The following is a 135,578-nucleotide window of genomic DNA, read 5'->3' as shown; positions in this document are numbered from 1 at the left end:
TGTGTCTCTCCTGCAATTTGCAGAAGAGCACCCAAGAGCTAACCCTAATCCACACCTTCCTAAGTTCCATTTCTGAGGAGCGAGAGTCTGACAGGTCCTGGTGTGTCTGGTTGGCGCCGGACACCACCTCCCTGCAGCTTGATTAATTGGATTCTAAATGGCTGGCTGTCTCTGAGGTCACCTTCAATCTTTTGGAATATATCATCTGTGGAATCAATGAGGCATCAAGCTTCTAACCAAACAAGTGGCCTGCGAAATTAGACCTGTATCTATTTCATGTTATGGGAGTGAGGCAGCCACTGCTGCTCTATTTGTCTTCTTGACAAGTTCTAGCTGTACAGCTTCAGTTCCACCTGTCAAATGTCAGTTAGTCGAGGTGTATGTCACCAACTAAGGGACTCCAAGGAACAGATGGTGCCTTGAAAGTCATGCTCACAGTGATTTATGGAGAAAGATGATCATGCCAACATTATTTATAATGGCAAAAAATGACACAGCTTAAATATCCAGTGATAAATTATGGCCCCTCCATATGGAAATAGTACAAGACCATTGACCAACATCTCTTTAAAAAGATATTTAAAGGACATAGTAAAAGGTAAAAAAGGCTATCATACTGTATATGCTTAAACTATGTAAATTGTGTGTGTGATGCTTTTAAAAACAATGACTGGGAGAACAAATCTCTGGGATTTGGGGTCATTTTAATTTCTCTTCATTTTCTAGAATTAAACAGGTACAGATAACATGTTTTGGAAATTAAAAACTGGAAAATTAATAAAATCAAGCCTAAATTCTCAAAGATTGATAACAATTGGAGATACTCAGTAGCTGTTTGAACTCAGAAAAACTCTGAGACTCAGTTTCCTCATGTGAAAATGGAGACAATACCAGCCAACTCACTCTATGTGTTCTGAGCATTGGTTGGAGTGTATGTATATTAAAACTACTGAGTCTAAAGTGAATTGTGCATTCAACTGTCTTGGATTATTATTATTATTATTATTATTATTATTATTATTTAGCATCAGTGGAGAAAATGCTTGGGCTTCATCCTTTATTTCCTATCACACAAGACACTTTTACTGCCAACCTTGCCTTTGAAGCCTGATTAATTAAGGAGCCCACAGGCTTACTTAGAATGTTACTTGGAGAAATGGCTGGAGAATTCAGACTTTATATCTACCTAAGCTGATGAAAGGTGTTTGTTCACTGTGCTCATACAGGCATGACGATGATGATTAATTTCAGCAAGGAAGGTTGAAAGTTCTCTTTGGAATGAATCATCCTTCATGTCAAATCAGTAGAAAGATCAAAATAATCCAATTTTCATTTGCAAAAGCAGAATCAAGGACACTATTAAAGCAGCTATAACTCAAATCCAGGTGAGAGATAATAGTAGCTTGGACTGAGGGTGTTATAGAGCATATGGGGAGAGGTAGCTAGGTTCAAGCTATGTTTTAGAGGTGGAATCAATAGGACTTGCTGATGGTTTGAATATAATTGATCATAGAAAGGTACCAGCGATAACTCTTAGGTTCCTGACTTGAGCAAAATTGGGTAGAATGACAGTGGGATAGGTTAGGGAGCTGAGGGAAGTCCCAGAGGAGTTGAGAAGCTTTGCTGAGATCACCAACTAGATAGGAGCAAAACAAGGACTAGCATCCAAGTCTCCTGATTCTGATTGAATTGCTCTCTTCCATATTAAATTAAATTTCCTTGGGGATTTTTTCAGGAGCATTATGCCATTTATATCTCAGAAAAATTTTGTGTGTAGAAGTCCAGTTTCCAGGAGTAGTCAGATATTAATTTTGAGGCTTTAGACATGGCTGTCAAATGCACATGTCTTCAGAACCAGGAAACATAGACAGGTGAATATCAGGTTGATGGCTACAGAGAATGGGAAAAGGGGTGTTCTTCTTGATGAACCTGCAGCATATATACCACATAATGGCGTTCAAATCAAATTTAAATTAAAAAGAATTTCTAATCGCTCTCCTGCCAATTAAACAGATTTATATGCAGTGTACCAACTCCTGCTAATTAAATGCAAATATGTTTGGTAACACCTTATTTTGCCTTTGAACACAAGCAAAAAAGAAATAAGTTCTGTTCAAGGACACAACTCTTGTTGGTCCACTTATTGGAAATAACAATGTGTTTCTAACTCTGTGAATATTTGTATGTGAAATATAAATATAAATTTTATTCCATTTACAAAGAACTAAAAGAAAGACATGCCCAAACCAATGAGGATAATGAATTGAGATCCAGTGATTATGGCTAATCCAACCTTTCACAACTAAAATTCAAATAAATTAATTGGGTTATTTTACCTGATGCATTTATTGTTCCCTTGAAATATGATGAGAAGAACCCTCAACCTCATCATTTAGAAATACACAACAGAAAGAGGAAGAAAAGAGCAATTCAAAGTAGAAGCTATCATACAAAGTGATGTATGATCATGTGGGTATTCAATAAGAAATCAATGGGAAAAAATGTGGCATAGAGAGAACTGTTTTCCACCTGCCTCACGAAATTGCTTAATGTTTAGAAAAATGTTTAATTTGTTTATTTTTAAATATGAAGCCATTTAGCCTACATGTTTCTTGCCAGTTTTGTAATTTCCAAATGCATTAATATAGAACCAAATTTGGCAGCATATCAGTGTAGTGTATCTTTGACAAGATGCCTGAATGTCTTTTGTAGGCTTAATTTTTAAAAATATATTTAATGAAAGGTCAAAAATGTAATCTATTATGTAGCTCACAAAACAAAATAATTAAATAGCAATGAAATATCTTGAAAGAATATGACCCAAGGATTGTTGCTATCAGCTAACATTTTAGAATTTTTATTATCACTTTGTATCTGTTTTTTCATGATATTTATTTATTTAGTTATTTTTGGCTCTCAAAATATCTGTTCTGACTTTATTTTCTTTCCTACTCCTTAAAAAAGGTGGACAATTGATTTATTGCTTCTGCTAGTAGGTTAGAAACACTGAGGATAATGAATTGTGATCCAGTGATTACAATTAAGCCAACCGTTCACAACTAAAATCAACCTTTCACAAATAATGTTCACAACTGTGACTATATGGACATGACTGTTTCCTTTCATCTGCTTACAAACATATGTGCATGGAAAGCCCAGGTGCCTAGCACAGAGCAATTGTAGGGTGGGACCTCACCCCCAGGCCGCCTTTTCCTCCCCTAGCGTATCGCTGGTCTTGCAGTTTGGACCCCCTGGCCTTTCCTCTCTAGAGATAACATTAGGCCTCAGTTGTATTTCAGCTCCAGGCCCAGATAAGCAACAAAACCAGCCACAGCTGACATCAGGACCAGCTACATTAAAAAATGACCCCCTGCTCTGATGCCAGCCAATCAATCAGTGGAGACCACAACCCTGAAAGGACACCCTGGAAAATTGCTGAATATTCCATTGAGATCTTCCCCTGGAACATCCCTATCATCTCCACCCTTAAAACCTTTAGGAGGGCAGGACCCAGTACGATCCTCCTGCCTTTGCCTCGCCCCTCCCTGTCCCAGGCACTTTACCATTAGCTTCCTCACTCCCAAGCTCCAAGGGCCCTTTACCTCTGTAACTTGTTTCCTAAGCCCATTTATTCTAGAAATTACTTCTACCTCTGTGATTTACTAAATAAATGTTCTCTTACAGTTTGGCTCTTGGCTTTAAATTCTTTCCTAGCCAGAACCCAAGTACTGAGATTGCAGAACCCAGGTTTGGTTTGATCCCACCCACCAGTCAGACACCTGGTGCCACTCCCTCCACCCTCAACAAGTGCATGTGAATTTATAAGAAAATCTGTGTCTATGTATGTTTCTTTAATAAAAACTATCTTTTCCCCCTTATTTTTATTATGTAAACATTGAAGAAAGATAAATAAATAAATTTAAAACAGGATCATACCTGGGAAGGGGGTAAATAGGGTCAATGGGGAGAAAATGTGGACATCTGTAATACTTTCAACAATAAAAATAAAATTAAAAAAAAAAAACAGGACCATAATTTTTGGTCAGAGGATTAAATCTAGCCTTTTCCTTGATTAGCACAGGATTGACATGGAGTAAACTTCATTCTGAAATGAAAGGGGTGGATTTCACAAAGGATATTCTGGCTGGTGACCTGTATTTGTTCATTGGTGGTTTAGATGATGTATTTATTGAAAGACAACATGCCGATGCACTTTGCTGGGCATGGGGGATACACATGGATGGCAAAGCACACTTGGTCTTTTGTCTTCATGGAGAGAAGACAGGCGTCAATCACATCGTCACACAAATAGAAGCATGATTACCGATTGCAAGTGCAATTAAAGGCCATGCAGAGCGCAGGGCAGTATGTAGGCAACGGGACATGAAGACAAACAAGCCCTTACAGAACACAGAATGCTTCTCCTCTCACACTCAGGCACCAGCTCTAGTTCTCTGTGTGTCTTTGGTTTTGAGGGGAAACCTAAGGGATTCCTGAGGAATATGCCACCCAGAAATTAGGAGTGCTCTATTGATGTAGCAATTAATTTTTACTCTAGTCTAGTTTTCTATTCCTCCCCCCCAAAAACTTTGTAGTCTGTATAAATAATAAATAATAGCTCAGGGACATGATTGTCCTGAGCCATATTCTCTTCTTCTGTCACAGAAGTCTTGTGGAGCTGCTGAAATGATAATCGACCTCATTAAAATCATCCCGACAGTCAGTGCTCCGCAGAAATTGAGGAGGATGCTGGGAAATCACCATTGCTCTGCCAAGGCGCTGAGTCTCAATGAAAAGGAGCAGGTTTTCCCTGACTGGAGAGTAAGGCCCAAAATAAAGTAGTGCTTTCGGGATTACATGTTATCCGGGATATTTTAGAGATCCATGGTTTTTATTGTTAGGGATTTTTGTTGTGCATTCTAATCTTTTTTATTTTATTATTACAGTCTTATGACTATTACTCGTACAAAATCCCACCAATAGCCCTGCCTCCTGAGCTAGTTGCCCCCTCTCTGCACTGCTGCCTCCTCACGACATTCACTCAACTCTCATCTCTGCCTGAAAGCCCAGAAGTGCCCTGATCCTGTTTAGCCAAATAACAACATTTTAAAATACTCAATGATTCCATTTTCCAGCACACACCGAGCATCTGCTGCTTCAACAGGAAAACAGGAAAGGGACTCATTCATGATGTCAGGAGACGTCAGCAAGTTGCCAGGTCAGGGGAAGCCTTGGTCGGCTCAACAATATAATGCAGTTACGAATCGCTGCCCTCCTTTACCTGTGGGGCTTTGATGAGATGAAATATATGCAAGGTTATATAATCCAAGCTTGACAAAGCCTGAGGTTCGTGTGTGCACATTCTCTCTCCGCCCCAGGCACCATCAGGCCTTGGTGACTTACTGATAGGGAAACGAGGCACAGAAGTCTGCCTCTCTGGGTCCTGGTCCTCCTGGATCTGACAGGTGAGGGTGCAGGTCGGAGGCCCCAGAGCTTGAACTTCTGCAGCCAGTCGGAGCTGAGCCACCTGGTCGTGGGTGAGACATCGGGCACCTGGGGGCAGTCCTTGTTTTCGCTCCAATAAATCTTGCCAGTGTTGCTCACATCCTCCTATGCATGAGTCCCCGAAATGCTTTTCTCACGACTCCGTGGAAGAAGACCACCCACAGCAGAATGGCCCCTGTGAGAATTGCTAATTCAGTCACTTAAATAAAACTGTCTAAATTTAGATATGCATATGGTACTCAGTGAATAAATCTTAAAGGTGACACTTCTTGACAGGCAAGGGAAATATTTGAGTGCCAACTTCAGAACCACAAACCTTTCTAAATACTATAACTTGTGAGATACTTTGCCAATTTGTAATGCAAATATATATGCACACACACACACACACACACACACACACTTTTCAAAGTATTCCTTCATATATTATATATGTTTGTCTTTATAGGGCAGGTGTCTATAGCTGAAATTGGATGGTATTGCTGTCTTTAAGTTTATTTTCTCTTTGTTTTCTTAATATTATTCTTTTCTACTACACCAGTGTTTTGTAAATAGGGAAAACAATTATTCTGATTCTAGAGGCCCAGTGCATGGGTAGGGTCCCTAAGCCTGGCCAGCGATCAGAGCTGATTGGGGCCTTCCAGCTGCCGGCTGGGGCCTTCCTTCCCCACCTTCAGGCTGCTGGCTGGGGCATTCCTTTGTTCTGTGCTGCCCCTGTTGGTCAGTGAACATCATAGCGAGCAATCGAACTCCCGGTCTCCCGGTCAAACTCCCACAGGGACAATTTTCACATTAGCCTTTTATATAGAGAGAGCCACAGTAAGCAATGGTACATTTTGTTCGTGTTAACCTTAAAGACATGACATGTGCAATATTGTGAGATATTTATGTATAAAGTTGGTCTTCATCCAGGATTATTGGCTCACAGCTTCCAAAACACTCAAAATGTCCTTCAGTGTTGAGAGTGATAAATATGTCTTCTGCTAAGTTAATAAGGTGACTTTTGGAAAACTCTAAAGAATGGAGGCCGTTTGCCAGTGGACCTGACTATGTGACTAAGGAATTGGAACTTTCAGTCCTAGCCTCTGACCTTCATCTGAGAGAAGGGGAGAGGGCTGGAGATTGAGCTCAGTCACCAATGGTCAAGGATTTAGTCGTCCATGCCTGTGTCATGCATCCTCCATAAAAACCCAAAATAGCAGGTTCATAGAGCTCCCAGATGGTGCACGTGGAGACTGGGGAGGGTGGTGGGTGTGTCTAGGTCTTGGCAGCTGCTTGCCCTTTCCCCATCCCTTGCCTGATGCATCTCTTCCACCTGTTGTTCCTGGGTTACACCTTTTTATAATAAACTGCTAAGCCAGTGGGTCAGATGTTTCTCTGAGTTCTGTGAGCTGCTCTAGCAAGTTAATTGGACCTGAGGAGGATTTCACAGGAACCTCCAATCTATAGCTGATCTCTTGCCAGTAAGTGATTTCGTATTTGTTTCATTCCACCAAAAATACATATATTCCAAACAGTACAAGTAAACTATGCAGATTTTGTTGACTGTTTAGATTGGAAACAGGGAGAATTTACATCATTCTTTACATAGATATCAAATATTTTAAATCACAATTAAAATCTATAGCTTGAGAGAGACATAATGACTAATTGTAATTGATGGATCACAATTGGGTTGTATTCAAACAAATGTATTCTTTTTTAAAAAAAATATATTTTATTGATTTTTTACAGAGAGGAAGGGACCGGGATAGAGAGTTAGAAACATCGATGAGAAAGAAACATCGATCAGCTGCCTCCTGCACACTCCCCACTGGGGATGTGCCCGCAACCAAGGCACATGCCCCTGACCGGAACTGAACCCGGGACCCCTCAGTCCGCAGGCCGACGCTCCATCCACTGAGCCAAACCGGCCAGGGTGCAAACAAATGCATTCTTTAAAAATATAATGATACTATGAGGAAATTGAACTGACTAAATATTTGATGATATTAAGAAATTACTGTTAAATTTTTAAAGTATAATAATGGTATTATGCTTATGTTTTCTCCAGCACTTTTTTTCTGTTATTGTTAATCCTCACCCAAGGATTTTTTTCATTGATTTTTAGAAAGAATGGAAGGGTTAGGGGGGGAGAGATAGAGAGAAATATCACTGTGAGAGACACATTGATTGGGTGCCTCCCACACACACCCCAACCAAGGCTGTGGATCAACCAGAATCAAACCCTTTAGTCTGAGGGTCAATGCTCAATCCATTGAGCCAAACTGGTGAGGGTTTCAAGGACTCTTTCGAATCCTTAACTTTTAGAGAAATATTCTAATATATTTGTGAATGAAATTATATAATGTGTTGGATTTACTTAAAACAATCCATAAATCGCCGAAACCGGTTTGGCTCAGTGGATAGAGCGTCGGCCTGTGGACTGAAAGGTCCCAGGTTCGATTCCGGTCAAGGGCGTGTACCTTGGTTGCGAGCACATCCCCAGTGGGGAGTGTGCAGGAGGCAGCTGGTAGATGTTTCTAACTCTCTATCTCTCTCCTTTCCTCTCTGTAAAAACTCAATAAAATATATTTAAAAAAAAAAAACAAAAAACAATCCATAAATGGGGGAAACAATAGAAGACATACATGAAAGAAGATGGACTATGACTTCATAATTATTGATATATGAGCATTTATTATACAACCATCTCTCTCTCTCTCTCTCTCTCTCTCTCTCTCTCTCTATATATATATATATATATATATATATATGTATATATATATTATTGATTTTTTACAGAGAAGAAGGGAGAGGAATAGAGAGTTAGAAACATCAATGAGAGAGAAACATTGATCAGCTGCCTCCCCTACTGGGGATGTGCCCACAACCAAGGTACATGCCCTTGATTGGAATCGAACCTGGGACCCTTCAGTCCACAGGCCAATGTTCTATCCACTGAGCCAAACCAGTTAGGGCACCATCTCTACTCTTGCAAATGTTTGATATTTGCCATATTTTACAAAATAAAATAAAATTTCATTTAGACATTCTCTTCTCTTCCAAAGTCTTTCTTCAACCATCACTCATCAAAATTTCCCATTTCACTACATTTTTTCACAAACTCCTGTTTTCTCAAGCAAGTCAACTCTCTCCTTACACTTACAATCTTATATAATAAAAACCCTAATATGCAAATCGACCGAGCAGCAGAATGACTGGTCGTTATGATGTGCACTGACCACCAGGGGGCAGACAGTCAATTGTGGAGCTGCCCCCTGATGATCAGTGTGCTCCCACATGGGGAGAGCTGCTCAGCCAGAAGCCGGGCTCACAGCTGGTGAGCAAAACAGCAGTGGCAGGAGCCTCTCCCACCTCCATGGCAGCGCTAAGGAGCAGCGAGCAGGCGGGAGGTAAGGAGCGAGTGGTCCTGGAATGCAAGAGGGATTCCGGACTGTGAGAGGATGCAAGCCGGGCTGAGGGATCCCTCTGCCCCCCACCCCCCCCCCCCACTCAGTGAACGAATTTCGTGCACCAGGCCTCTAGTTCTCAAATAGAAAAACAAAAGCCTTGAAGCTAACCATGCCCAACCTTTAAAAGACACAGAAAAGATGATTAATATGCTAAAAGCCTATCCCTTGAGATCTTGCTTCTCATGCCAAAGCATCTGTTTAATCATTTAACCAAATCACAACACTCCCTGTGAATTATTACACTGGAATTTTTAAAACAAAGAAAATGTATTCTCCTGAATTTTATCAACTCAGCAGCATCAAAATTCATATGTGTGCCTGTGTGTGCACATATACACTTGGATAGCTTGGTTTATGTATGTGATCAAGAGGCATAAAAGCCTAAGTGAGAGATGAAAAATTAATTTTGAGAGCTTGAGTTAAATAAAATAATAAACAAGTCAGAACGGAGTAAACCTAACAACCTGGGACAGGTCTATGAGGTATAGTCTCCATTTGAATTGATCTTTTATACTCTAATCTAATTTTATAGTCTTGCCTTTACTCTTATTCTCTATTGGTGATTCACACAAGGCCAACTGAGAAACACAGAAGGAAAATGTGATCAAGCATAGGAACTAAGTGACCGTATCAGGTCCCCACAGATCTCTGGTCATATTTAGGCTTATGACAATCCATATGTTTGGAACATAACAGCATTATTGTTCTGGAAGACACTAGACTATCCACTCAAAAGATCCTCATAACACCTTTCTTCCATACTCCCTCTACTGAGAGGCATAGAAGCTAAAATACGTGTTTTCCCAGAATCCACTGCAGTGAAGAGCAGCCATGTGATCACATTCTTATGTTGCTCTTGTTCCCATCCCATGAAATGTGCATGAAATTCACTGTGCCTGTCTTCTCCTCCAAAATTAAGAATGCCAATACCACACATGGTGAAAGCTTTGTACTTTTCTACCTTCTTTCTTCCTGGAATGCAAGCGTGAGGTCTACATGATGGTACGGCAATCTTCTTTCAACTAGGAGGTCAAAACCACACTCCGAAGATAGCAAAGCCGAAAAAGAGAACAGCAATTCCCCAACAGCTGCTTTAGCTCCAGTTGCCTGTCTCCAGATGGGATTTTCTATAAGAATAATAAAACACCATGTTTAAGCCATCTTAAAAGTGTTGTCTGGGTTTGGGGTTTGGGATTTGTTGTTTTTGTTGTTGTTTTGCTTCTATTTTGCAAGCAAACATATTTCTGACTTATACACTAGTGTTCCTGGCAGCAAACTAGGTGGCAGAAGTTCACAAGACAGAAACAACATCAATATATACATAACAATGTTGCAGGCTCCTGCTCCTGGCAAATATGAAACAACAGGGATTGGATTCATCCTTCCACACAAAATAACTAAAACAACAGACACGATATAAAAAAAATGACAGTGCTCAGACACTGAACACCAGTTAATTCAGGATATTGATCCCTAAGAGTGGAGAAAATATGAGGTTGGCCCCAATGACTGCCCCAACCTTACTCCTGGGGAAGAGTATAGGAAATCTCCTATCCACAAAAGGTCCAGTACAAAAAAAAATGATTTAAAGTGTGCTGCTTAGGCATTAAAAACAACATTACAAATGATTTAGCATTGCCAAGAAAATGAAAACAAAGTTGCTTTAGGCAGGAAATAACAATTCTTAGGTCAACTAATCTGAACTTCAGACTTTCACAACTGAGAAGCAAACTCAGTCCAGGGAGGTCGATTTTTCCGGAGTAATACAACTAGTTTGAAGCAGAACTTCAATGCAATTCAAGTTTCTGAACTCCAGGTTCCATGTTGTTGTTTTTCTTTTTCCTTTTATTTCATACATAAATTCTGCTCTGGGGGCAAGGGGTATTTTAAATATATATTTTATCATAACAATATAGCTGAGCACCATATAATTGTCCAACTCTTGGAAAATAAATAGAAAAAAAATCAGTCATCTCCTAACGTTTCCAATTGCTGTGAAATCAAGGAATTCTTTAGTATAGACAGTCACAAACATTATTTGCCACCATTACAAAAAGAGTAAGAAATTGATTATAGCAGTACCTAAATGACCACCTTTCTTCCTATTGATTCTATTGCATATTGTTCTTTAAGTGCAAGTAATTTCCAACGTGTTTTATTTCCCTACTAGAGGCCCGATGCACGAAATTCATGCAAGAGTAGGCCTTCGCAGCCCCGGCTGCCTCGGCCCTTGCAGCACTGGCTTCATCCGGAAGGTCGTCTGGATGGTCATTCTGCTGTTCTGCCATTTGGTCAATTTACATATTATGCTTTAATTATTATTATCATCACTCAATACCTTTCTGACCCACCCGATTCTTGGCCCTTCTCCAATGGGTAGGTGAGTCATGGTGCTCAGGATGAGCAGCTGTGTTCTTGCCCAATCCAATGAACACTTCAAGTAACTGGTGATTGGTCAAGGATCTTGGCCAGTGCTTCTCGGGCTTCAGCAATCCTAAGAATCACCAGGGGCACTCATTGAAAGTACAGATTTCTGCCTCTCATTCTAATGAACTAGGTCTGCGGCAGGCCTGGGAAGGGACATCCTATATAATAAAAGCTTAATATGCTAAGTGTCCAGTCATCCGGTTGTCCACTCAACCAATCAAAGTGTAATATGCTAATGATATGCTAAGGCCACTTGACTGCTCACTATGACGTGCACTGCCCACCAGGGGGCAGACAGTCAACCAGTTGACCAGTCACTATGATGTGCACTGACTACCAGGGGGCAGACGCTCCAACCGGTAGGTTAGGTTAGCTTGCTGCTGGGGTCCAGCTTATCAGGACTGAGCAAGATGGGCCAGACACACCCTGGAGCCCTCCCAGGGTCCCTCCCCAGCTGGCCAACCTCCCGCATCCCTCCCAGGCCCTGATCATGCACCAATGGGGTCCCTCAGCCTCGCCTGCACCCTCTCACAATCCAGGACCCCTTGGGGGATGTTGGAGAGCCGGTTTCAGCCAGATCCTGCTCAATGCAGGAGCTGCCCCCTGGTGGTCAGTGCGCTCCCACAGGGGGAATGCCACTCAGCCAGAAGCTGGGCTCACAGCTGGTGAGTGCAGCGGTGGTGGTGGGAGCCTCTCCTACCTCCATGGCAGCACTAAGGATGTCCGACTGCTGGCTTAGGCCCACTACCCCCAGGGAACGGGCCTAAGCTGTCAGTCGGACATACCCTGAGGGCTCCCAGACTGCAAGAAGGCGCAGGCCAGGCTGAGAGACACCCCTCCCCCCCAGTGCATGAATTTCATGCACCGGGCCTCTGGTCTATAATAATAAAAGCATAATATGCTAATTAGACCAGACAGCAGAAGGACCTTCTGGACGTCATTCCAGATGAAGTGGTGCTGGCAGGCCTGAGGCAGAGGCAGTTATGGGCAATCAGGTAGGCAGGTAGAGTGGTTAGGAACCAGCAGTCCCGGATTGCGAGAGGATGCCAGCTGGGCTGAGGGACTCTAGTTTTAAATAAGGATACCACGTGAGTCCTGCTACTTGTGGACAGATCAGAAAATGGTGATGCTGAATTGGGAAACTGAACTTGTTCCTCACCCAGCTTGCTGAGGCCTTCTACAATAAATGCAGTGCGGAATACCTGTCTATGAAAAGAAAGGTGCATTCAAAGATTTAGTTGGAAGCATTTTACCTTTCAATCTGAGCTAAATGTCACTAATGAATAGAAGTCAGCCAGAGAAGCAGCAGAAGCTGGGAACTGTGCTGAGCCCCTCCCCTCAGCCCCTTCTCCATCCAGACCTGTAGACTGCTGAGACCCCCTTCCCACTCTCTCTAACATCTACCACATTAACATACCATATGGACACACCTTTGAAATTGTGGTCATATAGAGTTAGGGTTAGGGGAGCATGGGAGCCAGATTTAGGTCCATACTAGTAAAATTGAAATCATTATAGCCAAGAGATCTGTATTTAAAAAATGATTTGAAAATCAGAAAAGACGCCCTGGCTGGTTGTTCAGTGGTTAGAGCATCAGCCCATGAACTGAAGGGTCATGGGCTTGATTCCTGGTCAAAGGCATGTACTTGGGTTGTAGGTTCCATCCCTGTCCCAGTCGGGAGCGAGTGCAGCAGGAAACCAATCAATGTGGCTCTCTCACATTGACATTTCTCTCTCCCTCTCTTCTCTCTCTCTCCCCCAACTCTCTCTCTCTCTCTCTCTCTCTCTCTCTCTCTCTCTCTCTCTCTCTCTCTTTCTCTCTCTCTCTCTCTTTTCCCCCTATCTCCCCCTTCCATTCTCTCTAAAAATCAATGGGAAAAATATCCTGGGATGAGGATTAACAAAAAAGAAGACCAGAAGGAAGAATGGAGTCAAGAGAAAAAGCCTGAGTCTGGAATGAGGTCAAGTCCATGAAGGGGGTGGGGCGGGGAGAGGAAGAAGGAGGCAGAGAAGGCTCTTTGCTCGATGCTGTCAGTTGGACATTCCACTCAACTGCCCCTGGCAGGGATTCCAGTCCACTGAGCATGCCCAGTAGGAGTGAGTGACTCACCAAGTAGAACCATCACCAAGACCACCACACAGGCCTTACCAACACCAAGCCTGTAAAGTGACCCCTGAAAACCGTTCCCGGATTTGTGATCCATGGACCCAACTTTAGGGAGAGGAGCTCCTTTGGTCTACAAAAATGGTTTGAGTTCCAGCTTCTAATTTCTTCCTTCGTGGACGCTGGTCTCCACCAAAGGGACACCATTCGGGGAGATGCTGCCATCTTGTTGGTCAGCAGGAGGTCAGAAGCAAGAAAATGTCGTGGTGGTAGAACGCAGCATCCTCCTCAACAGCAGCCCATCGCTGGGAGCTTCCAGATCAGTTTGCCAGTCAAGTCAAGGAGGGACTTGCATGTAGGGAACCCGATGTCAACCTTGTATGAGAAACCTGCCGCTCTGCTTCTTGGACCTTTTAGCCTCACTGTTTCTGATACGTAGGTGCTAGCTCTTAGCCTGAAATAGCGGCAGTATGTCCCAGGGCCCGGTGGAAACTGTAGGTAAGCATCGGGGTCTTCTGAGGAGTTAGGGGTGATGTGTCTGTGTGACCATGTGCATACGTGGGGCTGAGGGTGGAATGTGTCATGCTGGGAGGTTATGTACCTTAAAGGTTTCTGAAAAGCTATGCTGAAGTAAGATTGCTTCTCTCTACTCTCCCTCAATTCCAAAACAATAAAACCGCCTTCGTTGTAAACCACCGATGATAGGCCTGGAGCCTGAGAGATGACTGTGGCTTATCTTCTTTGAAAATGCGTAGTCTACCTGAAGAGAAAGTGGCTACAATACAAAGAAAGACAACTGCTTTTTGTCGCTGTAAAAAAACACCCAAACATGTTCATAAATTTTATAAAAGTTCCTTTGAGCCAAACTGATGCCATATGCAGGAGCAAGCTCTCAAATGCTCGGCGGAATAAGTCTCACGGCGGCTTTTCTGCTTTTGAGATTAAGGAGGGCACATAGGAAGATTACTTGGAGGTGGGAGGAAGCCAGGCGGGGTTGGATTACAGGGTAAAGATTAGGTGCTCTCTTGAGGGTGGTGATGTTTTTTTAAAAAAAATCTTCATTGTTGAAAGTATTACAAATGTCCCTCTCCTTCCCCCATTGAACCCTTCTAGCCCACCCCCAGCCCTCCACCCTAGGGCCTACCTTCACCACCCTATTGCCTGTGTCCATGGGGTATGCATATATGCAGACAGGTTCTGCGGTTGATCATCTTCCACCCACCACCCCCACCTTCCCTCTGAGCTTCCACAGTCTGTTCCATGCTGAGGGTGGTTATGTCATATTTCAAAAGTGTGTTAACCTGGAAGTACAGAAACAATGAACAGGGCTTGCTTAAAGCAAAGAGAAACCTTTTACTAAAGGAAAAAACAAAACACCTTTTACTAAAAAGTTATAGGCTTGAGGTGTGACCTGCCCATTTTAAATTGTATGATCAGATGACCCCGGGAGGTTACTCTCCCTTTTATTCTGGTCCACACTGTTTGGTTTTAAATACTGGAAGAATCCTGTGGAAATATTTTCCCCAATTTTCAAGTGTGGCTGCCTTTCTGCGTTGCCCAAAGAGACTGTGCTAAGGGGCTCTGTCGGAGTTGGAGGCTTGTGGAAACTCAGCATCTCATCTACCAACTTGCCCTGTGGCCTAAAATGGCGTGTTTTCTTTGACTCGGTTGTCATTATTGTTATTTTATTATCTTTATTTTTTAGTTTTCCAGAGAGCTTTCTTCAAATACAAATATTGCTGGAGAGTGCAAGTCAAAAACTTTTAGATTATTGTCAGAAAAGAGCGAGGTTCCATGAGCATGGGACCATAAGGGGACCTAATAGGGCCCAGAGGGGAGAGGGGTGGGAAGGGAGCAAGAAGATGGGCTGAGGGAAGAGAACTGCATCACGCCATTGCCGTCTCGTGCTCACATCAGCTGTAAGGGATTCAGCTCATGCACTCTGGGAGCTGAGCCTGCGAGAGGGGCTACAGGTGATGCCTATGGGACTGGAGGGATACAAAGGAACTTAGCATCTTTTATCTTTCCCTCCACACTTAATTTAGGTTTTGGGGGGGAAATACTCAGCATCGGCTCGTTTCAAGTGTGTCAAGCACAAGAAATATGAATAATAAGACATAGTTTCTGCCAACCGAGAGCTGACAGTTAAGGAGAAGAGAGGGAGAGCGAGAGAGGGGGTGGGGAGAGAAAAAGAGAGGAGGGAGAAAGTGAGAAAGTGAAATCTTTGGGGGACTATTGATTGTGATTAACAGGAGGGCATTTTAGCACACACTTAATTCTTTCTCCATGCATTGCAGAGACTTTTGGATATATCAATCTCACCATCGACATGCTGGGCAAGGACGATAATATCAGCAAGGTAAGGAGGAGAGAGAAAAATCTCTTTCCCATTGACCTCTTCTAGCCTGGTTATTACAACATTTCAGATATGCCCTTCTTTGCCTAGACCTCCTCTTGTCTCTCGGGCTTCTTATGTGGTAATCAATTTTTCAGGAAATACACTTACAATGACAATCATTACAATGTCTAACCAGTTCTATTTGGCATTTAAGGAATCAGAGTATCCAGTTCTAGAAGTTTGCCAAAGACTGCCCCTTTCTGTAACCTTTTGCAGGAAGATGTGGAAAGTGGGGGATGTTGGACTCACAACCGTGTAGATTACAGCTGTAGAATTTGAGGCGCCCCTGAAAATCTCAAAACGCCTGCCCTAATCACCTGTAATGCCAATTCACAATTAGAGGTTTTTTCCTCTCAAGGCTGTTCTGGCTTCATTAACCTTTTATAAAATAACTGTATTGCTTTCCAAACAATAGTGCATCATATTATATTCCCTCCTCATAACTTTATAAGGTCTTTATTGAGATTTTCATTTGACAACTGAGTAAAGGGAAGCATAGAGAAGTGACATGAGTTGCCTGAGAGCAGCAGGACGACATCCAAACACAAGCCTGTCTGACTCCAAAGTAATTAATGGCCCTAGTAATTATTCAATGCAGCCTCCCTGGGAAGGGCAATGCCCTTTTCTTCACCTCTTAATCCAGTGGTTCTCAGCCCTGACAATATGTAAGAGTCTGTATGCAAAGAGGGTTCTTTCACTTTTAAATGTGGGGGCAGTACCTCGAGGTAACATGCTTGAGGCTGTGGAAGATTTCAGAACACCAGTCTCCCATCTTCCAGAGGCCATGGGGCCACCCAGGTGATGTGGAAGAGCCTTCATGCACTGCATCTGGTCAAGCCATACAATTCCCAGAGTCTGTAGCTCTATTTAAAAAAAAAAAAAAAATCACAACTTTCTTCCCACAAAGACATGAATGAAGCAAGAGCCTAGAAATCTCCCTTAGGAACAAGTTTTATAGCCTAGTGGCCTCTTTGGGAGTCACATTTGTTCCTTAACACTAGTCACTCCCTGGTGATAAGAGCAACAATGAGGTTGATGGGCATTTCCATTGTCCTGGGTGCCCTACAGGAAAGATTTCCAAGAGACTTTGGTCATCAGGTAGCCGACCCCTGCCTTCAGTTAGATTTTGCCATAGAAATGTAGTCATGTTAATTAAAACAGTTTTTAGAATGAACTTGGGTCTACCTAAAAGCCTTCGATTCCTGAAGACGGGGATCATGTTCAGGAAGCCCCAGTGAAGATACATAACATCCCTAGTGATGCATTGTGTAGTTTAACGGTGTCATTAGTTTGCATTTCATGAGATTCCTTTAGTTCTGCAACTCAAATTTCTGTGTATCCCTTGTACGTTCACAGGAAGACATTTACAGTCATCTCACTTCCGTCATTCAGAATACTGACATCTTGGATAATGCCATTGTCCAAAAGTTGATTTATTATGCTTCTAAGGACATGAGAGACAACAACGTAAGTTTGATTGTTGACGATGAGTTCCTGTCGCCGCCAGCAACAGATCTCTAAGTGGCCTCGCTGCACCATGCAGACGTCTATAAGCTTTGTGTACATCGCTGCCAGGACTGCACATCCCTTTCATTTGTTCTTTGTGGTAACCTGTCTACAGTATCAGTGTCTGTTATTTACCCTTTCACAGATGAGGAAACTCAGGCAAAACTAAGAAAGACTTTAGAGGGAATATTACCCAGCACACTTTTATATGAGGTAGTTGATGTTTAGAGAGGTGTTTTTTCCAAAGTGACAAACTATGTATTAACAGAACAAACGACTAGAATCCAGTGTCCTTGGGCTCCCGTATACATTTTCATTTCTTTGTGTGCCTACTTATCTATGCACATAAGCACTGAATCTGAAAATTATTTGAAGAAATTATGTTGAGCCATAGGATAATGGTATTTTCTTCCAGAAAGGATTTTTATTTGTTTACCTGCCAAGGGAACTAACAATCTATGATTACTTTTAGAGCTTGAGATTTTTTTAGGCAACTTCTCAGGAGTAGGTTTGATAAAATTTACCTACTTCATATAGAGGGGATACAGGGCGATGAAAGGAGACTTGACTTGGGTGGTAAACACACAATACAGTGTACAGATGATGGGCTGTACTGAGAACTGTGCACCTCAACCGGTATAATTTTGTTAACCAGTGTCACCCCAATAAATTCAATAAAAAGGAAAAAAAATTGCCTAGTTCACCATTCCCAAAAGCAGAAGACTCTCCAAATATCTCCAATATCAAAGATATTGTTAGATCAGGACAGTGCTAAGACACAAAGCTCTGGCCTCTTAGTCCATTTCCTCTCTTCATGGCCTTTCCACCCCAGTAATGCAACACAATAATTCATATCACTCAGACATAAAACGTAAATCCTACGTTTCTGGTGCCTGATCCACCAGCAAGAAAATATGTATGGACCCCAAGTTTACAAGATTCCTGTGAAAACCTAGCTTGAAAGTGAACTCAAATCACCTCCTCTTTCCCTGCTACTGGCACCTACCCTGTGGCTTTCGCCCTGGGTTGATAAACAACCTCTTCTCCCTCTCTCCCAAAGCCAGGGAAATGTTATGTATTCTATTTCCCCTCTGCAGATTCACTCTGCTCTTTCTCTACTCATTGTTGCTGCTTTCCTTTTCTTCCTCAGGTCCTCAGAGAAATCAGAATGCTGGCTGGCGAGGTTTTGGTGTCTCTTGCTGCACATGATTTCAACTCTGTCATGTATGAATTACAAAGTAACTTCAGGATCCTGGAGCTGCCCAATGAATTCGTTGTGCTTGCCCTGGCCGAGCTGGCAACCAGCTATGGTATGAAGGGAATAGTCTCCACGTTTTCCTGGGAAACAGCCCCCCTGACTAACTGTTGAAAACCCGAGTGGGAGCAAACAGCAGAAGGGAGAGCATCTCCAGGGATTTGGGCGCTGTGTACGTTACAGGCAGAGATGAGCCTGCCGACTGCCATTGGTCGGTCCGTGCTGCTCTGAATGTGGCTGGATTATCACCCACCCTCACCTTCCCTTTCATCCAGCGTTGTGTTTGCAGAAGCACATTTTCCACACGGCTTATTCTGCCAACCAATGGACACTTATAGGCAAGATGGGTTTCTTAAGATTGTTGTCTACACCACTTTATTTAACAGATACTTATTGAGCACCTATTATCTGTGCTAGGCCCTGGGGATATAGGTCAGCTCTGATGGAAGGGATGAGCATTCATGAAATCATTATCCAAATAAGAAATTGCTACTAAACATAAGTGGCCAGATAGCTAGTGCCATTCCTTAATCCTCTAACTCCGACCTGGATGGTGGTGGGGCGGGATGGAGAGCACCCTCCTCCAGCCTCCTGCACCTGCCTGTGGCAGCCTGGGACGCTTGTGTGGACAGTGTTGATACGAGGAGGGAGGCGTAGCGGGCCTCCCCCGTGTGAGAAGATAATGCCTTTCTCCTCTTGCCCCACGGCAGCGTCCCAGAGCATTCCCTTCATGATGATGACCCTGCTCACCATGCAAACCATGCTCAGGCTGGCCGAGGAGGAAAGCATGAAGGGAGCGTTCTGCATCGGTGGGTACCCTGTGCTTTCCCCTTTAAGACCAGTCTTGTCTTCTCCAACACCTGCCATTTATCGAGTGCCCACCATAGGGAGGGCCCCGGCAGAGAGTTCTCTCTCTCCATCCTCATGACAGTTCTGCAAAGTGCTCATTAGACCATTTAACAGACAAGAATGTGAGAGCCATGGAAGTTAGGCAATCATCCAAGGTGGCGACCCAGTCGATGAGATGCAGAGGCGGTATTCAAGCCCAGGTCTGTGTAACCACCCAATCTATACTCTTTCCGCTGCGCTGTATGGCCTCCACTTCTACTAGCCTCCTCTTTAATTAGATCACTATTTCGCTACAAGGATAATGAGGGCTTACCTGCTCTTACCAGTTGGTGAATTTTAGCATCTCTTTGTAATGCAATATCGTAATAGTGATAAGTAAACAATCTAATCAAATATAAGCAATCACAAAATCAAGTAAAATAGGTAAACAAATTATGGTCATAACCCCCCCCCCCACACACACACACACACACACACACACACTTTCAAGCTAAAATTCATCTACAGTAATCAAGGGTCTACAAAGAGCAACATGCCCCAGAATTCCCACGGGAAAGCACTTACAGCACAGTGAGAGGCTTTCGGGATGGAGGCCTAAACTCTTAACTCCGACCTGCCACAGAGCCATCAGGTGCCTCCGCCCTTCACTCAATCTCAGTTTCACCCCAAAAAACATCAAATAAAGATTCCTCCACCCTTCACATCTCCAATATTATTATGTTGTATTATTTAAAAGCCCATACTGTCAGGAATGTCTTCTTTACCTATCAGCCAAGACTATTTTACTCTATTTTGCCCTTTTCCTCTTGTTCTGTCCTCAATGAAGGTAATTTTTGTCATTGTTGTTTTTATTTATTTTAATATTTATTTATTAAATTAATTGGGGTGACACTGGTCAACATGAACATATAGGTCTCGGGTATGGGAGAAGGTAATATTTATATCTGACATATACTGAAAATTGACTATGTGCCTGGGCACTGCCTTGGGTATTTCATTTAACCTTCACAGTAATTCCATTAAGTAGATAACATTTTCCTCCATTTTGAAGGTGAGAAAATTAAGGTTTTGGGAGGGTAGGCAGCTTGCCTGAGGTCATACAGCTAGTATGTGGCAGAGCCATTATTTGAATTATAACAACCTGACTCAAGGACTTCTCAATACTTCTTGCTATGCCTGCCTACTATGACAGCTAATACTGTGTTCTGCAAATAAACTTTGGCACCTCTACTTGCAAAATTAGCAACCAAGTAAGTAAGAGAAACTAAAATCAGAAATCATAATGGCAATGAATAAGGGAATTCTCTGTCTTTGTGTTATCAAGTCAGTTAGTGCTCTTTGGTCCTAGAGCAACTTCTGCCTGACTGCCACCAAAGAAAAGGTATAAAGTTCAACAGCCATCCATCCACCCATCTATTCACTCAGTCAATCAGCAAATAAGTAGACCCTGTATCCATTGTGTCGAATACCATCAACAGACAAAACATCAGGCCTTCTCTCATGTTACTTATAGGCCAGTGTGAGACACATACACACACAAGCACAAACACACGCATGCACAAAAGATTATGATAAAGTGCAGTGGGAGGTTACCATAAAGAGTTCAGAGGGAATGTGAATGAGCCAATAGGTGGCCAGCTGTAAAGCTAAGATACTTGACATCTTTACTATAGTTTTCTTTGCATCAGGAATACCCTTGAGAGAGTAAACTATGATTTTTCTTTATCATCAATGAAAGGGGTAGAATGAGGGCTAAAGGAAAAAATAATATTATTTCATGCACTTGATACAAATTCATATGGGTTAGTGGCCCAAATGGACATTTTTGTAGGCCCAAGGTCTTTTTAAATTTTATTCAGGTAAAACAGACACGCAGGAAGGCATACAAATCAGAAGTTGATGAGCTGTAACAAAATGACCATATCCATTTGACCATCACTCACGTCAAGAAGTAGGACATTATTAACACCCCAGATGTCCTTTTTGTCTTTTTCCCCAATCATCTTCCTCTCCATTCTCTCACAATCTTGACTTCTAATATCATAAATTAGTTTTGCCCATTTGTGAGATTCATACATGTCATTTTGTGTAGCTGTAGTCTATTTTTATTTCTATATACAATTACATGTCTACACTACAATTTAATTTTCCATTCTATCTGTTGGCAGACATTTGGACTGTTTTCTGTTTGAGGCTCTGACCCTCCCCCCCCAAAAAAAAAACAAAAACACACCACCCTCGTATAAACATTCTTGTACAGTTTCTAGTGCCTATATTTATGCATATCTAATTACTAGAGGCCTGATGCAATAAGATTCATGCAAGAATAGGCCTTCCTTCCCTTGGCTGCCGGCACTGCCTTTGCTCTGGCCTGGAGCCGCCTTCCACCTCTGTGCTCTGTCCAGAGGCCTGGAGCGGCCGGAGCGGGGCAGAACGCCTGCATCGTCGCCATGGCGTCTCAAGCGTCCCAGCCTGGCTGCCGCCATCTTTGTCACATCAATTTGCACATTCCCTCCTTATTGGCTGTGGGTGCCGCCATCTTTGTTGCAAAGTGACAGTCAATTTGCATATTCCGTCGTTATTAGATTGGAGGATTACGTACCTAGAAGCGGAATTTCTGGGTCACCAAGATCACATAGTCAACCACGGTAGAGAGTGTCAAATAGTTTTTCAAAGTATCTGTACCAGTTCATACTACCACCAGCAGTATGTGAAAATACCAGCGGTACTTTAGTCTTGTCAACACTGGATATTGTCTTAGATTTTAGCCATTATGTGTGATATATAATAGTATCTCATTATGGTTTTAACTCACATTTTACCAGTGTGGCTGGACACTTTTTATATGTTTATTTGGTATAGTCATAAGATTTTATAGAAACTACTAGAGGCCCAGTGCATGAACTCATGCATGGGTGGGGTCCCTTGGGGTGGCCTGTGGGGATTGGGCCCCAGCTCATGCCCCCAGTCCCACCTGACACCCCACTGTGGCCTGGCACCACCCCTTCACCTGCTGCACCATCCCACCGTGGTCCCGCTCTCATTGGGGCCCATCGGGGTTGGCAGAGCCTCCACTGCTGCCCACTGCCAGTGCCATGTCACCGATGCCTGCTGTGTCCCGTGCTGCCCCCTGGTGTTCAGCACACGTCATAGTGAACAGCCATACTCCAGAGGGGACAATTTTCATATTAGGCTTTTATATAGTGAGATTACACTATATTTGCTAATCATCAGTACTCTTCAATTATTTTGTGGTTCTTCCCACCATTATATTTTTCTCAGTCTGTGGTTGTTTTTAAAATGCAGCCCTTGAGAAGTTCAGCAAGGCCATTTACAAGTACGTCAACCACTGGAGAGATTTCCCCTACCCCAGACTGGACGCCAACCGACTATCTGACAAGATCTTCATGCTGTTCCGGTTTATCATGGAGAAGTGGGCGCCCATGACCTCACCCATACAAGTGAGTGGAGCCCCAGACTGGCTCTCCTCCATGCTGGCTGAACTTCCTCTTTTCACAGGATTGGTCATCTCTTTTTTTTTTTTCCTATTTCAAATCCATATTTATTCTTTCTGACTTTCAACTAATATATATTGAGTCAGCAGGACACGCCAGACACTGTTCTGTGTGCTGGGGATACAGAGATATTAAACAGACCAGAATCCCCATAGACAAGATAAAATGAAAAGAATATATAGAATGTTAGCTATTTCATGTCTTAGATACCATAACCCATATTTGGGCTGCGGTCCCTGGTTAGGAAAACCAACAGTCCCCAGAAATTTCCTGTGTATGTGGATATCACATTGAAATAACATCTAAAGAATTTGCTTGGCTGCTTCAAAATACTGTAATTCTTTGTAGAGAATAGATCACACAGTGCATATATATAATCCCATTCTTATCTTGCTTAATTGCTATAAGTTTTTTAAAAGTAGGCTAAATTATATGCTAGTTAATATCCTATTGCTCTATTATAAAAGATTTAACATGTAGCTACTTTCTGGAGTTTAGTTCCTTTTCTGTACTTTGAGCTATTAAGGCATTTATTTTTTAACATGCTGGGTTACTTAAATCATTAGCAAACATGGCATTTTTAAAAATATCCTGCAGAAGTTTTTTCTTTGAGACACCTGAAAAACAGAATTCAATACAAATTTGATGACTACTTTCCTAACTTCCCACGAGAGTCAGGCAAGCAACAAGAAGGTTCATAAAGTGATAAGGGAGCAGAGAGAGAGAAGCACCTAACTCCAGCGATGAGCACTAGAAAGGCTGTGGCATTGAGATTGAACTTTTAACCTCTGAAGTCATTTAGCCCAGAGAAGGTCCATGCCCTAAAGAGGGAATAAAACCTACTGAAGCAAAGGTTGGGGATGGGATTCCATGCATACTTGAGTGAATCTGTTGGGAGAAGGCAAAGGGGACAGGGGAAAGGGGATAGAGAAGCAGGAAGAAATGAAACTGGAAAGGTCTTAGCCCAGTGGTTCTCAACCTGTGGGTCGTGATGATCCTTTCACAGGGGTCGCCTAAGACCATCCTGCATATCAGATATTTACATTATGATTCATAACAGTAGCAACATTACAGTTATGAAGTAGCAACGAAAATAATTTTATGATTGGGTCACAACATGAGGAACTGTATTTAAAGGGCCAGAAGGTTGAGAACCACTGCTAGCCACACAATGAAGAGCCTTGAATACTATTCAGGAACTTGGACTTTTTTTTTTTTTTTTTTTAGAAATGAGACACCTTTAAAGATTTTAAACAAGAATTTGAGTGCCAGAGAAATCTTCCTACTATCAGTGCTAAAGATGGATGGGGTATAGGGATGGGATAGGACAAGACTATTGGGAGGCTATAGAAACATTCCAGGTCATGAATGCTAATGGATCGGTAGATGTAGTGTCGGTATACAGATCTAAGGAGTCACATGCTGAAAAATAGGGTCTACAGGACTTGGCATCAATTAGGTGTTTATAAAGAGGGAAAAGAAGGCATCCGGATGGTTCTTACCTTTCCAACTTGAATGATCTTGGGCCATTAATCAAGATGAGAAAAACAAGAAAAATAACAAGCACATTTGGGGCAGTAAGAAAAATGTGTTTAATTTTAGACATTTTGACTTGAATGCCTATGGGACATCCAAGTGGAGATAGTAGTAGGTTTGGGGATATTCAGGGTCAGTGTTAAGACAAAAAGCAAAAACTAGATACACAGATTTAGATATCAGCTTTATATACGTGACAATTGAATAAATGGTTGTGGATAGAAGGGTACATATTGAATTATCAGAGGGAACACTTTAGAACCTAGAATGAATGTCTATCCACTGTGCTGTACACCCAAAATTAATACAAAATAGTGTTGAATTCAAATGATAATTGAAAAATAAAATTTTAAAAAAGAGTATCTAGAGTGGAAAAGTGCCAAAAATAGAGTTTGAGGTGGGAGAGATATATTTTTAAGGGAAAGCAAAGGAAGAAGGACTCACAATGAAGAATTGAGAATGTGCTGCTGAAGAAGTGGGAGAACCAGGTGGAATGAGATCTTACAATCTAAGAAAGAAGGTATTGAAGCAAAGAGAAATCTAGACTCCATTGGCATAGTGCCCAAGCAAGAAAACTCTTGAAAGGGATTCATTTCACAGAAATCTACTGAAAGAACCAGATTTAAGTGAAATATACACAGTCTTGAGTGAAAATAATGGCGGTTGTTATTAGCCATTAAATTTTGAAGTGGTTTTCATTCAGAAAAATTTAGCTAATAGAAAACCGTTCATAATATAATAGTGTGGTAGAAAAGGCAGAATGTAAAACTATATGTTTAAAAAATGTTAATTTTTTAAAATTTTAAATCCATAGAAAAAAGTTTTAAAGGTCAAATAAAGACCATATTAAAAATACACCAAGCTGTGATTATCTATGAGTATTATGGGTGCAATGTTTTCTTCATCATAACTTCAGGAATTTCTGAACTTTTATAATCAATACATATTACATTTATATTTCATATGTGTTCATTTTCATGTCAATGGAAACCAGATTTAGTGGATTGAGAGATAAATGGAAGGAAGGAAGAGGAAATCGAAAAAATAAACTTCTTCAAAAAGCTTTGCTCTAAGTGTAAGAAAAGAGAAAGAACTGGGTGAGAATGATAGTTGGTCAAAGTAATGTGAAATCAAAGAACTTTTTTAATATGAGGGAAATTTTAAACTTATTAACACAGTGAAAGAAAGTGACTATTAGAGAGAGGTTAAATAAATAAGAGGGCCAGGTATTGAAATGAGAATCAATGTAGATACAGGTATAGATATAAATACAAATAAAAATATAACTGCCTCATACAATGCTCTTAACCTAAACATTTTTTTTAAAGTTTTTAAGAAATATGTCTTGACTGAAAGCAGTGAGGAAGTTTTGGGGCAGGAGATCTAAATCTCCTGGTGTTCTGAGAAATGTACAAAAAGCGTAATGAGGAACTACCAGTGCTATTTCTTTGCTGCCTCTGCAGACTTTGTCCATCGTTAAGGCCCATGGCCCCTCGGTGAGCCTGCTGCTCCATCGGGAAGACCTCTGTGAATATGCCCTGGGCCAGGTACCCTGGCTCCTGAACCAGTATACTGACAAAGAGATTGATTTCCATGTCACCCAGGTAAGAATCACACCCTAAAGAGCTGATTCAGAGAGTCCACTGGCAACCATCCTAGAGCATACAAGGCTCAGGAGGCCCCAGGGAACCTGAATACCTGTTCTGGCAGCTGAGAAATATGATAGCAAGAAGTTGGCATAGCTGGATGTGGAAACTTCAGAAAGGGATTACAGATTTTTCTTTTCAAGCTGATGAAGCAGTGAACAAGGTAAAAGAGCCAAAATCACCAAAAAACAAACAAACAAACAAAAACATGCACACAAAAAACCTGGTAACTGCAGGAAAGTTATGGGTTTGTTCTCCTCATAAAACATGATTTGCCTTCCACATCCTGTGTTTGTTGCTTCATGGGCAGCCTCCAACCAACCTTTGATTCTAGAGCCTGAAGCAAATACTGACTGCGGCCGCCCTGTATGAGGTCGCCCTTCCCAAGGACTTGAAGAGAAGCATCTTCGCCAATCTCCTCCACCAGGTAAGCAGAGCATGCTGTCCAGGCGGATGGTTTGGTTTGCACCGGTTTTCTGTTCTTAACATCTACCACCTGCTGCTTCCCCCTTGTCCAGGTGTGCAGAGTTCCAGAGCCTCCAGAGAAGGAAAATGAAATGGAAGCTTCAAGCTGTTTCCTCATTCTAGGTAGGGCCAAGCAGCCAGAGGGTTTTTAATCAAAATGTTTCCAAGTGATGATGATGATGGTGATGATGAAGGGTGTGCAGCCTGTCGCATTAGTTACTTTCACACAGACACGCACAACATGTTTCTTCAACTCACAGTATTCTGGGTCTTTCCCTATCTTACCTGTTCCCCCAAGGAGCGTAATATATAGGGTGACAAATGCTCCCAAGAGATAAAACTTTCAGTTCTAAAACCAGACAAGTCCCAGGTATATTTTGGACCTTAATCCCTTATTGAATATATCATTGGCCATTGTGGGGGTTTTTCCCCCCATTTCATACATGGCCTTTTCATTTTGTTGATGGTTTCCTATGCTGAGCTGAAGCTTTTTAGCTTAATGTAGTCGCATTTGTTCGTTTTTTGTTCTGTTGCCTCTGTCTTTGGTGTCAAATCTACAAACTCATTGCTAAACTCTGGCCAGGTGGTTCAGTTGGTTGGAGCATCATCCCATGCACTGAAGGGTCATGGGTTTGATTCCTGTCAGGGTACACACCCAGGTTTCAGGTTCGATCCCCAGTCAGGGCATGTATGGGAGCAACTGATTGATGTTTCTCTCTCTCTCTCCCTCTTTAAATAAATGATGATGATGATAATAATAATAGAGTTTACTGCTTAAAAATTAATACAATAAATAAAAACTTATTGCCAAGACTCATGTCAAGGAGCTTGGTCCCTATGTTTTCTTCAAGGAGTTTCATGGTTTCAGATATTACCTTCAAATCTTCATCCCATTTCTATTGTATTTTTGTATGGTGTAAAGTAGAGGTCCAGCTCCTTTTTTTTTTTTTTTTTGCATGTGGTTGTCCAGTTTTACCAGCACTATTTACTGACAAGACTATCCTTTTCCTACTGAATAATCTTGGCTACTTTGTCAAAAATTAATTGACCATATATGCATGGGTTTATTTAGAAGTGAACCTAGGTGAGTTGGTAACCTCTTGATATTTGAGATTATTTCAAACTGTGTCAAACCGAAAGCCATGCTTTTTTTCCGCTGGTCATCTCTTCATATCTATTCCTGTCTCTCTCCCTCCTTCACTCTTCGCCTTTTCTTCTTGCTCTCACATCACGATCTCAGCCGTCTCCTGGTTAGAGGAGGCACCAAGGTCTCAGGGTCAGGATACAAAACTGTGTTCCTTCCAACATAGTCCCTGAAGACAAAAGACAAGAATAACCTATGCCTCCCATACCTCCACCCTCCCCAAAACATGGCATTTCTACTACTTTTGATACCTTTGTATTATGTTCGAGTTTTCTTCTGATTTTCTGTTTCTATACTCCTCTCTGCTCTATGCCCCAACCTAATTAACTTGCACTTTACCTCTGACAGTTTCGAACCCAAGCTGCTTTACCCTAACCAGGCCTTGCTTCACTGCTCCCTGCTTCCTGCCCTCCCCATGTTTCTCTTTATCGCCAAAGCTGGTGAGCATCACTCCTACCTCTGCCTCTGTGTTTTCAAGGTGTTCTGGTGTCTCCGTGTCTCTCCTTTTCTTATGAAGCCATCAGCCACATTCAACCAGGGCCCACCCTAATAACTTCTGCCAATGAAGTTTAACTTGATTTCATCTGCAAAGAACCTATTTTTCAAAATAAAGTCACATTCACAGATCGGAGCAGGAGTGGGCCCAGGTCAAGACAGCTCTCTTAGTCATCAAGCTGCTTCATTATTTCTGTGATACCACAGAAGCAAGAACATCATAAAATCTAACTACCAACCTAACAGTGACTTTGACAATCCTCACGGAATTCCCCTCTTCCCAATCACAAACATTTCGCTTGTGCCTGGATGGCGTGGCTCAGTGGTTGAGCATTTACCTATGAACCAGGAAGTCGTGGTTCGATTCCCTGTCAGGGCATATATCTGAGTTGTGCACTCAACCCTCAGTGTGGGGCGTGCAGGAGGCAGCCAGTCAATGATTCTCTCTCATCACTGATGTTTCTGTCTCTCTCTTCCTCTCTGAAATCAATAAAAATATATTTTTTAAAAAAAAGGAAAGAAAGAAAATGAGTTCTTGTGATGCCAGTATTTCTTAAACCTGCAGCCCATTCCAATCCTGCAGACCTGATGGAATTTTTTGATGAACAAATAAGAAGTAATAATGAAGTCACTCGAAGGGGGATCTTGATTTTGTTACGATTGGTTGTCAAAGCTGAAGGTAAGTAATAGGGATGAAGCCAGAGTAGTTTATTTTGTACCAGGAAGAAAATTGAACCCGATGCATGTTCTAATCCTATCCTACATCTTTGGGATATTTATAGAACATTATATTCAAGTGAAGCTCTGTCCTCCTCGATGTCTACAATCTATTATTTTTAAACAGACATTTTCAGTTACCTCTCTTCTTTTATTATATTTAATGAGTTGAGAAGGATGAGTAGAATACTTGGGAATTTAATTTAGAAGATTTAGTAAACTGTTAAGTCGCCCAATAAACAAGCGTGGGTAAGAAGAATGCATAATATTCTAGAGATTAGTCCATTTAGAAAAAAGCAGAATTTAATTATCATATTTTTTAATTCCAAGAAGCACATATTTTCATGATATTGTAACATATCTTATAATTGACAGCATTTTAAATGATAATCAGCCACTATCATTTTTTTAATGCAATATAAAATAATGGTGCCTCATAAAGGTAATGGTATCTTGGATTTATAAAATATGATAATTACCTCTGCACTACATAATAGTAGTTTTTAAAATTCAGTTATCATTGGGATTTATTGAAAAGCCAAACAAGAAATATGAAATAGTTTCACAAAATTTAAAGCTGATCCATTGGGCCTGATGGATTGAATTCACTTTGGACTCTAACTTAATTTTAAACAAGATGAAACCAAATATAATAGGGAGCAAAGAAAGCAATCAACATCTTTAAAGAGTGAGAAGAAGAGATAGGAGGGAACTGAATAACATAACATGCTAAGGACAAGAGACTTTACAAATACGTACCACAGTGGGTTTTCATCAATCCTAGAACATACTATACTCCTACTAAATCATGCCCTCAATGCCACCTCTGTCTTTCAGAGCCCAACTTGAGGAGTCACATCACTTCAATCGAAAGAATAGTCAAAGTTGTCATGGGTGACCTCAGTATAAAAGTAAGAGAATTAATGGGGACTTTTATTCGGTTGGTGGTAGTTTTAGGAGTAAACAAAACAGTTTTGACTGTTTAAGGTTTTACTTATGAGATTTCTTTATAAAGAACTTTGATCAATTCTATTTTTTAAAGAACTCTATTTTTCCACCAAAAGATAAACCAAATTAAGATATAGTTCTAAAAATAGTTATAATGTATCTTCCTCCAAAAAATAATAACCCCTGAGCATTGTTCTGTGCACAGACATCCTGTTTTCAAAGCAGGGAGTACCTAGAGCAAGTCTTGCACTAAATAGGTTGCTCAATATTTCCAGATTATTTCATCCAAGCGGTTCATGTTAGGAAAGATGTAGAACCTATGCTGACACAAATGTTTAAAAATTATCAATTGTAATTTTTGTATGAAAATCATATTTGATTTGGATTAGAGCCCTACATAGAAACCAATGAAGAAAATGCCCCTAAGAATCTTTGATTGACTGTGACTGTGTTCAAAATAAAAGTTATGCAAAAATGGAGTGGTTCTATGGAAAAACCTGACCTAGTAATTGGCCAGGCCAATTAAAGAATTACTAGATTTTGGGGTAGAATAAAAGAACACAGAAACTTTAAGGAAGGCTAGCTCCTCAGGCAAAAACAGAAAGAAGATGAACCTCCTTTTTCTTCACTTGGGGAGACCAGTGGGTGACCTTTTTGCTAATTGCCACCACGTAGCTCTGCCTCCCTGTTCCAAATCGTTCTTTTCCTCCCAACCTCCATTAAAAGACCCGTTCACTAAGGAATTAGATCTGGGCTCTCCATCCTCCAGGAAAGCGATCCAATAAACTAAGGGAACCAAATTACTGAAAACTTGTAACATGGGTTCATAATCCCCCATTCCCGTCTCTGATGCCAGACATATTTCAGGATTCAGAATTTTCAGATTTTAGAAAAACATTACCATGACAATAGCCCATATAGTCAAACCCATTAATATTTCTGCAGGAAAATGTGTAGACAGCCACAGTACGTAAAGTAAAGACTACAAATAGCTTTAAAACCCCCTTCCTCTCTGTAAAAAATCAATAAAATGTATTTAAAAAAAAAAAAAAAAGCCAAAACCGGTTTGGCTCAGTGGATAGAGCATCGGCCTGCGGACTGAAAGGTCCCAGGTTCGATTCCGGTCAAGGGCATGTACCTGGGTTGCAGGCACATCCCCAGTAGGAGATGTGCAGGAGGCAGCTGATCGATGTTTCTCTCTCATTGATGTTTCTAACTCTCTATCTCTCTCCCTTCCTCTCTGTAAAAAATCAATAAAATATATTAAAAAAAATAAAATAAAATAAAACAGTTCAGTTTAGGTTTTGCTGCTAATGAGCTGGCATCAAATTAAAAAAATAACATCTCACTTTTCTGAGTTTTTTGAATTTTCAATTGGATGAGGGATTGTGGAACTTGACTTTAATGTGCTATCTTTTATTGAGGATTTTAAAAGCGAGGCAGTGTTTTAGCCCAAAGTTACCAATATTCTATAATATATCAAAATAAAGGATATGTCTTGGGAGCTAGGAAGAACAGATTTTGGTTAAATTATAGTAACATTGCTCACTTTATACCCCCTTTTTAAAAAAAATAAAAAAGGTTTCCACTAAATGATCCATGAAGGTTAAAGAATAAGAGAAGCTAACTTTCCATTCTGCCCAACATAGTAAAGTGTTGCAAATGCGTTTTTCTGACTCTAGGTAAGAAATTCCACCCTCCTCCTCATCCAAAGCATGTGTGAGAAATGCTACATCGAAGCGCAGGAAGGCTGGCCACTCATCGAATATGTCTTCTCCCAGTTTGTAATCTCCACCAGGAATCTGGTAGGGAGAGGCTGCGGTTTTGAGCGCCGCCTTGTAACAAGTTCGGTTGACTCAACTGGGTTTTGGAAGAAATGCCTGGGGTTTGACTCAGTACCTGATTTAGAAGCTATGTTTCACTCTCGTCGCTTCTAGTAATACGTTTCTCAGCCTCTAGGGTTATCAGTTCCCTTTCACTGACATCACTTCTGACTTATCTGAAACAAGTAATTAAATCACAGTGTTCCCTAAGGAGGGGGCAACCTGGCCTCCAGGGCCCGGGGTGGTGTGGAGAGAGGCAGAGCAAAGGAGTTGTTTAGAGAACATCAGACACAACTATACTTGCTGCCCTGGAGCTGCCTTCCTCTGCATGAACAGCGGGGAAAGCACATGTGTAAGATCTCAGAGATCTTTTTTTTTAATTTTTTTATTGTTTAAAGTATTACAAATAGTAGTACCTATGTCTCCTTTTTTTCCCCCCATTGACCTTCCCCCAGCCTCCCTCCCCTGGGCACAATGGAGTACTTGCTGCTGTAAAAAAGATCTCAGAAATCTTAGCAAGTTCGTCACAACTAAAACTGAAGTCCACTAGAAAGCGTTGTATTTGAAAATTTTTGTCCCAGAGAAAATTGCAAAGGAGAGAGAGAGGGGGGGGGGGGCGGGGAGGAGGAGGAGGAGGAGGAGGAGGAGGAGGAGGAGGAATATCTGCAGCTCATGGGTCCTCACAATTTTTGCTTTTCTGCTTCAGTCAGGGGTGTTTTTCCCAACCCATTCCTCCAGGAAGCATTTTAAAACAGGGATTAGATGCTGAAGACCGAGCCGGCCAGGCTCCATGAGCCCCTTGGGTTGAGTGGCTGCGTCCTCCACCCGAGTCTGAGCACTCAACCCTTGCAGTCAGAGGGGCCCACGGCAGGGATTCTGAACACATCGCTCGTTTCATGTTTCTTGAAGGAGAAACCAGCGAAAGCTACCTCCCATGAGGATGAAGCAGGAGAGAAATCTGTCCGAGCAACAAGCCTCGAGGTCTTAAAAAGGCTGGACCCACTGGTCATTGGGATGCCTCAGGTAAGGGGTCTTTGTCGCCACCAACAGTTACTTCGATCGCCTTTCTAAAGCTCTGCCCATTTCAAAGTGAAGATGCGGATGTGCCCCCATGTGTCATCAGCTTCCTGAAGCTCTGGCAGTGATGGCGAACCTATGACACATGTGTCAGAGATGACACGCGAACTCATTTTTTTGGTTGATTTTTCTTTGTAAAATGGCATTTAAATATATAAAATAAATATCAAAAATATAAATCTTTGTTTTACTATGGTTGCAAAGATCAAAAAATTTCTATATGTGACACGGCACCAGAGTTAAGTTAGGGTTTTTCAAAATGCTGACACGCTGAGCTCAAAAGGTTCACCATCACTGGACTAGAGCAATGGTTCTCAACCTTCTGGCCCTTTAAATACAGTTCCTCATGTTGTGACCCAACCATAAAATTATTTTTGTTGCTACTTCATAACTGTATGTTGCTACTGTTATGAATTTTAATGTAAATATCTGATATGCAGGATGGTCTTAGGCGACCCCTGTGAAAGGGTTGTTAACTGCCAAAGGGGTCGCGACCCACAGGTTGAGAACCGCTGGACTAGAGCAAGGTGATTGTGAGCCCAGTGCACAGCACACAGTAGTTCCGCAAAGACAGGTATCGAATTCATTCATAAAATAATGTCTTCTATCTGGATAGCAAATGGCCGTTTATCAGCACCTTAATATATCATTTCTCTTCTTCCCCTAACATGCCTAGATAAGCTGTTATGTAGTGAATGGTGGTCCAATGTAGTGGCCGCTAAACATTCATCTGGGGAGCTAGTCAAAGCACACATTCTCAGGCCTGATAGAATCTGAACTTCAGGGCAGGCGCCTTGGAATCTGTATTTTCCATGAGCTAAATGATCACAAAAAGTCAGGATTTCATGGCCAGAAAATACCTGGTGCACCCAGGAGTCCATCAAAGACCAGTTTAAGCGGGTCAGAGGCTATTCCCAGAGGGAGCACTTGAGTGGGGAGCCCAGGGATGCGGCGCCCACAACACTTCCTCACATTGAAGAATCCACCGACCGGCCCCAATTCCAGCGACAACCCCACGGAGAGACGCCGACCAACACTCACGGCAACCAGCAGCTGAAGGTGAATGTGCTGTGCAGAGGTCTTGTTCAATGATTTCATCTTGACTTGTCCTGTACAGCAAAATAATAAGAGGGGGGAAATTTTTCTAAACCAAGGAGAAATTTATGGAAAAGAATAAGCCACCCTGCATCTTGGCCTGTTTCCCACAGGTGCTATGGCCACGCATCCTGACTTTTGTGATACCTGCTGAATACACAGGGACCCTGGACTCCCTGTTCAACATCATCCGAAGCCTGATTATGGCAGAGGAGAGAAAGAAGAAGAATGCCTCGGAGTCAACAGCCCTTGTCATTTCTACAGGAGTTGGTTTGTACATTCAAAAACAAAGCGAGCCCCGGCCGGTGTGGCTCAGTTGGTTGGTTGAGCATCGTCCCAGGCACCAAAAGGTTGCCGGTTCCATTCCCAGTCAGGGCACATGCCTGGGGTTGCAGGCTGGATCCCCAGTGGTGGGCGTGCAGGAAGCAGCCAAGCAATGTTTCTCTCTCACATTAATATTTCTCTTTCTCTCTCTCTCTCCCTCTCTCAAAATCTTCCTCTCTGTCTCTCTCAAAATTTTCCTCTCTCTCTAAAAATCAATAAAAACATATTTTTTAAAAGGTAAAACATTTCTCTTATCTGAGACTCATTTCCAGAAAGACTATAGGGCTTTGATGATGTACCCAGCCCCAATCTGGAATTTGCTAGCCCCTGCAGCAATAATGAACCTTGCTTTCTCTTTCTAGTGAGACTTCCTTCATCACAACAGCTCCTGGCCAGACTTCTGGTGAGTGAGTTTGGAAAAACCAACGTGGCATAAGTGGAAGCCAATATCGGCGACTCAGGTCCAAGCAAATGCTAATAAACATTATATAGACTCCCAACCAAAAGAAACACTAAAGGCATAATAAATGTTCTGCTGTACTAAAGGCACTCGTGAAACTATAATTGGCTACATTATCTTCTCACTCTGAAATGCTTGTTAAACTTTTTGATTTTAAAATAATCATAGAGTGAATCCGATCCATAAGTGCCATTGGAACAACTTCCACATCTATTACTTAGATTGCATATGTGTCATTTACTCAAGCACTCATTCCACATGCCCTTATTACACTAACAAGTATGTCTACAGTATCGGTACCTTTCACTGACTTCTGCTCTAGAATCGGTGAGAACAGACTGGTATGATTTATCAAAAGATTGGCTAATGCAGGAATCAAGGGAATCCAGGACAATCGTAAAAAGGAAAAGGTCAATGGCCTTTCAAATACCCCTGAGTTGACCAGCATTTTCTCTTCTATCTCACAGGTGATATCTATGCTCGCCAGTCTAGGGAAATTAAGTGGGGTTGGTGCAATAGGACTTCTGAAGCTACTGCCCGAGATAATTCACCCCAAATTGATAAACCTGTGGAAAGCACGCCTCCCTGAGCTCCTGCAGCCTCTGGAAGGTACAGGGCGGGGGACCCGGTCTTGATCTGAGGAGGCAAAAAACACAGAGAAATGAGGCACCACTTCTCTGTCTAAAGCCATGGTTGTTCATTTTAGGCAGTAAAAGCAATGAACTTGATATACAAGGAGACACCAGTATTTTTTCCTTGATTGCTCATGTTCTATTTCTCTACAAAACACTTGTGCTAGGAGCACTTGTTGCTGACCAAGTGGGCAACATCCTTCCCAGGAACTTTTACGTCTGCCCCGGTCTTCCTCTGGTCTTAGAGAAACTCTGTTTTGGTATTGTTCTAAAAAGTTATTATTCCTCCATGTTGAAATATTGAAATCTGGTCATTTCAGTAGTTACTGTTGAAATTGGCAAAAAGCCTAGATTTCGTCATGGATTGAAGACCCTCTGCCCACCTGACTAGCACTTGAAAGTTGGCAGTATGTTAAATTTCATCTGAAATAATCCCCCTGTGTAAAGACAAAGCTTGACATGGAACTGCAGCATCCACTGGGGACCTTGCAAGGGAGAAACTGAGTCTCCATTTCTGGGGCAGTTATTGCATCCTTTCTCTTTTTAGGAAAGAATGCTAGCATCGCGCTATGGGAAGCCATGCTGCTTCAGGTAAGTGTGGCGGCTAGATTAATTGTGGACGATGGGGTGAAAAAATCAGCTGAAGTTACCCATCTTGACCAAAAAGAACTGGATTCCACAGGGCAGTAATCATTTCCTTTTCTTAGGAAAAGGACTAGGATGTTAGAAGTAATCACTTAAGAATTACTGTCTTTAAATCACCATAATCTGAGCAACAATCTTTAGTCTTCAATTTGATTAAGAGTTTAAGACAGTTTTGAATATTGTACTTAAAATATTTTTCTCTGGGTCTTTCTTAAATCTTCTCCAGTTTTCAGGGTTGTTTCTCCCTCTCTCTCTCTCTCCCTCTTGCAATTGCATTCTTTTACCATCATATAAAGAAACCGATCCCAGCAGGCGTGGTTCAGTGGTTGAGCATTGATCCATGTGATCATGGTTCGTTTCCCAGTTAGGTCACATGTCCAGGCTGCAGGCTTGGTCCCCAGTAGGGGGTGTGCAGGAGGCAGCCAATCAATGTTCCTCATCATGGATGTTTCTGTCTCTCTCTCCTTCTCCCTTCCTCTCCCTGAAATCAATAAAAATATATTTTTTTAAAAAAATAAGAAAGAAACTGAGACTAGCATAATTTCCACTTCTACATACAATTCCACTTTCCTCTCTATCTGCTTCTCACTGTCTTTTTCCTGATTTCTAACACCCAACGGGCCACATGGTGCCCCTTTTTCAGAAAAAAACCCTCTTCTTTCGTGCTCCAACTGATGCCAAATTCCGCAAATTGTCAATTTCAGCCAAGAGTTGTGCATTGGCTTTCCAGGGAGGGTTTTGGTGTCAGGAGCCTGCAGAAGGTCAAGGCGACCATGAGCAGGGAGCTTTGAATCGAGCAGGATTTCAGTTTACAAAGTGCCTACAGAGCAATTACATACAGTTTCCTTTATTTTTTATTTTTTTGCAATATTTTTTCAATTACAGTTTACTTTCAGTATTGTTTTTGTGTGTGTTCTTCCAGGTGAACAGCACCATGGTTAGACAATCATACACTTTACAGAGTGCCTCTCCGGATATTTCCAGTACCCACCTGACATCATCCATAGTTATTACAATATTATTGACCAAATGCCCTATGCTGGACTTTACATGCCGTGACTACTTGGTAACTGACATACGGCTCCTTTTAAAATGTCAATGTTCAGCCCTAGCTGGCTTGGCTCAGTGAATAGAGTGTTGGCCTGCGGACTGAAAGGTCCCAGGTTCGATTCCCGGTCAAGGGCACATGCCTGGGTTGCAGGCTTGATCCCTAGTGTGGGGCATGCAGGAGGCAGCCAATCAATGATCCTCTCTCATCATTGATGTTTCTATCTCTCTCTCCCTCTCCCTTCCTCTCTGAAATCAATAAAAATATATTTTCTAAAATGTCAATTTTCAGTGACTTCTCCCAAGCACCTCCACCTCCCATCACCACCCCTTCCAAAAGGTACTTGAGAATTGATGCCTTTTAAAGACTCCCACAGTGATTCTTACCCAATATGAGATGTGAGAGCCACTGTCCACTCTCCTGGTCCTTAATTCTAGCATCCACCTCTTCTCCTTACTCCTGTTTCTTTTATCTCCCCCACCCCATCAAAATTCCTACCTTATGTTCTCCTGCTACCATTTTACAGTAACTGTTCTTACCAGGAAGGAAGGTTTTCTCTCTAGAGAGACGCCTGGGGACAGTTTCTTTCCCTCTTGCAGTCTTGAGTATGCGTCTAGCCTTCTTCCAAAACTGTTTGCACGGGCCTTCTCCCCTCAAATTTCCAAGGCTGTTTCATTTTCCCTTTCAAAGGACACACTCAGTGAATGAGTTCCTATTAAGAAAATGCATACAGAGTTTTTCACTGGCTTTGACATTGTGTCCTTCTCTAAGCTTAAAGTAGAGAATAATGGTTTTCAGAAAATGCAATGGATGCTGTCCTCCAAAAAGACAAAGACACCTTTGTGTGCATTGTTCAATGAAGAAAAACATGGGTTCAGATGGCTGGTCATGGCCTTGGCTCAGAACAATTGGTGAAGCTAGGAATGTTTAGTTACTAGAGTTGAAGTTAGAAAAAAGTGCCTGTATATGTAATTAGTTCGTAAAGACATTCATTTCTTTGCTCCAAAAATGTCCTTTTTTTTTTTTTTTTTTTTTTTTTTTTAGTATATAATAAAGCAAACTAACATTGTGGAGTTTTTATAAATCTATTCACACCTTGAAAAATGTTAACTTCAATTAAGTTTCAGAATAGATTGCTTTCTTTTAAGTCTTTAAGCGATTTTTACTTACGGAGAAAAAGAAAGGAAAAAACACTTACCGACAGTGACTACCACGTTCTGTGTGATTTGTTCCTAATGGAAACTCAGAACATAAGAGAATATGGCTTTTAAAATAAAGCAAGATACAAAGTCCCAAAGTAACTCATTTTTATATGGGAAATGGAATAACCCCGTTTAATATATATTTATACTTTTGGAAAATAAGGTACTAAGTATCAAGAAAGCACACTAAACAGTCACATCTATCTCTGACTTCCACTTCCTACCACAGTTGCTCAAAGAGTCTTTATGGGAGATCAGCGACATAGCCTGGACCATTCAGCTGAGTCTGGATTTCAGTCAGCAAATGAGCAGTTACAACAACAGCTCCATTGAGAAGGTTGGTGTCCAGTTAAGGGGCCTTAGCTCTACCTTATAAGGTGAAATGGCTGCCCAGGCTCCAATTCATCTGTACTGCACCCACAGAGCGGGAGGAGCCCAGCCTGTGTGGTTCAGTGGTTGAGCATCGACCTATGAACCAGGGGGTCATGGTTTGATTCCCAGTCAGGGCACATGCCCGGGTTGCAGGCTTAATCCTCAGTAGAGGGCATGCAGGAGGCAGCCAACCAATGATTCTCTCTCACCATTGATGTTTCTATCTTTCCCTCTCCCTTCCTCTCTGTAATCAACATTTTTTTTTAAAAAAAAAAAGAGGGATGTGGAATATAATGAACAACATAAATTAATGAACTAAAATAGATCCAGAGACATAGAAGCATTGAACAGCCTATCCAACCCCAGAGGGAAGGTGGTGGGCAGGGGCGGGGGGGGAGCAGGGCGGGGGATGTATGTGAGAGATCTACCAAAGGACTTGTATACATGCTATACATGTATATAAGCATAACCCATGAATACAGTCAGTGTGTGCTGGGGGGTGGGAACGAGCAGGGAGAGGTCAATGGGGGGCGGGGGAAGGATTCATATGTAATACTTTAAACAATAAAGAATTTTTAAAAATAAAATAAATAGAGAAGTACAGAGGGGGAAAGAATAAAATAAAAAGAGGGAGGACTTGTTAGAGAAATGCTACCTTCTCTTCACCTCGATTTGACCACATGTTACAGGGCCACAGCTGTCTGAGAACAATGTGGAGCATACTGTCTTCAAGATAGACATGCTCCTGACTGAAATCCAGAGGTTCTGTTCTAGAGAAGGGAGACAATGACTACTGGAAGGCCGATTGCAGCCCCGCCCTAGCACTTAGCACCTTAGCACGTAGCTTGCCTCTTAGTTTCCACTGGGCCAGTTGTGTGAGGCTGGCTGTCAGAAAAGAATCTACTACAGTCTTAAAAACTTGGAGCTAAAAGAATGCTCAAAGGCATGTTCTTTCATTCCTCTGTCTCCAACTGGCCTTTACCTAACCCTCCTCGTTGTATGAACCCACTTTCTGCTACTTGCTACTTATGCAGCTGTAGGCAAATTACTTACCCTGCCTGGAGTCTCAATACACTGGCCGATGAAACAGAGTTGACAGCCACCTCTGAGGGCTGTGGTGTTATGAGGGTCCCCTGGGATAAAGTATATTAAGTCATCCGAGTCTTGCTTAACATTCTTTTGCTTGTCCTTTCTTTTGCAGAAATTCCTTTGGAAGGCCTTGGGAACCACCTTAGCATCCTGCCAAGATACAAACTTTGTAAGCTCACAGATTAAGGAATTTCTGATTGCTCCCAACCAACTTGGGGATCAACGACAGGTGGGAGCCCTTTCTCTCAATTTCCTCTTATGACAATGACAGTTAATTCCATCTGGCAGTCTTATGATAATGTCTTACTTATCCAGAATTATCCAGGAATACAGTCAAAGTAGCCCAAAAGAATTTTTCAGGAAAATGGCACTACCCTGTTTAAATATCAGTGTTTCATTATTTAACCAGGTTTGTAAAAATCTTAAAAAATGAATTTTAATCATTTTTACTTAACAAGAGTAGCTTCGCTATATTTTGACATTGGCTTTATAACTTGAGTATGATCATAAACATCAAAACCATTGAGTTTACAAGCTGAAATTAATGTTATATACCAATGGTTTTCAACCTAGAAAGAATATCAGGAGAGCTTTTGCAAAGCACTTTGACCTATTCCCTACCCTAGCCTAGGCTGGAGAGCATATATGAATGTGGAAGAACAAGAGGATGTATGTGTATTTTTTTAAAAAAAATCCCCAGGTTAATAAGACCACCTAGTATAAAATAATTATTTGGTTGTGTTATATACTCTCCTCTCAGAAATTCCATGGTGTTTAGGTTTCTTTCTCCCATATTAAATGTCCACATACCACCAGGTCAGGGCACATGCTAAGGGTCTGGGATAAGTCCCCAGTTGGGGTGAATATGAGAGGCAACTGATTGATGTTTCTCTCTCTCTCTCTCTCTCTCTCTCTCTCTCTCTCTCTCTCTCTCTTCTCTCTCTCTCTCTCTCTCTCTCTCTCTCTCTCTCTCTCTCTCTCTCTCGCTTTTCCTCTCTAAAGTCAATGAACATATCCCCTTTTCTGTTTCTCTTTTCTCTGTAGCACGTATTGCCATCAAAATACTATATAGTTACATTAACTGAATTTGTGTTTATCTAGTTCACTTCACTTGGTTGTGAAATCCACAAGGACAAGAAGTTTTGTCTGTATCCTTTTACATGTCCAGGACCTAGAAAAGTGCCAGATATATAATTGATGCTCAATAAATATTTATTGAATAAGTGAATGGCTAAACTCCAAAGATATCTTTTCTGATTTTAGGGAATAACATCTATTTTAGGATACTGTGCCGAGAACCACTTGGATATTGTCTTAAAAGTTCTGAAAACATTCCAAGATCGGGAAAAGCGTTTCATGAATCGATGTAAGGTAAAAAGAACACACACAGTCTTCTCCACAGCGTTTGGTCATATTATACTTGCTCCTATCCCCAAGTCTTTAGCCCAGGTCAGGACTGTGGGACAGCAGGCCCTGTAGAATGACCAGATAGATAACAACACTACTCTATTTTCTGTCACTAATGCTGACCCAGAAGGCCCCAAGGAGCTCTGTGTGTGCCTAGGTTTGTCCCTACCAGCTATTCAGGCCTCATAGACAGTTTCCATTGTGAATGCCCTGCTTCCCCTGACAGAGATAAATTTAATAAGTAAACATTAACGCAAGCCTCTCACAGGTAACTCTAGTAAAGCCTGATATATCCACAGCACAATCCAGGGTGTTTAAATTTGGACAAACAAGAGTACCCATTTTAGTCAGATTTTAATCATCCCAGGCTCGTTTCTTAGCCTCTCTAGTCCTCTGTAGGATTAGGAAAAGACATGAGAGAAAGGAAACTCCTTCAGTCAGATTTTTCATATTTCTCCTTGTCTTCAGGGTCTTTTTTGTGGAAAAAGGAGCCTGAGCAAGACTGATGTCATGGTGGTCTATGGGGCCGTGGCCCTTCATGCTCCCAAGGGTCAGCTCCTCACCAGGCTTGATCAAGACATCGTATCCCAAGTCCTGTTTCTCTATGGCCAATGCTGTCAGGTAACGACCCTGACAGGCTGACTTAATTTCCAGGCTGGGGTTCCCAAACTTTGGGGGGGCTCAGTCCCTGGGAATCTTCGTGCTCAAAGGAACAGGCCAAACCAAGGTAGGGTCTGATATGTTTGGAAGATGAGAATGTGTGGGAACAGAAAAGTTTATTGTGAAACAGGGCCAGGTAAATTACCTCTTTCCTATGATCTTGGGACATTCATGTCATACCACTCCCGTGATGCCTCCCAGATCAGTTAAACCCATAGTGGTCTCACCTATTTTTGAACTTCAAATAATTACTCCCATTCTACTTCAGGGCAGCTGGCTTATTAGTTCCATTTAATAGCCTCTGAAGTATTACTAATAATAGTTGTTTAAACTTTTATATGGTAATATTTGTAGACCACACAAAACGGTGCTCACAAATAAATGCCATAGGTGTACCTTTAAGTGAATAAAATATGTCACCCATCAACTACCCATCCACCTCATGTTGTACTCTTCTCCCCTCCACATTCATCCCAGCCACCCAACCGTCCCTGGTGCTCTTCAAACATGCCAAGAGTGTTCTACTTCTAATGCAGAGCCACCGAACTGAGTTAGAATTCATCCTATTATTTCTGCCTCCAAAGCATTTTTTTGTATCTTTCATAAAGTGCTTTCTGCATATTGTCAATTCAGTCCTTTTGCTGACTAGTCCCAAGTTGCCACCTAATAGTCACCTAGGGATCAAGTTTAAAGTAGCTTCCCATACCCATTTTCCAGGCAGGTGGGTTTCAGTCAGTCTGGGTAGAGTTTGGCATCTGTATTTTTAAAGTTTTATGAATGATTCTTATTCACAGCCAGATTTGGGGGGCTTCCATTGACTATGTATCCATCTGCTTTTCCCATTAGATTGTTAGTACCTTGATGTTAGGGATTGTACCTTATCCTCCTTTATCTCCTCTTCTGTGCCCTCCACAAACCACCTGGCTGACATTTATGCATGCGTGAGCGTGGTAAGCATGGAACCATGGGGAGCTCATGATATGTAGATGTAAGCAAATGCCAGTGGAAGGGCATATAGGGTCAAGATTCTCACACTTCATTGTTCTCACAACTCAGGGGTATTTGAAAGGCCACCGACCTTTCTCTCTTGCATGAGAACAGAGAACCTGTTGTAAGTAGAGATCCCTAGTGGACCACGGTCTTCTGGGATAGATCGTTGAACCTGTATGTATAACATGATCCCCAAAAGATGGTTCTGACGGACCCAAAATTTGATACACAATGACAAGAACAGAAAACATAACAAAAAAAAACCTTTTTATGTTACATTAGTTTTTAGTCCATCAATGAGGAAAATTTTGTTAAAAATGAAAGGAAAGGAATTAAAGATGTTTTAGATAATGATGACTGTACATTTTCAAGGTACAATCAATTTTGCCATAACACACCATACACACTGACTAGTCTAAGAAAAACCTCAGAGATGATGAGGAAAGTGGGCTGACGGGCACAACATTCAAAAAATCCATCAATGGCACATTTTTTAAAAAAACAACTATCTATTTTTTAAAATATTTTTAAATAAATTTTTTCCTTGGAAAAACACCTGAAGTCAATTATGACAGTTATGAAATATCCTGGCATGGTGGCAAAGAAAGGTTATCTGAAATCTGATGGACCGTTACAATGCCAGATTTGGATGGGGGGTGCCCAAAGCCCAATAAACCGAGGAAGCAAACACAAAGCCCAACACCTACAACTACTCCCTCACGTACCCATCGCATGGGAACCAGTTTGCATTTTCAACGCAAGCATTAGAGCAGAGCTGACTGTATCCGGCTCCCAGGTGAGCTGCCCTATCGCCTGTACCTGTCCTTTCAGGAGTTTTCACTGCTCTTCCTGCCATGTGCCTTCCCCTATTTTCCTGCCCAAGTCTAGGACAGCCTCTTCCAAATGAGAAGCCTGAGACCTCTGTAGCATAGTCCCAGCTCACCCGAGGGACAGTTCCTGCCAGTGTACCAGGCCTCGCTTTGAAAAATGGGGGTGGAAGTGGGCGCTTTGGCAAGACCAGGTTGAGGGGGCGGGGCTTCTTGTTGGGGCGCTGGAACTCTCTCGCTGCTGCTCTAGTATCTGCTTTTGCCTTTGACTTTTCAGGTTCTGGGCATGTCTGTGATGAACAAGGTATGTGATATATTTGAACTTACATATTTGAACACAAATCATGCTCCCTGGAAGTGCAGTAAGCAGTGTCCTCTGGATTTGATTCCAGAGGAAAGGATCCCAATACATAACTAACCAACCCAGTTCTGAAGCCAGGATCCCAGAGCCTAATCTAGGACAGAGCAAGTTGCCATATTTGGTCACAAATGGTTTGGAAGTTGGGCTGCCAACTACAGCAGGGTCATTAGAACTGTGGGTTGTGACCCACCAGTAGATCATGAAATTCATTTAATAAATCACAACCAGCAACATTTTTGTACTTAAATAAATGAGAAATATATTGCATATAGTAATAACTATCCTAAAACTTTTATTTCAGATAGATGATGATGATAGATGATAGATAGATAGATAGATAGATAGATAGATAGATAGATAGATAGATGATAGGTGTGGATATTGTGTGTGTAAATATTGGGTGGAGTTGTAAACTGTTTCCTACTGTGATTTATGGTCAATGAAGTTTGAAAGCCATTACTTTAGAGGAACTTCCATGTATGGGTCAGGTGGGGGTCAGGGGCGGAAGTGGAAGTTGACCTGTTTTTCCATTTCCCTGCATGTCCTGAGGTAGACACGGCAAAAGGAGTGGAGAGTCTCTCTCCTTCTGGGTGCACGTTTCAACCCCAGGTCACACATTTATAGAACCAAGAGAGCTGCCTAAGACCCCTGCTTATACCTTGAATCGTTTTGCTTTAGGACATGGATCTGCAGATGAGTTTCACAAGAAGTATCACGGAGATTGGCATTGCGGTCCAAGATGCTGAGGACCAGGGGTTCAAGTTTTCCTACAAAGAGTTGCTGCTCGGTTACATGCTGGTGAGTGAGCAGAAAGGACTCAGGCAAGGCCCTGAGAAGTCCATGACCAAGGTTGCGGGGCTGTCTTCCTAAAAGTGGGTAAAACTGCCCAGTCCCAAGGAGCAGACCTCGGCTGTATTTCTGCCCGAGGGCACCCACGGGTCCAGTGAGGTTGCAGCTGAGTCCGTGCTGAAGGGAAACTCCCTTGATCTTTTCTGAAACATTTCACCTCCTTGTTTGTGGCAGGACTTCATCAGGGACGAGCCCCTGGATTCCTTAGCTACCCCTGTTCGGTGGAAAGCCTTAATCGCCATCAGATACCTCAGGTAGAGAAATTTGTGCTGTTCTCATTGAGAAAATGGTTCCTCCCCCATGTCCTCCTTCTGACTTATAGATCAGTGCACCCTCCCCAAAACGAACACAGTTCCTCAGTGAGTTATTTCAAACAGGGCCCTTTTCTCTCTCCAGAGTTGCAAAACTGACAGATTGGTCAGTAATGGAGATGCCTAATGGAGAGAAGGGCTGCTTAGAGGAGTCAGATGTATTGATATATGAAGACTGAAATTTTGTGCAAAATGACATTTTTCTTCCTAGATCTTGACCTGTAGAAAAACTTTAATTTTCCCATTAAAAAATTGTGAAAAGCCTTAATCAATTCTAGCTGGTTAGTAACAATAAGCCTGAAGAAAATAATGTTAAGCAAATTTTTAAAATAGCATTCCCCCCCTGCAGTATAAGAAATTCCAGTTCACTGTTAAAACTAGGAAACCATAGAAAGTTTTAAAGAACAATAAAATTACCCCTATTTTTATTTTATTTTATTATTTTATTATTATTTATTTATTCATTTGCCTAATGGCCCTGGCTAAGACTTCTAGTACTATGTTAAATAGGAGCAGCATCCTATTCGCTCCTGATCTTAGAGGGAAAGTTTTCAGTTTTTCACCCTTGAGTATGATGTTACCTGCAGGCTTTTTATATATGGCTTTTATTATGTTGAGGTAACAAAAATCGTTTTTTTTTTCTTCTATGTCGGTTGGTTGATCTTGAGGCTGCAGGGAGCAAGCTGGCTCCAGATTTCTCCAAGTCCACATTTCTTTGCCTCCAGTTCTTCTGTGTCCAAAGACAGGGAACCACAGACACGCCTTTGTAGGAGGGTACAGAAGTCATTTTTAATGGCCTCCTAATACCTTATTATTTAGATGTGCCTTATATTACTTCACCAACCTCCTCTTGCTATTTTTGATTGTGGCCTGTTTTTAAGAACTATAAATAATATTTTGGTGAACACCTTTATGCAAAAAGTGTTCTCTGAACTTCCAATGATAAAAGTTGCCAATTTGATTTAATAAACATGATTAAGTGTCATCCTTGTATCAGGCACTGAGCTGGGTTCAAAAAGGACAGCAATAAACAAAATGTGGCCTTGCCCTGGAAGGGTTTTAGCCTCCCGGGAAAGCTGATACAAAGCACACCTATGGGATGTCTCAAACGTGTGGGAAGAGGCAAGATAAGGGAAGGCACAGGTTGCCATGTTTACAGAAAGGAGGGAAATCTGAAGACAGCTCACACGCATAAACCTTGAACATGAATAAGAACTGAGTAGGTTCTAGAACAGTGTTGTGAAGTCGAAATATAATGCCAGTCACATGTATCATTTAAAATTTTCTAGTAGCCACTTTTAAGAGTACAAAGAAACAAGTTCAATTGATTTTCATCATGTTCTTATGTAATCCAATATGTTCAATTATATGATCATTTTAACATGTATTCACATGGCTCTCACTCCAGTAAACTGAAACCTCGGCTCTCACTGAATGACAATCTGAACATTCTGGAAGAGAACATCCGGAGGCTGCTGCCCCTTCCGCCTCTGGAAAGTCTCAGAAATGAGGGCGAGGCAGACAAGGACAAGGAGCACATCGTTGTATGTGGGGTGAGGCCCGGGTGGAAGGAAGAGCCCAGTGGGGCCTCCTTGCCCTCTCACCTCAGCCTCACCTCCCACTCCCCTTGGATTTCAGTTTCTCTACGAACGGTCCATGGATGCTCTAGGAAAGCTGCTGCGGACCATGATGTGGGACAATGTGCGAGCCGAAGACTGCCAGGAAATGTTTAATGTGAGTAGGGCCACTGCTCAGACTGATCCCCAGGCCCCCTAATCTGTGTGCCGGTGCACCTCTCAACCTGGACCTCCTCCTCCTTGCAGGGAGACGTCCAGCCCGACCCACTCAACCCCAAGTGGAGGGCCCATTCTGTGGTTCTGTTATCCTGTCCGCTCAGCAATAGTGCGCAGGGTGGTCAGCACCTGTCGCAGCAGCGGCTGGCGCGGGGGGGGGGGGGGGGGGGAGGAGGGGGGGGGAGAGAGAGAACGGGAATGCATGGATCAGCAGGACACTATGGAAAGGATGCTTATCCTTTGACCAACAGCTTCTCCGAATGTGGCTTGTTTCACAAAAGGAGTGGGAAAGAGAAAGAGCCTTCCAGATCACCACCAAAGTGCTGACTAACGACGTGGAGGTGAGTCCCCCTGGAATGAGTAGGTTTCATTGCTTGCTAACAGCAGGGATCTCCGAGGCCCCTGAAGCCCAAACCTCCCCCAAATGGTCTCCAGTCCCCAATGGAGTGCTTTCCGGGGTGGCAAGCCCACAGGACCAGCCACGTGGTTGTCTGTGTCCTGCTTGCTTACTTTCCACTGCCCTGAGATGGTAAGTCCAAGATCCCCTTTCATTCTAAGGACCAGCAGGGAGGAATCTAAGGGACTTACTCTCTCTCTCCAGTGTTGGGAATGTCCGGAAGCATTATCCAGACACCCCATCACCTTGGGGGCCCCTTTGTCCTGCAGGCACCAGAGAACTTTAAAATCAGCTCGCTGCTTGGCCTCCTGGCCCCGCACTCCTGTGACACCCTGCCCTCCATCCGCCAGGCCGCAGCCAGCTCGGTCATTGCTCTGTTCTATATACAAGGTGAGCGAAAGACAAATGGAGAGAAAAAACTTGCTTTCTTCCCAGTTTTCCTCCTTGTACATCTGTTTCTCTGCTCCTCCTTCTCTTTCTCCCTCTCTCTTTCCCTCACTCCCTCAGTTCAGCCATTTCTGAGTTCTAATACCCTAGTTATGTCACAGAATTTGCCTCTTGGGTCTTTCTTCCTCCGTGGTTCTATTATTCTTTTTTAGAAATAAAGATAATGACACCAAAGCATCTTAAGGAGCCATAAAAGTGGGTGGAATGTTTGAGAGTAGCCATCACATGGTCTCCCAGGAGGAAGTGATACCTTCATTCTTTTTCTCTAGGAGAGAATTTGGGGAAGGTTTCCCAGTTGGCATCTCAGACCCTTGGTCCGCTCTCTGAGTGCATGTGAATAACTGGCAGTGTCAGTCAACGTAAGGAATTTAAAACCCCAGTGTCGGGCAGAGCCCAGCAATCAGGACCCCTGTCCAAGCTACATCGGCGGGTGTTTCGTGGAGCACAGCCCCGCAGTGGGTGTGCTCAGCTGTGTGTAGACCAGGGAGGCCAGGCGCACTGGTCTCAGTTCAGTGCCATCCACCTTTAGTTCACTCTTCACTCTCGCAGGCACTCAGGAACTATTTCCCCAACGCTTTCCCAGGTGCTGAGCACTGTTCTGATGCTGGAGACGCAGAGATATTACAAGTCAAAAGCTGGGATTTGGTGGGAAGGGGTGGGTGAGGGCATAGTCAGTCAAAAAGAAAAAAAACCAGCAGAAACAGAATAGATATGAAAGTCCCTTGGAACGTGGGAGGATAATTCATTAAGTATATATGCTCTTACCAAGCCAGAAAAAAAATGAACTAAGGAAGTGAGGAACCATTTCAGTAATCAAAGAAGTGTGCAAGGGAAGAAAGGAATTTGAATTCTATAATCGTTCTACCTATTCTTCCTCCAGCCCCCTTTATTTCCCTGAAACTTGCAAAGTTCAGGTCTTCAAACACTCTTGGTTAAGAAGAAATCCCATAATCTGTTATTCACTTTAACTCTCTTTCTTGATTGATCAAATGAGCATGGTAGAGAGAAAGAACATGAGTATTAATTAAACACCTACTAGACACCAGTAACGAGTGTGATACTAAATTAAATACCCACTTGATACTCATGGATGCTGCTCAGTCAGTTTTAATATGAGGGATCCGGGGTTAAAAATGTACCAGCAGTTTGGACCGCAGATCTGCGTGACTCCAAAGTCTGTGTGAGTTTTGCTGGGCTGGGTGGCCTTCCACAGAATCATTCACGTGTGTGTTTCCACAACTACCATTCATTCAAACAGCAAACAGGAAATTATTACTATTTCGGTCTACTTCTATAAACTGAGATCAACAAGCACCTACTCAGTGCTGACGTTCCCATTGCACTGGCTTCCCATTCCCCCTACAGCAGCTCACCACGGAATGGAAGTCCAACGGAGTCAGCAGCATGGTAGGGTAGTAAGAGCCTGGGCTTCAGTGTCAGAGTGTCAGACAGACCGGGGCACAAGTTCTGACTTCCCTATTTTTACTCACCGTCATGTAGCCAAGTGGCTTCATATCTCTGCCTCAGCTTTCTCATCTGCAAGATGGGGACAATAGCAGGAGAGTCTACCTCAGATGACCTTTCTGAGTAACAAATGAGATCACTGTATGCGAGTATTTAACATGGTGCCTGGCAGGTAGAAACTACTCAATATGTGTCTGTTCTTATGCTCACTGTCTCATCAGGGAGTGTATTTGTTGAAAGTGTCCAGCAGCTGAATTCGTGACTCAACACAATCTAACCAGCCTCTGCCACATCTATCAAGTCTTTGACCTCCTACCTGTGTCTCCTGTGGTTGGTTTTAGGTGCTCACCTGGAAGTGGAAAGACTTCAGGGATTGCAGGAAGGCCTGCAATCTGATGACGTGCAGGTCCAGCTCAAGATTTCTTCTAAAATAGCAAAGGTAATAGACATGGAGGACTGGCCAAGGGATGTAAAGACGATTCCAGATTGGCTTTCAAATGAGTAAGCTGTGTACAGCTCACTACCAAAGAGGGCAGCAGCATAGCCCTCCAAGTAGAATGAAAGACCTTTGTCCTGTCATTTATGAACTCTGGGTTGACATGTGTATAGCTGAGGCCTACTACTGCTCATTTCATGCTCTGGGAAAACTTGTTAATCAAGCGGCCCTCTCCAGGCTGAGGGAGGCAGTGGATGGAGTAGAAGGAATGAGGGCTATAGAGTTGATCAGGTATGCTCTGTGTGCACTGCTCAAAGCTCAGAATCCTCAACTTCAAAATAATGACCTAACCTACCTCTCAGAGATGTTGTGAGGACTCGTTGATCAATTCATTCATTTATGCAATCATTCATTTACTCACCTAATATGCCCTGGGCACATACCATATGCCAGACTTGGTCCAAGCTCTAAGGACAGAAAAAGACAAAATGCCTGCCGTCATTGAGCTTGCGTCCCAGTAGATGGAGTCCGGCAAATAAATATCAGGTCAGGGAGTGATCACTGAGAAAAATAAAGTTCAGTAAAGAAAGGGTAATCCCTTAGAGAAGGTCACCCTGAAAGAGGGAAGCATGCAGACATCTGGAAAGAACATTCCAGGCAGAGGGAAAACAGCAAGTGCAAACACCCTTCCCTGGAGAAAGACATAGATAGATCTGAGAGATAGTCCGGGGCTGATTCAGGAACCTTGCAGGCCTTGTTAAGGACCTTGGCTTTTTTTTTTTTTTTTTTATTGAGTTTTTACAGAGAGGAAAGGAGAGAGATAGAGAGTTAGAAACATCAATGAGAGAGAAACATCGATTAGCTGCCTCCTGCACACTCCTCCCCACTGGGGATGTGCCCGCGACCAAGGTACATGCCCTTGACCGGAATCAAACCTGGGACCTTTCAGTCCGCAGGCTGACGCTCTATCCACTGAGCCAAACCTGTTTCGGCAAGGACCTTGGCTTTTACTGCGATTGAAATGTAAAGCCAGCAGAGGGTTTTGAGCAGAAGAGTCGGGCCCACTACCTACCATTGTGCCAGTTGTGAAAAACGCACAAGTGCGCACACACCCCCTCCCCCGTGTGAGGTGGCATCACTCCTAAAGTAGACATTGTAGAGTTGTATGTATTATGGCAATTAGCCCCAGGTGTCAGTGAAGGGTGCAACAAAGTGCATCAGAATAGAGGACAGAACACCTTTACCTCATTTGCAAAAACCTTTTATGGACTAGTGATGGTTCTGTGAGGGGGAACATGACCGAATGTATGTTTCTGAAGGGTCATCTGGCTGCTATGTTTAGATTAGAACATAGGCTGGCAAGAGTGAAATTGTGCCCGTTGGGAAAAACTTTGGAGGAAACTACAAGAATCTAGGTGTGAGATCAGGAGACTTGGACTAAGGAGGCAGAAGTGGTGACAACAAGAAAGTGATCAGAATATGGGAGAAAAGCAAAATGGGGATTTGGGGGGGACATATGTCACATGGCTAAGAATGCCTGAAGCATGATAGGCACTCAAAAACATGAGTTTCCTTCCTTCCTTTCTTTGTAAACCAACACCCATCACAATGTGATTTAACAAACAAAAAAAAAAAAGGGAGAAGAAGAAGAAGAAAGGAAAAAGATGGCCATTGAGCTTGGACCCCAAGCAAGCATTTGGTGCTACATAGAACAGGCTAGTCTAGCCCTCTGATGTGGGAACTGTGATAACTCACAAACTGGGAGACACACTGTTCATGAAAAGGAACCTTTTCCTCTCAAGGATGGTCCTACCAAACATCACCAGGCCATGTGATAGAGGGGAAGCCGGCTGTGAAGAGGAATGTGCTCATACCTACAGATTCATGATTATGACCACGTGGTTAGTTAAAGCCCTAGCTAATGCTCCTGGAATTCATTCAGGCTGCTCACTTTTCACACATGCACTCACCCTCATGCACTGCTATCAACCAACTGCCTGTATAATTCTTGTAGAGATCAAAACTGCAAAGTTTTAATTTTCTTGACCTTTTGTTGACTATTCTTAATATTGAGACTGGGAAGACCAAAATGCAGGGCTCATAAGAGTTCAGACTCTGCATGTGTATGGAGGCACCTGGTGTTCAGCATGGCACTGAGTAAACAGTGATAGGTTTTCCTGAACTCCCAAGTCTTAGCTATTCTTTGGCAGATGTGAGACTTACTTCTATGCTATATGATATGTGTGTGAAGTACTGCGAATCATATAAATTACTATGTAGGCATTACACGTCATTTTTCCCTTATGAAATACACTATATCATGTTAGTTTGGAGAGAAAATTGCATCAGCAGACCTGGGATGGTGTAAACTGACAAAAAAAGGCAACTCCAGGGAAAGTTTGCTTAGAGGCAAAAGGTCATGTCTATGTCCTATTTTTGTATTTTCCCTGGTGTCTAAGGCCCCAGTCTTATGCTCACTGTTTGCCATGCCCATCGGTCTCCAATATCCCAGAACAAGGAGTAACTGCATGTGGTGGGTGCCCTGGCGTGAAGCGAGGTGGTGGCTAGCATGCTTTTCTCCTGCGTATCCTCAGGTTGTGAGTAAACTCATCCCGAGTGGAGAGATTCTTGTGTTCCTGGAGGAGACCCTGGATGGTCTGGAGACCCTCAGCGGCCCCTGTGTCACGGCCTGCGGCCTGTGGATGGTCGCTGCCCTGAAGGAGCAGGGAGCTGCCTTGGAAGATCAGGTACACTGACTGCCCAGCTGACAGCCCAGCACAATTCTCACCCTTCTGAGCAAGATGTTTTCCCACCAGCTCCGCTTTGCCTTTTGAAATTGCTGTATATCCTGTGGGACCCAGACCAGATGTCCCTCCAAAGCGACGCCAGTTACTCCTGGATCCCCCCTCAGTCCTGCATACCTCTCTCATACCATCAGCCGTACACTGGCTCATGCACAAGCCTTTGAGTGCATGCCCAACAGCCTTTAGCAGACACCCCTTTCTTTTGAGAGAGTTCGACATCGTATTCACCTTGGGTAGATTTCTCCTGGTGCTTAGCTTAGCACAGCACCTGGCCAAAAGCAGCCTTTTGCTAAATGGATTTAAGGAAAAAGACCCAGCACATCAACAATTCTCCTGAATAAGAGAAAGGCCATGTGTAGAATCGATGATCATTTTTAACATCCTATCTAATAATAGAGAAACATGGTAATTAGCCATAACTTCGCTACCCTTCCCATTGGCTAATCAGCAAGATATGCAAGTGAACTGCCAGCCAAGATGGTGGCCAGCAGCCAGGCAGCTGAAACGAACATGAGGCTTGCTTGCTCCAGTGACAGAGGAAGCCAACGTTTCCCGCCTGCCGCTGCTGGGCTCTGAGCTCCAGATGCAACTATGTTGCAATTATAGAACCTAAACAAATCCCAGAAACCTGCTTTCAGCCAGCGCGGTCTCAGAGCTTAGAGCGGCCAGTGATGGCAACAGAGTTTCAATTATAGAATCTAAACAAACACAGGTACCTGCTTTCAGCCGGCAATGGCCTCAGAGCTAAAGCCGGCTCTCAGCTCCAGTGACAGCCATAGAAGGTAAATACATCCCAGAATTAAAAAAAAAAAAGAAAGAAAAGAAAAGAGGAGAGGCTGGGAGCTTCAGTCACCCACCAGCCTGAAAACAGCTCTCAGCCCCTCACCCAGACTGGCCAGGCACGCCAGTGGGGACCCCCACCCTGAAGTGTGTGTGACCAGCTGTAAACAGCCATCATCCCCTCATCCAGGCTGGCCAGGCACCCAAGTGGGACCCCCACCCTGATCCGGGACACCCTTCAGGGCAAGCCAGCCGGCCCCCACCCATGCACCAGGCCTCTATCCTATATAGTAGACAGGTAATATGCAAACTGACCCTAACAGCAGAAGGACTGGGAATGACTGGTCACTATGACACACACTGACCACCAGGGGGCAGACGCTCAATGCAGAAGCTGCCCTCTGGTGGTCAGGGTGCTCTCACATGGGAGGAGCTCTGCTCAGCCACAAGCCAGGCTGATGGCTGCCAGTACAGCAGTGGTGGTGGGAGCCTCTCCTGCCTCGTCAGCAGCACTAAGGATGTCTGACTGCAGTTTAGGCCTGCTCCCCATTGGCAAGTGGACATCCCCTGAGGGCTGCCGGGCTGCCAGAGGAATGTCTGATTAGCAATCCCCCGGGGAGCAGGCCTAAGCCAGCATGTGGTCATCCCCTGAGGGGTCCCAGACTGTGAGAGGGCACAGGCCTGGCTGAGGGACACCCCCCCGCACCCCCTTGAGTGCACAAATTTTTGTGCACTGGGCCTCTAGTCTTTTATAATTCACCAACCACCAATAGGCTGACCATATCCGCTCTGAGCCTTTCACGTCCTAGAGGGAAAATGACGACGTAATGCTGGCTTTGGCTTTTTCTTTGTAGCTGTTGGAGATCTTGGGCATAATTTACTATCACCTGCCAATCCTCAGGCAGAAGGAGGAAAGTTTTCAGTTCATTCTGGAAGCCATCTCCCAGATAGCCAGCTTTCACACGGAGGCAGTTGTCGCCAACCTTTTACAGAAGCCTCTGCCCTTTGACAGGTAGATTCTGACTGACCTGGTCCCTCCTCCCAGGAAAGGCCACCCTGCAGGGCATCGGGGAAGGGCTTACTGTTTGAAAGGTAGCGAACAAAGGTTGAAAATATCTCATTAATTTAAAAATGAATGCTTCCCCTGCTGTGTGTGTATATTTATACATATACATATATATACACTCATTGAGCAATGATGAGATTTTTTCTTAAATACACCATAGGAATACATGAATATTAGAAAGTGAATATTTCTCCTCTTTTTGGTTGCCCAGAATTCACCTTTTTGAGAGGCTTCTGTCTTGGTGGACATTAGCAAACCTCAGTAACCCAAGGCCAGAATGCGGGGTTGATAAGTAACAGCCTTATTGCCCCCAGGCATGCTAACATGTCCCTCTGCCTCGCAATGCTGGCTAGACATAATGTGGTTTTAGAGTGAACCCGATGGACACGCTCCTACTCCACGGAGTCGTGCCTTCTCCGCTTGCTGCCCTGCTGCCCTAGGGACACGAAGACGCTGTGGAGGGCTCTGGCTGAGAACCCCGCCTCCAGCAGCAAGCTCTTGCGAGCCTTGACCGTCAAACTGGACAGTGGGTTAGAGGACGACCTGGCGGGCATGGACGCCATCTCAGTGAGTGCGACCTCCCTGCCCACCACAGGCCTGTTCCCACCCGGAACTTGATGATATATCGTTTGTCACACTTCACCTCTCCTGCCCTGATTTTAAATCAACTCCAGTTTATAACAGACAAATGAGCAATCATTGTGTCTGTGGCTACCATTTTCAGAAGCAAATTCCTCAGTAGCCCAAAGAAAATCTGTGTTTCCGCATTTCCAAATTTGTCTTCAGGGTAGCTGAAGAGCCCCTCTTTTTTTGAAAGACTCCACTGCTGGAGCACATGTCATTTCACCTGCCATGTGGAGCTGCCCAACATGGCAGCCCAGAGAGAGAAACATAGTCTGAGCTGAGAAGTTTTCAGACCAAGCCTTCCTTTTTTTAAATTTTTTATACATTTTGTATTGATTTCAGAGAGGAAGGGAAAGGGAAAGAGAGGTAGAAACATCAATGACGAGAGAGAATCACTGATTAGCTGCCTCCTACACGCCCCCTACTGGGGATCAAGCCGCAACCTGGGCATGTGCCCTTGACAGGAATCGAACCCAGGACTCTTCAGTCCACAGGCTGACGCTCTATCCACTGAGTTCAACCAGGGTGGGCCCAAGCCTTCCTTTTCTATGTGTTTTTACCATGAGCGTGGCCAGCCTGGGAGGCAGTCATTTGGGGAGAAACAAACTTGCTGATCAGCGCAGTGAGCGAGTGTCCTAGGAAGAAAGGAGCCTGTCTGACCAGGGGTCCTTTCTCCCCTCAGGTGGCCTGTGCTATCCAGGAAGTGGTATCCATAGGCACCCCTGTGACCACCTTGTACCCACAGCTGTTCACTCTCCTCCTGAAGCTGGTCAGCTGCACCCTGGGCCAGAAGATGCCCACTGCTGCCTGGAGCTACAGGCGGCGGGTGATGCAGCAAGGGGAGCGGCAGCAGATCGCGGACCCCTGCAGGCAAGTAGCCAGGCAGGGAGGGCCTTCTAGAGCTGTCCTGATCGCAGGGTGCAGAGCCAGGACTGCAGAAGTCAAGGCCAGTGCCTTCTGGCACAGCCTCAACTACCCATGAAGATATAGGGCTCTACCATCCCTAAGCCGTGGAGCAAATTTCCCCAAGCCCATACCCAGTGGAATTGCCCAGAGCAGTCACAGAATGAATGAGCAGCTGTCTTCTTCCCAGATGTCCCACTCTGTTTCCTTTAGTTGAGACATATATATTATATATGCATATATTATATATATAATTTTATTTTTTTAATTTGATTTCAGAGAGGGAGAGGGAGAGAGAATCATTGATTGGCTGCCTCCTGCATGCCCCCTACTGGGGATCGAGTCCACAACTGGGCATGTGCCCTGACCTAGAATTGAACCATGACCTCCTGGTTCATAGGTCAACAACCACTGGGCACCAATGGTCACACACTAGCCATTGCGAGATGCATCCTGACTTCTGAACTGCTGTTTCAGAATTAGTGAAATATGGTCTTTTTCAGTTTCCATCCTTTAGTGCTTCATTTTCTCATGAGAGGTTGGTGAGATTGTGTGGCATTATTTACCAGCTCAAATCATCTCGATGTTCCCTTTGATCCCAAAACTAAAGTATGAGGTCAAGCTGCCTGTGTTTCCCTGGCCCAATATCCATTAATGCAGGAGTGAGGGAGCATTGTGGGAAAGAGGAAGAGTGAACCCGGGATATCTCAGTGACTGTACGGGGTTGACTTACTCTTGTGATGCCAACTGGCCTCCCACCCCTCAGGCTCTCAACCACAACTCTGAAGTGCGTGCAAACCCAAGCCATGAAAGAAGGCCTGGCCAAGGAGTCTGACGAAGGGGACAACTTATGGACACTGCTCCACGGTCCCAGCACCCACCACATGGGAGTGTGTGCACTGGCCAGGTAACCTGCCAATGTCCAAGAACTGCATACAAAGGAGAAAACTCAGAACAGGCAACTTCACTGAGAGCAGTTGACCCACCAAGGGCTTATATACAGTCAAGGAGAAGAAACAAGGAAGAAGGATCAAAGGGGGTTGGGAAGAGATGGTAGGATCATCCCAGAACTCACCACCCCCTCAAAAAACAGGGATACATTGAACAGTTCTAGGCACGTTGCATTTACCAGTACATTGGGCTCTTGGTATGCAATCTCTTTCCTTGAACATTTCTTCTTAGAGGACTTATTTTCCTGATAGAGAAATAGACTAAAATTTCCTCCATTGTTTAGCAATAAACAAGCCTTTGCTACAGCTGGAAGCTTGCGTTTTCTAGGAGCATGGCAGTGTGGCACCATGGAGTCACGGTGGACATCATGGGGAAGCTCCTCCCATCGCTCACCTCCTCCTCGGAGAACTACCGCATAACCGGCACAGCGTTCTTCTCTGAGGCAAGGCCAGCTGCCTTCACAGCAGGCTTGTGGGGCCCCTGCGGTATTTCTCTCAGGGACCTGCAAGGGGACCTTTGGTAGTGGAGGAATCCAGCCACTTCCAGAGACGTGGCACCTGAGCAAGGAGTGAGAAAAACATAGAGCCCACCCTCAACCTCCTCCTTCCCTCTGGTCTTCAAAAGCCAATCTCCCAGGACAGAGGAAGGTGGAGAACAAATACGAGAGGGATAAAACCAAAAGGCATATTACTGTCCCCCAGACTCTGGGATAAAGGCCGTCCCGGCTGGTCCAGAGAAGGGGCATTGTCAGTAACTCCTGGTTTCCCATTTAGTGTAATTAGAAGCATCTTCTTCACTGGGCATTCTGTTGTCATCACCAGATAACCTTGACCTGTGGGCTGCTCACATCTAGAGCTTAGCTTCTGCAAGATTTGCTTATTCACCAAGGGCCCTTCCCCCTCTGCTCCATGAGCAGCTGGGCCACCTCTTCAACTGTAGTTCTGGTGCCTTTGCCACTCTCCTGAAGGGAAGCCACTCCCTTAACTAAAGGGGAGGAGTGTGTTGATTTCAGCTCATGAAGGAGCCGATCCTTTGGAGGCACTGGAATCTCCGTGATGTGCTGATCTTGATGGATCAGAGCGCCTGGGACTCCAATGCCACTTTGAGGCAAATGGCCATCCGAGGGCTCGGTAATACAGCTTCTGGAGCCCCTCAAAAGGTAACAGGAGGGTTGTGGGGGGTGATACTTTATTTAAGTAGAGTTTGAAATACTTGTTTACAAACCCACTTCTGGTTGCAAGAAATTAAGGGCAAATCCCAATAAATTGCTGAAGTTGTAGCTCTTGATTTGCAGTACCTGTGACCCTAACAAACGTTCAGTCTCCTTGTCTGGGGTCGTCTACCCTATTCCAGATACACATACAACAGTTTTTCAGATTGAGCGACTCTATTTCAAAATAGGTGCGGAAGCATAAGCAGCTAATGTTAGAATCTGTCATCAGAGGGCTGTACCACCTGGCCCGCACCGAAGTCGTCTGTGAGAGCTTGAAGGCTCTAAGGAAGATCCTGCAACTGCTCACAGACCGAGACGTGAGCTTCTACTTCAAAGAAATAGTGCTGCAAACAAGAACCTTCTTTGAAGACGTAAGTGAGCCTGTTCAGGAATCTTCCCTACCCAGAAGAAGTGAGTGAACACAAAGAGGTTCAGGTAGTGCTTGTAGCAGACAATGTTGGTGTCCCATCCATATTCCTTGGCCTGCCCAGAGGTCACCTGCACAAAGGTCACCTGAACAATTCCTCTGCAGGCTGTTAGCTTCCTGTGTCTCTCTGTGTAAGGGGACACTCTGGCCCGGGGATCCTAATTGGTCTGAGCAGGGTGGACTGGACATTAGGAAAGGACCCTCAAAATGATAAGAAACAGGAGTTTGTAGAAAAACTCCCCAGCTTCCTCGCCCCTCGGGATTGAGCTCCACCTTCTCACAAGAGTAACACACTCATTAATATTCCCTGTTGTAGCTTTTGTCTCTTCCCTATCACATTCCCATTTCCCATCATGCTTCCTGGGCTCACCTCCTAAAGACCTAAATCAATTACTTACATCTAAATCCTCATCTCAAAGTGTGCTTTGGGGGGGGATGCAAGTTACAACAATACTCAGTACCAGACTAGGGCCCCCATATGACCTTGTCGCCTCCAACACTGTCTTTTCCACATCCAGGAGTCAGAGACTCAAAACGCTTACGTGGTTCATTTCATCCAGAAGTCAGTAGGAACCAGCTCTTGGGCCAAATCTGGCCCAGAGCATCTTTTTGTGAATTGGGTTTCACTGGAACACAGCCACACTGGCTGTGTGGAGCACGCTCACTGGTTGCATAATGTCTGTGGCAGCTTTCCCACTTCGTTTGCAGAGTTGATTAGTTGTTACAGAAACCAGATGCCCCACAACGTTCAAATGATTTACCGTCTGGTCGTTTAGGGCAAAGTTTCTCAAACCCCTGATCTTATAACCCGAATCTCAGAAAAACACCAGGCAGCCATCCTGGGCAGGGGGAAGGCCATTTTCCTTTATAACTTCTGGGAAGTTTGATTTTATGATTTGTTTTTGGTGTATTCACTGTCATCAGTGTAAAAATCTATTTCACATCTAACTTAAATTGATATTTTTGTGATCTAAACCTGTTTTTTCCATGTTGTGTTGTCAGAGGAGATGGAAGACTGCTCGTTGCCTCCTTCTGAAACATTAAGGCTTTATTCAATTACCTATTTACCTCCAGTCTCCAGACTGGAAAGTCTTTGTTTCCTTCATTATTCATCTTAACCTAATTTTTCAGCTCCTGCAGTATTTTACAAGCCAGTGACTATGTTGTACTTCTCAATGAGGCCAGAGAAATATCAAATGTTATCTAAAGAAAAAGTACCTCAGATCTCCTCTTTTCCTAGTCATTCACTCCTTTTTAAAAAATCTTACCCTTTCTTCATGACTCTTTGGCAATATATTAACCGTACAGACCTCCAGGTTTTAGCTTGCAATATATGCCCGAGTCAGTAATTCTCCAGTTTCGTATTTGTCAGTGTCCCTTGTTTACTTACCTGCTAGCCTCAGCCTGACCTTTGCAAAGATCTTTCTGTTCATTTCCAACTACTTTCTCCACTGTGTCAGGATTACTCTTAATTCCCATCTGGTTCTCAAAAATGTTTACTTGGCTCCCATTCAGGTCAGTATCTTCTGTAAAATAACAAAATGTGCTCTTTTTTTCCATTACACAGACAGTTGACCATCTTTAACAACAAAGGTCTGAACTCCCTCCTGCAGAGCCCCATCTGTTTGTTAGGTTTCCTGGGGTGTTTGTTGACCCAGCAATCATAATTCTCTTAGATCTGAGCCTCCAAAAGTCACACATTCACCTGCGACATTAGTGGTCGAGATCATCTTTTTCCATCTTATTGCAGAAGAAAAACAATCGAAAATCTTGCTGGTTAAGTTAGACCTTTCTCATTTCTACTATGGATCAATTCCATTGCATTTGCATAAAAGTTTGATAAAACTTGGGTCATAGCAATGACATGCAAATTATTCTCCCGTAATGCTCTCTTTCTGCAAACATATTTAGCTGTACTTTATGATACTTTGCCCCTGTAGTTTCTACAGATTAAACATACAATTTTGTGATCTCCAAATCCCCCCCCCCTCACCTTTTCTTCAATATTTAAGTATTTTCCAGGACTTTGAAGAACATGGAGACACTTTGATGAAATGGTAGAACAGAAAATAAGGCTGTGGTCCCAGCTCCAGGCCCAGCTTGCTGCTATTTCCCACACTGTCACCCTGAGCAATCACCTCACTCTCTGTGACTCGTCTTCTCCGTTCAGAACAAGGACATTAAACTTCAATGTCTCTCCCAGCACCCAAAACCCTTGTGCTACTTCTCTTTTTTGCTTTTTCATCATCCCAATTAGCTGATCCTTCCTCAAACTATCATGAGGTCATCAATTTTGGAAAATTCAAAAGATTTCTTTAAGTAAATATCTCTCTACTTTTGAGGCACTCTGTTATTAATTAGTCTTCTTTCTTTTTTAAAAGAATTCCTTTTGAAAATATATCCTGACCACATTCCTAGGACATTTAAGGAATATTTCTATTACACAAAGTTACATCTTATATATTCACTTAACTTTGCCTGCCCTTTCACACAGACCAGCATTATGTTTTCTGGACGATCTTTTTTAACTTCCCTTTTCATGGCATTTTGTTTGTGTGTCCACTTATGCATTCAATTTGCCTTCAGAATTAACTCCTCTACCTTCTCTTTCTTTCTCGTATTCATGGGAATGCTTTTTGTTGGCCCTTGTTTATTTCTAATCTAAATATTATTCTGCTACTCGGGACGACTTTTTCTTTCATTCCTCTGCCCCTACATGAGTATTTTAATCTAATTTTCTAGACCTGGGGTTTGGAGAAAAGCACTCTGGAAAATTCCTCCAGGTTTGTTAGAACTCTAAACCATATCGGCAAAGTATCTGAGGTAATAGCAGGCATCTTTCTCCACTACTATACCCTATGATAGTTAAAAAATCATTGCCTACCATTCAGGACAACAAGCAAAGAAGTTCCAGAATCTCACATATGCAAGAATAGAGCTAAGCACTTCTTTCTTTGTCCTCTCTCTTTGAGACCCAAAGCTCAAATTTCTAAGCTGCCTGTAATTTCATTAGAAACTATTTGCACCCAGTCGGCATGGCTCAGTGATTGAGCGTCGACCTATGAGCCGGGAGGTCACCGGTTCGATTTCTGGTCAGGGCACATGCCCAGGTGGTGGGCTCAATCCCCAGTGTGGGGTGTGCAGGAGGCAGCCAATCAATGACTGTCTCTCATCATTGATGTTTCTACCTCTCACTCCCTCTCCCTTCCTCTCTGAAGTCAATAAAAATATTTTCTTGAACACGTATTTGGGAACTTGGAGAAGGTCCTGGGCCTTGGACAGTTTAGATTAGAAACGCCATAACCCTAGGCTCCTGATGCAGTCAGGCTGATCTGTGTAAATACAAAATAAACAGGAACTCTCCCTGGCTTTCTGCTCCCTGCTTCTCATTCCTGTGGTCACATTTCCCCATCAGCCACTCAGAGGCAGCAACCAAGTCTCCGGTTCTCTGGTGTCCCTTAAACCCTTGGCCCAGAGTCATTTAAACTTTGGTCATGTGGGTTAGCGAGCTGCTGGGAAGGGAGCATCTGGGGGCTGTGACCGGTCGGTGGCCATGCATGGGTTCCAGCCTTCCTTTGTGAAATAGGGCCGGGCAGGGTGGGGGTGAGGAGGGGTTCTGGCTGGAAATGGCCAGAAAGGGGGCTCACCGATGACTTGCATCTGTCGCCACAGGAGCAGGACGATGTGAGACTGACTGCCATTGCCTTATTTGAGAATCTGGCATCCCTAACAGGAAGAAGGTGGAAGATTTTTTTTGCAGAAGAAATTAAAAAGAGCATGATTTCATTCCTTCTCCACCTCTGGGACCCCAATCCCAAGGTTGGAGCTGTAAGTGGCTCCTGCACAGACCCCTGCGCCTTCTCCTCTCCTGCGGCCGAAAGTGCCCGCACACCCAGTGGCTGGGCTGGAGTCAGAACTGAAGTCCCCACTTGCAATTGACCCTGAAAACCACTTCTCCAACCCTGGCTTCTCTCGTGCCACCTCTTCCCAAGCTTGCTCTTCCATCCTTGAATCCGGGAAGGTGCCAACCCCGACTAGGAAGCCCTTCACGTCACTGACTTCTACTGCTCCTTACCCAACACTAGTTGACATGTCTTCCTCCTGGGAGGGGGTGCAGCACTGTGGACTGTGATGCAGAAAACTCTTGTCTTTCAGGCTTGCCGTGATGTCCTGGTGGTCTCCATTCCTTTCCTGGGCCTCCAGGATCTCTATGGGGTATTAGACCGTCTCCTTGACAGTCAGGATCCACCAAGGGCCAGGGATTTCTATAGGCAATTCTGTGTGAAACTGGTAAGTGTGCAGTCAATGTTGCCTGGAAAAATCACAGGCAAGAGTCCCAGCAAATCCCAGAAAGACAAACAACAGGGCAAGGGATCTCTGGCCAGACGCAGAACTGTCTTGGAAAGACGGCAGTGATTCTTGGTATTCTGCCCTATTTCCCAAGTCCTGGCTAGAATCTGTTCTAGATTCCTGCAACACGCCTGTCGATTAGACCCATAAGCCCAGTACCTTTCTGATTAAATTTAGGTTGGAATAGCCATAAGACATCTTCCAATAGAATAAGCAATGGCTGTGTGAGTTTCGCTGGCCTTTATTTTTTTCCTTCTTATGACCTCTCGGTTGCTGATTTTGAGAAAAAGATCTCTTTCTGGTTGCCCACTTTACAATACGTATCTCTTCTAGGCCAAGAAAAATCAGGAAATCCTGTGGATCCTCCACACACATTCATTCACCTTCTTCAGCAGTAACTGGGAGATGATCAGGAGTACAGCCGTCAAACTCACAGGTGAGGGCACCTCCACATTCCCCCCTCAGATGTGTCTGCTCTTTGCACCTAGTTGTGCTTAGACTGCAAGTTTACTCCAACTTGAAAACTGGTATAATGAGTATGACAAGAAAGAAGGAGAGGAGAAAGAAAGAAAACAAAAGAAAGAAAGGGAGGGAGAGGTGGAGTGAGGGAGGGAGGGAAGAAGGAAGGAAGGAGGATGGAAGGAGGATGGAAGGAAGGAAGGAAGGAAGGAAGGAAGGAAGGAAGGAAGGAAGGAAGGGAGGAAGAAAAAATGCTATATCTTGCAACATCTCCCTTCAAAGGAGCCTGTTCTCTTTGGGGAATGAAAACTTACATCTCCTGACTTTCCAACACTCAGTCTGCATTCTGGGCCCTTTGTGCTTCTTTTGGTTCCAAGTCATTGCTCCTTCTTTTCCCCAAGATTTTGCTTCAAACCTGCTGCCCCTGCCTAAATGTTTTCCTTTGCATCACTTCTTAACATAAACCATAGCACACCTAAGCTCAGTCAAGCTGAGAGCTTCAACAGCCGCTGGATGCGAGTGCAAAGTGTGTTGGTGTGGGGCCAGCAGACCTTGGCTCTGCTGTGTGACTCTGGACAATACACTTAACTTCTCTGTGTCGCCTCTTTGTCTGGTCTATAAAATAAAAGAGGATGTAGGTGAATCTCTGAGAACGCTTCTATTATGTAATTCTAAGTCTGTTCCAACTGATCAAGCCCACAGTGAACAGACCCACTAGCGTGGCCACTTTGAAGAGTAAGGATTCTTTATTCGATCATGTATATGATCCCACATCTACACTGTAAACTTTTTGAGGACAGGGACCATGTCTTACACACATTTGAAACCCTGGCAACCACTGGCCCAGCCCCGGGGAGGACACAGTACGAGCTTTCTCAAATGCACATCGAGTGTGTGATGGCACTCCAGACGCAAGAGTCATGATCCTCGCACCATCCCGGGGTGCGTAGAGTGCTGTATAGTTTGTTCATTCGCTAGCCAGACCGTTTAACCTCTGACCAGGTGCAGAGTCTGGCCTGACCCCTCACATGGCCTCTTCCTCTCTAATGAAGTCAGCATCTTTTTCTCCCGTTGATTTTAGATGCCATTGTTCTCAATCTGACCAACCAATATGTGGAGTTATTAGACAAAGAACAACTGGTCACACGTGAGTACCAGCCTCGGTTTCCGCCCAGGATTTTTTATTCTCAGAGAGAGAGAAATTAATGCTGCTCCAAGTTGCATGCCAGCCCAGAAACTGAAAATCCTCGTGCCCCATTGTTGTCTCCATTGCTCCCCGGATGCTGTAATCTCTCTGGGGTATAAGCCAAGCCCAGCCCCACCCTTTCCAGGCATCCTAGCCAATAGTTTTCCAGTTGGCTATTGATCATAAGGTCAGGATCTTCTCTTACCTCATTTCAGTGTTAAAACTCATTCTCAGCTTGTGGTTCCAAATCCTACCTTTTAGGGTAAACTGAGAGCTGGGAGCTGGAGCCCACCTAGGCCTGACCCTCAGTGGGGGGCCCGCAGTGCCGCACATCCTGGGCCTGGACTTTCCTTCCCCACTGGACTCTGCTATTCTCTCCATCTCAGGGCTCCAAGCACTTCGGCAAGACCCCTGTATCAGTGTCCAGAGAGCAGCCGAGGCTACCTTGCAGACCCTCCTGAGAAGGTGTAAAGAGATGAACATCCTTCCATAAACCATCAAGAAATAAACTGCTGTTCCCATAACTGACTGCTGTCTTCCTCCTGGTAACTCACAGGCCTGCAGCATCCTAAGGAAAGACCCGGTGCCTGGGTGGGGTCTCCTGCCGGGGTCACCAGGGAAAAGCCACCAGGGAAAAGTCACTCTCGCAAATTCACAGCCACACAGCTTTGCCACAGGTTAGCCCTCTCTCAGGAAACTCAAATCCCAGCAGATACCAAAACACGACAGAACTGGAAACCATTCCGCCGCCATTAAGAAGAGGGCCCCTGCTATTTCCGCACACAACCCTTTTTCCTTCTGTCTTAGCCATCTGTGAATTGCTACCCACACTCTTCTCTTTCTAATAACCAACTTGACAGTAAACTCTAATCTCTCTGTTCTTTCTGGGTAATAATTGATGTGTCAGGACTCTGATGGTACCTCTCTGACATTATGTTAAATCTCATGGTCTCCTCTCCATTTTCATCCCAGAGCATTCCTCCCCTTAAATTGTGTGTGTGTGCGCGCATGTGCGTGCATGTGTGTGTATGCACGTGTATGTGTGTGCATGTGTACTCATTTAGCACCACCACCATCCTGATTATTTATCAATAACATTATCCAATTGAAGTATCCCTTTACACACTCCTGTTACTTCCATTCTGATCTCTTCATCCGCAGACTCTTTGAGGAAGCATCTTTTGTTCTTGTAAAACTTTCTAAAGACCGAAGAAATCTTCTAGGTCAGAGATTTTAGGCCAGAGTTCAGTTATTCAATCGGTTAGCCAATATTTATTGAGTGCCTACAATGTTTAAGGCGTTTTTGTAGCCATGGGGGCTACAACTATGAAGAAAACGTATTTAAAAATTCTACCCTCGTGGAGCATATTCTATGAAATCTGTGTATCAATTATAGAGGCAGGAGCCAGCCTCCAGGGCAGTGTGATTCTTGCCTCCTGGGGTCTCAGTGGTCTCCTCCCGCGAGGAGTAGAAAAATAAAAATGGTCTGTGCAATCAATACAATAGTTCAGAAATGACGAAGTGTGACTTCCTAGGCAAGGCCATCAATGGCGTTGCACTCTCCGGAGTCACTCGCTTTGGGAGAAGCCAGCTGCCATGTCATGAGGACCCCCAAGCAGCCCAGAAAGAGTTCCAGAGCAAAGACGGACGCCTCCTGCCAACACCCAGGGCTAGCTTCCTAGACATTTTAACGCTCCATCTTGGGAATAAATCCGAGCCCCAGTGAAAGTCTTCAGATGATTGAAGCCTCAGCTGACACATGGCTAGGTGATGAAATAAAATACAGAATGCCCAGTTAAATCTGAATTTCAGGTAAACAATATTTTTTTTTTTTTTTTTTTTTTTAGTGAAAGTATGTCCCGATTATTGCATGGGACCTACTTAAAGAATTATTTATGGTTTATCTAAAATTCAAATTTAATTGAGCATCTTGTATTTTATTTGCTAAATCTGACAACCCTACTGCAACCTAATGACAGCCCCAAGCCAAAATCACTAAGCTAACCTCCTCCTGAATTCCTGAACCACAAAACTGTACGAGATAATACATCTCTGTTGCTTGAGCCACTGGGTTTTGAGGTGATTTGCTATGCACCAGTGGGCAACTGTCATACGGAGGGCTCATGATCCCACCAAAGTTATATGCAAATGTCTGAGTATAATTGCATAGGTGCATTTTCTGGGTAATGGCTTTCATTAAGTTTTTAATGGAGCCGGAAGTTGTTCCCAACCCTAACATGTGAAACGGAGCAAGGAAAGAAGGCAAGGAACATGGGTTGAGTTGACCTCTTTGGGCAGTTCAAGTCAAGTGGCTTTGTGGAGCACCTCTGCCCCGAGCTTTCTGCAGGGACAGATCTCTGTGCTGCACTGACCAGTGTGGTGGCCACGAGCCACATGTGGCAACTGAGCACTTGAGATGCGGTTTGTCCAGCTGAGGAACTGAATTTTCTTTTTTCTTTTTGAATTTTCATTTTTAAGTTTAATTAAATGTAAGTGGTCATATGTAGCTAGTAGGTACAATATTGCACAGGACAGTTTCAGAACATGGGACCAAGAGTTGTGATAGAATTTAGGCCGAGCCACCTAAGCACCACCTGAACAGATGTATAAATTCACTGACATGGGACCCTGACCAATCCTCTTTATAAATCCCCATGATTCCTCTCCACCCCTCTTAGCACCCAGCAGAGTCTTCCTCATCATCGATTTCTGGGAATTCAGGAGAATGGCCGCATGAAGTACACATCGCCACTGAGCCTTTATCTGTCTAAACCTGAATCTTAGAAAAATTCACCTTGACAAAAATTTCCAAGACTTTTTTTTTTAATCACATCCTAGCTCCACCTCTTAGAGCCATGTTACTCGGGGAAATCATGTGACTTCTCTGTACTCCCGTTGCAACATCTGTAAAATTAGGGTAATAATTATCTTCATCAAGGAGCTATTGTGAGGATTAAATGCATTAATGTACAGGTAGAGCAGTTAGAAACATGGCCCAGAGTCATTGTTAAGCAAATGTTAACTATGCAATATAAATATTAATAATATTAGCGAACGTATCATTAGAATCACAGACATCAACATAAGCTCAGTGACTGGTATAGAAAGCCAGCTGATTATGCAACCCCCAGGGGGCCATGTTCCTGACCTTGCGAGGCTGACGATGAAGCAGCCTCTCCCTGCATTCAGTCCAGCCCAGCAGCAGGCACTCCTTTCTCTGGCTGCCTCTTAGTCTCCGAAATAACCCCATCAAAGCCTTATAACTCGCTCTCACAGCCGACAGAGGGAGCCACAGTCAGGCTGTGTGACAGGAGAAATTTAGATCTATTTGCTTTCCCCAACAATTATGTCTATTAATTCAACGACTACTCTTCACTGCCACAAACCCTCTCCCCACCGCCTGCCTTCCCTGTGGGGCCTCCCTCGGCCTCTGCACTTCCTCTCCAGGGACCAAACAGGCCTATTCCCCAAGTGAGAGAGACTTCTGGAGGGTCTCGGGGAAATGGAATTACAGAGCAAGCACGTGCTCAAGTGCTGTAGAAGAAATTACCGAATCTGTTCGGCCTCGCTCCTGCGGCCAGCCTCGCTATTGTTAGCGTGTGTCATCATTTCTCAGCTCGTGTTTACTAGAGGCTGAGAGACCGCGATGTTCACAGGCCGCTTAACGGGCCAGCGCTGCTTTGCAGGGCGCTGAATCACGTTGTTTTGCAACTCAGTGCTCTGCCCTTTAACCCAACAGTGAGAGCCAGTGTTTTGCTGGGAAATCGGGGCCGTTGAGCTTGGCTGACCCTGCTAAGAAGGCAGTTTCACCAGAAAAGAGGAGAGCAAAGATCACAGATGGGAAGAAAGACCAGGCTCCCAGAGACGGAAGCCAGGGGAATTGCTTAATTGGAACTGTCCCTGCATGACCATAGTTTTAAAGGATAAAATACTAGACCAGCCACTTCTTCTGAAGCCCTCAAGATACTCTGAGATTATAGCAACGATTTTCTAATAGCGTTTTATTATGACTTGGTTTAGTCCTCAATCCCGCCATTATCCTTCATATTACCTAAGTATAGAGTGGACAGCACATAGTCGGTCAGGTATGGGAGCTAAGCAGGAGCTTGGATCTAGGTCCCTGACAGAGAGCACCTTTCTGGCAAGCAGTTTTATGTAGCTGCAGCTGGGAGTGAGCATTTCCTGCCATTTCTCTGTTTTACTCATTTATTGCAGGTATCCTTAAACTGGGATGGTACAAAACAAGGAGGGTAGTTAAGAGCAACATGAGGAAAAGATAGTGGGTTTTATTACCAAAATGTGTGTGTGTGTGTGTGTGTGTGTGTGTAAAAAATCACTAAGTCATGGCCTGAGAAATGGTATCTGCTTCTTACCTCTACTTTGTCAAACTATTTATTCAACAAAACATCCTTACTATTTGCGCTCCTTTTGAACAAACTTTCCTGGATTTTATTTATTGAATTATGTGGTTATCCTGAAAGCAAGATCAATTTGAAAACACAATTTTATGAACATCCATGACTCATAGCTCCTTTTTCCATTTGAGAGTCACCAAAAAAAAAACGAAAAAAAAAAAACAAACAAAAAAAAAACACAAGATAAGAAATCCATCCTCTGCATTACCTACCACTTCCTCCCAATATTCTCAGCGGTAAATCTGGAGGATTAAGCTGGCCAGTGCTCTAACACCTTCTTACCTGCACAGTGGTCAGAAAGTGGCTCTGTCTTGGAGGTGGAGAGCCTGGGGAATTGCTCATCAGCCTGCAGAACAGGTCAACCAGGACTTTACTTTCAGAGAGAGGAGTGGGGAGCTGGAGTTTACCTTTACCTTGACCCCAGTGGAACATCAGAAAATCATTAATTCCCCACATCCAACCCTCAAAGCTCTGCTCAGAGTTGGGATCATGTGACTGTGCCAGGCCTGTGGGCAGAGATGGACAGGCCTGTGGGCAGGACTTGTGGGATGACCATTTTCCCGTCTGTAACATTCTATAGAAGATAGAATAAAACCCCGTATGACTATCACAGAAAGGTTTTTTTAAGAGATAAAGATGGCTAGCTGAAACCGGTTTGACTCAGTGGATAGAGCGTCGGCCTGCAGACTGAAAGGTCCTAGGTTCGATTCCGGTCAAGGGCATGTACCTGGGTTGCGGTCACATCCCCAGTGGGAGATGTGCAGGAGGCAGCTGATCGATGTTTCTCATCGATGTTTCTAACTTTCTATCTCTCTCCCTTCCTCTCTGTGAAAAATCAATAAAATATATTTAAAAAAAGAAAAAGATGGCTAACTAGCAGGGCACAAATATGGAATGACACATCGAGTTATGCTGTATCTAGAAGACAGTGGGAAGCCAAAAGAAGTTCTTGTCCAAGGTAGTGGAATGATCAAATCAATGCGTTATCATGTGACTAACAGAGTAGGTAAACTGGTACATCAGAGAGTAGGTGATGGGCTTTTGGACTAAGAAAATATTATAAGAAGAAATGGCAGGACCAATTACTAGTAAGGAGATTGAAACGGTAATCATAAACCTCCCAATAAACAAAAGTCCAGGACCAGATGGCTTCACTGGTGAATGCTACCAAACATTTAAAGACTGTCTCATTAGCAGCACATTGACTCTGCCCTGTCCAGGAAGACAGCTCAAACGTGACATCCACAGGGAAGGAGCGAGGCCGGCGCTATCGTGAAGAGGGCAGCACTTCCCTGGCAGGCACCAGAGCCATCTTCAGGTTAGGTCTTCTGCTACCCAGCTGAGTGACTATGGACATGGGCATTTTATTGGGTATATACAGGCAGCATACTGAGCAAGAGACCCTCACCAGTCTAGAGGAGGTTTGCGTCCAGATCGCCACAAAGGTGCCTTCCTCTCACATTTAATGAATCTGTGCACCATGTCCATAGTAGGTTTACATCCAGATCGCCACAAAGGTGCCTTCCTCTCACATTTAATGAATCTGTGCACCATGTCCATAGTAAACAGCCAATCACTGCACTAAGATTTTTTTTTTACTGTTTTTTTTAGAGAGAGAGGAGGGTGAGAGAGACATCAGTGTGTGAGTGAAATATCCATCAGCTGCCTCTTGCACGCCCCCTACTGGGGATCGAGCCCACAACCCCGGGCATGTGCCCTGACCTGGAATCGAACAGGCAACATTTCAGTTCACAGGATGATGATGCCCAACCAACTGAGCCACAACGGCCAGGGCCAATCATAGCCCTTTTAAGAGACTCAAGATCCTTTGCAAGCCTCATCATTACAGCAAAGTATTTAATCCTATAGGGCTGCAATCATCCAGTGAATGGGCCTGTCCACAGTTTTCCATCACACTGACTTCAGGAGTTCCTCTCGGTGCTCAGTACGGCTCTTGATTAAATACTGTCCTCTTGCACATTTGGGTTGCACATGGTCTAACACTGCACCAATATGGAGTCTTTCATATTAGTCACTTTCTTTGGAGGATGTCTGATAAAATTTTCCTTTGATGAGAAAATTCCACCTCACTATTATTTTTTTAAATATATTATTATTGATTTCAGAGAGGAAGGAAGAGGGGGAGAGAGCTAGAAACATAAATGATGAGATAATCATTGACTGGCTGCTTCTTGCATGCCCCCCACTGGGGATTAAGCCCGGAGCCCTGACTGGGAATCAAACCGTGACCTCCTGGTTCATAGATCAACGATCAACCACGCCTCCCAGGCTCCACTTCACTATTACAGAAAATTCCTCTGACCTTTCTGCTCCCAGCCCACCTGGCCAGCTGATTGCTACATAATGGACACTCATTCAGTATCACCCAAGCTTTACTCTTCCAGCCATTCCCCTCTGTCTCGAACCTCATTGGTCTGTTATGCCCCTAAGCCCCCTCCCATAGATTCAGAACAAGCCTCCTCTCCCAGGGATGCATGGGAATAAGAGTGACAACAGTGCAGTCCTTTCTATTTGTCCATGCCCAGGAAATTGACCACAGCCTGTCCATCACAGGGAACATTTTATTGTTTTTCTCCTCCTGCCCACCCTCTCACCTTCAGCCCATTCCTTGTGAAACCATAGTCTCTCCATCTGGTCTGCTTGACCCTTGGCTGAAAAAGCCAATCTTCCTACATGATTGACGGTTTGACTGTAGATCTAGAGCTTTGCTGACAAGAACAAATAAAAGACAAATTGTAGGTGCTTCGGTTGTCGCGGCAGGGACTCCTATCATGCCATCATCTCTCTTGTCCCCAAATGTGCAGAATGCCTGAAAGACCGAGGTAATTGAAAGTGGTGCATGTACCTCTGGTTGCTCAGATGTTAACGGAAATTGCCTCCTACTGTGGTTGCTTTCTGGCTCGGTGTTCTGAAAGAGAAACAGGTCATTCTATTCCTGGCACAGTATTGAATACACTGTAACTAGTCCGTCAAGGAGAAAATTCTCAGTAGACTGGTAGATAGTGAACTATGGCTGCTCAGTTCTGCTAATACTATTCTAAGAATGGCCCAATCTCCCCCCACCCTCTCCTCCTCTTCTCATTTCTTCATTGTCTTCTCTTCTCTTGCCTCTCCTCCCTTCCCTCTCCTACTTCAGAGAGAGAGGTAGATACACCTGAACACACAGTTCATCTGGTACCCAAAGTATGTAACCTCTTAGTTTATGTTCTTTCTAGAGGCCCAGTGCAAGAATTCATGCATGGGTGCAATCCAGCTGGCCCACTCTGATTGGGCCGATCCAGCCAGGCTGGCTGGGGGGGAGGGGATGGGAGAGGTTGGCCAGCCAGCCCCGCCCCCAATGGGGGGGCAATAGGGGCAGAGGGCGGCCAGGGGAGGGGCCTCAGGTAATTAGCCAGCTGGCCCCATCCCCTGGTTGAACTCCTGGTCAAGGGGACAATTTGCATATAAGCCTTTTATTATATAGAACTAGAGGCCCAGTGCACAAAAATTTGTGCACTCGGGGGAGGGAGACGGTGTCCCTCAGCCCAGCCTGTGCCCTCTCGCAGTCTGGGACCCCTCAGGAGATAACAACCTGCTGGCTTAGGCCTGCTCCCGGGTGGCAGAGGGCAGGCCCAATCCCTAGGTGCAGCCCCTGGTCGGGCTCAGAGCAGGGGCAATTGGGGAGTTGGGGCACCGCCCCCTGTCATGCACAGAGCAGGGCGGATTGGGAGGTTGCAATGCCACCCTCAGTCACGCTCAGGGTAGGGCCAATTGGGGGGTTGGGGCACCGCCCCCTGTCACACTCAAGGCAGGGTTGATGGGGAGGTTGCAGCGCCACCCTCTGTCAAGCACAGAGCAGGGCCAATCAGGGGGTTGGAGCGCTGCCCCCTGTCATGCACAGAGCAGGGCCCATCAGGGGGGTTGGGGCTCCATACCCTGTCATGCACAGAGCAGGGCCCATCAGGGCGTTGGGGAGCTCCCCGCTGTCACTCACAGAGTAGGGCCAATAGGGGAGTTGGGGCACCACCCCCTGTCACACACAGAGCAGGGCAGATCAGGGGGTTGGGGCGCCGCCACTGTCACACTCAGGGCAGGGCCAATGGGGAGGTTATGGTTCTACCCCATCACACACAGAGCAGGGCCCGTGGGGTGGGGGTTGGGGTGCCACCTGGATCAGGGTGGGGGTCCCCACTGGGGTGCCTGGCCAGCCTGGGTGAGGGGATGATGGCTGTTTGCAGCTGGTCACACACCCTTCAGGGTGGGGGTCCCCACTGGGGTGCCTGGCCAGTCTGGGTGAGGGGCTGAGGGCTGTTTTCAGGCTGGTGGTTGACTGAAGCTCCCAACCGCTCCTTTTTTTCTTTTTTTTTTATTCTGGGCCAGCTTTAGCTCTGGCTCCAGCTCTGAGGCCTCCGCTGCTGATAGCAGGTTTCTGGCCTTTGTTTACCTTCTGTATTTGAAACAATGTTGCGATCCTGCTGGCTGAAGCCCGGTGGACTAAAGCAGGTTTCTGGGGTTTTGTTTAGCTTCTATATTTGTAACATAGTTGCTTAGAGTTGCAGCTCAGAGGCCTGCAGCGGCAGGCGGGGAACGTTGGAGTCCTCCGTCACTGAAACAAGCAAGCCTCATGTTCGCTTTAAGCTGCCTGGCTGCCAGCCACCATATTGGCTGGCAGTTAATTTGCATATCACCCTGATTAGCCAATGGGAAGGGTAGCGGTCGTACACTAATTACCATGTTTCTCTTTTATTAGATAGGATGATGACCACCTCCACTAGCTATTATACTTCTCTTAACATATGATCCAAATGCTTATGGTGGGTTAGTGTGTGTCTGTGAGTTTGTGGGTATAAGAAATTTTGGTGGGAATAGAGCAAATTATAAATTGTGGGGTTCAAAAATATTTATTAATACTTATCTTAATCAAAAGGAAAAGTGATTGATATTTATGTGCAGACACATAATACGCTGTTTCAGGGGGTGCTGGGTAAGCTAGCTGCTCAGCCTCCACAGCTCTGAGTGGCCACTTACCAGCAGGACGGGTTCACAATTCCCATATGAAGCTGAGATTAGCCATGACCTATGCAGTGGAGAGGGGGGCCTCAATCAAGCTAGTTGCCTAGTCTAGCTAGTCGCTGAGCAGAGTTTGTCATTTGTCAGATATTTCTGCTTGCCATTCTGTACCCCCAACATACCCCACCTAAACATCAAGAACCTTCCCTCTGTTTCAAGGGCACTACGAGGGCCTTAGGCTGGTAGGCGTGGGAGGAAAGTTCTGCACAGAGCTGCTGGGATGGGATTCACTGAATCTCAGGGCATTGACAAGCAGCACGCCTGTCAGTCCATGATTAGGAAGTTGGCGCTGCGTCACGGGAGGCACTGGACAATGCAATTAGGAGGTCATCCGAAGCAGCTTCTCTGCCCACGTGACTTGCAGGGCCACTTCCACTGAGTGATGATCTATAGGATATGGCTGGGCTCCCATGTACCTCTCTGAAGCTGGTAATGGTTAATGCACCAGCCAATCCCCTGCCCCCCTCTGTCCCTTCCCCCTCCACCGCCTAAGGTCCAGGTGATTTTAATCTCAGCACTTTCTACCTTCTCCTCCAAGACTCTATCCCAGTGATTCTCAACCTTGGCTGCACATTAGAATCACCTGGGAATCTTTTTAAAATCCTGATCTCTGGGCCTCATCCTCCGGAAATTCTGTTTCTTTGTTATGGGGTGAGGCCACAGCATTAGCAACAAAGAAACAGAATTTCTGGAGAATGAGGCCCAGAGATCAGGATTTTAAAAAGATTCCCAGGTGATTCTAATGTGCAGCCAAGGTTGAGAACCACTGCTCTATCCCATCCTCATCCAGATGGCCCTCACCTGGCCTGAGGCAGAGGGAAGGGCAGGCAAGAAAATTCTCACACTGCCTCTAGTTTTTTTTTAAAATTTATTGTTTAAAGTATTACATGAGTCTTCCCTCTATTTTCTTTGCCATCAGTTTTCATGGCATAAATAGTCCTTATAGCTTCCCTCAAAGCCCTCTCTTTAGCTATTTGAGACTTTATTTTGGAAATCTCAAATATTTTTAAAGATTTAACATTGTAAGTTATTTTCTCCTTGCAGACCCACTGACTCAAACCTAATTCTCTTATAGACAACTAGAGGCCCAATGCATGAAATTCATGCAAGAGTAGGCCTTCCTTCCCCCAACTGCTGGCACTGGCTTCCCTCTGGCACCTGGGACCCGGGCTTCCGTTGCAGCCCCAGCTTCATCCAGAGGTCATCCAGAAGGACATTTGGTCTAATTAGCATATGATGCTTTTATTATTATAGATTGTGAATGTCTCTAACTAGAGAAAAGGTCAAATATAGGAATGTTCAGGGGGGAAAAAAGGCATGAAATTACATATTTCAAGACAGCATTTCACTACAACCTCATTCACTGCTCCCCTCCTTCTCCAGCTGCTCATTAACCCCTTCCTTCTCCTTCACTAACTCTGTGAAACATCTTTCTCAAACTTCAGCTGTCAAATCTGCTAGTTCCTCTTTACAGGCCTCTTTCTCCTGTAGCATTTGACAGTGCCAACCACGTCTTCTGCCTCAGTTAGGAAAGGGGTGGGGGAGCAGAAGTAGTAGACACCTAACTCCAAGTTAGCTTAAGGCAAGAGGAGAAATTACTGGAAAAATACTGATCTCTCTTTTACCAAATAAAGGACTTGTTCAGCTCTTTGTTTTGAGATATGCACCTGGGTCTGGCATTTTCAAATCTATCCCCTGATCCAGGGCATAAAATAACTTCATAATAAACTCTAACAAATGTAGTTGGACTCAATTAAACATTTCTGTAATTATTGTTTTCAATCAGTGTAAACCTACCTCCCCATAACTTGCACATATTATATCTGAGTTGTCACTTGAGGACTATTTGGTATACAAAGCTGGACCTAGGTGAGACCTGGGTACAGCCATTGTGGAATACTGTAGGGAGGTTCCTCAAAAAGTTATAGGTAAAACTACCATATGATCCAGCAATCCCCCACTTGTGGGTTTATATTCAAAGGAATTGAATTCGGGATCTTGAAGAGATACCTGCACCCTCGTGTTCATTGCAGCATTGTTCACAATAGTCAAGATATGGAAACAACCTAAGTGTTTGACCATTGATAAATGGACAAAGAAAAAGGGTATTGATATACACTGGAATGCTATGCAGCCTTTTAAAAAAAGAAGAAGGAAGCCCTGGCCAATGTGGCTCAGTTGGTGGAACATCATCCTGTGCACTGGGAGGTTGCCAGTTTGATTCCCAGTAAAAGGCACTTGGCCAGGCTAGGAGCTCAATCTCCTAGAAGGGGGTGTGCAGGAGGCAGCTGATCAATGTTGTGCTCTCACATCCATGCTTCTCTCTCTCCCTCTCCCTTCCTCTCTCTCTGAAAATCAATAAACTATTCTTTTAAATCAAAAGAAGAAGTAAACAAAGAAAAAGGAGAAAGAGGAGGAAGAGGAGAAGGAGGAGGAGGAGGGGGAGGGGGAGGAGGAGGAGGAGGAGGAGGAGGAGGAGGAGGAGGAGGAGGAGGAGGATAAAACCCTGTATTATCTTACTTTCATGTGGAATCTAAAATAATCAAGTTGATAGAAGCAGAAGTTACAATGGTGGTTGCCAGGAGCTCAGAGGGACAAATGGGGAAATGATGGTCAAGGGTAGCAAGTGTCAGTTATGTAAGATGACTGAGTTCTAGAGATCCACTCTACAGCATAGCTGTAGCCATGTGTAAGATATAGTGCTGCTGGCTAACAATACTGTAATGGATGCTTAAATTTTTCTAAAAAGGAAGATCTTATATTGCCTTCCTACAATAATAATAATGGGAGTAGGAGGAGACTTTGGGAATTGATGGATATATTTATGGACTCGATGGGCGTATGCTTCTCCTCAAAGTCATCAAGTTGTGGTATTCATTAAACATGGACAGCTTTTTATTTTTTATATGCTTTTATTGATTTTTTTTTGAGAGAGGGGAAAAGAGAGGGATAGAGAGAGAGAAACATCGATGAGAGAGAATCATCAATAGGCTGCCTCCTGCACACACACACACATACACACACACACACCACACTGAGGACCGAGCCCGAAACCCAGGCATGTGCCCTGATCAGGAATCAAATTGATGACCTCGATGCTCAACTGCTGAGCCACACTAGCTGGGCATGCACTGCTTTTTATATGTCAATCATACCTCAAAAAGTAGCTTAAAAATAAAAATATATTTTAAAAGAACTCATTAACCATTCTTCATGGGAATATTCTTTAAAGTTAAACATAATACAGATCAAAAATTTCCAAACGATAGTACCTTCAATTAGTATTTTAATCATTATCATTTTACATTGTTGCAATGTATTTATCAGTATCAGAAAAATACAGAAATATTATTTGCATATAAAAAAGCATATTTTAAATTCCATTTAAGCCCACTCATTTCATCTCCCACAGCTATTTTCTTTTTGTTTTGTTTTGATAAGGAATAAATTGAATGCCAATGCTTCAAATTGATCTACCTCTATGGTTCCCTGAAAAATCTCGGTGTGTACCCACATCAGAGAAAACTGTTCTCTTTAACATGCAAGCATGCCATACAGGCATGAACTTGATGCTTCCTACCAAGGAAAAGGGGCGAGAGGGGCAAATTGCAGGTCTTGTGTTTGACTCAAAAAAACAAAGAAGACTGAGTTGTATGTGTTCTCAGACAAAAAGGCAGAAGCTGCCCATGCATAGAGCATGTTGAGTTTGGCACCGACAAGTCATGTTTCAATCTACATGAGCCAATAGGGTGAAGCACAGGTGTGCTTCTTGGGATGCAAAGATTGCACCTGGCTTTTCCCATTCAAGGTCCCCTTTGTATTCGGTTTCACTGGGGGAGGCCCGCCTCTCTAATCTTCCTGTTTCCTAATCAATTTGCAAAGTGTGTTGGGGCCCCTGGGCGGGGCCAATCAGACTGGAAAGAATCATAGGCTTGAAGGGAGCAACCCTCTAATTTTCCCATTGAAAGTCAAGGTCCAGAGAAGTCAGCGACTTTTCCAAGAACATGCAGAGGCCAATGGCTATTCTCCATCCTGACTGATGTTTTAGGAAGAGGAGAACGAGGATCTGAGTCGGGTTTGGCTTAGGCAGGTGGCGGGGAGCCGAGGGGAGCAGGGGGCCCTGGAGGGATGGAGAGAGAATGCGCCTCCACCGGAGAGACGCTGTCTTTAGTGCTCAGTGACCTGATGTCTCAGCGCAGCCACAGTGGTGGCTGATCCCGAGCAAGCCAACAGCAGCCCGGCGCCTACTGGGGTCCCCCCTCGCAGGGCTCTATGCTGGTGACGGACACGCTCTGTCCTCGACACATCAGGACACCGGCCTGGCACTCGGTCATCGTCCGCTTGGAGCCATCCACGTCCACGCAGACCGTGCTGCCTTCCTCCTGGCACTCTGAGGCTTCTCTGCATTCACACGCACTGCTCTGGGCTGGAAAAGAAGGAAGACGGGCTCATGGGCACATCGTGGCGATGGCGAGTCGGGGCGTTCCCTCCATGTGGTGGTTAGCGACCCATGGGAGCTCCTGCTCCCAGCGATGGAACCCACCACCCCCTGGCATAGGACCAGGAAAGCCAGGCAGTTTGCTCCGCTCAGAATAGGCAGGTTTGGAAACCGGTGCCAAGCCTGCTGTTACTATCTGGAGCACGTGGGCAATTCTCCCAAGGCAAGAGCTGTCCAGCTCTGTCCTAGTCCAGGGGGCCGTGTAGGGGAATCAGAACCTGAGTAGGACCTTCAAGCTCCCCCGACAAAATGAGGAGACCTCAGCAAAGAACTGGGTGGCAAGGTTCAAACAGAGACAAAGAACCAAAGAATTGAACTGGCGTGAGAGAGAGAGCAGGCAGCACCAAAGGCCTCATATCCCGCGCCCCCCCCCCCCCCGCCCCCACACACACACACACACAGCAGAAACAAGCTGTGCCGGGGGCTCTGAGTGCTCAACGTGTCGAGGCTGGACTACACCAGCCAGGCGTCTCCAGAGGAGAGTGACAAGGTCAGCCAGCCAATCATGGTGACTGCCAAACCCAAAGTGACCCAGACATGGCTAGAGTTACAAATGTCATTGTCTGTGCTGTGTACCCCGACTGGCAGACACCTTACAGATCCCACAGTCCACCTCCCACACTTACAGTTGGGGAAGCTGAGGACAGGGACCCAGCCCTCCCCCCTGGGTGGTACAGCTGAAACCGTGCAAGGCAGGCCATGCCAGTGGTCATGGTCAAGGTCACTGTAAGTGCCTCTTGGACATAGCACTAAAAATACTGAATCACAACTTCTCGATTCCTTCCAGGAGAAAGTGTCAGAGTGGCACTGTGGGTCTTTAACACTAAACTCCTTTTCCCAAAGAAACAGCCTCCCTCAAGCTCCCAGCGCCACTGGCAAGACTCTAGGACCTCATGTTGTTTCGTCACACATAGTTTGATAGTTACCTATACTTAGTGGCAAGTCAGACTTCCTTTTAAGAAAGTGATATAAAATTTCTTTTTTTTTTAAATAGTTATTTTTATGAGGCTATTTTTTTATGAAATTGAGACACGCAGATGTGCTTTAGTTATGTTTCTACAAAAAGGTTTTAGACGCAATAGAGAATTTCTAGCATGAAGTCACAAGATGTTAAAAATAGTTCAACACAGTAAATACACCTATGCCCTCCCAGCCCCAGCTACAGAAAGGAGGAGGCAGCTAGCAGGCCTGGAGGGAGCCGTGCTCTGAGATGGCCTTCCCAGCTGACGAGAAGCCAGAGCGCCACCCAGGAAGAGGGTGTGGGGCGAGCCTGTGCCATCAAAACAGCTATACCCGACGCCAGGTTCTGCTTCCCCAGCCTCACCTCTTCCTGAGCCCGCCCCCCACCTCCAGCCCGGGGCCAGCACCCCACTGCTCCTCTCAGTCCTCCCGGAACCCTCGTCAATAGATCGGATCATGACAGGCTCTGTCTCTATGCAGAACACGGGACATGCACACTATGTGGCTTGTGCAATGGCCTCGAGGCTGGGGCCCTGCATCCGTGTCTCCTCTGCCTGGAGGGCCATCCAGTGACCTCTAGAATGGACTGGACACTCACCAGACAGGCTGGGAGAGGAAGGCATGTTTCCTTCAGGAAATGGCCCACGAGAGAAGTGACCAGGGACCTGAAAGATCATGAGGTGTTTGAAGGCACCTGGACTCAGCTGGGCTTAGGAGAGACCAGTGGCCTTGCTGGCTGTTTGTCGCAGGTATAGCCTTGTTGGCCTGGATTATCCCTAGAAGCCAACAGCATCACGAGACCCTAGATAGGGTCGTGTGGCTCTTATGCCGGAGTGGACCCTGGGACTGGGGAGAGCACAGTGAGAGGTCATTCATGGAAGGTCATGGGTGAGCTCTGAGGCAGATGTCAGCACTGTAGATGCTGACCCAGCCCTGGACCCTGAAGGTCCTACCCTGATACCACGTCCAGAGCTTAAGAGCAGCCTGGACCATGGACCCCACCAGCTTCTTGCTCAATATGGAGAGGGAACTGGCCAGATTCAGTTCAGCTCTCAGCACCTGGCCCAGATGTGCCTCTGATGGATGGAGAAGGCTCCCTGCCCGCCCAGCACCATGGGGCTCAGTGGGACTTGCAATGGCCCAGGAGGATCCCCTGACACAAAAAGCTCAGGGCTGAGCCCTTGCCACAGGCCACCTAGCTGCAGCATCGGGTATAGCACCCCTAGAGTTCACTCTGCAAGGTGCCTGGCTGCATGGGGGCAGAGCTGGGGGGAGGGGGGAGGGGAAGGGCTAGCTCTTCTCTCCTGGCAAAGCCCAAACTCCAAGTACATAAGGTGGATAATACAGCGACAGAGCAAAAAGTATGAAGGTAGAATGGGACTCAGGGAGGCCTGGGAGGACACGCAGACCATTGGGAAAGGTTCTTGGCCTCCAGGTACTTGACCCAACCTGCTTCCCAGGGGAGCCAGTGGGGGCGAGTGGTTTGCTCTCAGACCAGTCTGAGTCGTTGACATCCTCGAGGGTCCTCTCTGATCTGCTGTTAGGCTAGAAAACTACATTTTCTAAAACCTCGGCACTCTCGCTTTAGCATGTTTACAGTTACAAATCAGAACTTCCCCTTGCTGTTCTCACTTCAGCAGTGTATACCAAATTCGTGAAGCATCATATTCTTAAAAAGAAAAGAATCAAAGGAGAAATGCCCTCACCATCGCATTTCTCCCACAGTGGACACGCGCCGCACGCCTTCTTGGTGGAGGCCGGGGGAGCACAGCTCTCTGAGCCCATCAGGGAGAAGTTTTTACCCTGACATTGGAGGGCATGCACCTTGCAAACCGTCAGAGGCAGTATCCTTTGGTTTTTCTCGTCCCGAGCACATACACCCAAGGAGGACCTGAAACGAATTTTTTTAAATCATATCATTTACCAGCTTTTCATTCTTAAAAGCGGAGGGTGAGAAGTGGCAGGTGAGGTTCTGAGCTCAGGGTCTCGGGTGTCATCACCCACAGCAAAGAGATGGAAGGGAAACTCACACCCCCTTCCTCACCAGGGCCCAGCCCTCCCCCACCCCCCACCTCCCACCCCCAGATCTTCTCAATGAACATATTTTGCTCTCTATTTGCTCACAACTTCTAGAAGCTTAGATAGTCTGGATCTAGCTTCATCTAGATCACAGCAGAGACAGCAGATGAGAAGGCAGCTCTGCTGGGACAGCTGGGGGACTGACCACAGGGAGGGACAGAGAACACACCAAGATCCAGCCCCAGAGGCTCTGGCGGGACTGGACCACCGGCTGCAGGACACTCACACTCTCCCAGCCCCGAGGCCCTGAGAGTCCCGTTCAGTCGATGACCGAAGCCTCCGGGAAGATGAAACTGTTTCATCGCTAAAGGTTGGTGTCTATGTTTACAAAATACTTTAGAAACGTTTCCATAAGTAATTGTTATTTTTTTCTTAAGCATTGGTGTCAAAATGATGAGACCCAACTTAGGAGAAATGCCACTTGGGAGAAATATAAACAAGCACATCTCACCCAACCAGCATGGCTCAGTAGTTGAGCATTGACCTATAAACCAGGAAATCATGGTTCGATTCCCGGTCAGGGCACATGCCCAGATTACGGGCTCAATCCCCAGTGTGGGGCATGCAGGAGGCAGCCAATCAGTGATTTTCTCTCATCATTGATGTTTCTACTTCACTCTCCCACTCCCTTTCTCTCTGAAATCAATAAAAACGTATTTAAAGAAATAAAAAATAAAATAATAAACAAGCACATATCTGAGTGTTGATGGGTAGGAAGGCTTTACTGTAGTGAAACCTGGCACAGCAATGCATTTTTGTATAACAGACCAAGTCTATCTTCACCTGTATATACATTTAGTTCTAATATTTTCCTCTCTGACCAAGTAGTAAGTTTACCTGGAATTGTTTGCACCAGGAAAACAAATCCTGGTGTATCTCCTTTATCTGCTTCTTTAGACTTTAAATAGAGCTACTCAGAGCAGCTTCAGAGGCAGAGACTCTGCAAGGCCACCTTGTGTGGGGATCTGATATGTAATCTCACACACACCACCTCTATAAAGAGCAGGCTGCTGATAAAGGAATGAATCGGAGAATTTGGAAAGATGATGAAAGTGAATCAAAGTAAACAATGATTAATAGAAAATAACAGCCCCCTCAGAATATCCGGGGCCCAGGCACCGTTGCCATCCACACTATTTCACTGCGTTCCTCTCTCCTTCACGGGAGAAGTTCCTTCCCGTAAGGTGCCACCACGACCACACTACCCTCTGCAGGTGTTCGTGGAGTTGGGTGTGCACGTGGATGGTGATAATAACTGAAAGCCGCGTAAGTGGCCAGTAAATGTGTGTTCTGAGAACGTCCGGGGCCTGGATATCTCCCACGTGCCTCTTCAGAGTCACTCTCTCTCTTCTCCACGCTGCCCGGAGGACTGACGGGTAAGACACATCCACAGACTTCCTTGTCCTCTGGCTTTGGGGGCATTTCATCGATGGAGAGCGATGGCAGGAGACTGGAAGCGGAAAAGAGTGCAGATCCCCTGGCTCCCTCCTGGGGGATTTCTGAGGTCCTTCCTCCGCTGCCATCTCCACACCTCCCTCTGTCTCTAGGTTTTCCTAAATGCTCCTCTCTTGATCCTCCAGGCTTGGGCATGGAGATGTGCCCGAGCTGTGACCCATCAGGACCCTGCCCTGTGGCTTACAGTGTCCTTTCCTCTCCCACACTTCAGTTGATTTTGAAAGACTATGACAGTGAATCAAAGTAAACCCCCTTTGTCCTCATCCAATCCTGCCATCTGAACCTGACTAGGACCATGGCACAGACATCTAGCAACTCCTCCTACAATGGGCTGGTTTCCAGTTGGCTGGCATCTTTTATTTTGTTAATCCTCACCCAAGGGTATTTTTCCATTGATTTTTAGGGAGAATGAAAGAGAGAGGGAAAGACAGAGAGAAACATTGATGTGAGAGAAACACATCGATTGGTTGCCTTCTGCACGAATTCTGACAATGGCCCGGGCCAGGGAGGAGCCTACAACTGAGGTACTTGCCCTTGACTGGAATTGAACCTGGGGCCCTTTGGTCCACAGGCCAAGTCTCTACCCACTGAGCCAAACCAGCTAGAGCCAGTTAGGTGGCATCTTATAAAGCAATCTAGAGACAGACATTTCCAGAATCAGAAAAGCAGCTGCTTTTTTCCCTGTCGGCATTGCTTGGAGAGTTTATGTCTCAGGAGGATTTCAGTCCTAATCCTCTCAAATTTGAAACACTCAGGTGACACTTTGTCGTTTTGCAACACTTTATAGAGAGAACAAGTAGCCCTTCAGCCTCACTAGCCAGGTGAGAGCATTGCTGATGCCCCAGTTGTCAGCCCAGGTGACAACTTGCCAGGCAAGTAACAGGCAGCGGATCGACGGGTGACAAGGCACAGAGCCTTAGCCCTTGGTAAGCAGCACCTTCCACTGAACAGAGACTAGCATCTAAGAAGTCATTCTCTTAATCTTGAGTAAAATGAAACAGAGCAGTGAGCAAAGACAGGGCTTACCGACATTCGTAGGGCATTTTACAAACACATCTGGAATTCTTCACTTTCTCCCAGGGCTGACACCGAGGCACTGCCTGTGTCACAGGGCCATCTAAAAGGCAAGAGATACGAGAGTCGTTGGGAGAAGAGCCCCTTCGTGGTAAACAGCGCATCATTTTCAGGGTGAAACTGGCTCTATAATGTTCTCAACATGTTGGCACAGTAAAAATATAAAGCTGGGCCCTAATCGGTTTGGCTCAGTGGATAGAGCGCCGGCCTGCGGACTGAAGGGTCCCAGATTTGATTCTGGTCAAGGGCACGTACCTTGGTTGCGGGCACATCCCCAGTAGGGAGTGTGCAGAAGGCAGCTGATCGACGTTTCTCTCTCATCAATATCTCTAACTCTCTATTCCCTCTCCCTTCCTCTCTGTAAAAAAATCAATAAAATATATTTTTTAAAATTTTTAATATATATATATATATATATAAAGCTGTAAAGCACTTTACAAGGGATAGAACATTCCTCGGAGCACCCTACAAATAGCGTCATTGGTCCCAGCAGCTATCGTTCCTTGAGCATCTACTATCAGCTATGCACTTCTTATACACTGCAATATCTAACCTCCCTAACAAAAGCCCATCTAAGAGATGAGGATAGTAAAGGTCAGAGAAGTTACGAAGTTGGTTCTAGTTCACAGATTTAATAGGTTGGCCAGGCCAGGATTCAAGTTCATGCTTGTCTGAATCCAAGGCCAGTAGAGCAGGCTGCTTTTTATCAAGAAGTTGGTGTTCAGGGCTCACTTTGGCAGCACATATAGTAAAATAGGAATGATTCAAGGAAGATCAGCTTCGGCTCTGCTCACGGGTGGCATGCAAATTCATCATAGACACAGACTACAGAGTGGTCTGGAGACATTTTGGGTTGTTACACTAGAGGACGCTACAGACGTCCAGTGGGTGGAGATCAGGGATGCTGCTAACTACTTCACAACGTATAGGACAGGCTCCCACCTGGAATGAATTACCAGGCCCATCATTCCAATCGTGTTGGAGTTGAGAAATGCTCATCTAAATGTACCAAAACTAAAGTTCAGTGCTAAAGCCATGTAAATTATTTCTGCATTTTGATTAGAACATCGTTTAGTAATCATTCTTAAGGATGAAATTTCAGATTTTAAATATTTTCTAAAAGTTATTATAATGTCCTTGTGAAAATTACTTATAGAATTACCTAGACCAGAACTTTTGCATTTAAAAAGAGCATAACTTTGTTTTCTTTGTAGCTCAATTAACCAAATAAGCATGCTCTTAGGACTCACGTAGAGTATGTACCTTTACTATTTTAAAGCCAGATCATCTCCACATCAAGACTAAACCCTGACTGGGCAGGAAGTAAGGGTTTAGTGTTTAATAGGTACAGAGTTTCCGGTTGGAGGATGAAAAGGTTCTGGAGATGGTGGGTGGTGATGGTTTCAACAATAAAGGGAATGAACTCAATGCCACTGAACTGTACATATTTAAACATGGTTAAAATAGTAAATGTTATGGTATGTATAGTTTACCACAATAAAAAAGACTACTTATGGATTCAGCAGGTATTTTAAAACATTAACTTTAGCCGAGCCGGTGTGGCTCAGTGGATGAGCACTGGCCTATGACCAGGTTTGATTCCTGGTCAGGGTACATGCCCAGATAGTGGTCTCGATCCCCAGTATGGGGTGAGCAGGAGACAGCCAATCAGTGATTCTCTCTCATAATTGATCTCTCTCTCTCTCTCTCTCTCTCTCTCTCTCTCTCTCTCTCTCCCTTTATCTCTGAAATGAATAAAAATTAAAATAAACATTAACTTTGGAGGCTGACAAACCTGGAATTTTTTACTGATTATGGGCTTATTTTAAGGGAAGTTATTATTGTTATCAACATCTTCCCAAAAACATGCAGGTCTGAAAAACATCCTTCATTCAAACTACAATAGAATTTGCTACTGAGTGGGAGAAATTTTATACCAAATTGTGCTATAATAGGGCTGAGGCAGACATTTGAGAAAGACAAGTATATAATTTCCTTTGGAATGAAGGAGCAACCTCATCAACCCTACATTGTTCTCTTTAATTTTAGAATCACCCGTCTATTGCATGGATATTCCAAATAAATTTGTATTTCTGCTTCAGTGCATATAGGGAAAAAAACACCCCTACCCAGTTTGGCTCAGTGGATAGAGCGTTGACCTGCAGACGAAGGGTGCCAGGTTTGATTCCGATCAAGGGCACATACTTCGGTTGGAGGCTCGATCCCCAGTAGAGGGCATGCAGGAGGCAGCCAATCAATGATTCCCTTACATCTTTGATCTTTCTCTCTTTCTCTCTCCCTCTCCCTTCCTCTCTCTGAAATCAATAAAAATATTAAAAAAATAAAAAACAAAAAAAAAACACCTGTCTCTGATATGGGCCTTTGGCAGCCAAAGAGCAGGTGGTAGCTGGTGGGGTGGGCATTCCATTAGACAGGCTGCCCTGCTGTCCTGTCCTCTATGATCTACTTAAACAGCGGTTCTCAACCTGTGGGTCGCGACCCCTTTGGCGGTCGAATGACCCTTTCACAGGGGTCGCCTAAGACCATCCTGCATATCAGATATTTACATTACGATTCATAACAGTAGCAACATTACAGTTATGAAGTAGCAATGAAAATAATGTTATGGTTGGGTCACAACATGAGGAACTGTATTTAAAGGGCCAGAAGGTTGAGAACCACTGACTTAACACCACAGCTGTGGCTGCATCCGTCACAGGGGGCTCCATGCAGCCTGCTTTTTGTCATTGTGACCATCTAAGTCACCTAATAGTGTCACTCATGGAATCTAGTACTTCATTCTCACTGGCAAAGACAAATTTCAGCACTGGGCTCAAAATCGTACACTAGGGAAATAAGAATACCATATAAAATGGAATGCAAAATTGTGTTTCTTCTTTCCTGTTTTTAATTATTCCAAACACATTTTTTATTTATTTAAAAAATGCAAACAAGAAATAAGAGGTTCTTTTAAAAACAAATCCATCTCATCTACAATATCTCTTAAAAAGAAATAGTTTGGCTTTCCAAACCTCTTCCTCCGTTAATTTCCTTGAAAAACCATTTTAATTTGCCTAATGTTCAAAATAATAGACTTTTGGTTTTACACTATTAAGAACAACTTTGCAAACCACAACACATTTTCTTCAATAACCTCTGCTTTGTAAAATGCTTTTAATTTTCTATTTCAATAATACTAATAAAATCTCTGAAAGCCCATAAATAAAACATACAACATCTTATATAACTTATTATCTCAACTTTGGGCTACATTAAAGTACATTTAAAAATCAGAAGGAGCCGAGACCGGTTTGGCTCAGTGGATAGAGCATCGGCCTGCGGACTGAGGGGTCCCAGGTTCGATTCCGGTCAGGGGCATGTACCTGGGTTGCGGGCATATCCCCAGTGGGAGATGTGCGGGAGGCAGCTGATCGATGTTTCTCTCTCATCGATGTTTCTAACTCTCTATCTCTCTCCCTTCCTCTCTGTAAAAAATCAATAGAATATATTTAAAAAAAAAAATCAGAAGGAAACCAAAAATAAGCTTTTCAAAATATTTTTCCTTGGCACTGTAAGTGATACAAAGCTAAACTTTGATATAAAGGATTTCAGTTCAAATTTAAGAATCACCAGGGGTATCCTTGCCTTTCTTTGCATTCCATGAATCTATCTGTGCCATGTAAAAAAAATCTGCTATTTGTTCTATGAACTGACTGCCTTCTCATGGCAGGCAGAGACGAAGGCAATTATGGTGACTCAAGGCCTTAAAGGACCGCCGCAAAGACTGTCACGTGCTTGGGTGCAGGTGTCCTTGAACCGACCTGGGACTGCTCACCTCTATGGACACATCGGACATCCTTTATCTCAGGACTCCACTTAAGGCTGGATCCACAGATAAATGTCGAAGGACCTTCTAATGACATGCCACGCGAACAGGAAAAGGTCACCTTATCGCCAACTGCGTAGGAAGGTTTCTGGGGATGACTCTGTATGCCGTCCATCAGTGTTGGTAGAACACAGACAATTCCTAAAGATGGAAAAAGAAGAAGAGCAGAATATAAGGGCCATTGATTTCCTAAACCATCTTTGTAAAAACATGACCTCCTTGAATGCCACTGTTATACTTGCTCTGCTTTTTCACCTTGGAAGACAAGAAAAAGAGGTGAGCTCACTCTTAGGGTGCCCACAAAGACATGCCCCACCGGGACCCACATGTAATTGACCAATGAAAGACTGAAGACCAAAACAGTTCCCACCACAAAGCAATGTGACAACTTAAAATGCATGAGCCTTATAAACAGAGACCCGAAGTCCAGCCTGCTGTCCAAACCAGACTTTCCACAGCCGCCACGAATCTCTCCAGTCTGGTAGAACTTCCGCGGGATCTGTGTTTATTTGTGTGTCATTAGCATGTATCCAGTTGCATATTTTACTAGCTGAATTTTTTTAAAAAACTGCCTTTAACCTTGCAACCATAAATGTGTTAAATGTTATTTGGTTTCCAATCTTTATTCTTTCTTGCTTGGTTATGTTTATTAGTTCAAACTTCCTACTTGAAAAAGCAGCAAAGAGAAAACTGAGAACTCAGCATAGATTTTTATGGAAAGCAAGTCAGATTTCACAATTTTTTAAAAAAATTTTGGCAATCTCTCTAATGGACCTTGGACAATAGTCTACAAACTACTGCCCTATTTCTGCACCATTTTCATCAGAAAATCCATTTATTCATTCATTCAAAACAGCATCTATTGAGTGCTTCTATTTTGCCAAGAATGTTGTGTGCTGCTGGGGATACAAGTTATGAGTCAGGTTTTGAAGGCCTGAGATTCCAGAGAGAAAGGAAGACTAAATGGTTACAGCACTTGGTGGTGCCTTTCTCCTTGAGGTATTTGTAAACTTGGTGGGGAAAATGCTGAAAGGCTGCTACACAGAGGAGAAAGCTGCAGCTCAGAGGCTGGGAGACAGGCATGAAGGCAATGATTCAACAACTGGAGTTTTGGGGCTAGGAGAGCAGAAACTAGAGTCCAGTCCTGCTGAGAAGGGGCCTAAGTAGAAATTCCATGTCAAAATTTCCACTGGGATCTGTTCACTAATGGCCACACACTAGGAACAAAGGTAAGCTGAGCAGGAACCAGCCTCACTGCTTGCCAGGCACAGAACTGAATCTCCTCTCCAGGAAGATACCATCGTCCAGAGCCTCAAGTCATTTCTCTAATTTTCACACATAAAGTCTGGCATTCAACCAAAACTAATCTAACATTTAAAAAGATAAGAATTCCCAGCTCGCTCTCCCTCCTGGGAGCCCGCCCGCCTTTCACCTTTCCCTTTGCCTTGCTCTCTCCTGAGCTCCAAGGCTCCTTCTTGTTCTTGTATAACTTTTCTCCTGATTCCATGCCCAGCTGGCTCACTTTTCCTACCTCTGTAAATTTCGAAATAAACTTTCTCTTATAAATAAATAAATAAGATTTGACCAAATTTAAAAAGACTATAGAAGCAGACCCACAGCAGATCCAGATAAGGGGATTAACGAACGTGGTCCTTGAAATAACTATGATTAACATGTCAAGGGGGGAAATAAATGACAATATGGGTGATTTCAACAGAGAATTAGAAAGTGTAAAAAAAGTAGATAAATGGAATATCTAGAATTGGGAAAAAACTAAGAACTCAATAGGCTTCTTAAAAGCACATAATATATAACTGTACAGAGAATTAACAAACTTTAAGATAGGTCAATAGAAAATATTTAGAATGAAACAGGAAGAGGGAAAATGATATAAAACAAAGAAAATAACATACATAATATATATAGTCTAAAAATGTATCATTTGTGTCTCAAGAGGAGAGATGAGCAAGACTGGGAAAGAGGTAATATTTTAGGACACATGGTCAAGAATTTTCTAAAATTGTCAGAGAACATTATAGCACAGGTTCAAGAACTGCTTTAAGTATCATCCAGCATGAGACAAAGAAAATCATACCAAAACACATGGGAAAAGAGTTGCTTCTGAAAAACAAAGACAAAATCTTAAAAGCAGACAGGCAGAAAAAAATATGATTTCAAAGGAGACACAGTAACTCTAAGAACTGACTTATCACTCAAAAACAGTGAAGTTAGAGGCAATGTAATGAAATCTTCAAAGGGTTTAAAGAAAATAAGTGCTAACTTATAATGCCTTACCCAATAAAAATACCCTTCAAAAATGAAGGCATTTTAAGATGAACAAAGACTAGAATGGTTTTTTACCAGTAAACTCACAATAAAGGAAAAGAAGCTCTTCAAGCATAAGTATTGGATTGATCTTTTCATAGAACCAATTTGGGGCTTTATTACTCCTCGCTAGGGAATATTTATATTTATTTTCAATAATTTCTGCTCAAGGACTTCAGAGACAGACAGAAATAAGAGGTCCTACAAACCAATAAGACAAAGACAGACAAATCTTAAAAAATGGACAAAAGATTAGATAGCCCCTTCACCAAAGAGGATATCCAAATGGCCAATAAACATGTGAAAACAGGCTTAACATCACTATGCCTCAAAAAATATTTAAAAATACAAGTTAAAAAATAAGATATCTCTATATACCAGTATAGCTAAAAAGAATTTAAGGATAAATGCTATCAAGTGTGGATGACGATACAGAGCAACCTTAACTTCTCCGATTCTGGTAGGGATGTAAACTGTATGATTACATGGAAGATGGTAGCATATTTTAAATTTAAAGTAGAAATTGCACTATATACCCAAGAGAAAAAATGTGCATGTGCTCACTAAAGTGTTCCTTGCTTTGCACAGACGAATTGATATAGAAAAAGTATAACGCTACACCATGTCCGTGAGAACAAACTAATATGGCAGCACGACTGAGATGGAGGCCAGAGTAATGTTAAGGTGACAAGATGCCTATATCTGAACAGAATAGGATCCAAAGCATCTAAAGAAGTAGAGTGATTGTGGTATACACCTAGTCATTGAACTTCACAGGATGTCCTGATAGTCTTAGCCAGATCTGAGCTTCCTGGCCAATTCCAATGTCCCAGAAAATTTAAAATCACAAAAGGTGCCATACCTACCAGGAGTTCCATCAGCTAGAGAATGCTGAGGGCTTTTTCAAGGCACTCCTGAAACTTAGGCAGGGTCATAGGAGCCTTTCAGAAAAGGGAGGTCAAGACATGGCACACATGGTAAGCGATTATCTTGATTCATTCTCTTGCACATTATTATCTCCTCTTAAATTTTATACAATGGCCAAGGCCACTCACTCTGACAATGCCTTTCCCCGGTGAGCCACTGTAAGTCATCTCCACATCTGGCAACAGGGTCTCCAACCAGAGAGTATCCTTCCCTGCAGGTATAGACTATGTTTTTCCCAACAGGAAACGTGGTATCTTCATTCTAGACAGAAATACAACAGAGAGAAAGAGTATGCCCAGTTTGCAATAACACAATGTTTCTTTAGATATATTTGGTCTGTAAACCGTGCCTTCTTTTAATCATTAGGCAACCTTCATTCAAATAGCTGATTTAAAAATTGTCTATAAAAGCATTTTCTTGTTTATAGTTCTAGCCAACAACACTGATCCCACCATCAATGGACATAATGTCAGTAATGCCACTGTACTATGACTTATTGATTGTTCTCTGTAGTAAAAATTTGACTAAAAGTACTTTAGTACACACTGCCCAAGTAAGTTCTTTCCCTTAAACTTTCAGTTAAAGTCAGTTTCCTATCAGATTTGGGAAACATCCTTGTCAGTCAACCCTTCGTAGAAAGGTGTTAAGGGCTTTTCATGGGCAATACTGCCTGATGAATGCTGGTGTGAACTGACAGGTTGAAATCCCTTTAGCGTGTTCGTGAAAGTTTAAGTTTCTTCCAAAAATCAACAGGGGGAAGCATAATGTTGATCTTATCCCACCCCACCCTGTAAGGAAAGTGCTGTTGGGCTGGGTCAGACATAAGGGCATGTCATTAGTCTAGAATGCCAACAGGTGAGCTTTGTTGGTGAAGCACAGGAGAATTTGAAGTCTGAGCTTCAGGTGGGCAGTCATGCTTGTTTGGGGTCTCTCTGGGTTCCTTTTCTTATCCTGCTGATCTCTTCCACCCAAAGGTACAGTAAAGAAACCAGCCTGGGAGAGGGCTTGGCGCTGGGCCAACTATGCTGTAGGCATAAGAACAAGATTCCTTGGTGCCTCCTTCTTCTCATTGCCAGGCCTGGCCCAGTCTGGCTCCATCATGGACGTTGGTAGGAAACAGAGGCCCAGAGTGGTGTGGAGGTTTGAAGAAAATGGGGATGGACACTGGATCTGCTTTTCCCTACAAATGGGAATCCCGTATAACAAAGTCAAGCTCAACACTTGTGTAAACCTGGCTCTATTTCAGAACTGTTAGCAGCAATTTAGAAAAATATAGACTCTGGGGATCTACCCTAAACCTACAGAATGCGAAAAAATTGGAAGACAGGGGCAAGCAGCCATCTCTATCATTATGGTTCTGGGTGGCTGTGACGTAGCCCATCCACGGGGCAGTGTTCGTAACCACCAGCTCCTGACAGGGCAGCCCATGTATTGGAGTTTGGGACAGCAGCCTCAGCATTTGCTAAAGGAAAATAGTCTGCTTGGCCTCATTCTCTGAGCATGTGCTACCTTCAGGAACTTCATGGACTATAGTGACTGCAGTGGGACAAAATGAGTGTCAGTCATACTAGGCCCCTCTCTCTCTCTCTCTCTCTCTCTCTCTCACACACACACACACACACACACACACACATGGCTTTTCCACTTCCCAATATTGCCTACATTTGGGAAAATTTGAGCAAAATCTCAGTGTATGTATGTTCTAGGGCCTGGACCCTGCGAGGCAAAATCGTTCGTGGAGAACGCAAGACTGGCCACAGAGAACGCTGATGAGCATCTCCTGTGTGAGCCAAGAGGAGGCTTCACTGAGTCTGAGGCCCAAGCCTCATCATGACAAGGAGTGAGAAGGGCACAAACTCACAGAGCCCCCAAGCCAGGAAGATTCTTAAGAATGACAAGTAGCAGCTGACTCGTGTTCCTTCCTGAACAAGAAAATTGCTCAACACTGACCCATATCTCACCAACACTCACTAATTGTCTGATTGGCTCCTGGAATAAACCTAATACTCCATCCTAGACTCCATATTTATGAGACTTTTTTTCAAAGACTTCTTTCAGTGCAAGAACAGGGGAAGTCCTCATGTTGAAGAACTTGCTTATAGATTCCTATTTGAGTGGAAATGGAAATGTTTAGCCGCCCTCTGGCATGACTGCATTTCTAATTCATTGGGTGGCAAATATTGATTTACCTTGCCACAGAAGATGTACTGACTTCTGCAGAATTCTAAACGCCTTCAGCCAAAGAACAAAAGTCTAAAACTCTCATCACTAAAACTAAAATGCACACATAAAATGTTTACAGCTGTGTTTCCTTGTGGAAGAAGGACATGGATTATGAGAACAGTGGAGATGCAGAACTTGACACAAAGAGTATGTGTAAAGAAAAAAATATATATAAATATATATCTCATAACCAACTTGAACAAATCCGTTGTCCAAGGCAGGGGGTGGTGGACAGAATTCTGTTGGACCTGAAGGCAAAGGAAAACAATGGGGTTCAAGCAATCTGGAAGAGAAAGAAAACAAAATATAATTAATGTGATGAATTTCCACAGTATAATCAATATTTTGCACCACAGCAAATTTTTTATTTGCATCTGAAAAGATTGTGTTCATGTAAGTAGGTTAATGTAATATTTTTGTCATTGTCAGGATCAAATATCTGATCACAACCTGTGATAGAAAACTCAAACATAAACTCAGGCTTGCAAAAGATAGTTAAGTGGCCAGTAGTAGGGGAAAAATAACAGCAGAAAGGCAAGTCTTTCTTTGGGCAACACACCTACTTGTGAAACTTTCAGAGGTCACCTGTCTCAGACCTACTTTTTCTCCTGCTGGCTGGTTCTGAAATTCTTTTAACACAGAATTAATTCTGTATTAAAAATAAAGTGCCCAGCCCTAGCGGGTTTGGTTCAGTGGATAGAGCATCAGCCTGCAGGCTGAAGGGTCCCGGGTTGGATTCTGGTCAAGGGCACATGCCTGGGTTGTGGGCTCGATCCTAAGTAGTGAGCAAGCAGGAAGCGCCAATCCATGATTCTCTCTCATCATGGATGTTTCTAACTCTCTATCCCTCTCCCTTCCTCTCTGAAATCAATAAAAATATTTTTTTAAATAAAATGAAAATAAAAACCAATGGAAAAAATATCCTTTGATGAGGATTAAATGAAAGAATGAATGATAAATAAATAAGAGGATACCATTTACATATATATATATATATATATGTATATATATATATATATATTTTGCAGAATTGATCCCCAGTGTGGGGCGTGTAGGAGGCAGCTGATCTATGATTCTCTCTCATAATTGCTGTTTCTATCTCTCTCTCTCTCCCTCTCCCTTACTCTCTGAAATCCATAAAAATATATTTTTAAAAAATAAAAATAAGGTAATTAGAGTTAGTGATCTTGCAAAAGAAGTAAGACAAAATAACAACACTTCTGCTTATGTAATACTTTCAACAATAAAGATTTAAAAAAACACTTCTGACTGAGCATGCGCTATGTGTCTAGGCTCTTGGCAGTCACTCTACGGATGTGTGTTGCCTCAGTTCACTGTAATCTATGAGACGTGTGGCGTAAACAAAGGCTTGGAGAGTTGGAATAAGTTGTCCAAGGTTATAGAGTAAAAGATATCAAGGCTGGATCATGTCTAATTAGTCAGGCTCTTAAAATCATGCTCTCTCTACTTCTCACAAGGCAAACCCTAGAGGGAGCTCCTAACAGTGACAGCAATGACAGCCACCAGGAAGCAGTGTTTTCAATAGTGCCTCTGAGGCTCGCGTATCGCCACTATGGCCTGCACTCCAGGGGCACGGAATCTGAGGGAAAGCATTGGACATGGCCTGAGTGCGGCCTCCTTCCGGACTCAGATCCTCAGCCTCTCGCCACCTTCTGAGGAGACTCAGAAATGTGACGTTTTCATCATTTTTCCTCCTCTGAGCACCAAGAAGAGTGACAATCCCTCCAGTGCCTTCCTTAGGGTGCCCCTTCCCGTCAAGCTTTGTGTCTAAAGGCAGGGGAAGCGATCCAGCGGGCAGCGGCCTCCTGAGAGACCTCCTCTTCCCAGAGGCACCCACCCTGAGGTCAGTGCTGTCTGCTCACCAAAATCCCACATGCTTCCCACCTCCCTCCGTCAGGAGGCATTGCTTACGTCAGATGAGGCGGCAGCGAAGACCTGGGAACAAGGCATCACACCTCCAGACACCCAGGGGTCACACTTTCTTCCATTCCCATGACCTCACATTATCTGACTAGAACGTGTGCCAATCCCCGATTGGCAGAGGTTAGTAAGGACAGTGAACACAGTGGGGGATGGCATAAAAAACCACTGACCCAGGGGTACGATTCATCAGCTGGGCATCTCTGAGAGAGTATCTGCAAGGTCCTGGCAACAGGAAGTGAGTGTGAAATGACAGTCGAGATGTTCACCTTCTCTGGTGCCGACATGGAGACATGGGTCATGCTCTTTTATTGCGGTGGTGACCCTGAGAACTGCCATATTTTTTGCCAGGTTCGTGAGTAAAAACTGGAGGTAAGACGTGTCAATACCAGAAACTATTGAGATTTTAGATCCTTTGCCAAAACTGTGATATATTCCCCACAATTTAGCTTTTAGGAACTTAAACTGCTTAAAGAAATTGCATCCCAAAGATTACGGGTGGGGGATTTTTAAAGTATGTCCCTGTTCAAGTGGAGGTCAGAGAATCCCAACTAAAGGAATCCTGGGCTGACGGAGAAGACAGCTGTGCATTGAGCAAAGGGGCTAATTTGAAGATTCTGACTCCAACTCAGGAGGGACTAAGACAGTGGAAGGAATCACAACGTGCTATTCCCTCAATAAAAAATGTTTGACTTTTTTAAAAAAGATATTAGCCATCTTAAGCATCTGGCCTTATGGTTCATCCTAAATAAAAAAATAAATGAGGAGTGGTATGTCTGAAAAATCATACAACTATTATTGAATACTTACTCCGTGCCAGGCTTAATCTCACTTATAGCCTATTATCAATTTATCTACTATGAAGATCTTAACTTTAGAGGTGTGGCAAGGACCTTGCCCAGGTCACACTGCACGGAGGTGGCCAATTTACTTGGTGTCAACACCAAGTTGCTCGTATCTATGGGACCACACTGCCTCCCAGCTCCTCAGCCTTTTAAACGATGAATCAGGAAAACTTGAAACATGTGTGCAAGGTGGCCAGGCCAGGCCTCCATCCTTCAACTGACCCCTGTGCTAAAGGGCAAGGCAGTCACTGATAAAAAATAAAATAAAATAAACGACTGTTTCACGTCCAAATCATCTAGTAGTAGCCATCGGGTAGCTCACGCAAACTGCAGGGACACTGTGTCCTATGTAATGGCCAGGAGGTCTGGTCCCCCTCACCGAAGATTCTTCAGCTCCTCATCTTCCTCTCCGCACTGCCTGCTCTCCAACGGTTCTCCAATACAGGACTCCCCGCCCCCACTGGGAGGTGGGTTATTGCATTCACGGCGCCTTGTTCTCCTTCCGTCAACACAGGGGCTCCAAGAGGACCAGCAGCTCCAACCTCCGTCCACCTTTCCTGTAAGAGAAGAGGAAGGTCAGGAAGAACTTGCAGAGAAGATTGTGGAGCTCGCTGCACAGCTCCCTGCTCCTTGGGGGAGGGGACGTCAGGGGATTTATTACTTTGGGCATTCACTGAGGTCCCTTACAATGCCAGCGGTCTCTGCACACTGACCAGGGCTGTCCATACCATGGCTGCATTAACAAACTTCTTGCAATAACATCTTCAATGTGTTTATCGTTTTAAAACCATTTCAAAGTACCACGTACATTCCATCATTTATTCACTTCTCACAAGAATGAGGCCAGGTGGGCAGGAGGTCAGTCACCGTTTTTGTGTGAAAGGTATGGAATCTGACAAAAGTGGTTGAATGCCATGCCCGATGCCATACTGGCTGCCAAGAGCCACATCCAGACTGTAACTGTGTCTTACAACTGAGTTCAGGTTCTTTTCATCGTGCCACAGGCTCTCAATAAAGCGAATAAGTTGCTCTTGTTCAAGCAGTGATAGGGCATGAGAAGGACATAATGTACTGGTACCCCAGGCTGCCAAGCCCAGGGCTGGCCCTGTGCAAAGTCGGGAAGTGTGTAAGCAGATGAACTGCTTTTCCTTCCTCTTAGCATCCTTCCCCAGTTCTACACCAGGCACTTCCTCAATCAACCCTGGCACCTTCCGCCTCCGGGCTGATGCACGACTCACAGTCTTTTAGTATTTCCCCCATCACATTCCGTGGGGGAGCCAGGGGAGAGCTGGCACCATCTTCTAAGAACTTCGCTTTACTAGTTAGAATCTGCTCTCAGACACCATTCCCCAAAGCATTATTTTCCCACAATAAGTGGGTATGTATACTGGTCCTTAGCTATTTCTACTGTGCAACCTCTATCCCTCTTTGCCCCCTATCCCATCTCCCACTCCTCGGTACCACACACCTAAACTAAACTAATTTGTATAATAGTTTCCCATGATCTTCCTTATGCTTTCTTCCATCATTAAAAACTGAGTTAATAAAGTAGTCCCCTGAGTATATTAATAAGGGGTAATAATAGCTTGATATATTATGATTGCTACTCCATTCCTCACCAGCTGGGGAAGCTCCCATTTTTATCAAATGACTGGAAATCCAAGCCACAAAGGGGAGAGTCAGGGGTGGAATTTCAATTTACCAGGAAGGTAGGCAGGGGAGGCATTTGAAGGCAAGGATGCCTTCCTGGTGCTTGTCTATAAGCAACCATCGTTTAGTCATGTATGTATTCATGCATCAAACACTTAATAAGTGACTTCTATAAAATTAAGCTCTATGTCAGGCTCTGGAAATAAAGAAAAAAAATCAAGTCCTGATCTTAAGAAACAATCTTTCTAGAGCAGCGGTGGCCAACCGGTGGTCCGTGAGGTCCGAAAGGTTAGCGACCGCTGTTCTAGAGAGAGAGAGACATATAAGTAAATATGAAGACAAATGTACATAGTTGTCTCATGCGTGGCCTACTCATAAAGTAACTTCACGGAGCCCTGTTCCAAGTGCTTAAAGCACCAAGCACACTGCCAAGCACACAGCAGATGCTCAGCAAGCATCCATGAATAACTGATGGGCAGGACATAATACAAACAGAAGCAGAGCTGTTTCAAGGAGCTGGCCAGCAGAGAGGTTAGGCAGTGCAAGCCCATGCCCCACAGACCTGGGTTATGACGGAAACTTTCTGAGACGACAACGGAAGGATGGGAGGTGTTTAGGGCACTAAGCTAGTCTAATGGCAGGTGGGGAATGGCGGCAGGCATGGTGGTCTGTGAGCTCAGACAGAAAAACAGAGACAGACAAGGGCCTTGACCCCAGGGTCCACCATCCGGACATGGAGCGTGGGAGACACTGAATTAAAATGCCCGGTGAGCCCTACTGGTGTGGCTCGGTGGTTGAGCACCGACCTATGAACCAGGAAATCATGTTTGATTCCCAGTCAGGGCACATCCTTGGGTTGTGGACTCAATCTCCAGTGTGGGGCTTGCAGGAATCATCAGATAGATGATTCTCTCTCATCTTTGATGTTTCTAGCTCTCTTTCCCTCTCCCTTCCTCTCTGAAATCAATAAAAATATATATATTTTTAAATACCCAGTGAGATTTCCTCCTCTCCACACACCAAGAAGCGCAATCTCAGGGCTGGAGGGAAGGGGTTCCCCTTTTCGATGGGCCCAGCATAACTAGAGAAGAGTCAGTGCACTGACCTGCTTCATCCTCCACAAGGACTCCATACTCGCAGGCCGCCCCAAACGTGTACGGCTTGCAGTGGCACTGGCACGTGGTGCCCTCCACCGCGGCGAGGCCCCCATTCTGGCAGGGCCGGCAGTGGCAGGGGTCGGTCTCATCTAGGTATTCCTCAAGAGCCCGTCTCAGGTAGAGTCTCTTCACCGCGGCACAGGGGACCTCCTTCACCAGCTCATACAAAGGTGTAAGCTGCACAGGGAAAGACATCCCAGGCAGAAGCCAGGGTTTTAGGCGACAGTATTTTTTTTTTTTTTTACAGTTAAGCTCAAACCCCATGGAAACACTTATGGTAATTCCAATCATTGCTTGTTCAAATAAAAAGAGAAAATAATTCACTTTCCTTGCAAGAGAAATCTAGGAAATATTAGACCAGCTAGAGAAGGAATATTTTTTGTACCTTGTGTGCAGGGATAAAATTCTTAAAACCAAGGAGACATCTATTTTCTAATTATTGAAAGGTTGTTTTGAAGATAACACATTTTCACCCCCGCAGAGGACAGAGGAAAAGGGGGTGCACTTATGTTACAGGAAGAGCACATGCAATTCAAGTTAAATGTCCTGCTGCAGAGAGGAGGCCATCACTCTTTCTCCCTGAAGAAATTTAAAACAGGTTTGCATTGTTGCTCTGTGTTGAATATATCCAATGCTTCGAGACCACAGGGGTGCTGGCTAAGTCTTAACAATCTGCTCGCTCAGGAATAAGAAGGCTCTGATTTGTAGAATCAGGGTAACTACCGTCACCATGGCTGATTCCAGGCTACCTCCATGACGTCACAGAGCACAGAACTGGGAAGAGATGCATGTCACTGGCTTTGGAGAGAGTCCATACAATCTACATGCAGCGCATGACTAAGATTGACGCCGAGAATCGGTCACATTTCCCCCATCTCTGCCCAAGCTCTTCGGAACTGGATGGCATCATACGGCCGTATAGCTGGAACATGCCTCTACTCTCTCTGTTCCTGTCCTGTGCGGCTAATAAATTAGCACAGATAACTGTGACAGCTACCGTCCTATTGGAAAAGTGCAGAGTTGAGAATGAAAAAGAATCTCTGTTCTTTCCTAATCAACTATTCAGGATTTTTGATGATTTGTATGGGACACTGACAATGAAAATAGGCCACGTTGACTCTTAATGAGTGGCACGTCAAGATGAGAGTTCCTGGGGAAACTTCCCCCTCCCCCATCACGCTTATTAGGAGGCAAGTGGGTACAACATGGTGTTGGGGGGCAACCTGAGAAGCGATTGTAGTTTCTGAGTGTATAACATGTGTCCAGGTTTCTTAATCTCTGAAGGTCAATTTCACCTGGACATTGCTTGACTCCCATGGCAGGGAACAGCTCATAGAATCAATTCTGCTATAGCATTTGTTTTGAAAATATGAATTTGTTCTGTTGAGATGGTCATAGTGAGGAATGATATAAGCATACCACACACGTTTTGCTTTTTGCTTACGTACCGTTTTGTCCACAAGAAACACGAGGTGAGCACGGAAAACTGGACATGACTGAACCAAACCACACAGGAATACATAAAACGCACAAACACACGCCTCAAACATCCATCTACTTCACCGCCCACATGGTACACTACGCCCCTCCACATCCCGTGTCACAGCTGGCTGTCACTTCTGATTGTTCTCCTTCCACTTTACAACAGTTCACAAGCTGTAACTGCTCCATCATCAGCCACATTTTCCTAGGTAATGCGCCACATTCATTACAGTAAATGCATTTCTTAACAATTGAACATGTATAAAACTGTGCTACTGGCTTTTCTTTTGTTTTGTTTTGGTTTTTGGTGTTTTTTTTTTTTAAATGAATGTCACAGATTAAATTTTTAGTGTTGTATCTCTAACCCCATTTTCCCCCATAAACCCTGTAGTCTTTTTATTGTGCAATTTTGCCTAGCTCCCTGATTTTTAGGAACACATTGGTTGTATTATAAAAGAACTGACTGTATCAATAAAACATCCTAAACCTCCACCAGCCCAGTTTTGGTCTTAATTTACACGCCTCCGGGCGCTTACAGGCCATGACCACAGGGAGAAGGTGATCTGATGAATATAATGAGCCTGGATGCCTTCCTCTTGCGAGAATCTATAGCTCCTCTGAATGAGGGGACAAGAAACAATCCAATTTAGGGCAAAAGTTTAAAATACAAATTTTTTCATTAATTTCTCTTGGGATTGACAAGACATTTTACTGTTACAACTGAAATATGGACAACAAGATAACAAACCTTCTGTTTCTTATGATTAGGTATGCATTCCTTTTCTCATACAGAACATAAACTGATTTAATCTCACTTTCCCAGTGCAAAGCAACAGGACTGCTTTCTGCTGCATGTAAGCGGGGCATCACGCACCTTCTGCTTTATGACCGTGGGAAGATCGGGCACGGAGCCCGCCCAGGAGGAATACCGCTTCTGGTTCCCAGCAGGATTGTCCAGCTCCAAGAAACTAAGGCCAGACACCAAGCCTGGACGGCCCCCTCTGACAAATGGGTCCCCTCGCAACACATTGCTCTGAGTTCCTGCACAAGGAGAAATCAAATGAAGGAAATCAGGATCCACAAATGAAAATGAGAACCTAAGCGTGAAACATCCATCAAGTATGAAAACAACCCATCCACCTGTATGACATTCTGGAAAAGGCAAAACCATGGAAACAGTAAAAAAATAAAAAATAAAATCAGTGGTTGCCAGGGATGGGCAGTGGGAGGGAGGGATAGGTGGAGCACAGAGGGGTTTTAGGGCAGTGACGTTATTATCTAGGACACTCTAGTGGTGGATACATGTTATTATACATTTGTTCAAAGCCACAGAAGGTACTACAGCAGGAATGAACCCTCTGGTGAACTGTGGACTTTGAGTGATAATAGTGTGTCAATGTAGGTTCATCCGTTATGATCAATGTCCCTTATGGGACACTTGCTAAAATGTCAAAGGACTTTGGCGACCAAGAATTAACCAAAGAGAGAGGGTTGGAGGTGAACCTTGTAGTGCATACTGCCGCCTTCTCATTTACCTGAAGCCCATTTTAAAGCATTTTCCAGCTCCTTGCATTTGCTTGAAGAATACTGAACAAACACAAAGTTGGCACTTTTGGATGAACATCCCTTCATACTTATTGATGAAACACCTGTTGGGAAAAATTAAAAGATGCTGAGTTTCTGTATTTGTTGAAGACCTTTGAGACGTAGCCAGGTATGATGAGAGTGAGGACCAGAGGATGTTTCCGACTACTGAGACCGTCTAATCAAGAGTGACATGATACAGACATTTCCAAGTGCTCTACAAGAGTGAAGGGTCAAAAAGGGGATATTTGACCTATGTTTGATATTAAACAAAGGAACAGATACTACACTTACTTTCAAATGGTTGAGCCAATATTGGCTCCTGTTCACTTTGACCAGAGAGAGAATGAGGTGCTGGTGATTTCTACATGAAACAGCAGACAGAGCAGAAGTTAAATACCCCAAGGAGTGATATGTTTAACCCATCCATAGTCAGCTTTTCAGGCATAAAGCAAATAGACTAAAGTAGACTGCGATGGCCTCCAGCCATCTACCAGAGACCCCAAAACCTGGGTTCTGGTTCTTCAGCAATTAATTCTTAAAACCCTAGTTCTACAGCCTCTGTCTCTCCATCTTTAACATCGCTAGTTTCTAACATGTCCTTCCCCTGACTCAGAACCTTAGTATGTGAAAATTACCACTCATTAACCAATGCCTTTATTTTTTAAAAATGAGGATCTATAATAAAGTGTGGAAAGATATTTTTCTTATATAATTTTATTAATCATAATAACCTCAATATTTCTTAAAAACAATTGGGGGTATATACAGGGTGGGGCAAAAGTAAGGTTACAGTTGTTTGCATGGAAAATAATACAATAACTAATAAATAATAATATAAGAATAAACTCTGTGTTTTATGTACTCACAACTGTAAACCTACTTTTGCCCCCACCCTGTATCATATCCCAGGAGAGTTTACTCAAAAGAATACTTTTACCAACTTGAAAAGCTTTAAAAAAATTCTCTTCATTTCTTTTAAGTGCTGAAAAAAAAATAAAGGCAGTAAACCTGATTTTAGATCAAGTCACTTTCTAGATTAATTTTCCAAGGAAATGTTGTCTCTGTCACTGCTACAAAAACCTGTGCTTGTGCAATTTATTTCCAACCTGTGAAATCAGGAAAGTTCAAATATTACTTAAACATTATTTGGTAAAAATCAAGCCCAAAGGAAAAAACCAGGCAATGGAAACAGAAAAATATGGCAGTTCACCCACAAGAGAAACTACAAGACCTCCTCTGAACTCATGAAGAAGTCTTATCCTCACTCACTCTGAAACTTATCATGGAAGCAACTACTGTAAGTCTGGGAAACTACCTTGCCTTCTCTCTAGTAAAAATATAATGAGCCAATCGGGGACATTTCCACATGATTTCCTAATGACGGGTATTTCAAGTAGACACCTGACCTGAATCCTGCAGTACCAAATTTTAAACCTATTGTTCTAGTTTTACCATCATATTTAGTAGCAGCTATTTATTAATTATTTCTTGTTATAGAATAGTAAACGAACAGTGCTGCCTAACATTTTTAAAATGCTGCTTTAATGAAATATTTAAACATATTTTTTAAAAAAAAGGAGTCTTACTCTCCTAGAAGGTTGTAAGGGCATCTTGACTGATAAGAAGCATCCTGAGGTGATGACTTGGAATGAAGAAGGAGGTGTGGGCATCAGCTTAAGGGCAAAGTTGTGAAGGGACAGGTTTTCCTGGGAACATTAGTAAATCAAGGCCAAAAGTTCTCTGAGAGGAAGAGTGGATACTAAGACACCACTCTCTCCCTTCCCACATTGGGGCAGCTGGTGAGGATCTACAAAATGCGAACTCAGTGGCATGCTCTGATTCTAGCAAAAACAAGGCATTCCTATCAGACACGTAACAGAAGGAAAAAACTGAGCTGGCTCTAGAGCCAGTTGGACATTCTTATGACCTATATATGTACTCTTCCATAGGTCTCCATTTCTCAGTCTGTGGGACAAGAATTAGAGTAGCTGTCTCACTGGGTAACAGTGAGGGTCACTGCTAAAACATGTAACTTGGCCCAGCCAGCGTGGCTCAGTGGTTGAGCATTGACCTATGAACCAGGAGGTCACGGTTCTATTCCCGGTCAGGGCACATGCCTGGTTGCAGGCTGGCTCCCCAGTGTGGGGCATGCAGGAGGCAGCCGATCAATGATTCTCTCTCATCATTGATGTTTCTATCTCTCTCTCCCTCTCCCTTCCTCTCTGAAATCAATAGAAATATATTTTAAAAAACCAACCAAAAAATTCCACATTTAAAAAAATATAAAACAAAACGCATTGATTTCTGCAATAATGGTCAATTCCTCATTAGCTTCCCCTGAGGAATAATATTTAATCTGAGAAATGGGAAAGGTTGAAAGGTGTTCTAAAAACCCACTCAACACCCTATCTAGATAACCAATGATGATAATGGATTAACTCACATTTCAGGGCACCAAAAGAGTAGGCAAGCTTTTCTTAAAGCCTGTAAGATTTTGAGTAAAATGTAATGGATTCTTGCCATTTGGGATGCCTTTGTAATTTAGTTTCTATATGTCCTATTTTAGAGCTTTAAATTTTAACTCCATGTTATTCCCCATTAAAATCCCCGCAATGCTTTTACATAAAATTTTAAAAAATACTCTTACCACTTTGTTTCATTTTTTCTGTGTCCACATAAAAGAGAACTTTGTACTCTCCTCCTAAGGATCCTGACTGCAGAAAATGTGTCCCATACTTTTCGATTAATTGTCGATAGGCACTGTAGTCATACAGAGAGGGGAGGTAGGAGAGTTCCCTCCAGAACGGCTCAGCGAGTTGTAAAAATTCCGGATTGTTATTGATGAACTGAGCCACTTCCACAGTGTTCTGAAGAACCAGCAATTGATAACTCTATGGGAAGAGGAAACAGTAAAAGGAGTTTTAGGTGGAAGATAAAAAGGTAATGGTGATAGTTCCTGTCCAATGTCTCCCTCAACTGCCTCTTCCTCAGCTGCCACTTTCAACCCAGTCTATATAAATTTTAATTTTGCTGCATGACAAGGTCTGTTCTGGGCCCACTCATTTGAAGCAATCCAAGGAATTTTTGGAATCCCAAGTAGGAACAATATCTGAGGGATGTCATGGTAACTTCTTTTATACATGACCTTTAAAACCCCTGACCAAGTTGTTAATGTAGTTTGTCAACTACAAAAAGAGAACCAACTTCATTAAATGCTAGATAATCTCACAAATAAGTATATAAAATAATGTGTCCTTAGGCTCCACATCGTTCGTGGCCATATAATGATCTCCCATATTGAAGCATTTATAAGTTAAGCCACTTCATAATGAGGTCTTTTAACTACTTCTTAAGCATCTTTTGACGATGTTCAAGGACGATCTATCTTATACCAAATCCTCACTTGTGTGAACAATATGGATATGGCCAATGTTTCTATAGCTCATATTTCCACAGTTTCTTAGTCATAAAACCAACAAAATATACTTTTATAACTCTCTTGTGTGATTTATTAATCAAGTTACTTACTTTAAGAATGAGATAAAATATGCAGATTATAAATGATGATCAGCCTGAAATTTTTTTCAGCAATAAGTGGTATAATTCATGTCAACTGTTTAGATTGCCTGAGATGAAAGTTTTAACATTTCAAAACAACAAAGTATCTTAAGTCTTTTAACTTCCCTATGTGAAAATTTTGGTATCTCAAAAGTAATAAAGTATTTTAAATCTTTTCTATCATTAACATTTAGGGAGTATATACATATCAATTGGATTTTTAAAATTATAACACTTAAAATAGTATCATCAGTAATCATGGATGAGAAATTTAGGAAAGTTTTAACTAGAAGATTTGGAGGTAAGCTTTTTTTTAGATTTTTAAATAAGTACAAATACTTTAATGAAAAAATGAAAGTATAAATAAATATACCAAAGAGAATTAACAAGAGGAGATCATACCCTTTAAAGAAATATATTTTCTCTTTGAGGAAGATACTATTGCCCTATTTAAAAAATGAAAGCTGATCCTTTTGTCAATGTTACAAATAACTAAACCAGTAAAATATGGAAAAGTTAACTTAATACATACTAACCTTTTTCTTCTGATTTTGCTGGTAATTTGAATTACTATTATATGAAGAAGATGATGATGAAAATCCAAAAAAGGAGCGTTTCCTTGTGGATGATGAAGTCACTGTGGAAGTTTGTTTTACATAAGACCAGCTACTGTTGTAAAATTCATAATTAAAGTCATTATTGATTTTCACCTGTAAAGAAAATGAAAAATTTTGCTATAACCAAATTAAGACCTTGGACATAATCAAGAACCTTTTATCATAGGTCCTTTAATATGGATACTTGTGTCCTACAATCTTCTAAAGACAAAGCTCTTTATTGACACAAAACAACTGTGCCTTGCCCTGGACAGTGTGGCTCAGTTGGTTGAATGTTGTCTTGTGCGCTGAAAGGTCACTGGTTCAATTCCCAGTCAGGGCACATACCAAGGTTGCAGACTATCCCAGGGCAGGGTGCATACAGAAGGCAACTGATCAATGTTTCCCTCTCTCTCCCTCTCCCTTCTTCTCTCTCTAAAATCAATAAAAACATATAAAAAATAAACAACAACCATGCTTCTCATTAATACCAGGCCTGCATGAATATAAGGAATCAAGTTCATTCTGTAATTACTCTTTGTTAAGCCAGAAACATGGTATCAATAATGGCAATACCAAGCGCTTCTCAAAATATATCTGTGGGATCCCCAGTAGGGGGCATGCTGAAGGCAGCTGATCAATGATTCTCTCATCATTGATGTTTCTGTCTCTCCCTCTTCCTTCCTCTCTGAAATCAATAAAAATATATTTTTTAAAAATATACATCTGTGTACAAACATCTTCCATTTTCCTTTACAGTCAACATTTAGCTCAGAATTGAGCAAATAAACAAAACTACACTAAAAAAAGAACTACAAAGCATTTGGTTCTTGATATATTTTTTTTGTCTAACAGAGAGGGACAGAGATGCAAATAGGTTACATCATGCAATCAAATTACTTGGATTTTGTTTTGGAACATTCTATGTGATTCTGTAGTATATTTAACTTTCCAATTCTGTACAATTTATGCAAGTAAGCCTCTTAGCTCCTTAGTTCAGCCATCTCCTTACTCCTTAGTTCAGCCATCTACTCTACACATAACTAACTGCAAGAATCATCTTTTTTCAATGCAATATGATCTTCTTAAACTTTCCTTAATTACATAAGAAACGGTTGGGAACAGCAATAAAAATGCCACCTACATCAGCATGAATGAAATTCAAAACCATAATTTTGAGTAAAAAAGACAATCCATGGAAGAACATATACCATATGCACCATTTATATAAAACTACAAAACAGTCAAAATGAAAACGAAACAGTCAAAACAGTCAAAACGAAACTACAAATTTTTATTTGGAGACAAAGATATAGGAAATACACATAATCAGAAAAACAAGGAAATGATTAATACACAAGGAGAGATAGTGATGACCTGGGGAGTTGGGGAGAGGAGGACTGAGCAGAGAGAGGTAAGCGAGAACCTTTAAGTCACTGGTAATCTATTTATTTAGGTGGGTGATGGGCATATATGGGTACTTGCTCTATTAGTTTTTCCCCAGCTGCACATATATGTTATTCACACTCTTTTGTACATATGAAATCTTTCACAGTTTGAAAATAAAAACATGTTTCTGAGGAAATGATCATATCAGGGCCTTGACTTTTAACACCCATGCTGGGACAGACCAGGTGGTCCTGGTTCCATACAGAGCAGAGGCCAAATGAAAATGAGGCAAAAGGAGATTTCAGCTCAAATGACATAAGTTAAAGTACACTTGCCCCATGCTCTAGGGTTACATAAGGGGTATTCTTTATTGATATATTTGTTTTTATTGATTTTAGAGAGAGAGGAAGGGAATGAGTAGAGAGATAGAAACATCAATAAGAGAGAAACATCAATTAGCTGCCTCTTGCACAGCCCATACTGGGGTTCGAGCCCGCAACTCGGGCATATGCCCTGACTGGGAAAATCGTGACCTCTTGGTTCATAGGTTGACGCTCAACCACTGAGCCACCCCAGCCAGGCTGGGTATTCTTTTTAAGTCCATATAAAACATTTATAAGAATTGGCCACAGCCCTGACCGGTTTGGCTCAGTGGATAGAGTGTTGGCCTGCGGACCGAGCGGTCCCGTGTTCAATTCCAGTCAAGGACATGTACCTTGATTGCGGGCACATCCCCAGCGGGAGGTGTGCAGGAGGCAGCTGATGGATGTTTCTCTCATCGATGTTTCTAACTCTCTATCCCTCTCCCTTCCTCTCTGTAAAAAATCAATGAAATATATTTTTTTTAAAAAATTGACCACATAGTATGCACAAGTAAGCTCTCCACAAATACCCACCAAAAATATATATCATGTAAATAATGATTTCTGGCAACAACTCACACGTGGGAAATAAGTAAAGTCCATGCAATTCAGTACCTCAAATGTGTAGGAGAGGACATTGGCACTCAGCCTGTAGTAGTCGGGTTTATCCCCACTGAACACCTTTCTGCACTGGCCGCCGAAACTCTTCGTGTTGATGACTCTGCTCCGGAACTGGCCGGTGAGTGCATTGTAACTGTTGTGGGTGTTTTTTTTTAACAGGAAGAACAGATGGTTAAAAATCAGAAATAGCACTTGCTGGAAACAGCGTCATTAGAGAACTCTAGAAATACATTACAGTTAAGTATGTCTTCGAAAGAGAGCTCAGATAAAGAGGACAGAATTCTAGTGCATACCCTACGTTCTCCAGCCTCCCATGCTTGGTGTGGTAGCTAAAACTAATGTCTGGGAAAAGCCAACTTCTTTCAGCCTAAGCACATGTTTGGGAAATACACGTCCTTGTGTAGCTATGGCAACAGCTGGCTTTGAATTGAATCTACAGATAAAACCAATACCATTACGATTACCTTCGAGGACAGAGAGCACTCTACAAAGAATTTCAACTGATTGCCTCTTAGCATGTTGCCTGGTGTCCTCTTTAGGGTAATTTTATCACTTCTCTATGAATGCATTTTGAAATATCATAGAAAAATCACATCTATCATTCTATAATAGATTATTTTAAAGCCTTGAAATCTTAACTTGGGTCTGACCCTTAAAAATTCTTCAGAATTCTTTTTGAAAAGACAAACACAGGATTGTCTCAACTTTACTTGGAAATAAAAGTCCCCAGCCCATCTGAGCAATTACTTTTTAGCCTGCATATTCCAATATACTGCTCTCTTGCTCTACCTCTCTCTCTCCCTCTCTATCGCCCTCTCTCTCTCTCTCCAACAGGGTAACCGACTATGTGGATTTTTCCAGGTCTGTGAGGTTTCCTTGGATGCAAGACTTCCGGTGCTTAAACCAGGACAGTCCTGGGACAATTGGTCACTCCATATTTTACTGCATATGTATTTATGAGTATACAGATAGGAATTTTAAAAAATTGTTTCAGGATGTAGCAAAGAGCTCTGAGCCAAAGGCTTGGCTATTAGGTGATTTGCTATTAGACTTACCAAAAAAATAATTTAAAAAAAAAACAAAACAAAATGAAGAATTATAACCCACCAATATGCACAGGTGGCTGCCCAGCCCCTTACCCATTTCCAGTAAGTTCAATGTTGGGAGGAGGTTTATCGAGGTCACAGGAACGTCTGCTGTCTGTGTCCTCACATCCGTCCTCATCGGCGCCATCTTCATCACAGTCCGAATCCCCATTGCAAACCAGTGACTTGCTGATGCATTGGCCTGACCATGAGAAAAGCACCCACACAAAAATAAAGGAGGGCAAAGGGAACACCACATGGGATCAAATCATCCGCCCGCAGCCCCCAGCATGCACTGGCCTTTCAGTGTGAATTTAACATCCATGTCCCGGAAGGACTGGTGATGATGTTGGTGGTCACTTTGCAACACACAGAATTGACTCTGACCTTGGCCAGACACAAAACTGAAAATAAAGCCTGAATTCCGATGCCAGGCTTTCACTCATGAGCATCAAGCAGTTTGTCTGAGTCCTCCAAAGCCAGACCATGCCAACCACTGGGAGGACAGATTGACCTCCTGCCCTTGAACTTTCCGTTTCTTTTCTGGAATCACTGACCAAGATGCCAAGTCCTGCTTTTCTTGGTAACTTAGATGTGTGAGCTTTGAGAGCATGGCAACCGAGCCACAAGGTTACAGCTCAACATTAACACCTACTCTGTTTGAGAGACTCTTCTGGATAGAGGGATACAAGTATGAATAAAAATGGTATTTGTTAGGTTTTTAATACATTTTACAATGTCACAGGAAAGATATAAAGACATAGATCATTACAATTCAACAACATGATTGTCACAGTAGACATACGTGCAGGGTTCCCAGGATGCACTGGAGGGTACAAATGATCAAACCCCCGCCAACTCCCCAGCATCCTCTGCAGCCACTCGGCCAGCTTCCCATGCCCTAGTCACCCTGGATCACTTCCGTGAATAAAGGCCAGGCTTTCCCTCGTCTCCACTGACCTTGCACTTACAGTTCTCTCAGCCTAGAAGGGTTTCCTCTACCGACCACCTGCTTGTCTTTAATAATCAAATGACACATGGTCTCCTTGCAGAAACCATCTCTACCCCACAGGCTGCGATGCACGTCCTTCCACTTGTCCTTCCACGCTGTCCGGACGGGATAGCACACACCTGCTATGCTGTCCCTCAAGCCCATGCAGCAAACATTGGTTGAGAGTGTACCAGGCACTCCAGATGCAAAAACTACGTGGGGTACAGGCCCAGGCAAAAGTTGGTTTACAGTTGTTCATATGGAAAATACAATAATTAATAAATAAGTAATAATGCAAGAACAAACTCCTTGCTTTGCGTACTCATAACTCTAAACCTACTTTTGACCACCCTGCATGTCTTCAAAGAGTTCAGTCTGCCAAGAGACATCCAGGCCAACCAATAGTCCAGATTGCAGATGTACATAGGAAACACGGAAGTGATTTGTTAATTAGTTCTCTTGGTTAGAGGTTCAGGGAAGGCTTCTCAAAGGAGGTGTCATGTAATTTGGGCTTTGAAAGTACAATAGGAGTTTGACAAGTATTTCTAAAGAACACTTCAAACACAGGGATTATTTATATACTATTCTGTCCATAAAACTTTAAAAATTTTTTTGAGGGAAGAGGCTGTGTTTTATTTCTAAATCCACAACACTTATCACTATATCTGGAACATAATGAAGAAGAATAAATGCTTGCTGAAGGTTGTTGAATTAATCTGATGCTATAAATGCAACATAGACAATAAATCAAATAATAATGGAAAAACTATGGTTCAAGCACCCATGCATAAGGGTGACTTGTATTGCTCCTTGATTAGCTATTAGAGTTGTTTTTCTTATAAACATAATAATGCTTTTGGTAGTAACATTTTTTCCCAGTCTCAGTGCAATGTCAAGAAATATTTTGGCCGAAACCGGTTTGGCTCAGTGGATAGAGCGTCGGCCTGCGGACTGAGAGGTCCCGGGTTCGATTCCGGTCGGGGGCATGTGCCTGGGTTGCGGGCACGTCCCCAGTGGGAGATGTGCAGGAGGCAGCTGATCGATGTTTCTCTCTCATCGATGTTTCTAGCTCTCTATCTCTCTCCCTTCCTCTCTGTAAAAAATCAATAAAATATATATTAAAAAAAAAAAAGAAATATTTTGTGTGTTTTTTCAAAGAGGCAAAGAATCTTCCCACTTTTATTACCATATGTCTCCCTTTACATTTAAAAGAATAATAGCTGAGTGTGATTATCATGCCAATAAAAATGATACTGATATTTGAGGAAAATTAATTTATAGGTCAGTATAAATTCAGTAAAATTCAACAAATATATACCGAGCAATTTAAACAAATAACATTTGAGTTTACACTCTGCCTATGGAAAACCAGTACCTGAAAAACACCTGAAACGCTGTCCACATCCCTCTTCCGCTGGACATCCTTGTGTAGGTTCACACGCTTGTGTCTGAAAAGCACTTCCGGCACAAGGGTGGCCGCCATACTGTGCATAAACATCAATCATCCGCCTGCGAGTCTAAACAAAGAACAGGTAGTGCTTATCGATAACTCCAGATTCCTTTATCTGAGAAATAAAATCTGAGAAACATTAATACAATCGGAGAAGCAGTGTCTGGGAAATGGTCCTGGATCCCACAGAAGTAAAACCTACAAAATCAATGAACCCACAGACCCACTTGGCCTTGAGTCCAGTGACACTTGGGTTATTATTACAGATAATCTACACTAATAAAATACAAAGATGCTAATTGACCGTACCTTCGCTACGCCCACCAGCCAATCAGAGCGACTATATGCAAATTACCCCAACCAAGATGTCGGTTAATTTGCATATATCAGCTGGGAGCGAAGACTGAAAACAACGTGGAAGCGACGCGCTACAGAAGGGAGCAAAGTAGAGGTGGCAGAGACAGGAACGGAGCCAAGGCGGCGGAGACGGGAGGCGGGAGGGAAACCAGCTGTGCAGTGGAGCCGGAGGGAAAACAAACCAGCCAGCCACGCGGCAGAGCGGGAGTGAAGCCCACCTCAGCGGGTTTTGCTCCCTTCTCTGCTTAGCTCCAGCCACAGGAAGCCCTATTCTTGCAGGAATCTTCCTGCAACAGGCCTCTAGTATATTATATTTATATATGTGTATGTATATATTTACTCTCAGGAGTGAGTGCTAAAAAATATATTAGAGAATCTTTAAGAAAATAACCTGAAAGAATTAGCTGGGTAAACATGTATGCAAATAGACTACAATGTAGAAGATTAATGTCTTTGCCAAAGCTTTGTACCAAGAGCTAATTAGAAGGGCGACAATGAATTTGGCTGGAGAGAGGGTAATGGTTTTGGGAAGAGGGTCGAGATGAAAGGGAGTTATGGAAAACTTTGGAAAATGGTGGCAATTGATTTGAACTGAATGTTAATCTTTTGTCAGGAAGGCAAGTCAAGGCAAAACAATCCAGAGAGAAATGTGATCACATAGATGTCAAATTTACAAAACAGAAGCCTGGCCTGTGTGGCTAAGTGGTCGAGCATTGACCTCTGAACCAGGAGGTCACTGTTAGATTCCCGGTCAGGGCACATGCCGGGATTACAGGTGGGGGGCTTGCAGGAGGCAGCCAATCAATGTTTCTCTTTCATTGATGTGTCTATCTCTCTCTCCCTCTCCCTTCCTCTCTGAAATCAATAAAAAATATATTTTAAACAATTTTACAAAACAGAAGCCTTAGTAGTCCAAAGGTGAAGCTGTATCTACAATAGGATGTTAGGAAACAATCAAAATCCTTGATGTCTAAAATGGAAACTAGCTCAAAAGCAAACCTCTAAGGAAGCAGGGGGGGGCGAGGGGCAGGAGGGGAAAATTTAGAAAATCAGCAAGCAAATTGAGAAACAACTAATCATCCTAAAATGCAACAATCAACATGTATCCAATGTTTAAACAAAAAAGAAAGATCTACAAAGCCCTTTCCCTCCCCAAAGGTGCATCATCAAGGCCTCTTCCTATACTCAGCTCTTCCCCATTAATAAAAATGAGTAAAATTTGACATTCCGGAGCATGTAACCTTGAGCAAAGACCAACAGGGAAAGCCAGATATGTTGAGTCTATTCATCCATCTTAAACTGGTTAGAAGTGGGGATTTCTTGGGACAAAGGGTTACAGGAATGTGATATGAACTCTGAGCAGTTTTATATCAGCCTGGGCCTGGCTCTGGCATTTCTCAGTTGGGAATGGAACTCAGTACAGTTTCTTTGTTATTATTATTATTATTATATTTTTATTAATTTCAGAGAGAGAGGAAGGGAGAGGGAGAGATAGAAACATCAATGATGGTAGAATCAGTGATCAGCTGCCCCCTACACGCCCCCAACTGGGGATCGAGCCTGCAACCTGAGCATGTGCCCTGACCAAGAATCGTGACCTTCTAGTTCATAGGTTGACAGTCAACCACTGAGCTACACCAGCTGGGCTCAGTACAGTTTCTTAATAAGTTTTTAGTTTCTTTATTCAGTTGATGAAGACACCTCTCATGTGCGGCTGATTAATTTGTCATTCTCTGAAGTTCACGGCACGGGTTGTGTTGTTGTATAAGTGATGTTTTCCCTCCCTGTCTGTCAGGAGGACCTTGATGACTGCCTACGCCCGGCAGTCTCATTCTCACCTGTCAGATTCCGATCTTATGACCCCTTTTTAATTTTCACTTGTCTCTTTCTGGATGAAAATTTTGATTGTATAAGCTAGGATGTATACATTGCATCATGACCTTCTCTCAACGAGAAAAAAATTGCTAATATGAAAAATACCTTCTATCTACTTCTATTTAGTGCTCTTTCTTAACATTTTTTAAATTATAAAAATGTTTTCTGTGGTAGGTGTTTGTCTGATGTTCGCCTTGTTATTCATGTATTTTTTTGCCTATAATCAGAGTTGTCATCTATTATATTTGCCAGAAGCCAAATTCTGCAATTGTGTAAGTTATTTTGTAAATACCACTCACAGAGGTACTAAATAAATGCTTGAAAAAAATGATTATTATGATGATGCTTCAAAATTATGTTCTGCAATATGTTTCTGTTGTTCTAATAACTTAAAAAATAAATTTTAAATACATATTTTTATCCAAACAGCACTACTTCTAAAATAGTTTACAAATATTGAATAATATTGTGCACCTGAAACTATTAGAATGTTACATGTCAATAATATTTAAATGAAAAATATTTGAACATTCAAATGTTCAGAAACTTTAAAACAAATATTATAGCCCTGGCTGGATTGGCTCAATGGATAAAGCATCAGCCTGTGAACTGAAGGGTCCCAGGTTCGATTCCTGTCAAGGGCACATGCCCAGGTTGCAGGCTCGATCCCCAGTAGGGGGCGTGCAGGAGGCAGCTGATCAATGATTCTCTCTCATCATTAATGTTTCTCTCTCTCTCCCTCTCCCTTCTTTTCTAAAATCAATAAAAATATATTTTTAAAAATAAAATAAAACAAACATTATATTTTTCAAATTCATCCTAAAGAATTATCAGAAAAGAGGATATATGCCTATGTATAAAAATGTTCATTAAATTTTTATTTATAATAACCAAAAATGTAAATAATCTAAAAATCAAACAATAGGAAAGTAGATAAATAAGTTTAATATATTTATATACAGCTATTAAAATTCATGCTGATATATATGCATAGCCCATGGACATGGACAATAATGCAGAGAAGGACTGGGGTGAGGTGGGAGCTAGGTGGAGTAGGACAAAGGGGGGGGGGGAGTGGAGCACATGTGTAATACTCTCAACAAAAAAATTCTTTTTTAATTTATGCTGACAGTATGTTAGGTTAAAATAGTAGAATACAAAACTATGATCAAATCATCTTAATTTTAAAAATCATAAACACGCAGGAAGAAAACAAAAGAAATAACCAATGCTGTTATATTGGTTTCTTCCAAATGGTGGAATTATAAGTAGTGTTTTCTTTATGTATACTTTTCTGTGTTTTTCTCCAATGAGTAATTTATAATAAGAAAAAAAAGCATACATTTCTAGAAGGACTCTATAATCTCCAGAGCAGGTCTGGTCTTTTATTTGTATTACTTAAAAATGAAACTTCAGGTGCACTTTCCCTCTGAGGAGCACGCCCGTGCCATTCCCCCACAGGCAGACACGTATCCCCCAACCTCTAAGGGACCCATGAGGCTTGCAGCCGGGGAGCAAGGGCGGCAGCAGCTCAAGCCGGGCTAACCCCCTGAACCTCTCTCCAAGGCCCCCTTCCCTTTGGAAAGCCACGTCTCCCATACCCTTTTCCTTAAATAAATTCAATTTTCTTTTAAAAAATGGACCTTTAAAACATTGCAAAATGTTTGACTCTTTATGGTCATCCACTACTTGCCAGGCAAAACGAAGTGGTAATTTTGCCACTTGTTAGTGTTTATTTCAAATAAGAAGACAAGTTGAATCCATTAAACTTGAATCGAGTTTTGAATTGTCTACTGACTTCATTTCATGCTCTTCTTGTTTCTCTAGTAGCTCAGGAATTAGTGAGCTGCTTTTCATGGTTAGCCTATGTGTATTTCTGGTAAGATTCAGAAACGATTTAGAAAAGTCCTGTGAGGAAAAGCTAGCATGCAGACATTACTTTATTACAATATTAATTATTATACAAGTTATACTTCTTTTCCTTTAAAATGACTAATTACATTTCAAGAAACATAAAAAAATAGCATTCAAACGTGAATGCCCTTTTGTCCACGCCTCAGCTATCTCAGCAGATAAGCGATAAATACAAAGTTTCTACATGGGCCCACCTGAGACTTGGTGCAGCCATTGCATTCCGACCAAGGGCCGAAGGAGCCCCACTGGCAATTGACGGGAGAAGAGGCGCTGTCCAGCGGTTCATCAACGCAGGGGGGAAGGTAAGAGAGAGGGGACACAGAGAACAGTCAAAAACAGTCAAAACTGCTTCACAAATTTACTTCCAAAGAGAAACCAAAAGTATCCCAAAATAAATTTTGTAAATCTGTAAAAGGGACCCACCTTTTGAGAGATTAACATTTGTTAAACATCTATCCTGTACCGGGCACTATGGAAACACTACAGCTGTAGACATATTCAAAGAGATAGGTCACTAACCATTGACAAAGGGGACGACAGAGACACAGGTGCATCAACAGGTGATCCAGTACAATAACACAACCGTAACCCGTGATGCGATAAATCCAATCTAAAAGATTTCACAATGGGGATGTGTACAGGATGCTGTTACGGAAATAGAGATAGGGGGGTGGTCAGAGCCGGGAGGGATACGTGAGAACATCTGGGAGGAAGGTACTGTAGCCTTCCGAAGGATTCTGAGTGACATGTGAAAAAGTTACTCAAAAACTCTCGAACCTGGGAGATCAGGAGGTCTAGAAAGAGCCTGGGAGAGTGGGATACTGAAGACGAGCAAGGGCTAAATGGACAGCAATTCACTTTTAAATGCTCCCCTGTTCATTTAGGTCCCTTCTTAAGCCCACACCCATAGAGGGGAAATCCGAGCCTAAACAAGCGAACTCAGAATATGTGGAAATGGGGATTTGGCGCTCACTCCATGCTTAACTCCAGCTGTGTGGAGGTCACCTGGCTCAGCCCTCATACATTCCCCTCGCACACCCGCAAAGGGTGAAGGAATGGAGACTCCCGATTTCTGGATTGTGAGCACATGTCTAGCCTTGGACACATCTGCAGGTGACCTGCGCTCCTCCTCGGGCCCTGGGTGGCCTTGACAGTCAGGAGCCGGTGCTGCCCTATGTGTGTCTCGGGTGCTTTGATGGAGCCAACCTGGCTAACCTGTGGTCTTGACGTGGCGCCAAGGGACCAATGCCTTAGAATTATTGACCCTCAAACAATGTGAACTTGCTCTGTTCCTATCTGGGGTCCCAGGGACAGGCTCGGCCTCCCCCCAAGCGCGAGGCTTAGGGAGGGAAGCGCGCTGGGCCTCGCCTCCTCTGGGCTCCCGCTGCGCCCTGTCCAGGCCTCTGGCAGAGGGAGCCCCAGCATGTGTGTATGGAAACCAGCTGTTTCCAGTTCCCAACCACGCAGCCGAGGCGCAGTGCTGCCCGGCCCCCAGTCACCAGCACGGCGCCTGACACATATTCTGGTAGTTTCCTAGCGTGAACTGACCTGGCCCCGTCCTGCCAAACTGACCGCGAAAGCAGAACAAGGCCGTGGGTAGATGAGCCCGCCGTTCTCCAGGCCTCGAGAGCCACTAAAGCTATGTCTGCAAAGACTCTCGACCTTTAAAATCCAAAGAATGTTCTGCAACGCCTACATTTAAAGATCAAATTCTGCTCTGGACTGTGTAAGGCAGCTGCGGATCTCTAAAAGGGGGTAAAACCACAGCTGGGACAGGCAGAAAACCTTGAGGTATTTTTCATCTGCAGGCTTCTTCCTTGCAGAAAATAAAATAAGAATAAAACAAGCTTTTGCTATCATTGCCTTTTCTCAAGATGTGGAAAGATACAGCATTGAAGAGATAAACATGCTCAGGCTGCACTAAAACATTTCCTAAAAACAAACAACAACAAAAAACAATTTTAATTATTTCCACACACAATCCAAACAATTCTCACCTTGAAAAAACTGGGAACTCTGCTACAAATCCCACCAAGATGAAGAAACTTAGAGCCTGGGGGGAAATAAAAGCGTTATTTTTGTTTGCATTTCTTAAATGAGTTGAAAGCCAATTCATTTGTACAAGTCAAGATTTGTGATTTAGGAATATAAAGTGGAAGGACCAGGGAGAAGGCTTGGTGACTCTACTTGTTTTTTAAGTCTCCATTTTAAATAAGAATCTAATATAATTCCGTTAAGCTCACTTCCTACGGTTCATTTGTGTGTGTTTGTATTTTTATTTATTTCAAAGAGAAAGGGAAAGAGAGAGAGAGATAAAAAGCATCAATGATGAGAGAGAATCATTGATTGATTGCCTCCTGCACACCCGCCCCCTGACTGGGAATAGAACCGGGACCTCCTAACTCATAGGTCGATGCTCAACCACTGGGCCACACCGGCTGGGCCTACTCTTCATTTCTGTAAAAACAACTAGGGGGTGGGCGATGTCCTGGACAAATGAATAATGCTCACTGGAGTTACATTGTCCCAAGCGTCTCTGTGAGGTCCCATCATCTTTTAGTTCCTTTCTCCACTTTCCTCTCTAAGTTCTGCCCCCATGAGGACACCCAGAGAGGAAAGGCCTGGAAGGAAGAGCAGAGCCGAGAGCGGAGGAGTTAAAAGGGAAATAAGCTTCATAAATGAGCACTCAGGGACTGAGACACGTCCCTGGCTAGGGAGGCGGTGATGTGCATCGCACACCTTAGTTCGGTGGGTGGCTCCTCCTTTGACCCCTCCTTACCTGCAACACCAGCCAGGTGTGGGGGGGTCTGACAGGTGACAGAATTGTGTGTAGAATGTAATTACGTTTTGTTTGAAAAATCAAATGTGTATTGAAAACCTATGAAGAAGTATAACAGGATAAAAGTTTATTTCTGGTTGTAAAATCATAGGTGATTTTTATTATCTTACTTTTACTTTTAAGTATCTTCCTACATTACCTGACAACTGAAGGTGTAGGGCATATAAATCAAATCTTTACTGGAGACGCTCGAAGAACGTCAAATGCATTCAATTCATAACCCAGAATAAACGTCTTTAAAAGACTTGTATGCATGCATATAAGCATAACCAATGGACATAAGACACTGGGGGGTAAGGGAGGCCAGGGGATTGTCAAGGGCGGGGGGGGAAAAGGACACATATGTAATACCCTTTGTAATACTTTAAGCAATAAAAAAAAATAAAATAAAATAAAAATAAATAAAATCATCTGAGCCCTCATGCTAACAGGCCAGTATTCTTCCTCTTCTGCCCCAAACCTCTCTTCTCTCAGTGTCGCTGTGGAGTGGCTTCCCATCCTTTTTTCCAGACCCTCCCACTCCCCTCCGAGATCCCCTGTCCTCATATTAGTTATCTCCACTCGGTTATAAAATCCTTCTTGCCTGCCTCTGTCTTTTAAACTTGCACAAATCCTTCAGCCTCTTATTCTGACCAGACAACCAAGGAGCTGTGGGCCACGTGGAAATGAGTACACAGAGGTGGCCGAGCTAGGACGCCTCCTGAGTTCTCAGCAGACACATGAAGCATGTAATGTAAAGCAACACCTCCAAAAGGTTTTATTCGCTAATTATCAACAACATGTTTCTCTTTCCTTTCTCAACACGTCTCTCAGCTCCCATTTTTCCTGTCCGGGGGAAGGCCTATATCAGAGCTGTGTTAGTCACTCCCAGGCATTAGCAAATTTTCAGAAAATAAAATTCTGGAACAAGTTAACAGTCAAATTTCAATTTATCATCTGATTTCAAATGTCTCTCCTGCTCCCAGTTCCTGGATGCTCACGACAGGGGAGGGGTGCTCCCCGGCTTCTCTCCCACTTCCCTCCCCGGAGCTGTCTCTTATCTTCTTCCAAGTCAGAGCAGCAGGAGTGAAAGAGGAAAGAGCCAAAAGGGACATTTTTTAAAAATTATTATTAAATGTATTGGGGTGCCCTAGCCAGGTTGGCTCAGTGGATAGAGTGTTGGCCTGAGGACTGAAGGGTCCCAGGTTTGATTCCACTCAAGGGCACATGTCTGGGTTGTGGGCTTTGTCCCCCAGTGCGGGGCGTGCAGGACGCAAACGATTGATGGTTCTCTCTCATCACTGATGTTTCTATCTCTCTCCCCCTTTCCCTTCCTCTCTGAAATCAATAAAAATATATTTTTAGCCGAAACCGGTTTGGCTCAGTGGATAGAGCGTCGGCCTGCGGACTGAAGGGTCCCAGGTTCGATTCCGGTCAAGGGCATGTACCTGGGTTGCGGGCATATCCCCAGTAGGAGATGTGCAGGAGGCAGCTGATCGATGTTTCTCTCTCATCGATGTTTCTAACTCTCTATCTCTCTCCCTTCCTCTCTGTAAAAAATCAATAAAATATATTTAAAAATATATATATATATATTTTTAAAGATGTATGGGGGTGACATTGTTTGACTCATTCAGCAGGACTCTGGTGATGGTAAATCGGAGCGTGTTGGATGATTGATGCCAATTCTTTATCTTTCACAGATTTTTTGTGGTTCTTTGGATGCCCCCCACCCACTCATTGGGAACCTACAACTACTCTTCTCTTGCACAAATGACTCATGTTTTTGTCTATCACTCCTGACTCTCACCAGAGTCCTACCCATACTGATGCTGTCCGTTTCATCGCTTTATCTGGCAGACAGTCCCTCGGGCAGAGCATCTGACAACACAAAGGCTCACGTCTAGTCCATGGGATACTGTGGCACATTCTGTTCTCTCAAACCCTGATGTCCGGGTGCAACTGATCCTGCTGTGTCGATCTGTTCTGCTAAAGGCAGGCCAGTCAACCAGCCTATGCCCTTAGATATTCTCACATGTGAGAAAGGTGTCATTCTCTATCTCCAAAGGGACACAATCTTGCATACTCTTGAGGATGGAGATGGCCACGGGACACTGGACAGGTTTAGGGCTTTTCTCTCTGTAATACTGTATTGAATGTCAACATTCCACCATAACATGTGGGGCACTGAGCACCTGTTCATGGCCTTTAACTCCCAGCCAAATCAGGCATCATGCACACATCATTTTTAACACTCTATTATTACATGCATTTTTTAAAAATTTCAACTACATTTTAGGGATTTTTTTTTCACCAGAAGTACCTTTCACACCATCTTCCCCTTGTACAAACTCCTTATTCTAGCCCATGAAGATCTGCTTATTACAAAGCCAGTTTCTGTTCATGAGTCATGCAAGCTGAATCTAATAACCAAAATAATTTCTTAAGAATTTGTTAGTTGGATACCTGAAAAAGAAGCAGCTATCATATCTTGCCTTTGGAAAGACTATCTTATCAAGGGGGCAAGGTAGAATAATCACAAATTAATAAAGTCACATTAATGACAGAGACAGACAGACATCTGGGTTGACTCTATAAAAGAATTCCTTAGTTGAAAAGGTATGGTGTCCCCCTGGGTTTGGCTCAGTGGAGAGCATTAGCCTGTACTGAAGGGTCCTGAGTTCCATTCCTATCAAAGGCACAGGCCCCCCTTGCAGGCTCGATCCCCAGTAGGGGGCGTGCAAGAGGCAGCCAACCAATGATTCTCTCTCATCATTGATGTTTCTATCTTTCTCTCTCTCTTCCTCTCTGTAATCAATAAAAATACATTTTAAAAAAGAAGAACTAGTGTCTTCTGTATCATCTTTCATTAATAAAAAAGAGATATGGTGTCTTCATATTGTGTGATACAGCTAAGCTGAAACTACATTTCCCAGAATTCCTTTCCTTTCTTTCTGAATAAACATTAGTGCTACCTCCTTCTTCTAATATGCTTCAGCTGCAATTTCTTCTGTCTTCCATGCTTCTAATTTCTTCAGGTCCGGTCATTTGTGTTTGTCTATTGAGCCATGAGCCAATTCAGGGTAAAAAATAAAATATTAATTTCTGTAGAATACTGGGTTCCAATATCCAAAATTTTTTAAATAGGAAATTTAAATGAATCAAATTTAATTCATTGGCATTTCCTAATTAATATCTTGATCAATGAGTTTCGAACATAGAAGATCATACAAATGAAGAAGTTAGATTTTGAAATCAATTTACTTACATCTGTATTTGCAACATTTCTAACAATATAGAAATGCACAATGGTAAAATAATATGATTGAATACTTTGTAGTCATTAGAAGGATGTTATAGGTTCCAATGACAAAAGAACGTGCTTATGATATAATGAGTAAAAATATTCAGATAGTGTGATAGCAATTTAATAACGTATATTTTGTACATATTCCTATAAAAGTCTGAAAAGGTTAAAATGTTAATAGTGGTTATCAAAAGGGTGGAGAAATAATAGCTATTATCTTCTTTTTGAACTTATTTTTCCTAAGAAGGTAGTATTGTAATCTGGAAAAGGACATGTTTTTTAAAGGCACAAACACCCACACAGTGTCATTGATAGAAGACAGCTGGTAAGACCAGGTCAGCTCTGGGTGTAGTGAAAACGCAGAGGCCCTGACCTGAGACATCGATGTGCCTGAGGAGCCCGTGAGAATCGTGCTGTAGATTCCCGACGCCAGGTTCATCGCAGTCCAGGGAAGACAGAGTGAAAGGCTGGACCACAGCCCGATCAGAGGGCAGCCCTTCCTGCTCTCAAATCCTTCTGAAACACTTCAGACCCAAGTTATCTCCCAACCAGGGGATACAGAGAGAACCAAAGAGCTTCTGGGAGCCTCCCTCTGAATGCAGTTCACATGAATGGAGGGGGCAGGGGACGAAAGCATCCTCCCCCTTAAACAGCCAGACCTGGGAATCATCTTTGCTGTTGTCTTCATAACCCAAGTTTTTCTTCTCTGAAACGTATCACAAAAGTATTGCCTTCAGGTTTCATGTAAAAATATGAACATCTACTTTGAAATAGAGAGCCCTGCATGCAATGTTCAGGGAAATAAATTCTCTATTTTCTATCAGCCAGTTGAAGGAGAAATGTATATTTATTATCATGGTAGAATAATACCATAATAATCATTGATAGTGGACAAAGTTTTAAGTACACAACAATTATTAAGATGTCTCATTACATAATAAATAAGGAAATTGGTTGATAGTTAACACAAATATTAGGGCTAGATGGCCCTAAGAAAAGCATCATTATTTTTGAGCTAACAAATGTTCTAATATTTTTTCTTTTTATTGAATTTATTGGGGTGACACTGGTTAAATTTTAAAATAAAAATACAAGACAGGGTAATAAACATTAGATTATATCATAATTCTAATTTTGTAGGATTACTTGGTGTCCTAGTAATTGTGATTTGTGTTTAATTTGAATTATTTCATTTTGTGCATGAGTCATTCAAGACTCACGTCTTACTCCTCCAACCACATTGGAAACTGAACATAGATTCAATATCACAAATGGACAGCATAGCAACCACAAAGGCCATCTTAGCAGCTGACAGGACTAAGAAATTATTGTTTCAGCATTGTTATGCGGAATTTTTAACATTAAATACCAAAATTTTCAATAATAAAATTGTGGTAGCAATTTCAAGTTATTTTTGCATCCCAGAAATATAGTTTATGACAGTGTTTGCTGTCTTTGGTCCTGTCTTTGGTTGAATAGTAACTTTTTTTTTATCATCTGGCCATTTTTCATTGGGCCAACATGTGTATTTGCTAAACCTTTAGTTTCGTTTCAACTACTTGCACCTTCTAAGTCACAATGCCATCCCCCTAAAGTTCCAAGTGTCTGAACTCTTTTATTTTTATAAAGCTCTTAGGTAAATCAGACCACAGAGTGCCCACTGATCAGCTCCAAATCAAACACACAAAAATACACTGGAGGGAATTTTTCCTTAAGAAAAAACAATAGTACCAGTGTATTTCTTAGAGGCTTTCTCAGGACTTTCATAAACATTGTCTCCAATTTCGGATTCCCACCCCTGAACCAATACTTTAACTGCAGGATAAGAAAAAGGAATTCACTTTAGCGGAACTGTTAAATATTTAAGTAAGGATTTAAAAATTCACCCTCATCGTCACTATTTCCCATGTCCTCTCCTTATTTGAGTTATTTCCATTAAGCCTTCCTTATCCTCATTTGAGATAGCTGTGTTTACAAAAGTAATGAAATAATTCTCTTACCTCCATGTTGGGGAGCACATTCAGGGCGGAAGAGAAGGTGAAAGCGCCTGGGCAGCTCACCAGCTGAGGAGCCCAGCAGTCTGCATCCTCCTGGCTCTGCCCTGGGGCTCTGCTTGGCTCTCTTATATAGAGGGAGGGTTCCTGAGACTCAGCTCCTACCCCAACCAGATTCTCTAGGGACTGGCCTGCCCCGTGACTAGTCTGTGTCTTCAAGCCAGATGCTTCTTATCAATCCACACAGCCAACTGGGACTGTTTGGAAGTGTAGCTATGAAAAAACATCTATAAATCAAGAAAGGCAGAGAATGTTCTCAGTTCAATGTTTAAGTGATTTTCAACCACAGAAGGCTGTGTAAGATAAGGAATAAGCCTTCATCCTGTCTCAATCTATTAAACCAGCTATTTTCTTTTTTTTAAAATGTATTTTTATTGTTGATAGTATTACAAATATCTCCCATTTCCCCTTCTTTCCCCCTCCCTCCTCCCAACCCCTACCCACCCCTCATATTTTCACTAACCTATTGCCCATGACCATGGGCTATGCATATCTCATATAATAAAACCCTAATATGCAAATTGACTGAAAGGCTAAATAACCGGTCGCTCTGAGGCACACTGACTGCGGGGGGCAGACGCTGAACACAGGAGCTGCCCCCTGGTGGTCAGTGTGCTCCTACATGGGGAGCGCTGCTCAACCAGAAAGCTGGGCTCAGAGCTGGCAAGCGCAGCAGGGGTGGCAGGAGCCTCTCCTGCCTCCGCGGTAGCACTAAGGATGTCCAACTGCCGGCTTAGGCCGGCTCCCAGAGCTAAGCTGTCAGTCAGACATCCCCCAAGAGCTCCAGGACTGTGAGAAGGCACAAGCAGGGCTGAGGGACCACCCCCCCCCCAAGTGCACAAATTTTGTGCACCAGGCCTCTGGTAAGTAGATAAATTCTTTGGTTTATCACTTCTTATCCCTCCAACCCCACATCGAGGTATGGCAGTCTGTTCCATGCCTCCATGTTAATATGTTTTTATTGATTTCAAAGAGGAAGGAAGAGGGAGAGAGCGATATAGAAATATCAATGATAAGAAAAAATCATTAATCAGCTGCCTCCTGTACACCCCCTACTGGGGATTGAGCCCAAGAGCTGGTCATGTGCCCTGACTGGGAATCGAACTGTGATCTCCTAGTATAGGTCGATGCTCAACCACTGAGGAACACTGGTCAGGCCTCAACCAGTTATTTTCAACCTTTTTTTTTTTTTTTTAATCTCAGGGCACATATAAACTAATTACTAAAATTCTGCAGCACACCAAAAAATATATTTTTGCCCATCTGACAAAAAAATAGGAATACTTTTGATTCATTCACATCAAATGGCTATTGTGTTGGCTGTTGTCATTTTTTTACTTGACAACCTAAGGGGAAAGATGTCAGTGGCCCTGACTAAATAGGTATTGCATGTTTTAAAAATTTTTACAGCACATTGGCTGAAAATCGCTGTACTAAACTCAGTGAATGTTTTCATGTATTTTTTTTAAGTATTTATAGACCAGACTTAGAGACTAAACACTTTGTGGGAGAAAAGATCTAAATGCAATTCTGTCACTCGAAATGTAAATGGAACATTCTGGAGGGAAGACCACACTATATATACGGCCTATACGGCCTAAAACAATATGATACCCAACCCTTCATGTTTGACTTTCATAGAATGATCAAAAAGAACATCCTTCTTTTTTTTGGCAAACATATTTAAAGGCATCACTAATCTTCCTACGAACTTCCCTTAATCCTCTGATATCCAGATCACTTCGGTGGAAAAGTTATCATCCTTGTCCATTATCTCTTCTTCGGTTGTTGCCTTGTCTTTTCCTGCCAGATCCTCATTTTCCATGGCTTGGCATTGATTCTAGCAGTTCTTCAATATCACTGTCATTGATTTCATAGAACACTGTTTTCAGTAAGACGTTTAGGTTTTCTGTGAAGTTGAGCTACAGTTTTCTTTGCATCAGGGCACTAGGAGTGGGAGACATAAGTGTTAAGTGGGAGAAAACATCCAATGTAGGGCTGAAAACGTAGCAATCTTTGGGAGAAAACATCTTGGAATGGGCTATAGGTAAAGCCACGGGCCTGAGCAAACAATTGAAGTCATGGAGACTGATCAAATATAAAACCACAAGAAATGCTCCTATTCAGGGAGCAAAGAAGACGAAGAAAAGCTAAAAAGGAGAGAGAAAGGTTACAGAGGAGAAAGAAAATTAAAACAATGCATGTCAAGCCAGCTGAGGAGAATCTCAAGACGAGGTCGGTCAACAATGACAAGCACAATTTGGAGGCCAAGGAGACGGAGTACTGATGAAGACCACACCACCGGCAACTCAGACATTGTGGCTGAACTGAGGGCATATTTCCGAAATAGTCTCTGCTCCAGGCCTTGCGAAATAACGTTGAGGTTAAGTACGTGTAAGAGATTGTCCAAATTATAGAGCAGAGTTTCTCGGCAGCTGGATCACTGACCTTTTGGGCCTGATCGCTCGTTGCTGGTGGAGGGCGTGGAGAGGGAGCTGTGCTGTTAATCAGAGGACATCCGGCAGGTCCCTGGTCTCTACCCACTCCATGACAGTAACGCCCTCCCCAGTCATGACAATCAAAACCCTGTCCGGCCCTAGCCATTTTACCTCAGTGGTTAGAGCGTCGGCCCACAGACCTAAGCATCTTGGGTTCAATTCCAGTCAAGGGCACGTATCTCGGTTGCAGGCTCGACCCCTGGCCTACGTCAGGGCTCAAGAGGAAGGCAACCAATCAATGTGTCTCTCTCATATCGATGTTTCTCTCTCCCCCACTCCTTCCTTCCTTCCACTCTCTTTAAAAATCAATGGAAAAATATCCTCGGGTGAGGATTTAAAAAAATAATAAAAAAAAAAGAATATGTCCAGACATTGCCAAACATCCCCTGGGGACAAAAATCACACACACACCCTCCTTTGAGAAGCAGTGGAATAATGTTTACTCCTAGCAAATGCCCAGCCTTAGAGTCACAAAGCACAGGGCACAATGCATTACAAATTAAACGTTCTGAGAGTTCTACCCAACTAACACTTCTTCTTAACTGTTTTCAAACCAGAGTTTCCCAAATTCATGTGACCACAGAACTTGCATTTCTAACAATCCCCAAAACTGGTATGTGACATGCTTTGGCAACTGGTGTCTGAACCAAAACTGAATGGGTAGAGGGGCAAAGCAGATTTCTGCCAGATGGGGAAGGTTCCAATAGAGCCTAGCCCTAGCCCTTTCCCCATCTCCTGCTATGACACACCCCCTTTTCCCCATCAGTCCTCACTCCCCTTGGTAGCACCTCAAAAGCCTTTAGCATCCCCAGACCCTAATAAAACTATTAGGCCGCTGATGACATGAAGAAGCTGTTGTGGCTCAACGAGAGGAAGTATTTGAAAACATTTTTTTAAAAAAATATATTTTATTGATTTTTTACAGAGCGGAAGGGAGAGAGATAGAGAGTTAGAAACATCGATGCGAGAGAAACATCCATCAGCTGCTTCCTGCACACCCCCTACTGGGGATGTGCCCACAACCAAGGCACATGCCCTTGACCGGAATCGAACCTGGGACCCTTCAGTCCGCAGGCGGACGCTCTATCCACTGAGCCAAACCGGTCAGGGCAGAAAACATTTTAACAAGCCTATTTCATTGACTAGCCACTTGGTTTTGTTCTGAGTTGTTCGAACAGATTCCATTGACTCTGGAGGCGGAGGAGCAATGAACTCACTGGGGAAGGATAAAGCCTCATTGTCTCTCTTCTGCTGAGACTGGTTAAGGTCAGACTTGAAACTGTCCGGGGTTGGAGAAAGAAGCAACAGCACCCCCTAGTGGCAGGCGTACTCCAGTTCCTCGAGTAAAAAGAATAGCATTAGGCTCTGGAGTGAAACCGCTTGGAAGCCGTGAGAAACATTGGCTCTTCTTAGGCTCCAGATCAAGTGCTTGTTAAGCTAATCAAGACTCCAGGTGGTATCTCTTTTTTCCACTAAAGTGTCACTGTGTGAACAGTGCAAAATGACTACTAGGCAATGCCTTATCCAAAGGAAGTTTTCAGCAAAATAATGATTGTTACATGTTTTATCATTACACCTAATAAGATTCTGCCCGTCTCCGCTGGTGGCACTGCACTAAATACTGGAATCTGTGCATTCAAGTGCTGGCCTTCAGGTCTTCCTATGAATGCTGTTCAAGGTTTAATTAGAGTAAGAAATGTTTACGGGGCTTCACACTGCCCTTTTAGGCAGATGCCATGCCCTTACAGCCCTGCACAGGCCTTTGTCGGGGGTTCTGATGACTGCAGAGGGCAAGGATCCAATTACCACCAGAAGGCGATTAGATATTTTGTCATTTTGCTGTTATGGTTTTTCAATAGGGGCAGGCACTTGCTAAATTTAGGAGAAGGCCAGTTTGCTTGGGTTTCTGACTGGCATCTGGGTTTTCCCATTATCTGCAATGCGCATAGTAGCAGCAGCCTGCAAGTGCAAGATACATTTCATTTGGTTCACACTTGAATGAAGTCAAACAGCTCTGAGAAGGAAGACACAAAATGCAAAGTTTCCATGGTTCCCTGATTGCATTAGGTAAAGCCTAGAGGAAGGGCAAATATCAAAAGGCGAGGTCATTTATTTATTCTACACTTTAAACTTCCGGTGCCTACAAACAAAGTTGGGTTTGTCTGTTTGTTTGATGTTGGCTGGTGTGTGTTTTTCAGATCATGATTTCAACATATTTTAGCCCTAAAATAAAAATTAATCACTCTCAGATAATGTCCATCTATCCCATAATTTTAGGCTTTTCCTCCTTAAACTCCCTCTAACAGATATCATTTGGTATCAGATTTACCATTACATACTCCATGGCCCCCAAAAATAAAGCATGGGCGGTAGAAAGAAGTAAAATCCTGAATTGTACAAACTCTTCAAATATTTGTAAAAAAAAAAAAAAAAAAAATCTCGGAAACAAGTGAAGAACAGCCACAAACACGTAACTGGAAACTTCTTAAAGGAAAAAAAATTCTAAAATTAACAAAGGGCACTAATTTATGTTTCACTAGTATACAAACATGCTCTAAAAGCAGACAGTCCAGGTTCCAGTCTGAGGCAAGTTGCTTAGCGACCTTTGATCCTTTTGCTTCCTTATCCAGAAAAATGGAAATAATATTAACTAACTTAGAGAGTTGTTTCATAAAATGAATCCAAGTAAAGCAGTTAGCTCTGGGCCTGACCTATAGTAAGCTTAGTTCACTAAATGTGATCTATTGTGCAAAAGACCAGAAACAACCCGAATATTCATCAATCATGCATTTGCTAAGTCAATAGTATGCACATTATACAGTTCTAAAACACTGAAGTTTTCTATGCATTGATATGAAAATATTTGCAAAATACACTTTTAAGGAGAAAAAAAGAAAGCTACAGAATGGTAAGTTACTTTGGGGTTAAAAGGAGGAAGAATAAGAAAAATATATATTAATGTTTGTTTATATTTCCATGAAAGAATTCTGGAAGGATACCCAAGAAACTAATAAAAATTATAACCTGACTGGGGATGTGTGTGAGGACAGAGTGAGAAGGTTAAAACAGGATAAGTAGAAAAAGAGATGTGACTAAGACTTTTTACCTGGTAATGGCTTATCTTTTTAATACATTAGTGAATATATTACCTATTCAAAGGTAAAATTCGAAATTATTGTGTTTAAATTTGTTAGCTCTATTATTTTATTGCTCAGAGTGCAATGGAATAAGCATCCTAAAGATTCTCTGTCCTATGCTTGTTTGTTCATTCATTTGTTTGGAGGAACTGGGGTTTATTGTAAGCAAATGCAACAACAGATCTCACTGAAGGCTTCATGGACGCCAGGTGGTCTGGATCCAAGGGAGACCGAGTGATTCATAGATCTTCACTCTAACATAGTTCCTATGTTTTTATGTGGCCATGTTTCCAAATGTACATTCTTTCCTAGTGAGCAGATAAGAAAAGAGCAGCAATTACATGCATTTAAATACACATGAAGATGTGTTGAGTTGCCATTCTCATAAAGAGATCACACTCTCCTCTTGTGGGCACCTGCTTCTTGGGAGAAAATGTGACTGGCCAGAAAGAACATCAGGCAAGTCTTATCTCAAATCCAGGCCTTACCATTTACTATCTACATTATTCTTTTAAGCCTCAATTTTCTTACTTAAAATTAAAATAATGAGGTAGAAGAGGGTAGAGGAGGGACAAATGGTGATGGAAGGAGACTTGACTTTGGGTGGTGAACACACCGTACCATATACAGATGATGTGTTATGGAATTGTGCACCTGAAATCTATTTAATGTTATTCACCAAAAAAAATTCAATAAAAATTAAAATTTAAAAATAATAATAAAGTCTGAAGTTAAAGAAAGCCATTTACTTTCCATGACTCATGAGTGCCATCTAGTGACCATGCAGGCACTTGATGAACAAGAGGCATTCCATCAAACTAAGAGAGAAAATAAATTTTATTTTTATACTGTAAAACAAACAAAAAAAGGAAACCTTTCTATAGGGTTTATGAAATCCAAGATATATATACTGCAGAATCTTGAAAACATATAGTTCTCCACACCCTCCACACCCATGAATAATAAATGAGTTTTTCAAAAAATAGCATAAGCAAAGGTGAGCCAAAGAAAAACTTTAGCAAAATAGTTTATCCTAAGATACACCTCCAATGATACACACTTTGGGTGCCAAACTTTCTGAGAACAATAAAATCAGCTTGCAAACACTCAGTCCAGAATGAACCTGGTTAATAATTAATGAACAACTATGTGACATTAGAGTCTTATGGCCTGGGAAGATGGTCATTGGGAAATTGAGTTATTTTAGTGATCTAAATTTACATGATCTAAAATGAGAATGTACAGACCTATCAAAGTGTCAAGATCCTTTTTCACATTGAAAGTTTATCAACCAGCACTGTGGTAGTGGTGGGACAGCTCACACCAAGGAGAAGGTCCAATTGACAGTTGCATTATTATAACTTTGACAAAAAGGGAAACCAAATATGTTGATTGTGGGGAAGCACAGGACTTGGTTGGAAAGTCTGTAAGGAGGATTCTCTGAAAGGTCGGAGGCCTCTAGGGGATTCTTGCTGAAGCCTGCAGACACTGCCTTGACTTTTCCAAACAAGTCTGAGCCCCTGGGTGTTTTACTGGAATCTTTATGTTTAGACGTCAAACGTCCTTGTTTTAAAGACACTACAGATACATGTGTTTTCTCAAGGATACTTACCCTGCTGATAGTATCTAGAGGTTAATTTCAGTTCAAGCTGTTACTACTATAAAAGCCTAAGGAGGCAGGTGAATGGGGCTGTCTGGTTCCTCTAGCCAGGCAGTCCCTTAGCCCGCTCTTTCACAGAAACGTGTCAGAGTAATCATTCATCCATCACTCAGGGTCTGCTGGTCAGCCCGGGCAGTTGATAACTGTTTTTATTGCCAAAAAATATATTTCAAAACATGTGGCCTCAATTCAGGATGAAAGGAAGAGGGCACCTCATCTGCAGAACATTGAACACTTACTATAGAGTGGATAGAGATTCACGGCCTCTCTAATGGGGAAACCTCAAAATGGGAAGTAAACTTGCAAAACTGTCCAAACACAGGGAGTGACCTATCTATTCACACGGGAAATTGAGCAATTGAATTGTATAAAATGGACTCATGCCCTTGCCCAGTGGTCAGCAAATTGCAGCTTGCGAGCCACATGCGGCTCTTTGGTCCCTTGAGTGTGGTTCTTCCACAAAATACCAACTTCTGCACATGAGCCACGAAGTTTCAATCGTACTGTATGTGTGCGCCCGCACGTGGTATTTTGTGGAAGAGCCACACTCAAGGGGCCGAAGAGCCTCATGTGGCCCAAGAGCCGCAGTTTTGCCGACCACTGCCCTAGCTGGTTGGGCTCAGTGGATAGAGTGTCAGCCTGCAAACTAAAGGGTCCCAGATTTGATTCCAGTCAAGGGCATATGCCCAATTGCGGGCTCAATCTCCAGTAGGGAGATTGAGCAGGAGGCAGCCAATCAATGAGTCTCTCTCATCATTTATGTTTCTATCTCTCCCTCTCTCTTCCTCTCTGAAATCAACAAAAATATATTTTTTTAAAAAACAGACCCATGAAAATGGACATACTTGATGTTTTACCTGACATGTATCTAAAATGGCCACCTCTCCTCCCCCCACAATAGGCCCTATATTTTTAGCCAATGATGTTGAGGGACATATATGCTAATGGGGTGGGCAAATACATACTAAATCAAGAGAATACTAAGTGATAAGGCACCTCCGAATCATTCTTGAGTCTTTCACTCATCTCACTGCCTCCCACACACAATCAGTCAGGTTCTATAGAATATACCTCTGTTTATACCTCTCTTCATTTTACCGACTGTCAGTGGATAGCCAGGCCATCCGTATCATTTGCTCCCTTACCCCTTGTCTCGTATATTTGATTATTGGGATATAATTCACACATCATAAAACTCACCCTTTTAAACATTCATATGAGTCTGAAAACAACACCACCATTCAGAGTATGTTCATCATTTCCAAATAAATTCCATCCCCATTAGCAGTCAGTCCCCATGTCTCCTGGTTCCTGGAAACCACTAGCCTACTTCCTGTCTCCGTGGATTTGTGTCTTCTGCACATTTCATATAAATAGATTCATCCAATACGTCGGTTTTTGTGTCTGACTTCTTCACGTAGCATAATGTTTCCAAGATTCATCTATGTTATAGCATGTATAGGTACTTTATTCTTTTTTAAGGGAGAACAATATTCCATGGATAAACCACATTTTATTTATCTATTCATTAGCTGATGGACATTTGAGTTGCTTTACTCTTTTGACTAATATATATAATGCTGCTATGAACATTCACCTAAGGTTTTTGTATGGACATGTCTTCAATTCTTTTGAGAATATAGCTAAGAACTCTTTGCTTAACATTTTGAGGAACTATACCAAATTACTTTCAAAATCAGCTGCACCATTTAACATTTCCACTAAGAGTCTATGAGAGCTTTAATTTCTCCACATCCTCTCTGATATTTCTTGCTATCCATCTTTTTAATTATAGCCACCAGAGAGAGTACGAAGGAGTATCTCATTGTGGCTTTGGTTTTCATTCTTCTAGTAATACTCTTGAGCATCTTTCCATGTGCCTTTTGGCTATTTCATTGATAAAATTGAATCTATATTATAAAAAGCCAGTGACCGTAACACCGTAATGACCAAATGACTGGTCACCAGGAGGTGCATTGATGGGTTCGCAGCATGGTGGGTCTGGGGTCCCGCGTGATTTTGTGTGCTGGGCCTCTAGTCCATTATAGGAGGACTTCCACACTCTCATTGTGCATCCACCCACCTACCAGCATCTGCGTCCCAATAATTCACCTTACCCTTTGTTACCACAAGTGACCTCTACTCACTCCTAACTGAGGCCAACTCCTCCACTTGTTAACCAGCTGCTGTCCTGTCCACTCACAGTTGGAACCTGAAGAGCCAGCCTTCATCACCCTGAAAAACTCTGCTGAGAAACAACCCTGCACTTAATCACAAGGGGTTCTCCACTCCCTTCACGATTGAGCATCGCATGACGGACTGATTACGTGACCCCTACCCCAGCAGAGATATTTAAATGTTTCCCCACACGCTCTGCATTCGGGCCCATGGCGGGAGCTCAGAGCATTTTGCAGAATGAATAACATTCGTAGACACAGCCCCAGATCCCAGGTGCATGAGTTTCCAACCCTCTCAGGAAAAGTTTTGACTCGTGTTTGCTACATTTCTGATGAATGCCCTGATAAAATACAATCAAGTGTATTGATTGGGCCTATTTCAGGAAAGAAAGCTTATTATGCTTTCGAACCCAACAGGTTCACCTTATACTGAGGGGACTTTTTTCACTCCCATAATCACTAAGCATTCTGCTGAGTGATGGGCCCCTTCTGGTTAAAAAGAGAAAAAAGACAAAATTGACCTTCTGTTCACCCTAAGCCCCTCCGACAAGAATATAAAACACATGGTGCTGCTGTAACTGAAATGGGTTTCTAAAGCATTTTCTATCCCATCTGAAAGCAGCCTTCAAAAGATATATGAGGAGAATGCTGCCGATGAATTAAGGTCCTGGGAGGGGAGAAGCTATTAAGCCTGACCCTTCTGGTTGGACTCAGCACAGGAGAGCAGTGTCTCATGGTCAGGCCCACACGATGCATTGCAGACTTCTCATGTGCCCTAGCCCCTGTTTTCTGCTTTTTATTACTCCTCTTTCAACCAAGAAAATCCCCCATGCCAGTTTTCATGCACTTATTCAGGGCACATTTTCCAGATACCCTTACCCCAAAGCTTGATCTGTCATGAGGCCTGAAAGGACAAGCACTAACAATTTATCCCTTGTTTCAAACAGCCCTCCAGGCTGGGCAAAAGAAGTCCGCTTGGAAAGAGTGCTGACTGTGCAAAGGGAAAGAAAAAAGAACGGTAAGGAAAAGATATAAGAAAGAAATTAAGTGACCTGGTCGGTGTGGCTCAGTGATTGAGCCTCGACCCATGAAGCAGGTCATGGTTCAATTCCAGGTCAGGTCACATGCCCGGATTGTGCGCTCGATCCCCAGTAGGGGGCGTGCAGGAGGCAGCCGATCAATGATTCTCTCTCATCATTGTATCCCTCTCTCCCTTTCCCTTCCTCTCTGAAATCAATAAAAACATATTTAAAAAAAAAAGAAAAAGAAAGAAATTAAGCGGCATATTAACCTTTCAGTTCATGGTAGGACCCCACCAATGATGCCAGTCTTCCTGGCCGCCAAAGCTCCCCTCAGGCCTTGCCCCTCCTCCAGCCCACTCTGCTGCCAGAACCACACAGGTCATGGACTTCAGAGGACGTCCCCACCTCAGCCTCATCACTGCCATCTCCATCTGAGGCTGCAGTGGCCGCCGGAGTGGGTGAAGCCGCTGCGGCACAGGCAGCATGCATGCAAGCAGGCGGCTGCTGACTCCTTGTACCAGGCAGAGTAGGCAGCGCGTTCCGTCTTCCTGAAGAGCAGTGCGAGTTATAGCGACTGGTCGAATGTTCAGACACTTAGCCTATTAGGCTTCTGTATATATAGACTAGAGGCCCGATGCACGAAATTTAGTGCAAGGGGCTCGGCCCCAGCGGCCATGGCAGCTGCCTCTGTCTTGG

General features: G+C 43.3%; 2 protein-coding genes across 5 annotated transcripts; one reads left to right on the top strand and one right to left on the bottom strand.

The window, feature by feature from the left end:
- Positions 1–13,961: 13,961 nt before the first annotated feature.
- On the top strand, positions 13,962–64,930 carry MROH2B (maestro heat like repeat family member 2B; the record flags this gene model as incomplete). Its single annotated transcript, XM_081089672.1, has 42 exons — positions 13,962–13,989; positions 15,789–15,850; positions 17,246–17,356; positions 18,546–18,705; positions 19,361–19,459; positions 22,806–22,960; positions 26,014–26,154; positions 26,531–26,623; positions 26,715–26,784; positions 28,866–28,979; positions 29,855–29,928; positions 31,648–31,770; positions 32,698–32,811; positions 34,074–34,230; positions 34,647–34,687; positions 35,212–35,353; positions 35,924–35,967; positions 38,501–38,608; positions 39,845–39,961; positions 40,996–41,103; positions 41,608–41,760; positions 43,894–43,920; positions 44,656–44,775; positions 45,001–45,080; positions 46,546–46,681; positions 46,776–46,871; positions 47,182–47,271; positions 47,597–47,717; positions 49,580–49,677; positions 52,269–52,421; positions 54,113–54,270; positions 54,765–54,891; positions 55,631–55,818; positions 56,618–56,758; positions 57,130–57,244; positions 57,815–57,961; positions 58,204–58,386; positions 62,115–62,270; positions 62,598–62,732; positions 63,126–63,228; positions 64,333–64,398; positions 64,824–64,930. 42 exons carry the CDS (start codon positions 13,962–13,964, stop codon positions 64,928–64,930), a joined length of 4,761 nt encoding a protein of 1,586 aa, XP_080945798.1.
- An 11,920-nt stretch (positions 64,931–76,850) lies between these two features.
- C7 (complement C7) lies at positions 76,851–124,435 on the bottom strand. 4 transcript variants are annotated; one of them, XM_081088881.1, is made up of 19 exons: positions 124,335–124,435; positions 118,207–118,262; positions 116,729–116,854; positions 116,404–116,479; positions 111,989–112,130; positions 109,677–109,824; positions 108,532–108,670; positions 106,106–106,279; positions 104,659–104,902; positions 101,960–102,073; positions 101,299–101,465; positions 98,891–99,119; positions 96,515–96,692; positions 93,545–93,632; positions 91,255–91,387; positions 87,824–88,015; positions 83,941–84,031; positions 81,087–81,271; positions 76,851–78,348 (listed from the first exon to the last, which is right to left on the bottom strand). In XM_081088881.1, the coding sequence occupies exons 3-19, from the start codon at positions 116,761–116,763 to the stop codon at positions 78,167–78,169; spliced, it is 2,517 nt and encodes an 838-aa protein (XP_080945007.1). In that variant the 5' UTR covers positions 116,764–116,854; positions 118,207–118,262; positions 124,335–124,435; the 3' UTR covers positions 76,851–78,166. The 4 variants fall into 4 exon arrangements, 3 of the variants coding, with proteins under 3 accessions (XP_080945007.1, XP_080945008.1, XP_080945006.1); XM_081088882.1 differs by having other exon boundaries at positions 116,729–116,819; positions 124,335–124,434; XM_081088880.1 differs by lacking the exon at positions 116,729–116,854 and having other exon boundaries at positions 124,335–124,426.
- Between the last annotated feature and the right edge of the window lie 11,143 nt (positions 124,436–135,578).

This window comes from Myotis nattereri, assembly GCF_964212035.1.
Source record: "Myotis nattereri genome assembly, chromosome: 4".
In the NCBI taxonomy this organism is placed as follows: Eukaryota; Metazoa; Chordata; class Mammalia; order Chiroptera; family Vespertilionidae; genus Myotis; species Myotis nattereri.
Note: the sequence above shows the minus strand (reverse complement) of the source record. Positions and strands in the feature narration are given on the sequence as shown.

Bases quoted from the DNA above. Each gene is read 5' to 3' on its own strand.
- C7 (XM_081088880.1), bottom strand. The intron at 109,825-111,988 runs GTACTGGTTTTC...TCTCATGGTCAG, and splicing joins GCGTTTCAGGTGTTTTTCAG to GCCAATGCATCAGCAAGTCA. The intron at 96,693-98,890 runs GTCAGTGCACTG...CTTCTCTTACAG, and splicing joins CCTTGTGGAGGATGAAGCAG to GAAAGGTGGACGGAGGTTGG.